Source organism: Arvicola amphibius, chromosome 5 (assembly GCF_903992535.2).
Source record: "Arvicola amphibius chromosome 5, mArvAmp1.2, whole genome shotgun sequence".
NCBI classification, from domain to species: Eukaryota; Metazoa; Chordata; class Mammalia; order Rodentia; family Cricetidae; genus Arvicola; species Arvicola amphibius.
The window spans coordinates 27,416,715-27,560,893 of NC_052051.1; the positions used below are offsets into that span (position 1 = coordinate 27,416,715).

Genomic DNA, 144,179 nt, shown 5'->3' on the forward strand with positions numbered 1-144,179 from the left:
CTCTCTCTTTCTCTCTCTCTCTCTCACACACACACACATACACACACACACACACACACACACACACACACAAATTGTGTATGAGGCTGGATACATGGCTCCCTGGATAAAGTGCTTCATACACAAATATGAAAACGAGAGTTTGGATTCCCAGCACACACATAAAAGCCAAATGGGCACAGCTTCCCTTTTAGAATCCCAGCTTTCGAAAGATGGAGGCAGGGGATCCCTGAAGCAAGCTTGGTTGGTCAACTATGATGAAGGGCACAGCTGCTGTAAGTAAGCAGAGAGCAATGGAGGAAATTGAGGAAGAAGCTGATGTCAATCAACCACACACACACACACACACACACACACACACACACACACACACACGGGTACACACATAGTGCACACACATGCACAAATGTTTGCAAATATCTTATATACAGTGGTATATTATTTGCGTTTTAATAAATAAAACTTGCCAGAAGGTCAGAGGGCAAAGAGCCAAACAGCCAGGGAATGGTGGCACACACCTTTAATCCCAGGATTTGGAAGACGGAGGCAGGTGTCTCTGTGAGTTCAAGGCCACTCTGGGCTACATAAGATTGAATCTGCCTAAAAGAGAAACAGAGCTCACACAAAGGTGATCTCAGAATTTGGGACCATATGCCTTTAATCCTAGCATTAGGGAGGTGGAGACAGGAGTGATACGCTTGGGTAGAGAAAGGAATATAAAGGGCAAGAGGTACTCAGTGGAGTGTGGAGTATGAGAATTTGAGGAGACAGGATCTAACTCCTTTGTTCTGAAGATTTGGTAGAGGTAAAAGGTCTCTTTAGTGGTTGACTGCTTTGCTCTTCTGGTCTTCAGGTTGAACCCCGATATCTGTCTCTGGGATTATATGAGTGTATGGGCACCGTCCACATACACACATGCAAAACCACCGTGTACAGTGTGCACACACAGTTTAGGATGATTAGAATAGTGTTATCCCCCTCATCCCGAGAGCTGGATGTTGTCAGTATTGCAGTCCTGCCTCTGCGGCCTGCCACCCTCATGCCTCCCTCCCTCATGAACAGCCACCACCTTGAAGTGCATATGACCCCAGATAAGAGGGACACAAAAATCTCTCTGTTGTCAGAGGAGCAGTGGAGAGGGTCGCAGTGACAACAATCCCCAGGATTAATAATTGAATGCCATTGCTCTCAGCCTGTCATTGCCAGGCAGTCTTCATTCTTGCCTCTCTGGCCCTCCTCACATTATGACAGGCCTCTCATCCAAGTTTGGACAGACGACGGATTGCTCACTGCCCACCAAGAGAGAAAGCATGGACTGTGTATAAAATCACAAGTTCAAGTTAATGAGATTCAGCACACATCTAGTGAAGGTCTTTCCTGCTCATCATTCTAGACACTTGGGCAGACCTCATTGTAAAAGCATTTCATTGACCAGCACTCCGCGATGCAGAAAAAGAGATAGCGCCAGAGGTGGGGCTGGCAGGCGAGAGACTCTGTGGAAATGGAAGCGTCAACCAAGGAGCATTACCCACAGGCGGCAAACCCAGCCAACCCTGGGGAAATCAATGCATTTCAAGTAAAACTGGCAGAAGGGACGCTTGAGTGGAGTGGTCTTACAGTTTTCCTGCCATTGATGAGAGACGGGGAGGAATGGATGCTGCAGCCCCTGTCTGATGATGAATTCTCTGCTGTGCTCCAGGTGGAATCAAAGAGGTCACTGGTGTCACTGAAGATTGGCAAGGGACAGCTGGAAGACCTGCTATACTGTTGCTGGGAGGTGGCAATGTAATGACCAGTCGGGTAAGCCAGCAAAGCTGGACTGCTGTGCACCGGCTGCAGTGTGGCCAGCAGCGGAACAGATTCTTAGGTGTAAGGAGCCCTAGTGTGTAATTCATAGACTGTTGTTATGCTGCGCTCAGCCTGTGAGTGTAGGAGAGAGGCTGGGGACAGTGCTGGGTTCTCCGTGTCCTGAGGTACCACAAGTGTTTCTGGTGCCTGGTTAGCCATATTCAAGCCTGTGTTGCCATTTTGCAGGTTCCTGGGTCAATCTCTAGGAGCTGTGGCTTTGCATGATTCATTTCCCAACAAATCACACTTTCTGTTTTAGCTTTCAAACTGAAAAACTGTTATGTATGTCTTTGGTACATAACTAGGAAGTGAGGCTGCTTTCCCCGCCACACCGTCATAATTCAGGAGTGTTGCCAGATGACAGAGCTCAGTCCAGAGGAGGTATTTCAGATGTCATCTGCAAGTGAACCCCTGTGGGGGTGGAAAGTGAACAGGGAACCTCAGGAATGCAAGCTTCTGCAGTGCTGCTCACATCTTAGCTGCAAACATCCATGCTACACATTACACCCTTCTTTGCATTCTGGTAGTAGGGTCCTCGGCAAGCAAACCTACGCCCAGCCTCTTTGCCAGGGGGAAACAGGTGCTCTCTGTGTTGTGAGTTCTGGGTAAATTTGGCAAGTCTGTCAAACGTGGCTTCATCTAATGAGTGTGTAGGGGCCAAACCTGTGATTGTAGCCTCCAGGTAGTGGCGCTTTTCAGCGTTTTACATAGGTGCCTCTTGATCTGATGGTGTACAATGAGACCAGATGGATAGCATTGGGGAATGGGTATAGGTCTCAGGTGAAGGAACATGAAGGAAGAGTCCCACAGGAGCTGTGGTGGAGGCTAGGTCCCCATCCTGGAGAAGGAGGCTGAGGGGACCACAATAGAATCTGTTGAGGGATGTTATAACTGGTATGTGGACAGTTTACTTTCCTATGGGGAAGTCACATAGGGTTGAGTTGGCTAGTCACTCTGAATTCTTGAGCTCTAATTTGCTAAAGACTGAGCTCTCATTTCCCTATCCCTTGCCCATGGGTTTGGGGTAGGCTGTTTTCTCTAGGAAACAATAACACACACACACATATACACACACACACGTACATACATACATCTGTACACGAACTATATATAAAACATATATGCATATGTATATATGTACACACATATGTACATATGTACACACACATATATGTTTAGTGGGGCATAAGGTCTGTACACTAGAAGCAATGGAGCTTGGCTGAGAAGAGTAAGCTCAGGAGTCTCTAGTACTGTAAAGGGCCAGTGAGGCTCACTGTGGTTCTCTGCAGCAAAAGCTGCTGAGAGAGAATCTGCATTTTGAAGGCAGGCTAATTGCCCCTCCTCATTCCCTCCACCTGCTTCCTGGAAGTGAGGCCCAGCCAGAGTGCAAATGCTAAAGGGTGCCCGTTGGCCACACTCCTCACAACTGGACGGTCAGGCTAAACTGACCTTCAGTGTGCGGTATCTAGAGCCGTGTAGGTATTAGCGGAACCCACTTGGCTGGCTCAAGTAACACTAGCAGGGACTCATCAGTGTGAAACTTCTGCTTGTCAAAGATTTGTGGGAAATCCTTAGGAGTACATCAGTCGGCCTACACCACCCTTTCTCAATTCTCCTCTCTGTTCCCATCTGGGAAGTCCCTTAAGTGCAGACAAGCACCTTCCATGTGGTCCGAGGTCTGCATCGTGGTGTATGCCACTAACTCCATCCCCCCAAACGCTTGTACGTCAGCTCCTGTGCACATGAACAGCCCAGGGTTTAGCCATGATGCTTTTTGGGGCTTCAATCAGAGTCCGTTTGTCTTCCAGGACTCTGGTGTAGCTGGGCTGAAGACAAGTTGACTGAGAGATGATAGCATCCTCCAGGACTGAGAATTTTATGGTCATGCCACATATCCAGCCTGGCCTATTTTCTCAAATATAGTATGTTCCATGCACCCGAATTCAGCTGACACACAGTGCCCGAATCTTGAACAAATACAAGCTGGACTCCCTGCCGTGACAAGCAAACAGGCATCTGGGTACCCAATACTTACTGCCTGTGTTCAGGCAGCAGGAACCCTTTGTAAACAACACAGTTTTAGTTTAGAACTACAGATACAGGTGGACAGACAGACTGACGTAGAGACAGGGCTGAGTGTCATTGCTGAGAGTAGTGGGTAAGGAGGCTATGGTGACGCTCAGCTGTGAATCTGGCTGAAAAACGTGTGTATCATGGGATGAAAGATGCAGAAGCAGTGTTCCAGACTGGGTTTTATACTCCTACAACTCTTATGTTGAAACCTCAAATGTTAGGCCTCAGACAGATGACTAAGATAACACGAGAGTGTAAGGACAGTCATAGTCTAACAGTCCTTACTAGGGCAGGGACTAGGACATGTGTGACAGTGTCTGGGAGAGCATCCTTCAAAGGACCAGAAGACAGCAATGCATGTGCCTCATGGGTTGTGACAGTATCCTTTATCAGCCTAAGCAGAGCAGTAGGGAAGGAAGCTTGGCCTGTCATGACGGGGAGGCCTGAGGCCCTTTCTACCACCTTGGCTGACTTAGGGAAGCTGCCTCACAGAGAACCCTGGTTCTGCCGTCTGAGAATGGGGCTGTGGCCCTTCTAGGGGGATGTGGAGCCTTTCTTTCTAAAGCCATGGTTTCACCAGTGTGGGGGCCATCATTATCTTTTTGCTCATCTTGTACTGGGATTACGATACACGCAGGCAAAAGCAGGTAGAGCTGTGCCTTGGGTTACTCTGGTATTTGGCTTCCTCCTTCCCTCCTCTGGTTTCACCTTCCCACTTCTATTGCTCTCCTGCTAAGCCGTGAAGCCTTCCTTGGGTCTGTGAGTGGATCTCAGGCTCACCTAACCTTCCACCTGTGTGGTCGGTCCTTCTCTATGGTGCTTAAATTGTAGTCACTATTCAAACACGACTTTTTATTTACAGCCCTCTTGGCATCTGTCTAGAATACAGTCATGACGATGTTTCCAGAGACGGACTGACAAATACCCACAGTGGTATAAAGTTGCTCCCGATTTGTTTATTTCCTTCTCTGTCACACTGCTGTGTATGTTTTTTGATTCTACACCCTTCTGGTCTTATGTCTTTTCACCCAACCCCCCCCACCACCACCACCAGTCTCTCCCTCCCTGGGAATCTGACGTAGACGAACCCACTGCTAGAGGAAGTCTGAGGAGAGATCCATAGAATGATCCTTTCCCTGTTTGGAGTCCACACCTGCTCTAGGCGAAGTCACAGGACAGGACATTTGAAGGTCTGTTATCTCCAGCTTTTCTGCTGCTGCAAGTCTCGCAAAGGGGTGCTCTGTGTTGGGGTGGGCACAACTGGGTGTCCTTGCTGCCCAAATTTTAGTTACACCTGAGTTGGGGACACTCAAGGCTATCTCTGACTATTGCTAGGGGGGCATTGGCCTTTGCACTCCTAGACTGAGCCTAGGGCCAGGTTCTGTCCTTTCCCCTGCAGGTGTCAAGGAGAAAGCGTCACTGAGCAGTTTCTTCCTCTAACCCAAGGATAGGGACAAGGATGGCATATTTGTACTGCTACAAATATGAAATGCAATGGTTTGCAATGTGTTATTCAAAGGAAGGACACATGTTATTTTAAAAGCCCCGTTGCTAGGGAATCCGCAAGACGCCTCGTGAAGAGCTGATTTGGGATATCGGAAGAAGCTGAAGATTTCTTGAAATAAAAATTAGAAGAGCTTCATTTGTGAGGGCTCCACATCACCACCCCCGACTTCATCATCAACGGAGTGATAAAGCTCAAGTGAGCCTGATCTCTTTTCTGAATTCAAACTGCAGGTGGTCAGCCGTTGCTTCTAATTGCCCAACGGTCTCTCGAGAAAGCAAACAGGAATGTCCTCACCTCATGCTAAGAGGAGATTATGTCTGCACAGCCCCCCACGAATGGCTGACTGACTCTGCCCTCAGTAAGTGCAGAGCCAGTCTTCATAGGTGCTGCCTACTCCTCAGCTATACCTCACCAGCCAGTGCAACCAGAAAACAGAAATCCCTTAAAACGTGTGGGACTCATATCCAGGTGGCAAGGACGCTAGTTAGCACGTGTGACTTAAGAGTAGCGCTAGGCATCTTGGCTAAACAGCTTGATTTTCGGAATAAAATCATTTGAGTCTAAAGATGGATTCATCATGTGGTTGAGACAGATCCAGATCGCTGCCTCTTATTAGTTGCAGGCGTGAGTTAGAACCCAGGTGTCATGAATGTTGCAAGCACGAGCACTGTGGGAAGGGAGTACATTAAGTCAGAGCTGCATGCTGATCCTGACTGTGTGGCACCTCTGCTCCCCACACGTAGACCTGTAGGTATCATACTGCCCTCCTCTCTGCCCACCTAGATTCAGATTGTTCCCAAGTGACCTGACTTCAGTGCAAAGCAAAGTATGTCACTTTGGAGGGCACAGGGGTGCTCACTGACATTCACACCACGGCTGGCAGAACACTCTTTGCTTGTGTGCTGGGCAGACACATAGACTTTTCTCTTAAGGCTTGGTGGAGGCAGACCCGAGCTCACACTGTGCTGGAGCAAAGGGCTTGGTTGTGAGAGAATAGACCACCGTTTATAGTGCTAAAGGGATTGTCGTTGCATAAGTGGGATAGGTGCAGTGGCCAGGGAAAGCAGTGGCCTGATGACTCAGTCAGCCAATGCTCATCTTGACAATCAGGGAGGCAGAGAGCCCAAAGTTGGTTCAGAAGGAAGTATGGAAGCCTTGTGGCCTGTATCCCTTAGTTGTGCTGATTGTGGCTAGCTAGTGGGGCAGATGTATGTCAGGCAATGCCAGTGCTTACAGTCTATGTCAATGAGTGTGAGAGTCAGAATACTACTGTCCCTGTGACTCTTCATAAGTGGCTTTAGTGCCATGACAGTACAGGTCTTGTAGTAAACAAGCAAACTCTTTCAGGGTCTTTCATGGAGTCTTCAAGTGTGGTCATGGAGAATCACAATAGATCCTGAGGGCCGCTGATAGCCAGCAACACGGCCTTAATAGGGCACCATCCTGCCAGGGGACCAGCCCTCACACAATGTTGGCAGCAGACTCATAGAAGACACTGGGGGAGAGGAGGTGGCACATGATACCAATGTCAGGGACTCAGCCCTGACTTCACCTCACTGCCCCCTGGCCTTCCAGGGGTTCTGCAAGAAATCTGTCCCTGCACACTGTTATTTAAAAACAAAGAAAACCAAACAATAACAGCAACACTAGCAGTGACAAACCCCTGAGGAATTAGCTCTTGGCCTTGGTCTTGGCAACAAGGCTTGTTGCCAATTTTTGCCTCAAGAAGATACAGATGCCGCCATCCGGCTCCCTTTTGCCATTGTTAAGCTTTAGAAAGGCCAGACAGGCATCACCCCTAGAAATGCCTCCAATCTAAAGCCTCTCCTAGGAGGTACCGTGTTAATGCTCCATCATCTCCCATCACCCTGAAGGTTTCCCTTGCCATGAGTCACTCAACCACATAGGGCTGTGGAGCTCCTTGCCCAGTGTGTTGTCCCTGGTGTGTGGCAACAGTACTCAGCCTCCAGTGTTCAGGAGACTGGCCAAGGCTGTGGCTGCTATGCCCCGCCTTCATTCCTGCTGGGACAGACAATGCTCTGGGATCCCCAGCCCTGCCTAAAGAAACTCTCATCCCTGCTGCCTTTCTCCACAGGGAGCGTTGACCTTTTCCTGGGGTGCTCAGCAGGCTGATGTAGTCATTACTCCTACAAGCTTGTTTGGCGGGGTGCCAGCCATCTTCAGGCCTCATGTGTCTGTGGGTTTAGCAGCCACAGTTATCTTCCAGAGCAAAGAAGACAAGTCCAGTAGTGCAGAGGCCTCTGGTCCTCTGTCCCTTGGTCAGCTGAGCGTATCCTGATGACCAGGGAGGTAACTAGCAGGGAACATCACAGCCACAGTCACTTCTTCCAGTGCACCTGATAGTCCCAGTGTTTGAGAGCAGAGCAGAGGCACAGCCTGGCCTCTCTAAGAGACAGAGCTACTCCACTTTCCCAGATCTTGCTTGGACTCAGGTTCAGAGTTGCTATGCTGTGGTTTATTAACACAAGTCAAGAGATGTCAATATGTGGGGCAATAAATGTGCAAGGAGAAACACAAATGTGTCTCAAAAGAGATTAGGATTTTAACCAGACCACTAGAGCCTCACAGACTCTGAAAATCCTCAAGGGTAAAGCTAGTTCTGAAAATCAGATCAAGCTTTGCCATGGCCAGGATTGTGGTGACCATCGAACATTTATGTTCAAGGAGATGAAACAGTTACTGGCAAAGGAGGGGTGTCCACTGATGCTCTTTATGTCCAGAGCTCGTTCTGCATTCCAGGTGGCCTCTAGTGCTTTTAGAGGGCACCTGGCTTGAGCGATGTCCTAATCGGCTTAGAAGAGTCCGTTCATATCATCCTACTTAGACATGTGGCCCGTTTGTAGAAACTGGGCAGCAACCAGGTCTCCGTAACCTACAGATAGGGCTTTATCATCATGTTCTTAGGACTCACTGTAGTTTCATGAGGATAGCTAGGATACCTGGTCAAATGAATGCAACTGGCTATGTAATGTCTGCTGAGATTGAGGAAGGGCACTTGGAGGGTGGAGATGCCTGGTAGGTTGGAAATATGCATTAAATGGGGAAATATTATGTATTCCAGAGAGACTTAATACAGGAGAAATTTGAGGTATGGTTAACTATCTAATAAAGTGGGGACTCAGTGACGGGAACAGCAATCATGCTGATAAGATCCAAGGAAGTACAGGCTGCAGGAAGGTTGCTCTGCTTTGCAGATGATACTAACAGGGCCACTGAGGATGCCATTCATCCACTTCCCCTGTGGTCACCACAGCCATGCTGTTGACGGCACTGTACTACCCACTCAACATGCTGATGAGCCACACAGCCCCAATCCATTAGTTCCAACTCTGCATACAATCACTTGTGATCATGACCAGTACGATGCTTGAAATGTCCTTGGTCTCCAGGCCCTGGAGAAACGAGTAGCGATTCTTGAGAATCTATAGCAAGGGCAGCAGCATTGTAAATGAAGCCTCTTCCCTCTGGAAAGACAAGACTGGGATGTGGTGGGTAGCTGAGCTGGCTCGAGAGGACTAACTTGCCTAGTTAGTTAGGACTGAAACTCTGTCTTCACCAAACCTTAAGAGATGGCAGTTTTGGCATCCCTTGAGTTTAAAACGCATCACTTTAGGGCCAATACCCTCTCTATTTTATACATCGCTCCATGAAGCTGAAATCCTGAGAGGTTGGGCTAAAAGAAAAAACGTGAAAAGCAAGCTGTGAAATGGCCTATGAATAATTCTGACAGTAACCAGAACCGTGCCATCTACTGGACCATCTTACACCCGTCACTGTCTCTTGGCCCCAGGAAGTCTCCAGCAATCCTATGAAGCAAACCTTTCAATTATCCTGTCCCAGGGACACAGTTCAAAGAGTTGCAGACATCTGTCCCAGAAAACAATGATAAAATAGCATGACTGAATTTGAATGCAGGTTAGATTGACCCTCCCCCCCCCAATATCTCATACTTTCTACATGGCCAGCTCGCTCAGCTCTCATTGGTTCATCTTCTCTACGGCCCTCATTTAACTGAGGAAAACAATGCTAGTAATTTTGGAAACATTAAGAGTTCAAGGTCAAGGGGGGGGGGGCAGTGTCAAGTGGGAGAGCCTGAACTTGTTATCATTATTCCCAGGCAGGGGTTCTCACCTGTACTATACCCTGAAATCACCAGGCTGAATTTCTGACGAGCTAAGTCAGTATTCCTAGGGCTTTGATGCCAGGATTCCAGAGACTGGGAATCTTGTAAAACTGCAGAGAGAACCCAGACAGAGCGCCTCTGCATCATTTGACGGTGCTCAAGATGGACTTGTAAGCAGCCAGGGCTGTGTGATTCATGATTCTTTCCCCGCAAGGCCGCCCAACCATAGTTGCTGAGCGCTGGCTAGCTCTTTCACTAGTAAAACATGAAGTAAATCATCAAAACAGAGCCCAGCCATCACCATTCATCAGAAAGGAAACACTCATAGGCAAACAAGCTAAAAGATAATTTTTGTTAAATAATGAACACTCGTAAAACAGCAATGACATGGTATTAAAACATCTGTGATTACTTATTTCTCAGCATTCATCTGGCAACTGAAGCAGCATGAAGCAAGAGTTGCACTTAAAAAATGACAAGAAAATAGCCATTCATTTAGTCGACAGAGTAAGGCCCATTTCATTTCCGGGATCCCAGTATTGCTGCTCACGACCAGGATGAACGTCCAAGAGTTAAACATCCTGTGTGTCTTCACAGTTCCTTTCCCTCAGACTGGGCTTGTTCTCGAGAGAAGTGGGGTTATGGCTGCCTCTGCTTTAAGACTGATGAGGCCCCAGAACTGTGTATTGCTGGGTATCTGCAGGAAGCCTGCAGGAAGCCTGATGCTCCAAGCTGGGACAGCGTGCTGGGATGGAGCAGAGCCAGCGTAGGCGCTCTGCTCCTCTAGGTTTGCATTCTCAGGCAGGACCCCTCTGTGGACAGAGATAGCCGATCTCCCATCATGTGCTTTCTGCTCCTTCTGAGCCCCACTTGTTTCTGACAAGGAAGCCACAAAGATGGGGGGAGGACACAGAGGAGTTAAGCGGGCCACAGCTGTGGTGACATGTCTCCTGCATTCTGCCTATTGCACCATATTCCATAAAAAATAAACATATTTTTTTTAACTGTTTGTATATTGCTAATGGGGTGGCGGTCCAGGCACTGGCAGGCTGCAGAGCTGGGTTGTCATTGATCCATTAGAATCCATCGAGGGGCAGCCGCTGGGCTGGAATCTTTGGAGCTTCCAAGTGGAAGAATCAGCATTGCTCGCTGCCTGGGGCTCTGCACAGTGCTGAAGGTGAAGTGGAAGGATAAGAACAAAAAAGAGGAAGAAGTCTGGGAGTAGAAGATTCCAGGGCATCATGGAGTCGGTTGACAGTCATTGTACTATACAGCATCACACAGGTGTCTCTTCTCTGCCCTCACACGGGTGGCCCGGCTCCCCCTCCTTCCGCCAGCCTTTGGGAAGCTTACAGGTGGTTGTTCTTGGAGAGGTAGGCGATGAGGGCGACGGCCACACCCACGTAGATGCCAGTTCCGATGGTGATGGACAGCACGGCCAGGAACAGGGCCCTCCGGGAGCTGGTGCTCGCCTGATGGAAGTCTCCTTTGGCCACAGCTTTGTTCGTCTGCAGAGGTGGCAGAGAAAAACAAAAGGGAGAGTGAACGAGTTGGAAATAACGGGGAGGAGAGCATTCTGCTTGGCTTCTTTCCGACATTCAACTTCTCCGGATTACAGAAAGGGTATACCAGTACAGGCAGGGACACGGGAACAACATGTATTCCCATAATGACTGGGCACTAGTTAAGTCTCTTACTGTCAAAGAAATGGATGGTTGGTGTTTGTCACCGTTCCCCACATGTCAAGGGAGTCAAAGCTCCCATTCTGTCTAGTCTCAAGGAAGTGACATCTTGAAGTATCCCAGTGAGACCACAAAAGTGAAGGCAGGGTCTCAGAAAGGATACACCAGGGATGGGCAAGGCTCTTATCTCTACTGCCACCCTTCCTGCTCAACAATGTTATAGTTTTCCCTAGGATAACAATTTCTAAAAAAAAAAAAACAAAAAAAAAAAACAACAAAACTTTTCAACCCCTATAGCCCAGAAGAAGTATGGTGAAGGAAATTGTATTTCTCATTTCCCAGAGAGAAAAGAAGGGCATAATGTTATTAAAGCATCCTAGAAATCCTGCAGTTCCACTCTTCAGAAGTTAGCCACATGTTCTATGACACCCTTGATTCCTGACTGCTTCCCACCCCTGCAATAGCTGGGGTTGGCACCATTCGTGTGAAGGCGTATGTCACAAACAATCCCACACCAGTTTGGAATTATGATTAATAGAATAGTTATTTATTTAAAAGGGAAAAACTTACAGATCACCGTCCCAGCCAACAGCCCTCTGCGCAATCAGAAAGGGAGCCTAGTCGCCAGAAGCAGAGCCGAAGCCAGAGCTTGAGTGGAGGGAAGTGGCCACGTTTTTTTAAAGAGAGAGACCACGCCCCAATGGGCTGTTATCTCAGCAGCTATTGGCTGAAGGAGCAGAAGGAGCTCCCGCAACATTCGCGTATTGGTAAAAGTGTTCTGTTTACGGCCATCATCTCTGTGCTTGAGCACTTGGTTATAGAACGGGATGCTGGTTTAGACATAAACCTCTTGGAGCCATGAGATAAACAGTGATTCTGAGATTAGGTATTGGCCCAGAATCAGCGTTTGGGGGCAGAACCTGCAAACCCTTCTCTAATTCTTCCCTTCCTTGCCTCTTTGCACAGTTGAGGTTAAAACCAGGGAGGGGAGTTGGGTGTTGTAGGAAGGTCTCATTCATCTGTAGAAGAACTCTGGAAAGTATTTTGTTCTCTGATAAGACACCAAACCACATAAGATGTGAAAGACACAGTCTTCCTGCCTGCCTGGGGACATGGCTATGGAGCCATATATATAATGGGTGTCTTGAGACTGGGGGAAGTCCCAGAGGTGATTACAGAAGCCCATGTCAACACTGAGAGACCTCTGAACCCGTACCAGAAGCCTCCTGTTCCACATCTGCTGGCTGAGGAGCGTGAGTCCCTGTGTTCAGATTCTATAGGTTGGCTGGGACTCTGCCGTATCACACACGCTCCTTGATTCAGGAAGCGGAGTGCTGTGGAGGGACTTCCTGAGTCACATGGCTCATGGGCTAGTGGAGTGGATGCTGTGAAGACACGTGATGTCCTGTAGTGATGCTGAGGAAGGCTAATCCTGAGAGATAAGGGGCTCTCTGGTCAGTAGAAAGGTTTAGCCCACTCTTCCATGGCATCCCCTAACTGGCTCCAATTTCCATGGTGCATTTGTGATATTTCTGCATTATATGTGGGTACAGGAGGACATATCGTTCATTTAACCTAAAAGCAATAACATATGCTGTGAGTCACAGAAGGTCAGACTTGCAGATAACTGTTGAGTGTATTTTCATTTTCCCAATCTCCTGACTCTGATTTAGGGAGACTGGACATCTGTGATAAGGGCTCACTTCTGCCACTGGACCCCTTCTCTGGACACTAACTTATGAATCTTGAATTTAAGGTTTTATTTTTTTTTCCTCCCTCATTTCTTGCCTTGGCATTGAACTTGAAAGCTAACAGTGGACAAGGTTCTGATGAAGTGGAATTGAGGCAATTTAAAATGAGAAGCCTCAAAGGACAGCAGTAATTAATTAATTAAGATATAATTAGCTGGGTTTCATTTTATATATCAATGCTTCCAAACACTCCAATGTCCTATAACATAGTTCAGTGTAACTGCCCTTCTTGGCATTAACCCCAAACAGCCCTGGGACATCAGCAAGCAGCATGGCTTGTCACCGGCTGTCGTTACTTTAGTCTTCACATGGTGTGCCTGGGCTAGGATGGAGGAGGGGAGGCAAAGGAAGCCTGTGGGCAGAATAGAGCCCACTTTAACTGATCAAGAACCTTCTAGAAGATCCCCTGAGTTCCACTTCCCTGTCTCATCAGAGTTGAACCTGTAGATACTCACTGTGGACCAGAGCCTGCACTTTCCTTGTCCTCTCTGGTCACCTGGGAGCCAAGAGTATGCACATAGGTGATGGTGGTATGCTGGTGGGCAGTCAACAGCTATTAATGGATGACTAAATGTGGAAGTGCTGAAACATTGCCTTCAAAAGCCACGCAGGGTTTGCCCTTTAGTAACTGATCTTTGTTCTTCCAGGAGTGAAAGCAGGGAGTAGCAGCCCTGCCCATCCCTACAGGTGATCTCTGGCCCCACACTGAAGGTTCTGAGCATAGGGAGCCAAAGCACTCATACCTAAAGTCTTCATGTCTGAGCACCAAGCTTACTCCTCCTTCTCCTGGTCTGCCCAAGAAGAACTTGCTTTCTCTTTGTTGTTGTTGTTGAGTTATTGAATATTTCTTCAAATACCAGGGAGTGTGACTTGAGGACAGTGGGAAGAGTTGGTCAAAGAATCACGTAGGTAAGGTCAGGCTGTGCTTCAACAAGGCACTCACATTTGCTTTTCCCGGGATCAGAGAGTTCCTGGGTCTAAAACCTTGAAAACAGTTGTCATTTACCTACCCTGTGACTCTAGGAAGGGGATTCGACACCAACCCTTCATCTCAGAGAGTGAATGACTGTGACTACCAGCCTTCTTCTTGACCCTTTGTGAGGGGGCAAACCAGAAGAAATGTCTACCTCCTGGCTCACAGCATAAGGTCAATGACAGACAGGTTAATTGCTACGTATGAAGGTTAGGAGTACTCAGCCTGTCTGCCGATGATGGCAGCAAGACTGTGTACAAGAGTTTTCTTCCTAAAACAGGTTGGCTCAGCTCAGCGAATTCTTCAAGCAGCCCAGCTGCTCCTGACCACTCTGTTGGGGAAGGGGAAGGAGAGGAGGGACAAAGGACAGATGTAACCAGTGCCTCAAGGCAACTGGGAGGTTGAAGAGATTGGCTGGAAGGAACAGTGCCTGGAATAACTAGATCTGTCTACACTCAGATCTACATAGGAAACTCCAATGACCAAAGTGAGTATTTAGAAAGCACCCCAAGAAGTTGGTCTCAGGGTATTCTGTGGGTGTGAAAATATTTCTTGCTTGTATGTGAGCCACCTACCTGTTGCAGCTTCCGTGAGACCCAGCCTGACCTGTTAATGCTCTATCCCAGAATAGGCCTCACTCCTCCCAGTCTAGAAGTTTGTGCTGTGTCCATCATCTGTTGCTAAGAAACATGGCATCTCCAACCTCTGTGGCCATAGGCAAGGCTACTCACTTATGCCCTACAGTCCTTGTGGTCAGAGGTCTAAAAGAATTGGCTTGCGAGTCTGACTTGGATTTGGCTGTGGCCATCTCCCTGTGCTATGGAAGATGGCTGTTCCTTGAGCTGAAAAGATTCAGAATCTGTTCCCACTCCTGTGGGTCCCTCCTTGTGCTGATTCCTCAATCTTACTCAGATCCCACCTGCCCTCAGTGACTCTTGGCAGCCTCCTCCCAATTCTTTCTTAGGGTTCATATCACCACCAGGGATGTCCCATCATCCTTCAGATAAACAACTTGCTCATCCTCACTGTGGCTCAGGATCTTTGCCTCTAGGAGGTTCAGACCATAAGGTTATCCCTACCCTTAAAGCCACTGGGAAACCACCATGAGGTCCCTACAGAATGTTTACCTGGGGGTTCCTCTAGCCAGAATTGAATCTAATCTCAACCAGCCTTTGGAGTGTCACCAAATTCAGGCTCCTGGGCATAAGAGGCTGTACCTCTGGAGGGTCACCACAGGGGCCTTTTTTTCAGTTCTTCCTCTGCCACTTTAGAGCCCAGAACTTTGAAAGCCACCAGACTGAACAAGAGGAAGGTCACAGTGTGTAGCAAGCACTACATAAATATCCTCCGCCCATCTGAATACACCTTCTTAGCCACAAAGATGTTATGCTTCACAAAGTCACGCTAATCCCCATTAGCCTACGCCTTAGCATAGCGGCAAAGCTGCCATCTTCTTCCGTGGGTGCATTGAGAACAAGCTCCCTTGTTCCTGGGTATTTCTTTCCCTGCCCTTTAGCCAACATGCTGTGAGTAATGTTTCTCATAAAACAGAAAGTGCAGGAGGTTCACAAGCTGGGAGTAGCAATGGCTTGTGTGTACCTTTGCCTGCCAGAGGAGTAGGGCACAGGGAGGGACCTTAGTGTGGCCGGCAGCCATGGCTTTTGTACTCTTGAGCGCTGCACAGGTGGTTTTCAGCCTAAGGATAAAGTCCCAGGAGGGGGAAAGAGAACCTTAGAAACTGGTCTGGGAAGATGGCTTAGTTTATAAAGGAGTCAGAGTGAGAATCTGAGCTCAACCCCTAGCTGGCTGTGCCTGGAAACTTAGTGCTGGGAAGAAAGAGACAAGAGGAACCCTGGGGATTGTTGGCTAGCCCGCCCAGCCAAATTGGCAAGCTCTAGTTACAGTGAGAGACTGTCTCAAAAACTAAATCAAAGTGGCTGTTGAAGACTTCTGATGCTAATCTCTGCTACTACAAGTGTCTATACACATGTGCCCGCATACACATCAACATATGTACACACAAACACACACACATGCACACACACACACAGAGAGAAAGAGAGAGAGAGAGAGAGAGAGAGAGAGAGAGAGAGAGAGAGAGAGCGAGAGAGAGGCAAGTACAATGCAGGCACATATGTAAGTACAGGGTTTTGGTTTTAGACATAGCTGGAAAGGGAGAAACCACCTAAACCACGAGGAGCTGGGCATGCAGAGGCCACTGTACACACTCTGGTTCCCGAGCAAAAGAGCGCTCTTCTTTTGCCTGGCTGTAAAGATCAAAGGAAAATCTGATCTTAAATTCCGAGAGCAAAAGTAGCCATTAAAACTCAAGACAGCAGGTTCACCTTCCTGAATGAAGAGCAGTTCCAGCTGAGACTGAGCTCAGTGCAGTGTGCTTGCTTGGCTCCCTGGAGCCCATCCCCCACACCACAACCAACAGATGAGACCAAGAAGTAAATAAAGAAAGGAACGAATAAATAAAACCCAAAGCTGAGAATATAAAGCCTCTGAAAAACAGAGACCCCTTGGTTAAAATAACTGTGTACTGGCTAGCATTGCCACACCTTGTTCATATCTCCTTAGGCTAGAGTTGCAGCCGTCCCACAACTGGGTCAAAGGAACACAGTGTGAAAGAACGCAAGGCTTTCTGACGTGTGATGGCCATTGTGCTCTGACTTTCGAGGTAAGACACGCCAAGTTTGCACGGAAGTGGTTGTTTCTTCTTCTTGGGTGGTCGTTTTAATGGCTCTGTCTGACTGATGGGAGAGCTTATCCGTGGACAAGGGCTAGATGATGGTTCAGTCTCAAATGAGCACTGCTTTCTGTGGGGAAGCAGAGTGGCTCTGCCAGGATTCCTATAGAGTCTGTTGGTGGGGGCCACACATTTCTAGAACTAGAGATCTATAAGGCTGGCCTCACCTAGCTTTCTGAAAGTCTCCCCTTTTGCTGAAGACCCAGGTCACCCAACTGGCTTTTTTTTAATAAAAAGAAGAGAGCCTCAAGTACTATTTAATCACTCATATACAAATCCGGCTCCATCCATGTTGTTGGGGACAGATGGAGACATACACATACGCACTAAAGTATACAAAGTGTGCATATGAACTCAGTGGCTATTCAGTGTTTCAGGGAATGTGACCATGTGACCTCCATCCAGAAGGAACACTGTCCCCACCGCTGTGCCTATTATGATTGGTGAGAGTGAGGACACAGACCAGTTTTGACACACGGTGGGAAGAGCGCCACAGAGGCACGAATACCCGGGCTAGGAAACCCTAAAGCCCATCTTAGAGACTGGCTACCACAGTCATGCCCTGGTTAGGCTGAGAATACTGGCCTACTTTACACCGCTTAAAAGTGTTAATGAATGCAATCATATTATAAATAAAAATTGCATCTGAAATCACCATTTATCTGCACATCTAGCCATACTGGGAAGCTGTCATTATACAAGGAGTACAATTTTATCATGGTACAGTGTCAGCTATTTTCTTGAAACAAGAGTTTCTTTTCTAAGAAAAAGTGTGTGTGTGTGTGTGTGTGTGTGTGTGTGTGTGTGTGCGGATGCACCTACAAAGGCCAGAACATGGTGTTGGGATCACCTAGGGCTGTAGTTACTTGGAGGCTATGAGCCGCCAGATGTTGGTGTTAGGAACTGAAGTTGGGCCCTCTGCAAGAGCAGGAGCCAGTGTGCTTAACTGCTGAACTATCTTGTCCAGCCCTTATAAGGTACTCTTAAGAGACATCTGAGAGACATCATACCTCCCAACTGACTTATCTTAACATAGCTTCACAGGCTGGAATATTCCACTTTTCCTTCTGCCTCCTCTGTTCATTTGGCGGCTTGCTCTTTATCAGACACTTCAGCTGGAAGATTCATATGAGATTTAAGGTCAGGTCACATGACTTTGCGTTGGCGCCATATTTGGACACAGTGAAACAGCTTTAGGATGAAGGAAATTGAGGAATTCTATGGAGTCAGGGAAGGGATCATGACATCTGCAGAAACTCATGTTCCCAGCATCTCCACATCCCAAGTGTCCACAGACCTGTGCTCAACTTGAAGTCTCAGACCCTGGATCTCAGCAACACCACGACAAGCTCTCCTGGAGGACACCCTGTCTTCTGCTGGGATGAGACTATATTCTCCACACTTCCTGGACTCAGCTCTTTCGATGGGCCAGTGACCGACCCTGAGCTGAGGTTTCTCAAGCTCTGGACTGAAATCTCAACAGGCAGTTCTCAAAGTGTTCATTTCCTCAAATGACTTAGTTTGAGGTTTTGGGAAAAATTGCAATTTTCTCTGAAAGACTTCCCTGTTGCTCTGCTTTTCTTAAAGTTACTATCCTAAAGGGAAGAAGGCAGTCAGGCCGGATGCTTCCACGTTCTGCATCATCTACCTCGCTAGCCTGCTGGCTGTTCATGGGGAGTGCTGGGTCACGCACAGCATGAGGGCCCTGGCAGCAAACGCTGGATTCCCTCCCCCGCCCCCCCCTTTGAACCGTGACGGGCTCCTGTAGTCTTCGAATGACTTCTCTGAGAATTACTAGCACCGTGGGCCCCTTTACTGCCCGCGTCCTCTAGGATGAGTGGCTGGCTGCCTTTGCATTCTCAGCGTCGCTTCCATGATTCAGTGCCATCTAACATCCATTGTGCCAGAACAAGATCCCAAGGGCTGTACTGCCGGTGAGAGCAGCGCAGTGACCCCAATATGAGCCCCCAGAAGAGAATGGTCCTTACAGGCAAACAGCTTTCATTCCAATATTAGCTGCCCTATACACAATGTTTGAGAAGAACGAGGGACAGATCGAAAGCCTGAATACACATGTCTAGCTACTTGCCGCCGCTTAGATCTGAAAATCAGGTACTTATTTCTATGCTCATGCGATCTCCAATTCTGGTCTCATGGTGAAACTTCCTGCATTCTTGAGAACTGTTGCACCTTAACAGGCCACATGAAGGTCACCTGGTATGGCCTGAGTAGAGCAGGCTCACTCAGGCTCTGAGACATTTGGGGGTATAACTGGCTTTGGAGTCTGACTCTTGCCTGGATGACAGAGGCTACAGTGAGGGAAAAGTGAGCAAGGGTAGGGCCTTGTTTGACACCTTCTGAGATAGGACAATGCTTTGGATACAGAACAGCAGATCCCACATTCCCCGAACAGACTCTTGAGGGCAGCTTGCCTCATAGCACCCTACCACCACCAGGCAAGCTGACCCTGATTTGTAGGCTCATCTGCACACATCCAAGGCCAGCATACAGAAGCATAAAGAACATTTATTCTTCTTATTTATTAAGAACCACCTCCATGTGGGTTATATGGAGGAAGGTCTTCCCCAAAAGGAAGTCTAGTTGAGTGCATCCCAGGATTTGGTGGTTTCTGTATTTCATCTACCTGGTGATAGCCAGGCCATGAGTCCATGGCAACCACCACCATTAGGGGCTCACAGTAGTGTTCTGTGTACACTGAGATCCTGAAGGTTTGACCTAGATGTGTAGATATCTCCCTAGGGCATCTCCATCCCTGGCTATGGTACCCAGACTGCATCCTGTGGAGTGTCTGTTGTATCTCTTTGTGATGTGTGCTGACAGATCTGTGGTCAAGACTGCTTGACCAGCACTACTCGTGAGAGTTGTACCACAGGCCACTGGCCTGGGCAAAAACCTGAATTCAAAATTTGCAGTATTTTCCCCCTGTTCTTTTGTTCTTTGGCACAGACCTGTACGTCACAGAAACCCCACACCCCACCTCCTCAACAAGGTATCCTTAGCACTAAGGAGATTAGGGTAGCCTCAAAACTGAGATATCCACCTGCCTCTGACTCCTGAGTGCTGGGATTAAGGGTGAGTACCACTCCACCTGGGTTTCCCGCTGTTCCCTTCAGTGCTGCAGTTCTGATTTTCTGGACCTCCGGCCTCCACATACCTTACATAAGGAATACATAGCCTTACAATACGAGCTGCTGAAGTCGCCTAAAAATCCACGCTGTGACTGTGCATACCCGTAAATCACTAGATTCTAGCCATTTGATTATTTAACATTTTGGATGGATACATAAATCCATGTGGGAACTTCCTTTTCCTTAATTTTTTTTATAACCTTTTCTCATTTCCAGTACTTACCGGGTCAGCCTCAGCAGCACACAGCGTACTGTGACCCTTCTCTTCTCTAGGAATGTTTGAGGGCACCCTTCTTCCTGGTATTCTAAAACGCTTCCTTGAAAGCCCTTTCTTCCTGTTGGATTGCTGAGCTAGTCTCCCACCTGTCCTTTCTGTGTGCGTGTGTGTACTATTGTCTGGCTGCTTGCCCTTGGGGACATTTGAGGAGAATTTTCCAGAGCTGTCCTCCAAGCCTTTTATGTGATGTCATCCTGAATGCCGCAGGCTATATTCCCAAGGACTCTTCTTACGCTTTCACTGCTGTATTTTTACTTCCTTGTTTTGCTTCAGAAAAATAATTTCGCTTTTTAGCTCTCTGAAAATAATGATTGTACAATTTAAAAAAAAAGTCCTTTTTCCTGAATGTGCTTGTAGCCCAGTCCCTTGTAGTCCAGGTCCCATCTGGGGCTTGGTGTGGTGGGGAAAGGCTATCTCAGATGTCGGTCAAAGGCTGGATGTTATTTAACGTTTAAGAACATCACAAGGCTGACTGGGATATGGGGCTGATGCTCATAGGATTGTCATGGGAGCTTTTGAGACTCCACCGCCTACACTGTACATGTCGCTGGAAATATATTCTTTTATACTAAATGTCACTCCAGCCAGGCCGGGTGCTTGGTGCTGAGACAAGGATTAAGTGCAGGCGACAGCGTGAAGGTGGTCACAGAGAAGGCTACTGAGAATGTGGAGTCAGGAAAGGGAAGCGAAGGGCACTGCGTGACAGGTAGTGAGCAGGGATGGTTGTGCAGGGCTTACTAAAGACATCTGGAAAATATTTTGAGGTATTCCTGAAGGCAAACCGTCCACCAGCGCTGAGGACACGCCTCTTCCTGAGCTGACTCCCCCAGACTTCTGTCCTCCCCACCCAATGACTGATCACTCTGCTAGGAGCTCTCAAGTAGTTTCAGGGCCTAGGCAATGAGAACTTTTTGAGTGTCAAGGTATGTGAAGGTCACACTGACACCATCTTCTGTGTCCAAAAAAAATTTGCTTCATGTTGCTTCCATGATCTCCCATATCCCTATCTACTGACAGATGGACTCTATTGGGTCCCTTTGGATTTCTAATGAAAGTGCTGGCTTCAGCCAGGCCTGATATGACTTGCAAAAGTCCTCTTGATTGATGTGGTGGTACATTCTTATAATTCCAGCACATGAGACTGGGGCAGAGGGATTCGGATCAGGAGTTTGACACTAGCCAGGGTGATATAATAAGTCTATGTAAAAAACAAAAATGATTAAGCTTCCTGTAGTTAGAGCCAACAATGATCTAGGTGAGGACTGGGCAGGTCCAAGGGCATGATGCAGTCAGGAAGTTCTGCTGTTCCTTGGTTTGGAGACATCTCTGGTGATGGGTAGGGTCAGAGCTAGGAGACAGAGCAGTGCCAAGTGTAATAGGGCAGCCTAGGATAAGGGTGACCCCGGAACCAAAGACTGAAAATGTAAGAAGGCTCAAGGAAGAAGCCAATCGATAGGTGTTACTTTGATCTTACCATTCATCTTACTTGGAGAAGTCTCCACTCATTAATCCTCCTTGTTCGTGGACCCTGCCTGGTTTCCTAGTCAATCACCTGCTTCTGGAATGCAACCCAAGGCCTGGGTTATCTGCTCACATTTCATTCCTCATTGTTGACTTCCCAGTGGGTAGAGGGGACTGACTGACTGTCCTAATTATCTGTGGCTGGGTAACAAGTGACTCCAGAATTAGTGGTGTGCAACACAACCATTTGAAGACAAACTATTATTTTAGGTCAGGAATTCATGTCAGACCATCTGACTTCTATTCCATTGGCATTAAATGGGGTTGCTTGTTCTCTAGCTTGTGGTTGTGTTTCTCTGAAGGGCCCAAGATGGCTTCATTCATATCTAGTGTCTTTCCCCGGGACTCCAAATGAGAGACAAGAAAGAGGAAACTCAATGTCAGACTAAATGGAGAAAAACTCAAAGTGATCCCACTGAAATTAGGAACAAGATGAGGTTGTCCACTCTCTCAATATCTATTCAATATAGTACTTGAAATCCTAGCTAGACCAATAAGACAACAAAAAATCAAGGGGATACAAATCGGAAAAGAAGAAGTCCAACTCTTACTATTTGCTGATGATATGATAGTATTAGTGACCCCAAAGTTTTATCGGGGAACTCCTATAACCCATAAACAGCTCCAGTAATTTATAGGATACAAGATTAACAAAAAAGAGAGAAAAAATAAAAGAAGAAAACAAATCAGTAGCCCTCCTTTATACAGATAAGAAGCAGGCTGATAAATAAATCAGAAAAAAAAAATCACCTTTCACAATAGTCACAAATAACAAAATATCTTGGGGGTAACTCTAACTAAACAAGTGAAAGACCTGTGTGACAAGAACTTTAAATCTTTGAAGAAAGAAATTAAAGACACCAGAAAATGGAAAGATCTCCCAAGCTCTTGGGTGGGTAGAATAAAATAGTAAAAGTGGCAATCTTACCAAAACCAATCTACAGATTCAAGGCAATGCCCATTAAAATCCCAGCAAAAATTTTTACAGACCTTGAAAGAACAATGCTCAACTTCATATGGAAAAACAAAAAACCCAGGATAGTTCCTGTATAATAAAGGAACTTCTGGAGACATCACAATCCCTGACTTCAAACTGTACTATAGAGCTACAGTAATAGAAAAAGCCTGGTATTGGCATAAAAACAGACAGTACAACCAATGGAATCAAATCAAAGACCTGGATATCAATCCACAAACCTATGAACGCCTGATTTTTGACAAAGTAACTAAAATATAAAATGGGAGAAAAAAGCATATTAAACAAATGGTGCTGGCATAACTGGATATCAACATGTAAAAAAATACAAATGTATCCATATCTATCGCCATGCATAAAACTCAAGTCCAAATGGACCGAGGACCTCAACATAAAACTAACAACACCGAACCTCATAGAAGAGAAAGTGGGAAGCACACTTGAGTGCATTGGCACAGGAGACCACTTCCTAAATATAACCCCAGTAGCACAGACACTGAGAGAAGCAATTAATAAATGGGACCTTCTGAAACTGAAAAGCTTCTGTAAATCAAAGGTCAACAAGACAAAATTACAGCCTACAGAATGGGAAAAGATCTTCATCAACCCCACATAGGACAGAGGGCTGATTCTCAAAATATACAAAGAATTCAAGAAATCGGTCATCAATAGAACAAATAATCCAATAAAAATGGGGTACAGACTTAAACAGAGAACTTTCAACAGATTAATCTAAAATGGTTGAAAGACACTTAAGGAAATGCTCAACATCCTTAGCCATCAGAGAAATGCAAATCAAAACAGTTCTGTCAAAATAGCCAAGATCAAAAACACTGATGACAGCTTATGCTCAAGAGGATGCGGGATGAGGGGAACACTCCTCCATTGCTGGTGGGAGTGCAAACTCATACAGCCACTTTGGAGATCAGTATGGCGATTTCTCAGAAAATTAAAAAATAATCTACTCAAGATGCAGCAATACCACTTTTGGGTTTATACCCAAAGGATGTTTAATCATACCACAAGGACATGTGCTCAACTATGTTCATAGAAGTAGTTTCATAATAGTCAGAACCTGGAAACAACCTAGATGCCCCTCAACTGAAGAAAATGTGGTATATTTACACAACAGAGCACTACTTAGTGGTAAAAACTAATGACATCTTGAAATTTGCAGGCAAATGGATGGATCGAGAAAACATCTTATTGAGTGAGGTAACCCAGACTTAGAAAAACAAATATAATATGTACTCATTGCTAAGCGGCTTTTAGACACAAAGAAAAACCAACCTACAGTCCATAACCCCAGAGAACCTAGACAACAAAGAGGACACTAAGAGAGACATACATGGATCTAATCTACATGGGAAGGAGAAAAAGACAGGATCTTGTGAGTAAGTTGAGAGTGGGGGGGGGGTGTCACGGAAGAGTGTAGAAGGGGAGAGGAAAGGAATGGAGGGGAGTGGAAAAAATGCATAACTCAATAAAAGCAATAAAAAAAGAAGAACAAAAGAAGGAGGAAACTTCACTCAGAGAAGTCCCCATGTTGTGTCCTTTTTGTACAGGTTCTAGGGAAGAGGACACAGCTGCCAAGAATCATCCACAGCAATGGCCTCCTTCCTCAACATCTCTTTTCTGCATACATAGCCATGCGCTGGAGTCTTCATTTATGAAGTCCCCAACTCATTGCTGGTCTTTTAACTTGGGCAGCTAAGTAAATTTCCCTTGTTTTAAATACATGTCAAAAACACCCCAAGCACAGAAAAAGAAAAGTATGCCACCAAAAAACACCTTAGTATGTCCAGTAACTGTGCATTAGTAAATACTATTTAAAAACATTATATTTTCCCTTATGCTATCATTACTGTGGTTCATAAAGGCTTGGGTTCTTTATTCTTTGTCCCTCAAGAGCAGTGTAGCTTGCTAGAAACATAAGGCATTTAAATATGTTCTGGGTGGAGCAAGATTCTATCAATCAACCCACAATTTATTGCCACTTAAAATAGTTTTTTTTTTGTTTTGTTTTTTTTTTTTTTTTTTAAATGAGGCAGGCATTTGTGACATTTAGTGTAGCTGTGGTCATGGTCTCAAGATGGTGTTTGAGACACTGAAGCTTTCAGCAGAGTTTCTCTGTAGGGAAACAAAATTGACAAATTCTAACGTGTTTATTTTTAAATAAGGTCATGACCAAATACAAAGAACTCAGGATGGTGAGAAGAGACATTAAAATCAAATGTGAATAGAATACAAGAAATAGAATCAGGCCGTGGCAGATGGACAGCCTCACCCAGCTGACTGGCCTTGGGGCCACTGCGATCTCTAAGAGGCACAAGGTGTACTGCAGTTTCAAGGAAATCGCGTTTGTTTTCATATTGTGAAATAACCACTTTAAATATAAATTGCAAACCGGCTTCTGACTGTGGTTGACACCAGCATGCTATGGCTGTCACTGATTCCCAGCTGGGCAGCTAAGCCAGAGTTCAGTCCCAAGATTCAGTGCTTATGACAGAGAGCAAGCTTTTCTCTTACTTGGAGAATTCATATAACATTTAGGACTGAATCTGTTATAATTCAAGTGAAACAAAGATGGTAAGAACACCTGCTCTGCCAGGCTCACTCTCCTTCTCCCCGCGTGTGTGTGTGTGTGTGTGTGTGTGTGTGTGTGTGTGTGTGTGTGTAATCAAAGCCAGTCTTGATACCACCTAACTCTGAAGGAGTCCCAATTCCTGAGCCATAATGGAGACCCCCCCCCCCCCAGTTAGAAATAATGCTTTATGGGCCTTTGACTGTTAAGGTCAGCAGACTCAGCATTGACTGTGCAAAAACATTTATTTGTAGTGCAGTTGGCAAACTTGCATCTTCCTATTTTTAAATGTAGTATCTTCTAGAAGGGAGAAACGTTATAGAGATGCCTCACTTTTGTGGAACTGATTTTACCAAACAGCAAATAGAGGCTGAGAAATACTCAGAATTGCAGAACCAAGAACTTCTGAGAGATTTGTGTTGGTGACTCTGAGAGTCGGCCCTTACTCCTGTGCGCACTGACTCCATGCCAATTTAGTAGAAACTTTTTATGTGGCCCAGCTGATTGGTGGGGAGCCCTGGCTTGATCTTCCATGCCCAGGATAGCCCAATCCTGCAGGCTGCATAGAATATGCCAAAGATGAATGCGAGCCACAGGGAGGAATGATTACTTACTTAAAAAAGCAACAACTGTTTTCAATAATGATTTGAGAATTTAATGTATTTCAATCAGATTCGTCCCTCCCCCAAGTCCTCCCATGACTTGAACGACATTTCTGTTTATAATTTTGCTTTCTAACATTTTCTTGTTTCCAAGAATCTTTGTCACTGAGGCTGGTGCTCACCTGTTAAGAGAACCCAGTTCGTATTCTAGTAAGATGGTAACCTGGCCTATCCTTCCAAGAGAAATCACATAGCTGGTGGGTGATGAGCATCTAGCAGACAGGCCTGCAGGCTGGGGCTGAGTTTCTAATGCCTTGACAGGGAGAGAAGGGAAAGCATCTGGCAAGGAGAGAGCCCTTGCATAAAACCAGAAATTCAAAGAGAGTGTCCTCTCCCTGCAGGGGCCCAGAGACTCCTCCTTTAGGCTGGAGACATCATCAATCTCTGCCTTTGACCTGGTCCTTGAGTAAGCAATCAAACCAAGTTCAGGCTAATCAGAGGTGTGGGCTCTGGGCTTATTATATTCAAGGCACAAGTGCCCTGCTGAGAAATTAAAATACAAATGGATTCAGCACTCAAGCTGGGGGGAAGAAATCAAACCACTACAAAGATAGTCTCTAAGGACAAAGACAGTTCACAGCAAGAGCTTATGAGTTAGTTTCTGGCAGAGAAAAAAAAAAACTATAAACCTGGTTTTAGTTAGACCCACAATAGAAAATTATAAACTGCAGGAGACACAAGAGGTTGGTGAGAATCCCATCTCAAACAGGATCGTTACTTCCCCAACCATGTCTTTTCAGAGCAACTCCATTTTAATGTAGTTGTTGTAGAGATCTAAGAGACCAGAGTTGTAGAGTGTGCAGGAACTGGAGTAGATGGTCTATTGCAATCCCAATGTTCAAAATAATTGAAATGATTTCAGTAATTAAGAGGGACAGAAAGCTATAATTAATCTAGAGTGGGTAATAGGTCACATTAAAACATGAAACAAATCTAAAATTGGAAGCAGCAAGAATTATCGAAAGTGAAAGAACAGCAAGAGTTATGGTTGCAAAACAGATGATTCACTACCCACGGCTGAAGAAAGAATTTGTGTTCTGGAAGAGAGATTTAAAAATGTCAACAAGGCTGGCCTAGAAAGAGAGAGATGAAAACCCCTAAGGAGATAAAGCACACTGGAGAGAGTAGAGTGGAGAGAGTGTTCAAAGCAATGGCTGGGGACAGTCCAAACTCAATCGGGAGATGAGTCTTCAGAATAAAGGGGTTCACCGAGTCCTGAACAGAATAAATGAGAGTGAAGATGGAGACAGGACAGTGGACCTGCAGAGCGCAAGCTGGAAGAATCACAAAAGGCTCACTTTAAAGGCCTCCTGTGGTTCTTTTACCCTTGACCACCCATCACCAAGCACAGGTTCAACCATCGTCTCCATGTACGGAACCTTGGCTTCCTAACTCCAGCCCATATCCATATACACAGGAGAGTCCTACTACTTGATTTCCTCACCAAAACCACAGCTGAACTTGCCATCTTCCTAGCTGGACACTGGCAGTATAACCAGTGGGCTGGCCACCCTTTTCCTTGAGGATCCGTCACAACAGAAACTTAGGCCCAACAGCTTTAAGTTCAGGCTCCCCTTTGTCTGACGCCATCTCGGCCAATCTCTGTCCTGCTCTCATTCTGGCCGCATCGGAGGGCATGGAAAAAAATGTACACACCCTATAACTATTTCCATGTCCACATTCTCTTGCCTCTTCTCAGAATATCCCCCCAAAAGTCTTTCAGTTTTAGAGGGCCTCAAGGCCTGCAAGTCTTGGCTCACCTGTCCCTGTCTTGGTTCCTTTTCTTCTAGTCCCTACTGGCCATTTTCTGGGCTTTTCATTGAGCCTCAGGGCTTTTGGCTTATCTCAGGAGAATGTCTCCCAGTCTCGCCACTAGTACTCCGAGAAGTCGTCTGCATCCACTCTCTCTGGTCATGCCTGTCTACATCCTGCTTCCACAGAACTGACGCCCGTGCGTTCACACCAGTTGCTGCAATAGCTGTCTCCGCTGGACCGTAATGCCCCAAGGAGTAGAGGCTGCTTCTTTGCTCGCGTTTTAATTGTCAGTAGTTAACACATCACCTCGCTCATGGGTGACATTGAACTTTTCTCCCCTAATGCATGGTTTTTGCTAGTTTTTATTTTGCTGGATGAAATTGTTTCCGGGAACCACTTTTTCTAACATGAATTAAAACAGTCCAGTGATAATATCTATGTAAATCTGGCAGGTGCAGAACCCCATCAGCCAGGAGTATCCTAGTCCTGACTGTGAAAATTGAATCTGGCACCACTGGCTTGTTCTCTACCTTGCTGCACTCGACTTCAATGCTAATTTCAGCTTGCTAAGCAAAAATGTTAGATACGAACTTCCTTTCATTGCTTTGTACCCACAGCCAGGATATAGTATGCTGGGCTGGTGCTGGGCTCACACCTGGCTTTTGGTCTCCCTGGAATCTCATTGCTTTCTATCTGGTGGCAGAGTCTACCAGCCAGGCCTGTGCCCCTCTGAATCCACTCTTCGGAGGGAGGCATCATGTTTGACTTTATTTCTCGCAACAAGAAACAGTTCCTGTCCCAAACTAACACCAAATGTTTAATGATACAGTGGGAGCCAGGGAGCCGGATGTCAGACTTTATTTGACAGGTGAAGTAAACTGAGTAGACCTTGTGGTGAGCACAATGTTCTTTGTGTCCTCAGATCTCGGGCGAATCCAGGACACATCCACAAGCCGAAAGGCTGGAAATCGCAAACCCACATCAATGTCCTCTCTGAGGAGAAAATACTCATTTCAAAAGTCGGTTTTGCCTATTTATTCCATGGAGGTGTGTCTGTGAGGCAAAATGCTATAGATTGAAAGTTTGTGTTCCTATTGGGTCCTTATGTTGAAGCCTAATTCCCAATGAGGAGGGGAGGTGAGGCCTTTGGGGTCAAAAGGTGAAGCTCTTATGCTGCTATTAATTCTTTTGCAGGAAAATGAGAAAACAGCAGCATCAAAGTCTTCCATGTAGGACACAGGGACCAAGATGGTTGCCTGTAACCTAGAAAAGAGTCCTGACCAGAACCTGCTGACACTTGGCCTCAAATTCCCACCCTTCAGGGCCCCATAGAAGGATGTCTGTTGCCTACTGCACACAGTTTACATTCTGCTGCTGAAGTTGTTCCATCTGGCTGTGCAAACTGCTTACTCTGTCCTCCACCTCCCACAAACCTTCCTTGCATGCACCTAATTACTAGTACAAAATTTACGACTTGGGATTTTTATTCCAAGTGAAAAAGTCACTTCCTCATTTGAGCCAGATTCCAGCCTGATTGTCTATCTCCACTGGGATTATTTTAGAAATGCATTTGAGCCTTTTCTTCCCCTTCCAGTTCCTTTGAGAGATTTCCACCCTGTGGAAAACGCCTCATCTTCCTAACCAATGGGCACTTGTTACTCTTTTCATTGCTGTGACCAAATACCAGACAAGAAGCAGCCTGAGAGAGGAAGGCTGTATTCTGGCTCACAGTTGAGGGGGACACAGTTCACCACGGTGGTGAAAGCCTGGTGGTGTTTACAGCAGTGGGACTTACATCTTGGAAGACAAAGAAACGAAGAGGGTAGAGCAGAAGTGTGGGTGCACTGTAACCCCTACGACCTCCCTCCTTCAGCTCACTTCCTCCAAAGGTCCCACACCCTCCCAAAACAGCACCACCAGCCAGGGATCGAGTGCTAAGACGCATGAGCCTGTCAAAGCTATTTTACACCCAAACCACTGCAAGGCACTGGTTCTGACTGTTTTACGTCGACTAGAAACAAGCTGGTCGTTTGGGAAGAGGACTCTCAATGCAAAAATCCCCCTACCCATGTTGGCCCATGGGGTATTTTATTCATTGGTCATTGGTGTAGAAGGTCCAGCCCATTGTGGGTGGTACCACTCCTGGGCTGGTGGCCCTGGGTACTTACTATAAGCTAGCAAGCCGAGCAAGTCATCAGGCAGCAGTCCTTCCAAGGATTCGGCATCAGTTTCTCTCTCCAGGTCCTTGCCCCTCTTGAGTTCCTTCCCTGACTTCCTTCACTGGTGCTGTGTAACTGTAAACTGAAATAAATCCTTTCCTCCCCAGATTGCTTTTGGTCATGGTGTTTTATCACAGGGATAGAAACACCGAGTAAGATGGTGCATCTGGAGAAACCTGGGCTGTTTGGAAATATTTACCATCATCCTTCCCAGAGAAAGTGTTTGGCTCACAAACAATGTTCCCGTGGCATCACCTTGCCTATCCTAATCAAAAGGAACCTTACTCCTGAGGCAAGAGCTGACGGGACATGTACAGAAAACAGATGTGAGTCTGCAGTGTGCTCTGTGGCTCTGCTCAGGTGAATGGATGCTGAGCCCTGTAGAGAGGACCGCCATTTGCTCTGCCCGTGTGCAGAGCACTCCTCCCCTGCGCAGCCAGTCCCCCGGGATCCCTGATTGGAAGCAGAATGCCAAACTACAAGTCTGCCTCCATGGGCTTCTTTGTTAGCACTTCTAATGCAGTGCCAGTGGTCAGATGAGCTAGCAAGAAGCTCCCTGTTTGCAATACATTCAAAGGCAAAGATAGGACATTTGCTTTTACCAGACTCGAAAGAATGAGATATGAAGACACTAAGGTCCCTTGTCCTTTGGGTGGTGCTGTACACGGCTCAGTGTGAACACACTGTCCTCTGCTTGTAGACCTGTTGGTGTAAGATAGGCATGCACAGCTTGTCAGAACTGTTTGGGGTTTCCAAGTGAGATGCTGGATTGGAAAGGGAAGGTCTCTCTCCTCTCTCCAGATACCACCTTTGGGAGAGGAGTAGCTCCGAGGTAGATATGAGAATCTCCTGAGGCAGGGCATGCCTCTGTCCTCTCCTCTCTACCCCAGGAGAAGTAGCTCCTGGGGGATGAGCTTATGTGTTAGCATCCCAGGTAAAGTGTGAGCGTACGTTCTAGCCTTGTTCTCTAGAAATTTCTGGAGCTAGGCAGCATGGGGAATTCTCACTGCAGACCTCTGAAGCGGAAGGGAAGAGCCCACATCTGAAGGTTTAGCTTTCGAGGTCTGTTGGGAGGCTATTCCCTGAGAATCTGCTGAGCACTTTGCTCCTTGTGAATACTGGACAGATGAAACAGTGGTCATACGGAGTAGTTGTGTGAGGTTCTGCTTGCTCCAGCCTCTGCCACTTGGCAGTGACACCAGTGCTTCCGTGTGGGCCAGAAGGATAGAAGAGTCAGAGGGCCGAGTCCCCTGGAGAACTCACAGCTGAGTCTCCAATCCTGTCTCACAGGGAAGAAGGCTGTCTTCACCATGAATACCATCAATTCCATCTATGTTTGTTCCATCTACCGTCCTCCTTATCTGTAGCACAGATTGGTTATCCTTGCTAAGCTGCTTAAGTGGGAGCTGTAACTATGGGAACAGACACTGGTGAATCAGCTCTGGGTGCCCTAACTGGAACCATGGGCTCCTCAGAAATGGCTGGGAAGCCAGTTAGTTTGGTCTGCTCATCTTGTGTTTTGCCTAAGTGGTCTGCCATTCCTATTCGGATGATCTATATTTAAGAGGTCCCGATGCTTTCAATGGAAAAATCATGTGATAAATGTAATTAGCAAGGGCTTTTTTTTTTTTTTTTTTTTTTCCTGGAAATGAGGCAAAAGTCCTTAAAGACACTTTGGTGTCCTCATCCTAACAGGAGGCTCAGTTCACAAGCCAGGATGGCAGTGATGAGGGTCATCTTCCATGTGGCCACAGTCTGATCCTGCAGACAAAGCAGGCAGTTTAATCTTCTAATAGTTCCTTCCCCAAGTGTCTGCAAACATTTTGGGAACCCAAGAACTTGTCTCCCTAATTGTCCGGATTTCAAGTTCACTGCTTACCACTAGAGTGGTTTTCGGCAAGATTTTTTCTTTCTCTGAGCTTTGGTCTTCTCCTCTGTCAGCTGAAGATAATGAGCCACTATGTCATGGGGTCTCTGGGAATAAACAATTTTTGAAGAGAAGCTAAGGTATAGTTGTGTGAGGGGTCTGGCGATCAGTCACTCTGTGGCTAAGTATGCCAAGGGCTTAGTCAGGATATGTTCATGGATACTGTAGGCCAGAGTCTAGGAAGGGCTCAGCAAAAGGTTCTCAAGAACGTTCACATGGAAAGTAGACTGGAGGTCCAATTTGGAATTCTTTTTAGATGTCTGTAGCCTGGGCTGAGATGACTCAAGGGCCTGGTGCCCGTGGCCTCTCCATGGAGCCAGGCTTGCTTTCAGCGGTGGCCTTACAGGGGCTAATTATTGGCACAGCATCTTGGGTCTGTAATATTTGCATCTCTGCAGATGAGGAAGAGGCCAGGCCTGTATGACCCTGCCTCGGAACTCACACACTTCTCCCTTCCTGCATTCTCTCTCTGACATACTGGGTGCTAAGCAAATCCCAGGGTGAAGAAGATGACTGGGCTCCTCCAGAGACAGAGCAGGGAGGGGCAAGGTTACCCAGAAGAAGAGTGGGTGAAATGGAATGTCACTCTAGCCGTGTTTGGAAAACACAGATTGCCACAGTGAGTGAAACGTTTTAAAAGTCATTTTAAATTACATCCGTCTTAGAATCACTATGAGTTGCAGAGGGCCGGGGATGAATAATAGCCTCGCTTAAGGGATGAACACATGGAGGTTTGGTAAAGAAGATTAATTTGCTAAAAATCATACACTTAAATGAAAATGTGTTCAGAATCTGAAGTGTCCTGCATCCAGAATCAGCTACAGATTCCCCTGTATTCCTGTGGGTAATGAGAGGTAGTCAGTCTTCAGGATTCTGTATTCTTCTTTGGAGTATAAAATCTAACTTTTACATTTTGAAATATATAAAGCAACCCAAGTTAATTACCACTCAATATTCTTTTGTTTTGGTCAGTGCTCAGGATGAGACCAAGAACCTTGTTTTTGATGACTTGTTCACTTCTATGTTGAGAAATCTAGACAGGAGGTACAGAGCAAACGGGAAAAGCCAGTAGCACACCATTGTTTTGAAGACTACATTTTAAAGACTCTACATTGAAGCTATAGTGCTTCTTGTTTGAAGCTGAGGTATCTGAGAAACTGTCTCGTTCATATATACTGTCATGGTAGAGATGCATGTGTGTTGAACATAACTGTCAAAGCTCAGGGAACTTAATCACAGAGTATGTCTCAGTGCTTACAAATAAAATGAGTAGGAGGGCAGGGGACACCAGGGTGCAATGCAAATTATGACAAAATGTCTAATTGCCTTAGAGATTTATGGAGCAGCACGACTGAGGGGCTTGATGGGAAGATGTTGACCCAAGTGACTTTGAACATGAAGTGAGATTGTGGACTAAGGGAAAAGGAACTGCACCTGTGTTTTGCATTCAGGTTCTTTCCTGTGAAGCAATTAGCGAAAAACTATGAAGCTCCAGGTTAATATTGGAGCAGAACAACTGAGTAAATAAACAGTGACTATCCAGAGATGGGGTTCTCACTGCAGAATCAGCAATCTGCAGGAACACAAGAGCAGACTGCTATAATGATACGTGATAACGGGTTAGAGCTGGAGTCATCATCATGGATGGACTCAAAGTTAGATTAATATAGACACAGATGGAATGCATATGCAAATGTATTCAAAATAAGTGTAAGTGTAGAAATACTACGTATTTAAATGTACAAATACTCTCTATTAGAAGTAGTCCAATGACTAAGCACGCACATCTATTTCCTAACTTTGTCACAGCGACGGCTGAGAATCAACAGTTATTGTCTAGATCTTAGATTCTTACACTGTTATTCAATCAAAGAAGCCAGGATCTACGAGGAAACAGCTGGTTCTAGAGCTAGAACAGGGAAGATGCATGAGAGCAATTCTAAAGCTATACATTACTGCACATTAACACTGGGTGAGTGGGAAGAGCATCTTGTAGTGAAAAAAGTGAGCTCTTGAGATGAAAGGCTATCAGCTGGACACAGGGGCTGGTGTCAAGTGCTCCCAATGGTCAAAGTAACAAGACAACGTAATTTTAGACTGTAAGACAAGAATAAATGAATATGCAAGGGTTCATGTAATAGCTCCTTAAACCTGCCCTGTCTTTCCATCATGGATTACATTGTCCAAAACTTCCATAGTAGGAAGAAAGTAAAAAAAAAAAAAACAGCCAGGGATGAGATGGGAGAGCTATTAGGTCCCCATTAATGTGAAGCAGATATTTCAATTTGTTCCTACAAGTACAGGGAGGCCCTGGATGTGGTGTTCCTGTCATGCAGGTCAGCAAGCTGATCTGGAGGGCAACCACATCACTTTCTGAGCCTGAAGACACTTGACTGCTCCTTAAAGTGCCAAGGCTTCACCTTAGATGCAACTGGTGAGGAATACTGCCTTTCTCTCTTGGTTCTCATGGGCTTTCATCCATAACACAGGGGACTACTGTGTCCTTAAGCCAACAACCAATATTGTAAGTGCCACTTGGGAAGCACCTAATAGCACTGGATCTACAGGGCACAAGTCTCTGTTGAGGGTGTGCAATCCATCCTAGATACCTTAGAACCCTGCCACAAACCCAATCACATTCCTCCTGTCTTTCACCAGACGAGAGTGGCATCTCTTCTGTTCATGTTTCAGACATTGGGCATTTCTGGCTGTGACCCTGTGTGCAGCCTCTATGGTCCCTCCATGAGATGGTGTCTCCTTGTTTCCACTTCCCACTCACACTGATCATTCTCCAAAGACAACAATTTTCCTTGCTGCCCTGGAAGAAATGGCCACAGAGCTGGTCTCCAGCTGGACTAGGTATCTCAGCATAGTTGTCAACAGACAAGACCTCCGACACTCCTGGGCAGTCCCTTTTTTGCTTTTATTTTACAACTGACATTGAAGTCATTCTGAATTTGGAAGTGGAAACCATCATGGGCCCATGATGAGAGTCACCGAGAACCTTTCACGTTGGAGTCCCAGCCTCTGCTTGCTCACTTAATATTACTCATCTTGACAATTCCTAGTCTCTTGTTTCCTGATTGTTTTCAGTAGCAACCACGTCCACAGAAGCTCATCTGAGTGCACATCTGAAAACACACAGATTCTGTCTTGCCTTTCACCATACTGCTGTTCTCATGTCTGCATGCCTGTCAGTTAGTATCCCCTCTTTGAAGAATTCAGTTTCATGCCTATCGTAAACAGATGGGGTGATGACAAGGCTCCCGAATTTAAGGGGGAGGTGTTACCCTATAGGCAGCCACCTGACCATCTTCCTGTGTGTGTGATTCTCTAATAGGGCATTCTCATGGATGAATTGCCTCCTCTTCTGTGTTAACAGAGGATAAACCAGTTTGCAGTTTACCTTTCAGACATAGGAGCTGCCCTCCCCTTGACCACTCCCGCTGCTCTTAGCTTGTAGCTGTACTCTGGCTGTCTGACTTAGTCTTCTGTAGCTCAGTGTCGACACTTTGGGACCCTTGGCATATTTTCTCCCGACTTTTCCTTTACTCGACTTTTCCCTTCCCTTCATTGCTGTTGCCTTGCTTTGCTCTGAGATGGTTCTTCTGCCATGCACAGTCATGGAGTCTCTGGCTTTGGGACACAGTGGCAAGGATGCTCTGTACTCACCCTTTTCCTATTTTAAATATGGAGTGAACAACAGCTATTTATTTTACTCAGGTGACCCATTCACCTTCATCTTTCACAACTGCGTGTGGCAATACAATGTGCTGGCTGGAAAGAACACTCTGGACATTTTAGCCTTGGCCGTGAACCATCTGTTGCCTTGACAGAAGCATCTAAGCAAGTTACAACACTTTTCAAGGTGTTTCTTATGATTGTCTGAGATTGCATCCACAAGAGTCTTGACATCAGGAAGTGGAGTGGTAGTTTGGAAGTAAGGAGGTTCAGAGGGAGCCACATGGTTTCGACCAGCTGACTACTTTCATTCCTATTCTAGAGCCAGCTATGCCCACTCCCACCTGCCCCACAACATGAGTGTTGGGCCTTTGCACAGTGCTTGCTGGCTGAGTACTTGCTCTTGCTTCTGGGATGTCTGCCCTCTCCATTTAAGTATAGAATATTAATGGCTTGAAATGGGTCACATCCAGGGATATCAGCTCTTGGGATAACTGTTTTTTGAGGACCCTCTACTGTGCTGGAATTTCCTAGGTTAGTAAGAGGCCCTGGGATCCCATGCTAGGTGGGACCTCTGAGGACAGATGTCTCTGGAGGGGAGGATCTATTGCAGCCTAGTATCCTATCTGTCTAAGTTTATTGCTTTTGACCTAGAAGAGTTGTTAGCATGAAGGGAGGGGCAGATGAACATGTATCTCTTCTTGTTATTTTCTTTCCTGGTTTTGCGAGACAGGGTTTCTCTGTAGCTTTGGAGCCTGTCCTGGAACTAGCTCTTATGGACCAGGCTGACCTTGAGCTCACAGAGATCCACCTGCCTCTGCCTCTAGAGTTCTGAGATTAAAGGCATGCGCCACCACCACCTGGCTAAATATCTCTTCTTGCTCAACAGTTCTCCAAAAGAACATCCAAGCAAATGCCCAGGTGACACTGGACAATCTTCAGAGGCCACCATCATAACTTTTAATTTATACCTGTGTCCCAGCGACATCTAAGTATGCTTACACAGTTTCCCCGGGTTTCTTCCTACAATGCGAAGTCACTTTCCAGATATGCTGAAAGAAGTCGACTCTTTTTGCTGATATGGAAGAGCTCCATTTCCAAAAGGAGAAAAGAGACATTTTCCCTTTGTAAGTTGTTTATCTCAGTCATTTGTCTACACAGTGGGAGGCTGACTAACACATGAGTTAACCGTGAAATGTCAGAACACACAGCAGTTTGGTTATCTGTATGAGACCTGCGCACAAGACACACACACACACACACACACACACACACAGCAAAAGGAGGAGGGAGGATACTTGGGAAAGTTGTTTTCAGACTAGGATGGAGATAAAAGCAGTAATGGGGGTGAGTACGAGCACAACACATTATACACATGTATGAAACTGTCAAAAATAAAAATAAAATAAAAAGGATATTACAAAACCTTTTGAGTGGAAACATTGAGATGGAGAAAGTATGTAAATCTTATGAAAATAAATTGTCGACACAATTCTAGAGAAGAGACATGCATGACATATTATGTGATGTGTATATGCCTCTGTGTGTGTGTGTTTGTGTGTGTGTGCATATGCAAGCATGTGTGTTCATGGAAGTAGCAAGAATGGCGGTCAAGGTAAGCAGTACAGTTCATCTGTGGAAATACCATACTTACATGAAAACAGTGGGGCCCAATCTCACACAGAGTGTGGAAAAGGGCAATAAAATATGAAGCCTGTATAGACAATTGCAATAGTTTGCCTGTGCAAAAAATAAAAAGTGTTATGCGAATGCAAGAAAACCCCAAGTTTATAATAAGGTACTCCTTTGGTTGGCCTCGTCTCTGAGTTGTATTTCCAATTTAGAGACTTACATAGTTACTAGTAAAAAACAGACAAAGAAAGAAAAGTGGGAGAAAGGCACAGTGTCTGTTACTCCATATTCTAGTTGCCAAGAGTGGCAATGTCTTTTGTTCTCAGGCCTGTCTTTAGCACATCAACAACCTCCATTTCTTACCACATTGAGTTACAAGGAGGCCATTGAGCAAAACAGCAAGCCACAGAGATCTTCAAATGGCAATGAAGCTGCCTTGGTGGGAGATTCTGTGTAGTAGGTGAAGGGTAGCTTTCACCTGAGGACCAAGAACTTGGTTCCACTTGATTTCTGCTTGGCTCCTTTCTCTCAACTGAAAGCAAGCATACTTCATCCTCATAGTTCATGAAACACACTGTGAAGCAACCCTAGGCCCCACAGCTCAGCAATAAAAAGAGAGGTCTCTATTGGCATTGGCTCTCTTGTCTCAAAACTCTCCATGACAACAGAATAAGAGATGGCTGGGAAGCTGTGCTCTCGTCCCATTCGGAGCTGGCAGAAGCAGCGAGGGCCCGAAAGGCTGCTGAGTCAGGTATCCAGACTGCCTGGTGAGACTGGATTGTGCGGTGTTGCCTGGGAGACCATCAGCACAAGTTTCTGCCAAGCAGCATCAAGATTCTGCACAGTCAGCTTACATTCCTCTCCAAGCCACAGAAGAGATTATTTCAGGGCTTCTCTGTGTGGCAAATGGCACTTCTGACTGACAAGTCCATCGTCAGCAAGTATGGGAGCTGCAGCTCCCAGGTAAAGTGAACCGCTGATATGAAAACAGCATCTACAAATCAATAAAGTATAAAAGGTCTATGGTGTAGGAGAAGGTGTGAACTAGTAAGTTACAGAAGCAATAAAAATAATGAAAGGAATATATATGTAAATATTTAACATTGTCGTGACCAAGGAAATGAGAGCTGAAAAGCAGTAAGGTCCTGGCTTTATCTATCAGGTGGTGGAAGTTGAACACTGAGCCCTGCACGCAGAAGGAACGGCATTCCACATTTTTTTTCTCAGGAGTAAAAATTGACACACATGGCAGAAGGATGGTTGACAGTATCTGACTAAGATTGGGCATGGATAATTTTTGATCCAGTGGAATTTCACTTGCTGAGATGGATACAAAATGAGGACTTGAAAGGAATTTATATGTTCATTTGGGGGGAAATGATTAGATTATTACACATTCATAGATCATAGTGCTACAAAATCATTAAAAATATCAATACTGAACATGGTACTAAGAACAAAAGTATTTATATTACGTGAAATTGCAAGTTGCATTAGATCTTGATGTTCTTTTATTTGTATCACAAAACTTTATCCATGAACAGGTTCGTAAATTCTTGGTCTCCTGGGGAGGCTGTCTTTAGGAAAAGACATGGAGAGAGAAGTTCACTTAAATTCTTTTCTTAGTCTTCTCCTCATATTAACTGCAGGGCTTCCTTATGTGAATTAAAAGGTACTGAATGAATAAATAGAGGCATGAAACATTAACATGTCCCACTGTGTGTAAGGGACACAGAGTGCAGAGATGCTGGTGAACTGAGGGGGTTTGGATCTGGGAAAGGCTGTTGGTTGCTGACGAGGGCCCCGCAGAGGAGGTGGTACAGAGCTGTGTTACAGGGATGCTGTGCACTGTATCTCCCTGTGCACTGGGATGCCTAACAAAAGTGACTGTGGCTAATTAGGAAAAGGCCAACACTGGCTTTCGTTATCCTAGCAGCTTAGATTCAAACATGAGCTGCACCAGTCTCTCGCAGATTTGTCCACTCAGAGTCTTGTGCCCACTCTGGAGGGTCTCACTCACAGCCAAGAGTATGCATGCATCCCTAAGGCGTTCCAAGGCAATCCGATGCTGCTGGCGCAGGGTCCACGCTTGAAGAACTACCCTCGGAGCCAGTAAAAACAGAGGCATCTGATTAAATTGTGCAACTTCTTCCTCCAGGGTGATAAACTAGAATTAAGAGAGGCACTGCAAATCTGCCTTCACCAAGATAACTGGTGGTGGCTCCATACTGATGCAAGCTTATGTTTTAGTTTCCCTCTGAACTGCTCCTTCACTGGGTCCTTTTAGCTCTATCCCAAAGGGAGGAAGCAGGAGGATTTCACATGGTGATCGTATGCCACAGTGTCATTTATGGGGCTGTTGTGACACTGGGGAGTCAAGCAGGTACCAGAGAGGTGACAGAGTTTGAAATTGGGCTCTGATCCCATGATGGCATTCAAGACTGTGGCACCTGCTCAGATTGTGGGACAGGAACCTTCCCCACTCTGCAGATGAACTTTGACTGGAGACTACTTCCAGGCACGCCTCCTCACCACTGTTGAGTGTAGCATTAAGCTTGCTGAAGGCCAGCAAACTCCCACTGTGCTCACATTACACAATTCCTTCACTTCTAGTTTTCCTGTGGGCATTGAGGACCAGAACAGAATGTGAAGAATGGCTGGAAATGATGGGAAAGATTGTGTTATGTAGCTGGAGCCCACAGTAACTCTACTGACCAAAGAGAAAAAAAAGGAAACCTCATAGCATCAGAGACAGGCCCTCCAGCATCTCTGCAAAATGCCATCGTTTCTTTCAAGTTTTGTTTTGACTTCTTCCAAATGTATTCCAGAAGGGAGAACAGTGTGCCTTGGACCATATCCCACACCAGGTTCCCTCCCTGCATGAGGAGACTTGCTTAAATCCCCAGCTATTAACTGTCCTCATTTCTTCAAACATGTACTAGACATGACCAGAGGGCCTTTTCCCTACTCAATCTGTACAGCCAAATTGTCATCCCACTCCCTGGACGCTCTACAAAGAACTAGAAGGGATGGCTTTGGTGTCATTTTGATAAGATCTCATGGAAACATTCAAATTCTTCTCTGGTAGTTATTTTTGAAGAACCACAGAAATATGTCTTGGAAAAAATTGAAAAAACTGTCAGAGTGTGTTTCCTATTTTCCTAGGTCTGCACATTTTCACTAGCATTATAATTAAATCGGGTGCGCAACTCAGGCACCAAGGGATCTTGCACATCCAGAATACTCACTGGCATCCCCGTGTTCCTCATTCACAGCACCTGCTCAAACAGACTCATGCTGGGGTATGAAGAACGATTTTAGCTTAGCCTGACGGCAGTGGAGGACAAAACCATAAGGAGATGTGTAGCTGGACACTAGTGACCCCCTTTCTACAAGTTTTCAGAGTTCTTGTTGAACTCCACTTTGTTGTTGTTGTTGTTGTTGTTTTTTTTGAGAACATCCTTACACCATCATGCAGCCATGCTCGGGCTTGGCACCCAGCTTCTGACTTGTGGTGCTTGTGTGTGGCTTCAAAGTATACAACATCCCAAGTGGGACATGGCCACTCATTTGCATCTCTAAGCAGGTCTGTGTCTACCATGGTTGCGGACGTCACCTTGGCTCCTGCACTCCTCACTCTCCTCTGTCATCCATACCACTTTGTTTGAAAGGATTTTGCCGAAGCTGTATCATCTTCGCTTCTCTTTGCTGGCAGCCTCCCAAGGTTAGAATTGTAAATCACTCCCAGCTCAGAAGCCTCGGTGCTTTATAAATATGTGGAAAGGCTCAGATTCTATGTGTTCCAACAGCACACATGGCACAGATAGTGCCTTGCTTCCTTTCTTTGGCATGTTTATTCGGTGTTGACACAGCAAAGCTGTTAGATTCTGGAAGGACTGAGTGCATACCCATGATTTCACTGTAGCTTTTACTTTCCTTCATGTCTTTTCCTTTTTCTTTCTCTCCTGTCCTTCCTTTTTTTCTCTCTTTTCTTGCTTCTTCAAACCTGCTATCATTCTCTGAAAGGCCCCGAGGCAAGTCGCAGGCATTGTTGTCTATTCCAGGATCATCCATATAGGACTTTCTCCTTCCAACCAGGTTCCCACCAAGAGAGGCATCAGGATCCATTCCTGGGGTTGTACAGGGCACCTGAGTCCTTCTTGGGGAGTCCTTCTAGTGTTAGTGGGAAGTATTTATTAAGTTTGTAGAAGCTGAGAGACATGCTTTGGTGTGGTCCAGAAGGATGCTGCCATCTTTCTTCGGAACATATTCTGTGATGAGCATTTAAGTATGTGCCACCCCCTTTAAGTATTGCCTTCATCCCACCAGTCTCGGAGTTACATGCATGGCATTGACACAAACAGGTGCAGCAAGGCACTATCCTGGCGTAGCTCTGTCTGTGCCCTGTTGTTGTGGAATATTAGTGTAAGACGTGCTACATTTGTTTTTGCTGTGGAACATTTGTTTAACGATGCAAAAATGTGTTTGCATTCTTTTACGCTGCATCTCTTTAACTCTGTGAAGCTGTGTTGTTCTGCCTGCCTAAAACACTTGATTGATCTAATAAAGAACTAAACGGCCAATAGTTAGGCAGAGAGGGATAGGCTGGGCTGTAAAGCAGAGAGAATAAATAGGAGAAAAAGAAAAAAGGGAGGAGCGATAAAAGGAGAAGGAGAGGAGGGGACACAAAGGTCAGCTAACCTGCCGCCCACAGAGTGAAAAAGGAAAGAAAGAATACAGAATAGAGAAAGGTAAAAGCCCAGAGGCAAAAGATAGGCAAGGTAAGTTAAGTTAAGAAATATTGGCTAGGGGCTGGCAAGATGGCTCAGCGGTTAAGAGCATTGCCTGCTCTTCCGAAGGTCCTGAGTTCAATTCCCGGCAACCACATGGTGGCTCACAACCATCTGTAATGAGATCTGGTGCCCTCTTCTGGCCTGCAGGCATATATGCAGACAGAATATTGTATACTTAATAAATAAATATTTAAAAAGCAAAAAACAAAAAAAGAAATATTGGCTAGAAATGAGCCAAGCTAAGGCTGGGCATTCATAAGTAAGAATAAGTCTCTGTGTGTTTGTTTGGGCACTGCAGGGAAGGTCTGGAAAGAGTAAAGAAAAGAAAAGAAACAAAAAACCCTACATTTTGAGGGACTCAAATAACCTGCTAGAGCCCGAGAATGCTGAAAAAAAATACATAAACAAATGAACGTGGCTCCTATTAGAGTTTCTGTCTTACAGTAAGCTCTTGAGCAGCCAGTATATTAAGAAAAAAAAAGCTAAGTAAAAAACCCCTGCCACAATGCAAGCATTGGCATCCTAGAGCTCTGAGCTCTGGAGGGTTGAATGCAGTTCCTGCTCAAATGCATCTCCAACCAGGCTGCTAGCTTTAGGCTTGGCTTTCATGGACCCAAGAAGGGGGTGGAGTCAGCTGATAGAGGCATGTGGAGGACCCAGCTGTAGCTTACCAGTTTAAAGTTGCTTAGGTGGTCAGAAAAGGTCCAGATGGAAAAAAAACCCTCTAAACAGGTTACAGTGTGTTTAACAATGTGCATAGAAAAGAAAAAGACAGTCATAGGAAGAAATACATAGTTTAAAAATATTGAAGTAAGGTCTTTAAAGAGGCAGTGAAAATAATGTAAAACAATACGTCACATAAAGATGAAAATACACAGGAAGTCTGGATTCTATATAGCATTGTGTTGATTTTGAATTTTTTGATTGCTGATAATTTGACAGCTGCTAAGAGAAATGGGATTGAAAGTGGGACTATTGAAATAATCCAGTCTAGATATTTTAAGAATGTCATAACTTTAAAATGAAACTCAAAAAATGCTTTGCTTTGGAGAAGAGGTTTTGCCTTTATTTCCACAGGAAACAAGAGGGTGTGGATCCTTTCAGGGTTGATATGAATCAGCTTTGATCGGGGAAGACCTCCTGAATCTTGACAGGTGATATATATCAAAAAAGGTTATTGCTGGTCTTCCCAGGACTTGGTCATTACGTCAATTTTCTCAGGGATCCCTAAAGATGCCTTAGCCTACAGACAACAGGATATAGTCTAGAGAAGATGCCTGCATTCTCAAGAGGTGGGGTGGGTGCTTGTTTTGTTAGTTGATGGGTTATGGATGTATAGAAATATTGGATAAAAAGACAAGTATTCTTCTCAGACATTTTGCATTGGCATGGATTTTGGTACATTGATACAAACTTAAAGTTATTTTTATGTCTTTATATGTTTATACAGTTTTATTTTATTTCTTTCTTTATGTGCATGTATTTCTACCTTTTGTGGTACTGTGCTCATGCAACTTTTAAAAAATGCAATATATAATTAAGAAACTTGTAGTCACATTGGGTATGTTTTCAAGGTTAAACAGGTATATTTTAGACAGGTGATTTTCAAATACTTCAAAGATCTACAGAATATGACATTTAATAAGTTTAATGACCTAAAGTTTTTCATGACAATGAGACACATTAGTACAACCAATTTACTTTATAAAAGGATGATGGACATTAAAGAAACTCCTTATGGAGTTTGCTTTAAACGTGGCAAAGGTAGCACATAGGAAAAAGACTGTCTAACTTTGCCAAGACAAGGCAGGACAGTCCTTTAAATTTCCTTCTTCACTGAAAAGTCTGTCAGATATCCTAGGCCTGGAGGCTGAAGATTGATGCCCTAACATTGCAGAGGAACTTTGGGTGACTGTCCAGGCCAGCCAGATGTCTTTGTTGTTAGATAATATTACATTCTTCTAGGGTCTTTGATGGAGTTAAAGACTAAATAGAGTTTTCTGTAGTTATGATAGAAAGTAAATTAGGTAAAAACTTTGAAATCATTAAGATAAGAAATTATACCCTGATTTTGCTTTTGGGTTTGTATTTTTCATCTCAATTTTTGATTTTTTTTTTTTTGCTAGAACTTTCTAAGAAAGACTGCAGAGGTTTGTGCATCACTTTTCAAGAGCTGTATCTCTTTTCCCTGTGGCTACACTGCTCTTACTTCAGGCAGGAAGTTAGCCTACAGGGACCACATAGGCCACAGCCACATGGCCTGTGGCTGATATCAGAAGAGAGGTGCTTCCAGAAAGGGTGAAACCAAATAGATACCATTCAGAGACTTGCTGTGCACATGATTTGGGCCTATTTCTCATCACCAGGATTGGTTTCTTTATTCATGTGAAGGGCATGAGATTCTCTCTCAGGGGCTCTTTCGCTCTTTCTAGCTAGATGTGCCCATGTGAACTCTAGAAGATCTCCTTTAGCACAGGCAGGGTAGCTTTTCTCACAAGGTAGCAGGCCCTCTGGATCCTTAGCTTCCTGTTCTTCAGAATCCTGAGATCCTGTATATCTGAGAGCTTTGTTGAGTGAATGGACTGGGCTCAACTTCAGCTGTAGGCTTTGTTATGTCTGGGGTGGCTTTTTACTTCTGTCTTGAAGGTCAAGGAAAAGAGAAGGTTCAAAGGTTGCTGTAGGATAATGCTCTTGTACACTGTAAAGATTTGTCACTCATATTAGTTTACTAAAACACTGATTGTCCCATAGCCAGGCAGGAAGTATAGGCAGGGTGACCAGACTAGGAGAATTCTTGAAAGAGGAAAGGCATGACATGCACTCCCCAGCCAGATGCAGAGAAAAAAATGATGAGAATGCCTTACTGAGAAAAGGTACCAAGTCACATGTCTAAACATAAATAAGAATTATGGGTTAATTTAAGTTGTAAGAGCTAGTTAGTAATAAGCCTGAGCAATAGGCCAAACAGTTTATAACTAATAAAAGCCTCTGTGTATTTATTTGGGACCAAACAGCTATGGAACTGGGTGGGTCAGAAATTTCTTTCCTCAAATAACAGAGAAGTTTCAGATGTGATAAACAAATGAAAATGATGAGAATGGATGCCAACTTCACAAGGATAGCCACCTCACAGAAGGCACATTCCCCTGGAACTGTTATTCTGACACCCATACCTGTGCCTATGATCACCAACATATATATTCTCATTCAGTGAGGAACAGAAAGGAGTCTTCAGCTCTAGGCTGTCAGACTCTGGAAGAATTGTATGCATGCAGGTCCTTATGTACTAATATAGGCTATCCTTACATGGAAACAGTCCTAGAGTCAGCATCACTGTCCCCCAGTAAACAATCAGGGCACTATTCACTCGGGGGTCTCCTTCTTTCTCTGATATAGTGGGGTTATTGTCACACCTGGGCTGCAGAAAGCCCATCACTTCAGTTCATGACGGACATGGACACCTCTGTTTCTTCTGAGAATAAGGTAAAGCACATGGCCTCCAGGCTCTGGCAGTGCCAGAGTTTTCTACTTGTTTTCTGTCAGTCACAGTTAATTCTGGCCTTGTTTCTTCTAAGAGAATCGTGTGTGCGTGTGTATGCACATATAAGTTATATAAACAAACATGTATACATGCGCCCAGAAGTTAAAGATACCATAAGTATCATTCTTTAAGAGACACTTGTTTTGGTTTTTCTCGAATAGGGTATTTCATTGGTATCTGGGGCTCACTGAATTGCCCAGATGGCTAGCCAGTTATTTTCAGGGATTCTATTCACCTGTCTCTCCTTCTTTCATGCTGGGATTATAATCATGTGTCTTTCAGATCCTTATGAGATTTTAGTCATGCAAACACTTTATTGGTTAAGCTATCTCTCCAGCCCATCTAGAAGAATCTTTGCATAAGGACAGGCTGAACAGGCTGCTTACAACTTTCTAGTGCTTGCCTCTCTCACTGGGTTTCCTTCTTCCTAGCTGGGGACCATTCCGCTCTCATCTGAATGCTGTTAAGTACAAATGATCCAACTGGTTTCACATCTGCTGTGAAACAAAAACATGAATAAAAGATGTACACACTGGCCACCACTGAGCGGGACTGCTCTTTAGTTCTTCACAGCCGCCCTGGTGTCTAGGGTCAATGTGTGTGCCACACAGTGGGGTGTAGCTGGTGCTATGATGCCACATTTATAATGTTACAGGAGAGAAGGGGATCTGCTCCAAGGAGGATGTGAGGGAGGGTTGAAGAATCATTCCTCTCTTTGGGCCTTCTTTGCCCTATTCTCAAACTCAGCTCATAAATGTGTTCCTTGTGAAATTTGGTGGCAGAGAACTCTGGGTCTTGTTATTTGTTTTTATGAGAACCTGTTGGTTGATTGTCAAAACTGGGCTCATTCCCGGAACTATGGAAAAGTGTTGGCTATTGAAAGATACACTAAGATGGAATATGTTTTTTTTTTTTTGTTGTTGTTCAAATGACATTAGAATAGAAACAATGCATGATCGATTTGTGCAGGGTAACTAGGAGCGGTGTTCTAAAACTTGAATTTCAGACCAATTCCAGAAAAATTGCTACGAGAAACACCCAGGCATTCATAGGTTTTAACATTTCCAAGATGACACTATGCAGGCCAGAGGGAAGGTCAATGTTTCTTAGGTTAGAAAATTCAGGTTCTTTGTGGCTAAGATTGAAGAGTTTGTGTTCACAAGGCATTGAAAAATTTTATCCGGGATATTTTACTCACAGGCATAAGGTTGCCAGTGGTGGGGGTGTATACCAGGAAGATAGAATGGGGGCAGACTAGGTATCATGTCTGTTGAAGCTGGAGTCTCAGTCATTTGCAAACTGATATCTATGGGTATTAGGATCTGACCTTAGGTCCTTTCATAGAGCAATAGGCACTTGTAATGACAGCTACCACCTTTCTAGTCCTAATGACTACTTCATATATTAACTATCTGTGTAAATATTTTTCTCATTATTATATTTCTTAATTTTTATACTTGAGTTTCTCCCTCTCCTTCCCCAAAATTGTTTGTTGTATATTAATTAAAACATAATAAAATGGGTTGTTTACTTACTCATTAATTGACTGCCTTTCCATTATTAGTTGTTAATTTCCCTTTGTACTTGTATTAATTCTTTCATTTTATTTTGAGGTCATTTTTCAGTCTTTCAATTAGTCCTTATATTTATAGTTCAATTGCTAGCACTTTCAAAAAGTTCTGGAATTTCATTGTCTGTTAATCCCCTTTTATTCAAGAGTTGTTTAATGGTATATATGTGTTGCTGTTAATTTCCAATTATATTGTCACCACAAGCTGACAATATTCACCAATGCTGTGTGTACCTGTATGAACCACATTTGTGCAATTCTTATTTTTTGAATAAAGCATTGACATTTCAAAATCTACCACATCCTTTACAATTTTTCTCTTCTTTTCAATCTTTGATTGTTTTGACACAGAATGTTGCTACCTTAGGCACTCTGACTATGCATTTGAAAAGACAGTGTATTCTTCTGTTAAGGGAGATGTTCCTTTACTGTCAATGAGGTCAAGTTGATTGACAGTGGTGGTTAAGTCATCTATATCGTTCTTAATTTTCTCTCTAATCTGTGAGCTATTGATAGGAGCTGAATCTCCAACTGTAATTGCACCCACACCTCCTCAGTTCCATCAGTTTCTGCCTCATCTGTGACTCTTTGTGTACTGGTGTACAATGTTTTGGAAAACTGGTACCTTTATCATCATGGACACTTTTATCTTGATAAGTTTTCATTGCCCGAAATTAACATAGCTACCTGTGATGATTAAATTTAATTGCCAACTTGATGCAATCTAGAATGATCTGGGAGGAGATTACCAATGAGAGACTTTCCATATTGTATTGTCTTATTGGCATGTTGATGGGGATGGTCCTAAGCTCGTTGATGTGGGAAGACTCAGCCCAAAGCTGGAAGCACAGTTTCCTAAGCAAGAGGTCTTAAGAACTCTCTATGAGTGGAAAGACTGAGCTGAGAACAACCAAGCAAGAAAGTGTGCATGCCTTCATTCTCTCTGTTCTTGACTGAGGCTATGATGCAACCAGTTGTTAAAGTTCCCATTACTGTGACATCCTAAGCTATAGTATGGGATTATGAGCTGGAGTAAATCATGTCGAGGTAGTTTGTCATAGCAACAGAAATAAGACTGGAATACTGAGCTATCTTTATTTTCACTTGCCTTATAATAGTTCATTTTTCTATGCTCCTTTACATTTGTTTTTATGTTTAAAATTGCTTGTAATCGACATATAGTTTGATTTTATTGTTTTAAAAATCTATTCTGATGATCTCTGTCTTTTGAGGATATCCTTATAAGACCTACATGTAAGTGATTCACAATATCACACTGACAGATATCACCTTAATGTTTGGTACATTTGTTCTGGTTTTTCTTCACTTTTTTTCAGCTTTTTTTGGATTTAGTTGAACATTTTGTATCATTCCTTTTTGTCTCATTCACTGACTTATTTATCCTACTTTATATGTACATATATTTCAGTGGCTGCCCAGGGTATACAATGCATGCAAACTAACTTCAAGCCTTTTCATGTGTCACTAGAGCTCCTTCCAGCAGTGCGCTCTGCTTTTTCCCTGGGGGTGTGCTGCCATGTCTCACAGACTATATACTAGATTCTTGCTTTAGATAAATCAAGAAGAGGAAGAATGGGATTATCTTTTGCTAGTATTTATTCTTTACCTACAGATCCATGTTTTTTTTCTTACCTATATTATTTCCTTCTGCTTAGAAAATTTATTCAGTATTTCTTTTTAGCTCAGATCTGCTGGCAATCAACTCACTTGTTTGAGAATTGTATTGACTTTGATGGATGTTTTCTTTCTTCCCTTCTTTTTTTTTTTTTTTACAGGTGATATATTTTTTTTAAACATTTGTTATTTTTAAAAATTTAGTTCTTGAGATTTTAATATATAATTGCATCATTTATTCCTTCCCTTTCCTCCTTCCAAATTCTCCCATATACTTCTCCTTGCCCTCTAACAAATTTATGGCCTCTTTTTAAAAAATTACTATTTCATGCACATATGTATATGTATACAAATGTAACCCGCTCGGTCTGTTTAGTTACTTGTATGTGTGTGCAAATGTGTGTATATTTGTGTTTCTTGTGCTTTTTCTTTGGTTCTTCTTTGTTTGATTGTTTGTTTTCTCTTATTAAGGTTACTGGTTTTTTATTTTACCTTATCTTTTTTTTTTCTCTTTCTCTCATTTTTAGGTGCCTGATCGTTTCCTAAGGAAAGAAAGAACACACAAAGACCCCAGAAGAGAGAAAGTCCTCAAGGCTAAGCCCAAGTTAGCTATTTCCTCTAAGTCCTAAGTCTTACCCACATCTTACCTATTAACAATGCCATCATACTATGGATCTATCAAGGAGCTAATCAATTCATTAGATCAAAGCCTTCAAGATCTAATCAACTCTGGAAAGACCTGACAAGCACACCCAGAAGCATTCTTTACTAATCTTCTGGGCATATTTTATCCAATCAATATGACAGTCAAGATTAACTACCATAAGCTTCTTTGATGCTCTCAACTGGAAAATACTGAGCTATGATTTTACACATGAATGTTCAGCTGGGTCATACCATCTGGGGCCTGGATACTGCATGTTCTAGTCACTATTGGAAAAAAAACTTCTCTTTTATCAGTGGAGTCTCACAGAATAAAGTACTACAGTTAGTAAGGGTTATACTATTAGCTTATTCTGTGTTCTGTTGTGTATCTCAGAATAGCTGAGAGCAAGCAATTTATAAAGAGAAGTAAACTCAGTTTGGGAGGTTGGGAACTTGGAGAACAAGGAATGGCATATGCTTAGCATCTGGGTAGGACCTTCTGCTGCATTATAACATGTCCAAAGGCATCACATGGTGAAAGAACAAATATGCATTTTAGGTTTCTCTTCTTAGGAAACCACCAACACCACCATGGGACCACTTCTACTGACCTTATCTAATTAACAACACTAATTAATCCCTTTTAACACACGACTGGAGATTAAGTTCCCAATATAAGGACATTGGAGAGATACATTCAAATTACAGCAGCTGTTCATGACATCGATTGTATTTAACAATGTAAAAAATAAGCACAGTGTTTGGATAAGGTATATGTGTGCTCATGTGTGGGGTGCACCAAACGCCTGATCTGGTTGGTGTCACACTAGCTTGTTCCATGGGAATCACCTAAGAACAAATGTGTGGGTGTGGTGATGGGAGAAGATGGGGAAAGGGAAGGCTTTTCTATTTTCTGGCTCCATAGCCCTACTTTGCTTTGCACTGTATGGCTGCCACTTGGGAAGTCTTAATGCTCCCACTACCCTTTTCTCATTGCAGTAAGAAGAATCCTTGGAAGAAATAAAATTTTGTGGTTGACAACTCTTGCTGACCAGGGCCCTGTCCCTCTGTTTCACATCCCTCAGACTGGCCCCCTAGGTGAGTTCTGCTGGAGATCTAGTATGAGCATCCACTTCTGTCCTGTTTTTCTTATGACATCTCAAACACAGGTGAATTTAGAGAGACTTGCTTAGTGCCTTCTGAGTGACTGCCTGCTCCATGTCTGAGAGCGGTTTAGAAAGAAGAGACTAAGCTATGGCAGGAGTGACAGCTGGGTGGCTGTGCACTGAGGGCTGTTGTGGCCCCATCACTGGCCAGATCTTTCTTTCACACTCTGATGGAAGAATCCCTGAGACCATCACGGTCAAGAGTGGCAGCAGGTTCTACGAGTCACATGGCCAGAGTGGATCCAGACTCATTTCCCATTACTAAAGCAGATGAGCCCCACAGCCTTCCCCTAAGTGTTTGAGCAGGCTTCAAACTAAAGAACCTCACCCCTGCCATCTGGGCCTGGGAATACTCTCACCTCCCATTTGTTCCCCAGACCTCCGTTTCCTCATCAGAGAATCAGAGGGTTCACAGAGGCCACAGCTGGGTGAAAACAAGTGGTTTTTCATTCCTTCACGTATCAGATGACATTTCTTGCTTGTTTTCTTGTTGTTGCTGCAATTGAGGAAACTCATCATAGAAGATGGCCTGGAAACAGGAGTTAAAAAACTGAAAGAGCATAAGAAGACTAGGAGGAGAGGAAAAGAGGAGAGGGAGGAGGGGCAATGGAGCAAGAGGAGGGGAGGAAAGGAGAAAGAAATCAAGGAAGAAGAGAGGCAGCTGCCAGCATCGAGGTGAGAAGAATGAGACAGAAAATGAAAGACTCTACCAGTACGAAGAAGAGGTCACAGTGGCTGTTTCTGGTGTGTAAAGCATTCCATTAGTGTGGCTATGCGGAGGGCATTAGCACTGTGACCTGCGGGAAGGAGCGATTTAATACAGAACAGCCTTCCTTTAGCTTCAGAAGGGGAGGATCACATGTGAAGGCAGTGAAGGCACTGCTGTGGGGGTGTTTTCTTCTCTTGGGGAGCTTTGTGAACTGGCTGAAGAACAAGCCAAAGAGCAACGTGGGAGTCCACCACCAACTACAGGAGAGCGGTGTGAGGCCACAGCATCGCAATTCTACCGTCCTATATAGTCGGTACCAGACCTGTTGTTTTGACTCCCACGATACTGCAAGCACCCCTCCAGTGATCCAGTTTGGCGGGGGGCGGGGGAGATCACCTTACACCCTCCATCATTAGTCTGCCCTTAAGTCCTCCTTTGTGAGTTCCCTTGGGCTCTCTATCCTGGAGAATGTTTTCAAACCTTCTGTTCTGCGGCGTTCCTCGGTCTCTCAAGCGCCCCATCCCGCAGTTTCTTAGGACCTCCACCATCAGACCCTTATCAGGCCCACCCTCATGACGTATACCTCATGTCTTTCATCACAGGAAGTCTCTCAGACCTGCCATGCTGGGGCACCCCTCACATTTGTCATCTTCGGGCACTGCCCGGATCCTCCATCTGGACCACCTCCTCAGTCCTCTGTCATGGGGCACCTCCTAGGTATTTCCTTCTGGGACATTTCTCAGACCCAGCATCCTGGGGTACTTCCCAGATCTTCCATCTTTGGACACCTTTAGGGCCCCCATCGTTGGGCGTCTTCCAGGCCCTCTGTTCTGGAGTCTCCTTTAATCCCTCTGTTATGGGAGTTGACACATGATTAATAAAAACTCAGAGACAGAAATTGGAGTTTGATCTGAAGATGTGAAAAGCAGAGCAGCCAGCCACTGGCTCTTACTTCCTCAGTCTGAAGTCTGAAATGGTGATCCTGCCTCTAGGAATCTCAGAATGAGACTGTGTCTGAGAGCTGTCTCCTCCCGTTTTATAATCCTCTCTAGTTCGGTGATTAAAGGCACGCACTACTACCGCCTGGTTTCTATGGAAAGCTAGTGTGGCTACTGAGATTAAAGGTGTATGTTATTGTTGCCTGGTTTATAAGGCTGGACAGTGTGGCTGTTTTACTTTTTTTGATCCTCAGGCGAATTTTATTTCTTAAAATACAAATGAAATGATACTGGAGGGAGTCACGTATGTTTTTCCCTAGGCTTGGAGAAGGAGGAGGCATCCAGGTCAAAGCCGAAGCTAGGCATTGCCTATGACCCCAGTAAACATCCATTACTAAGACACCAGCGCTGCTGTCCCGCCAAAGAAGGTGTAATGGATATTCTTGGTTGTCAACTTGACTACACCTGGAATTAACTAAATCCCCAAACCGGTGGAACACAGACAGCTGTGAGGTATTTTTGTTTAATTTGTGGGGAGACCCACTTCTAATCTGGACCTTTGAAGTGGGAAGACACCTTTAAACCAGCTCTTTAGAGGTGAGAAGACTCACCTCTAATCTGGGCCACACCTTCTGATGGAAGTCTAGATAAGCACATTGAGAAAGGGAGTCTTCGCTCTTTGACTGATTGCTTTCGCCTTACTAGCAAGCTCATTCCTAAATTGGCATTAGAGCCTACTTCTTCAGGATTCTGGCATATAGTGAAGACCAACTGAGACATCCAGGCTCGTGAACTGAGCAACTACTGGGTCCTTGGACCTGCCATTCATAGGCAGCGATTGTTGGATTAGCTGGACTATAGCCTATATATCATTCTAATAAATCCTCTATGTATGCATGCATGCATGCATGCATGCATGCATGTATGTATGTATGTATGTATCTGTCTGTCTGTCTGTCTGTCTATCTATCTATCTATCTATCTATCTATCTATCTATCTATCATCTATCTATATTTATATCTATATGGACAGGACCCGGGGTAGACCTAGAACCTAGAAGGTATAAACTCCCAGGCCCATGAGGCAGATGCAGTGGGTATAGCATGAAGTTCTCACACCCCCATACTCCTTCAAAGTCTCACTGACCACATGGGGATGTCCAGCAATTACAGAAAAGTGAATGCTCTTATGGCAGGGAGTACTGGTGTAAAGGAGTGGAGGACAGGGCAGAACCTAAGGGACAAAGCCCTCGAGTATTAGTTACTTTTGCCATTGCTGACGCAAAGTACCTGACAATGATCGCTGGAGGAAAGAAGGCTCTGTGGTAGCTCACTGTTTAAGAAGGGAGCTCTACTACGGCTGGGAAAGCAGAGAGTTCGGGTGTCAGGTGACTGGCCCTGGTTCATCTGTTTGCAGTCCTGGAAACATAGAGTAGATAAAGGGTAGGGCTTGGCCTTAAAGCCTCCAGCTCGCTTCACCAGCACATAGGCCATGACATACCTTCCCGAGAAATCCTCTCTCCTAAAGGCTCTACAGCCTTCCAAAACCAGCATCTACACCTGGAAGTCAAGTGTTCAAACACATGAACTTACACGGGCATTTCACATTCAAACACAGCATGTGGGCTGGCTCCAGGTCACACCTCACTGCCATGTGGCTTCAGACACCACAAACTCTCAGTTTAATCTGTGATATTAGAATAATACTTCTGGGTTCATTAAACAGCTTTTAGGGCAGGAGAAATAGAAAAGTACATCACATTGGCAAGGCAGGCCATGGCGATGTAGAAAAGTCATGTGGACCAACTACAGGGAGGGAGGTTCAAATCCCAGCAAGGAAAGTGCCTAAGCGTTTTCAGGTATGAAAAGCTTTAAAGATTTTGATAAATGTGTGTAAATCAGCAATTCCTTTCAACTTGAGGTTTTCAGTTATTAAAGCAAGCCTCTCAAAGAACCCCTTGACATATAAGCTAATTGCAAAGGAGTAGAAGTACTTGAAAGCAATAATGTTATACCAAAATATTTGACAATTCAGGACTTTTCCCCACTCTTGATCCCAGCTAGGAGGTATTATTAAACTCAGTTCATCTAATTCCCTAACCCACCAATTGCATTAATTTACACATGATAAATATTTTAAATATACTTTGAGCATCTACACAGGCAAATCAGGATTTCTACTTTGACAGCAAGGTGTTAATGATTAAGGCTTTAGTCAGATTTATATTATGAGCACTTTTCAAGAGGATGGAAGCTAGAATCCATTTCTCCTGTATAATTGACCATTCATTTAAATCTTCTGACTGAATTATTTTAGTCTTAGCTTCTGGTGTCAGAGTGTATTTCCTCAAATTCTTCTAATTGGCTTCCTGAAATCATCTTTACAACTAATATGAGCAGAAAATTTGAAAAAAGAAGCTTTTAACAAGTTAGTCCCTTCTGATTTCAAGATTTTCTTATTTTTATTTAACATATATGAATGTCTGTCTGTCTGTCTGTCTGTATGTATGTATGTATGTATATGTGTACACTCTGTATGTACAAGACCCACAGAGGTCATATAGGATCCCCTGGAGACTCAGTTCCTTTGTAGGGAATTCCTCCCTTTCTCTTCTCAGTTGTGAGGAAGGACTTCCGAACTATAGATTAATGTGGCACTTGGTACCTGTAAGTGTGGCTAAGGCACCCACTCAGTCCCCACATGACACAGTAATGTTCCTGAGTGTCCACTCTGCTGTCTTCATCAGGGCCTTCCTCAGACCTCAGGTTGCTGAGAGCTGAACCCCACTTGCTGCTTAGGCTGAAGAACAATTACCATTCTGGGCTGGATTTGAGAAAGGATATGTCTAAGGTAAGCTATATTTAGAAATGTGTCTGAGGTGGTTCTGTTGAAGCCTGTCCCCCAGCTTTCCAATTCTGTTTAGCTACTGAGGAATAAAATTAATCCTTCCTCAGGTTAATGAAAGGTTGTGCCAAGTCTGCTTTAAGCCTTGTTGCCAAAGTCGGCTGTTAGCCTTTGGGCTTGGGATGCAACGTGCCATGGAAAACGAGGGTAGAATTATTTCCTCCCCTGCTTCAAAACAGGGTGCCTTGGATGTCTGGGTGGGTGGGGACCACCACAATATTCTCAACTGGACATTACTACATTGAGCAGTCCTTTCTGAAAGTTGAGGACACAATCCCCCTTCCAATCCGCATCAGTACATCCCCCTCTACTGAAAAAGGGGACTGTTTGTTGTGAAATATGCAGACTGCTGTGTGGCCTGCATGTCCCCAAGTTTGTGATAAGAAATATCAAAGGGCTTTACTATATTTTTTTAAAATCCTATTCACTTACCTAAGTATGTGTGAGTGAGCATAACATAGCATTTGTGTAGAGGTCAGAGAATTTGGATCTAGATGGAACTTAAAAAAATTACAGTATGCATTTGTTTTGTGAGTGTGTGTAGGAGGGAGGGTTAGAACAGACTGGCCAGTCTCAGGAAAGCCTCTGATGGGAGTGTGGAGAGAAGCCAAACTGTCTGCATTTAACAGAGCGTGGGCCTGTAGGATCTGTGATAAGTTAAGTCTCGTTCATCAGGATGCCGTTTTCTTGCTTGCCATGAAGTGGTTATGTCACTGTTGGCAGTTGTGTTGTGAACAGGACGCAGGAAGAAAACTCTTGTTACCACATGCCCTTTCAAGCCAGAAGCAATGCTGTGTGAGATCTGTGTTTTAGTCTACCTGAACGACAGGTTGTTCAACCTTTGGGATTGTGTCTGATGCTGACAGGAAGATGGGTCTTGTGGGAATCTCTATGATTCCTGAGCCGTAGCTGCTCCACACAATGAAGCTGGTACCTTGAGGGGAATAAGGCGAAAGAGCCAGGTTACCTCAAGGGACCACCTGGGGTCACAGCCTGTACCATAATCTGAATTGTTCCCTGAAGACTCAAGTGGTAAGGGCTCAATTCTCACTGGTGCTTCTGGAAGTGCTAGAACCTTTAAGAGCTGGGGCCTAGGGGTATGCCCCTGGAAGGAGGTAGGAGACCCAGCACCTTCGTCTTTGTGTGTCTTTTGCTTCTTACTGTTGTGTGACACAGTTCCTGGGGAGATGTGAGTAAATACATCATCCTAGATAGGAAACCGAGGTCAGACCAAAACGTGAACACCACCAGTCCAACATGGTGGAACAATGAGCTTTACTGGAGCTACTTATAGGGATGTGGGTGAGGGGTTACTTACAGGAACAGAAATGACTCAAAGACAGCTGCACCACCAAAGCTGACCCTAGTAGGAGACAGATCACAAGAGCTGGAAATCTGGAGCACATGGCACAGTCTGCCGCCAGCTCAACAGGTTGGAGAGTCTTCCTTTTCAGTGGCTCAGCTGGTCTGCACCTCTTTAATGAAGCTTGGTTGGTTGTTGTTTCCTGTAAGCAGTTGGGCTGGTCTCTGCTCCTTCTTCCATGCTGCTTAATGTGAGCCTCTTCTGAGAAACTCAGCTTGTCTGAGAATAACTCTCAGCAGTTTTTTATTCAAGAAGGAGGGGCCTAGTGAACCTGGTCGGTTTCGGGGACTTCTGAAGCTATTTTGAGTTGTTTGCTTCCGGTCTTAATGGGCGTCCCTGTAGGATGGGGTGTTTCACTTTCCCTTAGGATATCGTGCTATTCCACTGCCCTTTTCACGTTCTATTTTTAAGAAGTTTCAATCCAAACTGGGAAGTTTTAACATAGGAGGAAGCAGAAACATAGGAGTTGCACAAAATCTGCCACAAACCCCCAAAACAACAAGCCAATGGGCCACTGGCTGAAACCTCTGAAACCATGAACCACAGCGACTCTTTCTTTTCTCAGGTTATTGCCTAAGGTGTTTTTGCTGCAATAACGGCAAGCTAACACAGCCTGGCTATGAGGGAGAGGTCAGGGCAGCACCCTGCATAACAGTCATGAGTGACGTGGAAGCTGAAGGTGGGAGGGCAGGCAGCAGGGAAGGGAGGGGCTCCGGGAGAGGTGGGATGACTTCCATGCGAGTCTGGCGTAGGGGCACTGGTATACTAGAGGAACTGAGCTCCATGGAATGAGGTGTGAGGATAGCTAGGCCTGGACTGAAACATCAGGTTCTAAGGTCTGCCTGGGGACCAGAGGAAGCTGAGGGCATCTCTGTGTTTTTGGATGATGGCAGCCTCTCTACCCCAGGTATTTGTTGACTTTGGAAGACACACTAGAAACGGAGAGTGCTGAAAACAGGGTTTTGGCACTTCAGCTTCTGGCATTGCACCATCATGGTGCCAAAACCCCCATCTAGAGGGCTCAGTGTTCAAAGAGATGCAAAAGAGGTATGTGAGCACTCTGCTGCTGGAGGCCCGCTCCGCCCTAATTAATAGCTTCAGTGACACCATTTATCAGAAAGCATCACACATTGGAACACTAACTTAATGGCTCTGAAAAGAGGTTTGCGCGTGAGAACCTAGTCCCTCAAAGGTCCTGGCTTGAGGAATAGGACGACAGGTGCAGCATTGTGGAGTTTTCTCTGTAGATAAACGTCAGTTCCATCAGCAGATGACGGGAACTCACCTAGCGAATAGCTTGAGCATCACCAGCTTCGAGGAAGTGAACAGATTCCATATGGCTCACCAGGAACCACGTCTAGGCCACACTGGCATGAACAGCCCTGACCTGAAAAATATGACAGCTCCACCCCTGCCTGCAAATGTAGAGCCAGGAGGCATCTGAGGAAGATGGAGACCTTTTCTTTTCTCCAGATGTCGGAAGCAGCCTCCTTTCCTGTAGCTTTTCCTCTCTACCCGGGGAAGAAACACAGGCTTCGGGTACAGACACAAGTACTTGAGGGAACACAGCACAAGACTGTCTTCCCCTCTTCCCTCATCAGCGGACTATGGGCTGTTCTCCCTCATGTCTCAGCATTCATTCATAATAGATCACACCCTACTATAGGCAATTAATTAATTGCAAGACAACTTTCCAATTGCCTTAGAAAAACAACCGAAGGTCCAGGGCAGTCAGGCAGTGCATGAATCTGAGCTAACTATGTGGAGGTGTATGCGACTCAAGGACACAACTACAGACTCAGAGCTAGAGATACAACGCGAAGTCTAGCTGGTTGCTGCTCGGCTCCTTTGTGTATGATGCCCCATGGGTAAAGTGGGTCATGGGTGAATGCGCCCCTGTTGTCCGTGGACGTGCCTTCCTGAATTGTTGCATAGAAAAGGGATTCGTCCTCTAGAAGATTCTTTTTGTTCTTCACACTCTGTGGGACACTTCTCAAAGAGTACAGAACACCGTGCACGCTCACTGGGATCAGGCCCAAGGTACTCAACATGATCTTGGGAATGCAGAGTTTAGGACCGTGTGTAATGCTGCATAAATATAATTCTAGCACTTGGGTAGCTGGGGCAGGATGACTGCCTGCAAGTTAGAAGTATCATGGGCTACATAGCAACTTCAAGATTAGCCTGGGATACAGAGTAAGACACTGTCTTAGAGGAAAGGTAGGTTTCTAGGTGTGGCAGTGTCACCTTTAATCCCAGAGGCAGAGGCAGGTGAGTCTGAGGTCAGCCAGGTCTCCATACAGAGGTCCAGGCCAGTCATATTATACATTTGGACCCTGCCTCAACACACAACAGCAACTATAAAACAAAGTAAAAGATACAAAAGGACTCAGTATTCATTAGGCTTAGACACAAAGCTTAGGTGATATGCACAGAGACCAACCTTAGCGAATGTTTAAGGTGGGCTTCAGGAAGCCCTTGCTCCTTGATACAGTGTCTGGACAGGCTGCAAGTTGAGTGTCCTGCCTTAAGGATGACAGATAAATGGAGGTAGAGGGTATGAGGGTACGACAGCATGTTTAGATCACAGCACATGCCTGAGATGGTTTGTCAGCTTAAAATTCAAAATTTGCTAAGGCTCTGTATCTGGGATCCTCATAACTCTCAAATGCTGGAAGACACTGAAGCTAAGCCAGGAGGCAAGAAGGCACTGCTCAGAGTGGGTACCTTTCATGCTAAGGAGTGCTGAGCCTGAGTACAAGCTCTTGCTGGGCATTTTTCAGCACAGGTTGGCAGGTGGCCATGTGATTGACATACATACAATGCCATGTGAGCTAACATAGGGTCTTTGAAATATGGTTGTCTTCCATCATATTAACTCAAAATGTTCTTAACTCAAATCAAGGCAGACAAGCATAGGGAATAGTTCAGTAATTTGGGACTGTACTTGGTTCGGACTATGTACTGCCTCCCCTTTACAATCAATGAAATTGGTAGCCTATTACCAGAAGTACTATGCCCACTTTCTCCTTCTGTGAAAAGTATACCCAGCAACCTTGGACCCCCACCTGCATCATACCATTGGTACACCCCTTTCTGAGCCCTTGGATAAACTTCTCCTCCCCTTAATAGCCATCAAGTTTGGCCTGTTTCTATTCAAATGTATTCCCAATACATCCTGATACAGGGTAAGAAAGGTAGGATCCTGCCTGAACTGGTTTTGGGTACATGGGGCAGTAAGGCAAAACCTGTGTCCTGAAGTAAACTTATAGGTATAATTCTTTATTTATCATTTTATATCTATATACAATTTGGCAAGCTTATCATTAAAGTCAGATGCATTATCAGGAGAAATAGGCTCACTAAAAAAGATTATATGACTAACTTATTAGTCAGAACAGAGAACAACCCTCATTACACCCTACTAGTAAATAAACTCCTTCTCTTGAACCCCATAAAAAGCCCTAAACAATAACTGGAGGGCTTAAATATTTTTGCTCGCATGGTTTCTGCTCCCTTTGCAGTGTGTTTGAAGTTTTCCCATTGCTGCCTTAGGTAAAGCTTCCTGACACTTCTGCAAATCTGTGTGGACTTTCATTAATTAATTTCCTTGAATAAGAGATCAAGAACCCAGAAACGCTAACCCCAAAATCCAGCAACAAAATCGTGTAAAAACCTAGTTGTTTTTACAAGGATATGACTGTAGCTTTTGTGGGCAAGCACAGGCATGCACATGTGTGCATGTGTGTACGCGTGTGAATGGATATGATATATTCCTGTGTGTCAGCATGCATGTGTGTAATCCAGACAACCATTCTTTGCCTGGCTCTTTATGTGGGTGTTGAGGATTCAAACTCAGGTCCTCAGGTTTGCAAGCACTTGCCTGAGTCGTCTCCCCAGCCCCGACCTTAGCTTCAATTCACAGATTTGGGAGTAGTTAAGAGAGCAGGATTTGTATTATCACCACTGCTGGCAATCTCTGTCTCCTAACTGCTGCTCTTATCCTAGTCTCTCTGAACAGTCACCTGGCCACTGAGAGACATCTGTGCCTCGTGAAAGCCCGAAAGCTTCTCCTACCACAAGGAAACGTGGTTTCTGTGGCCTCTTAATCAGTGGCTCACTCATAAAAGGTTCGCTTAAGTTCCTGTAAGTTTCTGCCAACTGTGATATGTTTGGGTCTCTTTCCTGAGTTTCTTAACTCCTGTGTGTGTGTGTGTGTGGGGGGGGTTGAATGTGAACACCTTCAAGTGTTCCCATTTAAAGCTGGTCCTAGGGTGGGAGACAGATCTTCTCTCTAGGGTTGGATTTAGAAGATAACATTGCTAGTGTTTTATATTGCTTCTGCATTATTCATGTGGGTTTACCTACTAGAGAGAATATTAATTGGCTAGCATAACATAAAATTGAAATTTCATGACAAAATGGCTTCTGTAAAACCATGTTTGTGAGTCATCACCTGCTGCAAGATCGGCCAGTCCTGGTGATCACACCAGCTTAGAAGGCAAGAATATCTATCCACAGTTCACAGAATCACAGTCATGTCCCTGGATACAGACAGAGCCTTGAGACCAGACCTAGGCCACTGAATGTTGGCATTGGAACCCAATACTTATGAAGACACTGTGGGGAGGTTATGGCCAACCAGAGCATTTCTTAAAGAAAATGTGCCCCCAGGCTCTGTCTAAACAGGATTTAGCTCTCTCAGAAACCGCTAACAATACTATCTTCCAACCAGCAGCTTCTGGCATTGCGCCACCATGGTGTCAAAACCCCCATCTAGAGGGCTCAGTGTTCAAAGAGATGCAAAAGAGGTATGTGAGCACTCTGCTGCTGGAGGTCTGCTCCACCCTAATTAATAGCTTCAGTGACACCATTTATCAGAAAGCATCACACATTGGAAACATACTCCGAGCAAGCCCTAAGCCTAGACAGAAGAACACAGGAACACACTTAGATTTCACATCTAGGTGCCAAAGTGTCCACAGAGCACCAACGGTGCTTTCAACAGTCAACTCACATCATTCTCTACTATACACCACTAATCACAAAATCAACACTAATTATCCAGACAAAGCTTTCCCACAACTGAAAAAAAAATCCATTCAACACGCCACAGGGGAAAACAGACGGGATTTGTTCACTTATTTATCCAAACAAGTTTTTTGTTTTTTTTTTTTTTAAATCAGTGACTCATCTACAGCATAGATTCCATGGAAAGAGGTGGAAATCAGAAATCTGATCTGTCTTGACTGTGTCAGGTCATTAATATTTATGTGGAATTGTTTAAATTCAGAAGTTGCAAAAATGACTCTTAGATGCTACAATCAGCATATTAAATATTCATATGGGAACACAGATAGAGATAGGGGAGGGGAGAGAGAGGCAGGAAGAAAAGCAGAGAGGGAGAGAGAGAGGGGAGTCAGGAGAGGGCTCACAGTTGATGCCTGTTGAGTTGAATGCAGTCTCTTGATGCAGGTATGACATGTCCACCTGACACACTGTCTCCTCTGTTGGGCTTTTCAATGAAGCAGCAGTGCTGTCCTTGATTCGGCCTGTGTTTACAGGTCACCGCAGCTCCCTCACTGTCCCCTGTGCTCTTGTATCACTTGCCTGGGAACACTGAGGTAACCAAGTCTTTCCATCTACTCTGTCCTTGTCAGCAAGGGTGTGGCCCTGTCTCCTGTTCCCCAACTCTCTCAGAGCTGGGGTACTTTCTCTTCCCATTACAGCAATCTCCTAGCTCTCAGAAGACAATCCCCCCCAACTCTCTGCCTGGAGAGCTGTGGCTCTCAGGTGCAAAATTAAAGCTTGAGCTGATGAAATCAGCTAGCGCTTATGGGGTGCATTCAGCCATAGGATCCAATTTACTCTAAACCTAGTGACATTGAAGAGTAATAAACTCGAGGTCAGAAGAGGCAGAAGTGCAAAGGGCATTGCACCCGAAGACCTGTGACTGTTACGTATACCATCCAGTGTGGGAAGCCGATGGCCTCCAGATTCACGTGATTCACAAGTTCTAAGCCACAATATTGAACAATAAGAAATAATAAATATTTCTAAGCCTGTCTTTGTGCCCGGGCTTAGAGAGGTCAATGTATACATACGTCCTTTTTTTTTTTTTTTTTTTTTTTTAACTTAAGAGAAAGGCAAATAGGTGATAGTTTCTGAAAACAGCCTGTCAGTTTTGGTTTAGATGATGGAGAGAGTCCAAGGTAAATAATCCTAGTAGTCTAAAGGAGCACCATGGAGTGAGGTGAGGTGCTAACAACCCAGGCGGCTGGCTCTCAGCATTCATCTCCAGCAGTGCTCGGCAGTGCCTGACCAGGGTCTCCACTCTTTTCCCCATGAAAAAGACACACTGGGTAAGACAATGTCAGCAAACTCTGTTTCTCTCCACTGCTGCTTGATGCTGTGCTTGCAGGAGAATCCCCCCTGGCTTTAAATGCTGTGCCCATTAGAGACAATTCTAGTTTGTCTAGAGGGCTCTCAGGTCCCACTCTGTCTTCTTAGCTTGTAGTCAGTCGGCTTTCTACTACATAAAGTGTGCCTTCTCAGGTCAGCCTCCTACTTTAATCACCTCTGTCTTATTTCTGGGAAGGAACTGGAGGGCCAAGGGATTAGCTCATTTAGGAATAGTTTCACCTGACCACAACAGCCTACTCCTTCCTGGAGAACAGTTTAGAGAACACACTGGCTCTGCCTCTAAAGCTCATGAGGCCCCAGTGGTGTGAGTGCTGTCTGCCCATTGTTCCAATAAAGTGTTCCAATAAAGGCATTCACTCAGAGCACCCGGGCGGCTGGATTCGCTCTTTGCTGTAGCCAGCCCTGCTCAACTATGTCTGACACCCTTAGGTGACACTGTACTTAGATCTCTACATCTGCTACAAACAACTGCATTGAGTGAGCAGGCACAAGGGGCCAGAACTGGCTTGGTGTTTCTCTGTATTATTGAACTTTTTCTTCCTTGGCTTTTGAATGAGAAGCACCAGGGATTGCCAAATTTCTTATATGATTCAGCCCCAGTAGATTGCACTCGGTTATCCATGCAAATTTAAGCAACACAGCTTAAATTTCAATTAGCACCAAAGGGGATGGGAGTTTGAGCCATAGATAATTGAAATCCACCATATGAGAGTTCACCAGTCTAAATTCAAATATTGATACTGGAAAATGAGGATATTATTCATTTGAACAATTTAAAGAGACATAAGTACAGACTCCTGCTTTGGGTAATGGCAGACTAGTAGTCTTTCATAGATGGTCTCTAAAAATATCATAGAGAAAAATAAAAAGCTATTTTAGCAAGCATCAAAGAAATAAGATGAATGGTTATAAGACCAAGATTAGGGAGAGCCAGGAAACTACAAGAATGATCAAGACGTGTGAGGGCACTGTTGCGTCATCCATAGAGGTGCCCAGGAAGGTGTTTTTGCTACTGTGTGGGACAGGAGAGATACAAGTTTAAGTCTAGAAGCCACAAAAAATGGTGGCTGTGGAAAATCAGTCACTGTTTTGAAATGGAGGACCAGAGAGCTAAGCAGTAGGAGGTCAAGGGAACTGAACCTTGCTAGGAAAAGTCCGTAAAATACCTGCTCGCTGTGATCAAGAAACTGATCAAGAAGAGAAGGCTCAGAAATGTGGGAAGATGAGTGAAACACAGAAAACGCCTAGTTGATCTGAGGAAGCAGAATCAGAACTCTTAAAACTCGTCAACAGACAAACCCAAGGTTATATCACTCTGGGGATGGTTTGGCAGAAGTTGAGACATGGAAGAGGGAGTTATTGACTAGAATTCCACACCAGGGGTTCACACCTGCAGGGATCAAAGTGACAATAGGATATTTTCAAAGACACAGAACTGAGAGGATTTACCACCGTTAGATTCACTAGAATGGAAACCCCAAAAGTCACAAGTTAAGCAGGCAGGGCACTAGCTCTATCAAGTGGAGGGTCAAAGATGCTGTGAGGATGAGGCACAAGTCAACCAGAGGATGAGGCTCAAGTCAACCGGAAGATGAGGCCCATGCAAACAAGTGCTTGCCGGATCCAACAGTAACATTACTGCCTTCAGGAAGCATTTGCGTCTTTCTGTTTACCCATCCATTCATATATCTGTCTATTTAGAGCCAAAAAGAAGACAGGAGCAGCCTAAACTCATATCTTAAAAGAGATTAGTGAAATTGACGATCTGTACGGAACTGACAAAAAGTCAGTTTCAACCTATCATTCTTCCCAGGGGCAAATCAGCTTTTCTTCTCATGTTAAAAAACTGACATATAAGGCACTTCCTCCAAAACTTCCACTCCCGGTCCCGGTGTTCTAATAACCACACATGTCCAGACACAGGCAAAGGCACAGGCACAAGTGGCATTATCTGATTGAATGCTCTATGAGGAGCTTAAAAACACAATTACCAAAACTAATGTGAGAAGAAAAAAAAAATCCAACCAGCCTTATCATCATTAAAAAATTAAGCCATTAATTTAAAGTCCTCCTGACAACAAAACCCCTTCCTAGGCACAGAAGTTCCTACCCCTGAACTTCACCTACCGTTAAAATAGTCGATGATTTGTTTCAAACCCAGCCACAGCGAACAAATGAAGAAGGAACTCTGCAAGCAGCATACCAATGGCACCAAAACTCAATGAAGAAATCACAAGAGGTAATGAGGCAAAGAGAAGCTCAACAATTCTGTAGGGAGTGTTCTACAAACGCAAGGGAGCTCAGTGCTTTCTAACAGCCGTACGCTGGCCACATCGGCACAGGAAAGAAGAGCAGTCACAGGTTATTTGTCATTGGTCCAAAATGTTCAGATGTACCCGAAACCCATCCATGACTTAAAGACAAAGTGCCTAAAGATCTTTCTTAACAGTGAAATGGTGGCAAGTTCCCCTTAGAGATGAAAGAACCAAAGAATGTTGTGGAGATCCCACAGGCTTTTGTGAGTACAGTAATGGGTAGGCAGAATTAACATAGTAAAAAATGGCAATCCTATCAAAAGAAATCTATAGATTCAATGCACTCCCTATTAATTAACATTAAATATTACTCTATTTTTATTCATAACAAACTTCAAAAGCCATTGCACTGTTCATATTCAACCACATTCAACCGCTGTTTCCATGCATGTGTGCATCCTTTTAACTGAAGTGTGATAGACCCTACAGAAAGTGCACGGAGCATAGGCGTGGGTAGAGCTCCAGTTTTCAGTGCGTTGCCAACAAGAGAACAAAAACTAGAATGCCCCAGCACCCACGGCACCTTCCTGGGTACCTGCACAGGGCCTCCTGTTCTGTTTTCTGTGGCATGGTTCCCTGGGTATGGAAGGGTTCTGTCTCACACCCTCTAGAGTCTACTCCTCAGACTGCCTCCTCCCTCCAGTCCCTGAGGACTTTCTGGTGCCCACCCACCTCCTGACTGCTCCCTCTGATGCTTAAGGTTTAGTTCTTGGCTTTAGTCTTGGCTCACGTTTGTACCCAATCTTTCCCCTGAACCCCAAACCACACATCCAATCTACCTGCTCTGTATGTGCCTCTCTTCTGTGCCAACACACTTGCTGAAGCCAAGACAAGACCCCACCCTGCTCCTTTTACATGCTTGCCTTCCTGCGGCATAATGTTCCATCTCCAGGGACTCCATCCCTGTCTCTTCAAGTCACAATGCAAACTCAGAGGTCATTCTTCCAAAAGACATTCCAGTCTCTCTACTTTAAAACCCCTGGTAGCAGGAGTGGTCCAGCCCTACTGGCTTTCTTCTGGATTATGGTGACACCTTTAACTTTGGGACTCTGCTGCCAGCTGCCTTCGCCTGTAAAACCACATGGCTCCTCAGACCCAAATCAGAGTCTAACTCATTTTAACAGATCAAGGTTTTTGGGTCTACCTATGCAGCCATACCTGTTTCTCTGTCCTGGTTTCCAGCTCTCCTACAGTAGTCTCCTGGCTTCAGCCACACCAGGTCATTCTTCACATGTGCCAGACTGGTTCCCATCACAGAGCCAACACTGGTTGTCTCTGCCAGGAAGGATATTTCTCAAGAGCACCTCTTGGCTTAGGCCTATGGCTTTGTCATGAAATGTCACCTCCTTAGCAGCCCTTTCTGTGACCACGCCTTTAATTTTTATCGCCCATACCCATTTGCAATGTTAACTTTCTCCTGCATAATCCTCTGGTTTTATTCTTGTTTTTCCCTGTCTGACTTCACCAGAATGCCAACTCTATGAAGGGGGAGTTTGACCCGTCTTGTTTACCACAGTACCCTGGATCAGGGCTGACACAGTCCGTGTGTTCAATAAATGTAGGCTCCTGGGTACATTCCAAGGACATGCTGACCAGCTCTGCAGGACCCCTGTTCCTCGAGAAGAAGGTTCTCTTTCCCCTTCATTTTCCTGGTTCCCTTAACGGTCATTATTCATAAAATTCCTAAATTCGTAAAATTCCATCTCCCATTTAATTATTGCTGTAATATTGCCATTAGTAAAGGAAAGAAGCATTTCAGGAAATGAAATGAAATCAAGGGCATAATGAATGTCTCAAAGAGAATGCTCCACTAGTCACCTTGCACATGCGACCTCAGGGCCTGTGGTGCAGATCCAGACCCAAGGCCCCTGGGGAGTATGTCCAGCTGCAGCTTCAGGTCACCATCTGTTCCAAGGCACAGTGCCGGGCCACAAAGTCAAACACAACCATGTTTCCCCTGGGATCCCCGTGCCACACATTCTTCAAGTGGGCTGCGGGGGCAGAGGACTGAGGAGGGAGCCCCACGATCCTGGATGTGTTTGTGTGTGAATAAAGGGGTTCTGCAGCAGCAGATTCTGTCTTAAGGGATAGAAGTACCAGCGTTTTGCCTCCTGCGCCCCCATACTTGCCACCTTTATGAGACATGGAAGTCGTTTTAATCCTTGAAACTTTTTCCATTTCGATGGAGATATTAATTTTTCACTTTTAGACTTATTGGAGGGATTAAAGAAGATAAGCGTGGGCTTACAACAGTTACTCAGCAAACAGATTTATTTCTACCCTTAGTGTCGTTTGGAAACACCAGCTTCTCACTTAATCTGCAGTCCACGCCTTTCTCTGTGAGCTGGTTTACTGAGCTGGCTCTCATGGGGGGCGGGCAGATGACACCATGAAAATGAAGTGGGCCGCAGCCTTCACTTGCCAGCCCCCACTGTGCATCTTTACCAAGTCCTTTGTTACAGCCCAGGGCACAATGTTGTCTGGCAGGTTTCTTGCCAGATTCTCTATCCTCGACCCCTCTCCCCCAGTTTGCAGGCCACAGGCTCAGCCACAGTAAGATATATGTGATCCCAGTCCTCATGAGGTCAGTCGGGTGGACGGCTCACACTGAGAGCTTAAGAAACCAGCCAGTAAGCTTGTCAAAATGGAGGTTCCCATGCCTCACAACAGAGGAGCAGGTCTGTGCTGGAGAGGGAAAGTGTGGTCCCAAGGCATTCTCTTCCCAGAGGGACCAGCGTTTTAGCAGGGGTGCATGGTGGCATGCGGTCTCTGGCGCATAGTGAGTGCCTTGTGGCCATTACTCCTGCTGTCTGTCAAACAGTTAGTCTGACCTCACAGCTTTAGGAATCCTGGCTGCTGTCTGTAGCCACCTGACATCTGACCTGCAGATCCACAGTGCTTGGACAACTGTGGGGCCCAGCAGGGTACCATTGTGCTTTCTGTCCTAGCTCTGTCTGGAAAATCTGGGGTGTGGCAGTTATTTTGATGACATGCTGTGGACCAGGAAACAGGAATGGAATGCCCATATACAAGGATCTCAGATCTGTCTTAGAAAAAGACAGAACCCCAAAAGCCCAAGTTTATAAACCCAGAACAGCGATTCAATTTTCTCACCACTGACTGATTTAATCAGCACACCCTGCTTTGCTTTCCCAGAATGGCCCTGTGTATTTCTGTCACCTGAGAGTTGCTTTGACAATAGGCAGGCACAGGTGACTTGCCAGTGAATACACTAAGATAGGTTTAGTGAGAAAGGAAAAGAAATAAAACCAACCAATCAAACAAACAGAAATAACAGAAAGACTTCTTGGGACCAGTTCCACAGCCTTGGGGAGCCTGTCTTTAGAATAGCACTGTGCTTGGCTGTAGCTCCCCCTGAGGCTCCACAGCTGAGCACTCTGGGCCTTGAAAACATCTGCCAAGAACCTCCAGAGAGAGCAGTCACCGGGCTTCTCCCTCCAGGCCCCAGGATTAGAAGTCCCAGCTGGCCGTGTGCAGGCCAGCATGTCCAGGCCAGCTCTGATTCAATTTAGAGCTTGATTCTGAGGGTGTCTGTTCTAGTCTGTGCCATGCACTCCCCTCTCGGCAGCTGCCTGCTCTCCTCAAAGGGCCTGGAGATTTCTTCCCTGTCTGCAGTTTGGGTTGCAGAGGCATAAACAGAGTGCACAGCAGCCTTTGCGCTGGGCGAAGGCTCTGGGAAGCGTTTGAGTATGGAAGCCCCCATCTAGATAGGACTTGGACACAGGCCCTGCAAAGGGGACTCCGTCCAGACAGCTCTAATGGAAACAGCAGTAGCACAGCCCTGAGTTCCATAGCAGGGAACTCATTCTCTGAGTGCAGTGCAAAGCGAAGCTGGGGAGGAGGGAGAGGAGCTGGGAGCATCTCTTCCTCCTCCAGCAGCACAGACCCACCCCTACCCACTGCAAATGTTTTAGTCTTCCTTCCAAAAAAGAAAAAAGAAAGTCACTAGAAGTTATACACAGAAGGTATACTTTGTATTTCCTGCCGAACAGTAACAACCATCTTGACTACCAAAGGTATTAAACTCCTTGAATCCTGAGGCTCAAGTCTAAGGAAGTTCTTACCATGTAAAAAAGCAGCTTGATTTCTGAGATGAGACTCTGAATGCTGTAACACCTTTGGGACAAAGGTGCTGGCCACAACTCACCCTGCCTACAAGAGGCAGGGGCTTCACCGCAGGAAAGCAGCTTCTGGTGTGGACACACAGGGCACCATTTCTTGATCCACGCCATTTATCTAGGGTTCCAGTATTTGATACCCTGGGAAGAGGTGACACCTCCCCCAGTGAAACCTGAGGTAAAACACCAGCCCCATTTCAAAACTTGATGTCAGATCTCAGCTCTGGTTTTTCACGTGTTGTTGCCTATGCCCCTGCATCCAGGAGGGCAGATGAACCTCATTCTTCTTATTCTAGGATGACATGGATATAAAGTGCAGGATCCTGGGTCTAGATGCAATTGGTAGCATATTCAGTTCATGAGTTAGATCCACAATGCGCTTGCTGGGTGAGCGGCTGGCTCTTTTCACGTCATTGTCTTGGCCCCGCCCCTCTTTATTAGTAAGACTTTCTGTCTAACCCAGATTTAGGGTGCTTCTTATATAGGCAGGAGCAGACTGGACTCATCAAGAATATCTCACAAAGTCTTTCTCAAACCCTCACATGCCCATATCGGCAGTATGGGCAGTGCCTGTGGAAGCTTTGGATGCCAGGCTCATCTGAGTCTGCCTCAACTCACAGCTGCCTGGGCCCAGGCATCTGACCTTCCGCACAAGCTTATACTGTTGATTACAGTCATGGGGTGTAACATTCTTAGAGCACATTCACAAGAGACACCTAGACAGACCTTTCAGGCCAGGGCTGGCCCTTGAACAAGCTCTGAGCATAACCTTAGGGGTCCATGATCACCCACTTAGTGGTTATCATCCAGAATTGAGACCAAAGAACAGCACAAAACAGGAGCTGGGCCCTGCTCCACCCTCCTTGTCTGACTCCATATGCCTCCCACCCCCACCCACATCCTGTCCAGTGTACCCTCCCTTCTGTCTTGAAGCAATTCTCTGTGTCTTAGTCTTTGCAAACAAGCAGTGATCCTCAAGAGGCCCTCAACCCTTCCTCTTAGGATATTAGAAAATGGAGGCAGTTGGCCATTGATGGAGCCATGCTGGTGCCAAAAATGGAGCTAGGCAGGGCTTTCCTCACCACACCAGGTCAAACTTCATCAACTCAGAAGCCATCAAGAAGGAACTGCTGGTTCAGGCAGGAAAACCATGTTCAAACAAGGAAAAGGCTATTTCAAGTATGACAGTGAGTAGTTTGCAGCCTCAGCCTGGGAATCCTGGAAGCCAGTAGGGGTATCCTGGCCTCCCACAGGGGTCATCTGCCGCCGGAAGAACTTCCAGGAGCACTAGGGCTTCTGGCACTCTGCGCTACCCTGGGCTGCCTTTCTCCCTGCTCCAGTTGGGACAGGGATGGTAGGTGGTGGCGATGGTAATTTCATGCTTTAATTAGTGCACACAAGTGCCTTTCCTTTATGAATAAGAATATAAAAGCTGTCTCTTTGCTAGGAAAAACCACCTTCGAAACACATTCCAGTGGGATGCTGTATAGTAAGATAAGCTGGGAATTGGTACCTTAGGGTCTCCCACACACCATGGATCCATGAGCTATTGGACACCAGGCTCTGTTATATGAATATTTTACAACAATGAGCCTTTGCCAATGAAAACAAACTCTGTTTCCTCCTTTCTGGCTAGGTTCAGTGTTTATAATGGTATCTCTAACCTGGACCAGGTTCCCTACAAATGACACACCAAGTCTCATTTTATTAAGGTCAAGCCTCCAAAGGCCATCTGTCCTCTGATAGGTGGATGGCTGCTTCGGTCATCAGTTCTGTTTCTGAAGCCAGTATCACCTCTACAAGGACAAAGCTGAGTGACCAGCAGGTAAGGCCACCTAACAACCCTGCTTGACTCTCTGGAGGTATCTCAGCTTACTACATGCAGACACCCTTCATGGCAGACAACGGCCAGGCTTCCTTGGCTATCCTTGGTCATGGTGAGCTTGCGTGAACATCACCCTGTAGTGTGTATACCCAGCTACCAGAGGCCTTACCTCATGGGACAAGTAGAAGGCCGCGATGCCCAAAGGCCAGAAGCAGCAGAGCATGGAGAAGACGCTGAGCCCCAGATGGTCCCGTGGGGGCATCATGAGGAAGTTGTCCTCACTCTCCGTGTCGCTAGAGTAGTCGCTCTGCAGAGACAAGGGGAAGGACGGGAGCAAGTTCAGTGAAGGAGTAATGGTCCTGCCTCGCTCTGCAGAGACAAGGGGAAGGACGGGAGCGGGTTCAGTGAAGGAGTAACGGAATGCCACCTGGCCGGAGCAGGTCCTGCCTGGCTGCTGCTCTAGCTGCTTTTGCTGATGTTCTTGTTAGCATGATCACCAGCAAGTGTGAGCCTCGAACAAGGTGGGTAGCAGTGGGAAAACCTGGCCAAGATCAGGAAAGCTAAAGGCCTTCCCAGTCCAAACCTTGCCCACAGCTACACTGTAGGCAAATGCTTCAGAAAAGAATTGTGATACAAGAGATCCTCAGCTCACCATGGTTCAACTTAGAAAGTTGCTTTTGTTGTTGTTGTTGTTGTTGTTTTGTTTTGGTTTATTATTGATTTCTTCAGGTATTAAATGCATTCTGACATAGAGGATATCTTAGACTTATAGTGGGTTTATTGGGAGGTCAGTGAGGAAAATCATATTTCAGAGATCTTTGGGATCCTGGTGTGGGGTGACAGGGATAAAGATGGTGGCCTTGGGGACTTCAGGAGACATGACCTACCTGTATCTGGCTTTTTGTGCTCAGCACATGGTGGGGCTAGTGTGGACAGAGGGAGGATGTTGTCTCTAGGTATGCTCAAGTTTCCTTTGATGCTGATCTGAGTCAGGATGTAAGGGAGGCGAGTTCTACCCAGATGTGCAGCCTCCCTCGTGCGGATGTGACAGCTGTTCTGGGAGCAGCTGCCTATAAATGCAGCTTTCTCTTCCCTGTGATACAGTGGCACACGGGACTCTCACAGACCTGCTGAGAATTTCCTGGGAATCTGATGTAGGTGGTTTGGTGGGTGGGCTGGGAATATCAGCGAGAATGATTCCATATTCTCGCTTTGGGATAACCACTACCTAGCTACCTCGTACATGCTTGCTTCCCAGATCTTGGATGGACACCCTTCCTTGGCTGGTTCCACTCCCAGCGGATTTGATCTCATCAAAGCATATGCCCTTCGTGCCGACTCATCAAAAAACAAAGCTGCCTTCTCCAACTGTTTATCTCACACAAAGATGAAGCCCTAGCTTTCTTCAGACACTGTTTCTAAAACCAAAAAAGAAACAGAGCATCTCCTCTTCAAAGGGCTCATTATCATTCAGATCCTGCCACAGCTGGGAGGGAGAAGCTTGACAATGTACTATGGTGTGTGGCTGTGTATGATTCCACTTGACACCTGCCACACCAGACTAGCCACCGCCCACCCCACCCCTAGCAGCATGGAGTCACTCATACACAGATGCAAAAATCCCCCAAATGAAATGACGCTGTTCATAATTTTACACATAAAACTGCCGGAAGCCCCAGCCGCCAGGCAGAACACATAGCATTGCATTGAGAGGTCAGGGACTCTGAGTGAAAACTTGGTTTCTGTGTAGTTACTAGAGAAAACAAGCACAGGGTGTTGGGATCACTCACATAACAAACAAGGGTTTCTTCAGGTGACCCTGCTATGGAAGCTGATGACCCACTGCCCACATAGGACTGGTTCTCCCCACCACACTCAGGCAGACCTGAGGGGCAGGGGTCCCATACTTCACTCCCTAGAGCAAAAGTCACCTCTGGAGGCTATAAGGCCAGCTCCCTATCATGGCCTTTTCCTGCTGGTCACTGTTGCTCATACTGCCCAGTATGAGTCTTCCGCCCGGTACAGCGTCCCTTCCATGTGTCTGGGATTGTACAGTGTCCCTTCTACGGAACTACATCTGTGGAATTTCGCTTCATTTTATTCCGTACACATCTCCCATATGGTCTTCAGAACAGTAAAGGAAAATGAAAATTACTATCATTATGGCTATCTGAGATGGAAATCAACACAGCCAGCAGGGATGCATAATTCATGCAAGATTCAGGGACTGCACTGCCCAGGCCTTGCATAGCATGGAATCACCTATCAGGATGAAGGACGCGCTGTGCTCAGCCTGAATGTTGTCACATGGTGCCTCTTCACATACAGACCTGTCACCTTTAGCTCTATTTCCTGCTGAAGACTAGTGACTTAGAGAGGAGGTTTACAGCCACAGCTGCATGTTGACTGTCCTGCTGGAAGGCCACCTCTGCAGGAAGTGCCTGAGAGTTTGGCCTGTGACCAGTCCACTGGGGTCTAAAGAGCACTCTCGGAAGTCAAAGGTCATCCATCTTCTTTCTCCAGACCTTCACCTTCTTGAGTTACAGACCAAAGTTGCCTTGACCAGAGCGGAGGTTTTGGCTCATGGGCAACAAATCTGTGCCTGTTTGTTTGGATTCTTAGCTTTCAGGTTTTGGGGGTTTTGATTTTTAGTTTACAAAGAGTTCTGTGCTCCTGAGGTCATTGTGTCTTATAAGGACTCTAGAAATAATTGAACTTTTATTGCCATTTCTGTTTTATAATGGCAGAGCAGTGGCCGGGAAAGGTTGACATTCTTGCCAATTGCCCTGCTCAGCCAGCTCCGCACTGTTTATTCCAGGCTTTGTGCTATGCTTGAACTCATAGGCAGCTGCACAGAAAACTGTTTATTTCACCTACGTCTAGATGCTCCTTCACTTTGGCTACCAGGGACTCTGATGATCTTGCTTCTTAATTGGTGTGTGCCAAGATGGTTGTGTAGGCGTGGCAGTAGCCACAGAGATTCTGAAATTTTCCCTTACAGACAAGGCTGGAATCTGCTCCTCCACAGCTCCCCCAGCATGCTAGCACTGTAGGGGCTGGCTCTCCTGTCTCTGAAGAATCACATCACTGTCCCTACGCTGTGAGAAATGGGTTTAAGAACAATACTTACTTTGCTGGTTTTTAATTGAACCACACACAGAAGTTACAGAGTTGTTCTTGCCTGACACCAAAATAATTAACCAGCTTGATTAAAATGGATTTTCAAAATTCAAGAAAAATTACAGAGACGATAAGAACATCCTGGCTTGTAATCCTTCCTTTGCTCCTCTGTCTGCAGGATCCTGATGGGTTTAAGTGGTCATGGGCATAGAGCCACTAAATGGGGAGAGGAGATACAGCTGGCCCAAGAGACTTGCAGATTCCTTCGCCGAGTAGATGAAAGATGCACCGCCCACACAGCGGAGACTTGGCTTGTAGGGCAGCTGTCTTTTAAATCCCTTTCCTAGGTCACTGTCTGGAACATCTGCAGCAGATGGGAAACACCCACAGAAGTTCAGGATTCATGAGATGTCTCCTTGCGAGCTGTAGGAAGCAAGGCAAAGGCAAGTGGACTGCTGGCCCTGCAGCCTGTGCCCGCTGATTGGTTGCTCCCCTGAGTGACATATCTCCCCACTGGGCTTGTGGGTCTCAAGTCTCATTTTATTTATTTGTTTTATTGTTAAATAGTCTCAAGGTCAGGCTTTGTTGCTGCTCTTCCCCGAGTTCCACACCGACTGCAGCAATGTGAGCAAGTGCTGCTGACTGTTTCCGGGGAGCAAACTTTGATTTAGCTCTGTTACTTGAACCCCCTCCAGGTGTCACCACCAGTGTGGGGTCCTGGAGTCATCCTTCTTCCTCCACCTGGTCATCTGGGCAGGAAGGTCACTATTTGGTCCTAGGAGGTACTCTGGATGGGTTCATTATGCTAAGCCATCAGCTGCTAGCCACACAGACCTATGCAAACCTAAATCACTTAGAATTAGATACAACCAAGAGCTGCCTCCTGGGACTCACTACACATTCCATTACTCAGAAGCCACAGCGTTTAGTTAGTCTCTCTCTCTCTCTCTCTCTCTCTCTCTCTCTCTCTCTCTCTCTCTCTCTCTCTCTTTCTCCCTACCTATACACTTCTTTCATGTACTTGCATCACCAGGGACTCCCCGACACTGAACAGACTGTCTCAACCTTCCTTGGCAGAATCTTGACCTACCCAGAAATTTTCAGCCATGTTGCTGTCTCCCAACTGACTTGGGTCTGAGCTCCTGGCAGGCAGAGATCACAGGTGACACACATCCCCGGCACAGAGAGGACTCAGTGCACCTTTGCTGGATAGAAAACTCCCGAGGCCTTAGTCAACAGAAACATCAACTTCAGCTGAGAAATGACTCCACCAGAGTGGCCTGCAGGCAAATCTGCGGAGCATTTTCGGGTGGTGCCACCTCTGGAAAGGTGGACTTGGGCTGAATAAAAACCAAGTTGACTGAGTCATGGGGAAGAAGCTAGTAAGCAGCTTTCTTCCATGGCCTCTCTTTCAGTTCCTACCATGAGGTCCTGCCTGGTGGTCTGGAGCTGATGAATAAAAGATGAAATAAACCCTTCCCTCTGGCTTTTGGTCATGGCGTTTTTCGCATCAATAGAAACAAAGCTCAGATAAGGTCCATGTTCCCTGCTTTACTCAAAATCGGGTGACATTAAAACCCATGGCATCCTATCTAGCCCTATTGTGTGGTACCTGGGGTCTCACAAACACAGGACACAAGGAAGGCCCATTTCAGGACATGAGTACAATTGTCCTAAACAATACATAAACCATCTTGGATGTATCTCACGAGTATGTGTTTAGTTACTCCTGTTTGGCCCTAGGTTCCCCACAGATTGAAAGTGTATCATGAGGTGGTAAGGCAGAAGCAAAGTAAACTTACAGCAGGTTGAGGATGTAGCTCAGCCTAGCATGAACCAAGCCCCTGGGTTCGATCCCCAGCACTGCACACACTGAGCGTGGTGGGCCATTTTCCTTTCTGCATATTGGGCTCCCAGACAAACTTTTATAAAACAAATAGCACTTAGTTATTAACAAACTTTGGAAATGAACACGTTATTGAACTACTCAGAAGCAAATCTTTTTTTATTTCTCCCAGTGGCATCTACTTCAATGTTCCTTAAATGATGGTGTATTCCTTGAGATGAAAGTTTCTATGACTTTAGAAGACATTGACCTCATTGAAATCCTGAAATATGAAAATACTTTTTAAATGAAGAAGTAAAAAGTAGAGTTAACTTAGAAGGAAACCAAATGAAATGCAAGTGACATGAATGTCCCCCAGGGGACAGGATGGAGTGACATGAATGTCCTCCAGGGGACAGGATGGAGTTCCTACTGCCCACTGTCCAGGCAGAGGGTCCTGTCATCTCCCTGCCTATCACTGACAAATTCCCTTTGGAGACTCTCAGTGTGATTCAGAGCCAGACAGAACTGAAGCATGCAGAGAGACAGGAAGATGTTTAAGCAATGGTTCTCAATCTGTAGCTTGCAACCTCTTTGGGGTCCCATATCAGATATCCCGCATATCAGATATTTACGTTATGATTTATAACAGCAACAAAATTACAGTTATGAAGTGGCAACTAAATGATTTTATGATTGGGGGTTATCCCAACACGAGGAACTGTATTAAAGGGTCACAGCATTCGGAAAGTTAAGGGGACGTGGGTAAGGAAAGGAATTTCACTGGTTGTTGGGAAAGGAATGCTGCACTACCCTGCAAACAGGGTTGTATCCCTGTTGCTGTTGATTGAGTGGCTTCCAACACCCATTGAACATGTACCAGTAACCTGTGGAATGACTGACAGGGTGCTTGCTAGTGTATAAATGTGGAGCTGAGGATGAAGCCAAAACACACAGCTGTGTGTCTCACCACCAGGAACAGTGCCCTTTTTCCAAGTTATTCATATTTTGTCCTGCTTTGGGACTGTTCCTCTTGGTTGCAGCTCTTCAGATCCTAGCTCCTACTTTCTCAGTTCCCTATGAAGATCACATTCCCACGGGTCAACATGTTTTGTATGAGATTTCAGTCCTGCCTATAAAATATTTGCTTAGCCTTTTGGAACAGGCATCAGGTCTTGAAGAGAGCTGTAAATAATTGTCATCCCCACCCCTGTGTCAAAGACATATCTGAAGTCACTGTGCCAGGGACAGGTTCCTCTGGGGAAGACTGTCGTGAGAGGGGCTCGTACATGCAAGGCAGTGGTTAAACGAGAATCTTCTGTTCATAAACATTTGTTCTGGGTAAAAAGAAAACCCATTTTTTCATTTGAGAAGTGTCTCTAGTTAGCATCTAAGGATGGCTAACGCCTTTGGAATCTATGATGTTCTGAAATCAGGAGTCAAAGGATGCAAAACTCATTAGAATTCACCCCTTGTGTGGCTTTTGGTAAGTCTTTGGTTGGGGGTGGGCAAAATGATAAGGCATACAATTATGGTAGAGGGCTATTGCTCCCTATGCAACCAATGACTTAATGAGGATAAGAAGCCCCATTTTCCTGTAAGATAATGTTTCTGCCATTGTTCCTGAGGTCTGTGTGTGCTCAGTGCCCTGGGAAGGGAGCTTTGGGAAGTGCCGTCTTTAGATTCATCTTAATGTGGGATCTCAAGGGTTCCTGGGCAGTCATTTTCTTGCAAGGTTGCACAGTTTGGGTGTTGTATTGGTTACTTTTCTTAATTCTGTGGTAAAATAACTGACAAGAAGCAAGTTAAGAAAGAAGAAGTATAATTTGCCTCCTGGTTTCAGGAGATTGAGTCTGTGAGGGTAGGGAGGCGGGGAACCTGGAGTGGCTCAGTTTATAGTGGCAGGAGTTTGAGGCCATCATGCCCTAAGCCATAGCCAACCAGGAAACAGAGAGCTCAGAAAGAGGCCAGGCTACAATCTTCCAAAGCTCTCCCTCCAGCGACCACTTCCTCCAGCTAGTCTGCCTCCTACAGGTTCTGCAGACTCATTTAACAAGGCCACCATCTGAGGTGTCTAAGCATCTGAATCTGTGGAAATATCTCACATTCAAGCACTAACATGTATGTCTCTCAGAACTCATGTGCTATGAGCTCCATTTCCAAAGTCATCTGTCAATGGCAATAAGAGTGAAAACCAAGTCTGGCTGCAATGTCTGGACTGGGAATGACTGGAAGTAGATTAGGCCATTTGGGTGGTATCCCCACTGGATCCTGTCACTTTGTAAGGTGAGGAAGAGACCAGAAGTGATCCATACGCTCCCTGCCTTTTGCTGTGGGATATCCTGTTCTGATTAGGCATTCTGCCATCAAGGTATTCACTGTCAGACGAGGCTCTTCTGTTTGCTGGTGCAGAACCGAAAGACACAACAAGCCCGCTTTTGACAAAACCTGGTTTTCATGGCATGGTTATTAGCCATAGAAGATGAGCTAATGTGGAGGCACCCCCGGGAAATGAGGTAAGGTGAGAAGTGGCAGACCAGCAGAGACACTGTCAGTACAGGAGCAGTACAGCCTTCATGGGCATCTGGAACCTCTTGCAAGAGTTGCAGTTGTTAGCTTCTTGGGGAATAGGTTCCCCGACAATTTTACAGAGCAGATAAAGAAGGAGAAAGTCTTCAGGTAAGTGAGGTCAGGCAGGAGGCTTCATGGGCAAGACTGCTACCTCAGAGAGAGCGAGGAGCTAAGCGCACCTCCTCAAACCCTGTGGAGAATCTGGGGTTATTGGGTACCCCCAAACTTCAAGTAGGGTACCACCAAACTCAGGGTAACCTTGAGAGATGAGGCAAACATCCAGACCAAGGTCAGGTGGGATGAAGACCCATCACCATTGCCAAGAAAATGGGTACAGAGGAGAAACCCAAATGTGCTTGTAAAAGCAAAATCAGCCCAACCTAGACTTGGTGTAAGGACACTGCACGATTCACATAAAAGTGACCAGGGACATATCAGGGAAAGCAATGTGTATTGTGTCAGGTACCCCAAAAACCCAGGACAAATGGCTGACTGTGGTGCCTATTACCACACCAAACTGCACACTCACTGCAGGCTCACCCAGGGCTCGTGGCCCTCTCAGCTCTCTCACCACACCCTCGGCTCTGAACATCAACAGGACAGGGGCTTCCCATCCCTTCCCTGTGACTCTTTCCTATACAAACCTGCCATTTCTGCCATCTGCTCTCTTATTCTTGTGGCTGTCTTGGTCTATTTACTCTTCTCTCTTGTCCCTGTCCCTTTTTTCCTCTCTCACTCCACACCCCACCCCACCTCTCTCCTTTCCTGGCCTGGTACCCTCTCTTATAACTATGATAAAATCTTTCTCCTCAGTCATACCTTGTGGTTAGGTCCTCATTATATTCATGTGGCAATGGCAATGTTTTGCATCTCTTGTTATGGACACAAACTCATGGCATGATGTGTTCGCCAGATTTCTGTCACTCTAAGAAAATACACAAGATAACTTATGAACAGGAAAAATTTGCCATGGCTCAGTTTTGAAGGTTTCAGTGGGACCTGTAGTGAGGAAGCATATCATGGCCGACCACACTCACTTCCATGATGAGCCAGGAAACAAAACAGAAGAAAGAGGAGCAAGAGGAGAAGAGAGAAAGGAAGATAGGAGAGAGGGAGGGAGAGAGGAAGGGAGAGAGGGAGGGAGGGAGGGAGGGATACAGAGAGAAGAAAGATCAAGGTCCCATTGTCTTCTTTAAGGACACACCCACCAATGACCTACGGGCTTCCTGCTAGGTTCCACCCTCACACAATACTGCCAGAATGGGAATCAAGCATTTAACACGTGGCCTTTGGGAAATACTAAACATACCCAACAAACATCAGGCTTTAGGAAGAAAATGAGACTTCAGTTTGATGATCCCCGACTTAGTGAAGGATCTACATGCAGAGGAATCAGCACACGCAAAGGCCATGGGTCGGTGTGGGCTTAGGACTGTGGACAGTAAGAGGGTATATAGCATTAGGTGGATGTAGTAAAGCCTATATCTAGCCCATGCCACAAGCCAGCCACCCCCTACTGCATGAGAAAACTAGGCATACCCTCCATTAACTTAAGTAATAGGGAAATACTCAAAGGGTTGGTCTCGCAGCTATACGCTAACTGTCGACACAGCAGATAGACCTGCATCATTCATACAGGCGATTCTTCATAGCATGTAGTGATCACATGCATATTTTCTAAGACAAGTGCCTATCTCAGATTTCAAACTCTAGTTTGTTATGTTTGGGGAACTTAGAGCTTAATCTGCCCTTTACTATTTTTAACTGGTTTTACAAGGAAAGTTGAAAAATACCCCATCACATAGGCAGGGACCCTGTTCCCTCACCCCTCCTGGAAATGTTCCCTTTCTGAAAGCAAAGTCCTGATCAGAGAAAAGCTATAGGCAAGGCAAATGACCACTGTCACAACATATATTAATCAGCCCCATTGTTCTTCCAGATGGCGCTTGTCCTATAAGGTTCTCTGGCCTTAGGCCTGAATTACAAGACAGTACAACTTCTCTTAGTCTGGTTAGGTGATATCAGTCAACCTTGAACATACCTCCCTGTGTTATTTCACTTCCTCTTCCTTGGTGAGGGACCTTAAAAGAACAGGCTCTGTTCTTGCACAGGCTGAAGCTTTTACTTCAGACCCCACCACATCGCCAAACTTGAACAAGCCCTGCCTGAAGGCTGAATGAACAGCTGTGCAGTTGGTGAGACTGCACGGGAATGGGCTGACAGGATGCCAGTCAGTGCAACCTTTAGAAAGCAAAGCTGTCAGGATATAACAAAACCATGGATTTTAGTCTTTGGTCTCACAATCCCAGTCCTAGGAATTGATCTGGAAGATCACACAACAGAAACATAAGATGCAGGAACACAAGAAGCTTCGTTGCAAAGTTATGAGTAGCTGCAAAATATTGGCAACAGCTAAACTTGAATGTTCATTCCATGAAGGGTGTTGTTGAATGACTCTTTCTAGACAGACATAAGCAAATGTTCACACGTCCGACAGGCAAATGGCAGACCAAAGAACTGATTGTACCCAACTCTAGCTTGGCGAACCAATGGGCTCATTGGACTAGTTACTAACAGGAGCATGGGGAGCACACAGGCAGCTGAATAAACCAAAGCCCACTCTGAATGGATGATGACTCATAAGGCTGCACCTCTGGGGCTCCCTGTAGAGTCTACAGACAGATCTGTTGGCTGGAGTGTCTCTCTCACCAGCAGTTGGTATTGCTTATATGACCTTGGCCAGAGGCGCAGTGACTGTCTTAGCTTCCTGAGTCTGGTAAGTTCTGTGAGTAGCTCCTGAGTCATATGTTCCTCGAGCCTCACTCCAGGAAGGAGTGTTCCAGTTTTGAAAGGATAGCCACAGGACAGGTGGTTAAATGAACTTTACTGTGGCCCTACAGAAGAACATAATGAAGCTTGTAAGAAAATGATAGATGAGACCAGAAGTGAATATTAATAAAGGCCATATCCATAGAGAGATAGAACAGCACACAAGCTTGGAACTCATGACACTTCCCTCGGTGACGGACTCCATATACAATGATAGTCACATAGAATATCATTCCAAGTGACATCGAAGCCATCTTAGTTTATGTCACTCCAGTTTATGATGTTTGCACAATGAAATTTCCTAATAGTGCCTTTTATAAGATACATCTAGTTATCAAGTGTGTGAAAGAACATGTATGTTGCTGTGTAATATACACATCATATACAAGTCTACTCACAAATATCACAGGGATCACAAGTGTTGGGCATTTGTCAAAAGGTGCTAACATGAGCACCTCCCTGCAAATCACTCAGGGATTACCAAACAACGTAGTCCTGTGCTCAGTGAGAAATTTGGCAGGCACCAAAGGAAGAAATCAGAGCTACCCAGACTGGTAAAAGGCAAGTAGATGCTATCATCATCCTGACTGGTCGGACTAGGAGATATGGTACCATTTGTGTAGCTTAAGATTAATTATATAGAGTCAATCAGACAAGCCTGAACTTACAGCTGGCCTGCAATGTAACTGACACATACTCTTAAAAAGTCAAGGTCATGACCAACAAGAACAGACAGCAGGACTCTTCCACACTAAAGAAGATAGCAGTGCTATGGCAATGTATGAAATGTGGGAAATGAATCTGAATTTCTTTCCTTTGCTACACAAGCAATTCAGGGAGAAAAGAAAGAAAGAAAGAAAGAAAGAAAGAAAGAAAGAAAGAAAGAAAGAAAGGAAGGAAGAAAGAAAGAAAGGAATACATTTCATAGACTAGGAAAGTGTATTGTAACTGTTAATTTCCTGATAATTATATTCTTAGAATATATGTATGTGCACACACACATGCATGTATCTGCATGTGTGTAAATATAATTTTCTACTTATATTTAAGTTTAAATAAAAAACATCACAACTGCAACTTACTTCCAAAGAGCACAGAAGATAGAACTTGTGCATTAGTACTGCAACTTTTTTCTGCTATATCCTTAAAGATAAAATGTTAAAAGTCTCCTCATAAATGTTCTATTTCAGTAGGAAAATTCCACTTTAAATTGAATTCTTTTCCTTTGGGGATTAAGCATTGCATACAATTTTTTCCTTCTTCTGATTGTGCTTTAATGGAAATGCTGATGTGGACGCTACTGGAAAAAAATGAAAAAAAGGAGAAACTGAATTCCTTTTTATGACACATGAAAATTATTTAGCATTGCAATCTGGCTCTCATCCTGTTTGTCCTTTTTGTGTTTCCACAGGGAAACTACTTCATGGTATTTGGTACACACATCTGCCCTTAAGAACATAAGACATCAAATGCTTCCAATAGATGAGCTTGAGCCAAGCAAACCAAAGAGGGGGAAGGCCTTGGGGTCAGGATGGCTTCTCAAAGGACACAGAAAATGAGCACCCAGTGCAGGGCCACCAAGCAAATAGCTGCTGGCGCATCTGGGAGAGAACTCATTGTTTAAGTCACAGGATGCTGGTTGAATTCTCAAGCCCAGCAGCACCACTAGTGTGAACTAGAAGGAATTTGCCAGAAAACCAAGAATGTAACTGCAGGTTGCAGGGTAAGGAGTATGGGCTGGGAGGTGCAGCAGCCAAGCAGCAAGCCAGCCCCCGCGAGAACTCAGGGCAAGCTTGGGGAAGCTGAAACTCATTTATCCACAGCTAGCATCTTCTCAGTAGCATTCTCTGTGCCCCTGCAATGGATAAAGATTATCCCAAATGCTCTGGGAAAGGAACACCACAGTGTCCCTCCCTTTGCATGACCATTAGTCATTTCTGCCCCTGTTCCCAGACTGTCTTCTGCCCAGGTTGCCAGCCCCTTTATCTGGGATGAGGATCTCATTGCACTTGGTCCAAAGCAGGTGAGCAGCAGATCCCCACCTGAGCAGTGTGATGCCAGTTCACCATCTCCAAATTCCAGGTACTGGCCAGCAGCACCAGCTCTGGAGAGTTTTAGAACTTGGTATCTACATCTTTGCAACTAGAAGGGAAGCCAAAACTCAAAACATGGGAGCTGGAGGATCCTGTCCTCCATCAGACCCGGATGTAATTCAGCCATCTTCTCTCTTGGCTCCGTATCCTCTGCTGACCAAGGGTCCACACATACCGCACGCAAGAAGCACCTACAGCGCAGGTGGGCACTTTCATTCAGAGAATCATTTTCTAAGCCAACAGCTGCTTCTGTGAAAGCGCCAACTACAGGAAATCTTTGTGTTCACCAAAACGGCTGTGTTCTCTGTGTAATTATGTATCAGCCATTTTAAACAACTCTCTGACTCATATTTTTCTTAGGTGTTCTAAAACACTCTGAGATTTAAAGGAAAGCATTTATTTAAGGTGTATATTTAGTTAGAATTTGAAGACTATAGAATAATATTAGATCTCATTAGTAACTGCCATATTTACATACATTTGAGTGTGCATAAATTATTTAAAGTATATAGATTGAATATATATATATATATACTTTGAATAGTATATATTCACTTTGAAATATAACATGTATATATATACACTTTGAAATAATTTTAGACACTCATAGAAATTTTAAAAATAGAACAGAGTTCCTGTAGAAATGGCAAAGATAGAACTGAGTCCCCACATGCCCTGACTTATGCCTTACATAACCACAGTCCAATGATCAAAGCCAACACAGTCACATCGACTCAGTACCTGTGACTCAGTGCTAGCCTGACGGCAGCCACCTGCTCTCTAGTGTCCTCGGTGTCAGTGGTGACGCTTCTGTGGATTCAGGTCCTCACGTGGGTTTATGTAACTACCAGTAATCAAGAGATAGAAACTGTCCATCATTTCCAGGAGCCTGCGTCCTCTTACGGTGATGACTTTTGGCAATGTCACACAAAGGGGATCACTCAGCACATAATCTTGCGAGACAGGCCTTCTACAGTTAGTGTAACACTCCTAGGAGACATCCAGCTATCACTCCTTCCCTCTTGCTGCATAATAATCCATGGGAAAGAAGTACCACAATGTGTCTATCCATTCCTCCACTGGAGATATTTGGCTGCTTCTGTTTTTACACCATTCAAAGTAAATATTACGGATAGATTTGTTCAGAAATTCACGTGGATGTATTGTATTTCCTCAAACACGCACATATAGAAACCATTTAGACAGGGCTAGTTTAACTTTATAAGAAACAGACTGTTATTCGGAGTGGCTGCAGCAGGTTGCATTTCTATCTGCAGCTGTGAGTCTTGCAGAATTGAAGGCTCTCCCTCTCCATCCAAGACCCCACCAAGCTGTCCTCAGTGCAATGCTCTAACTCTTCCAGGGCACCCCCCAGCCTATCGTGGGCTTCATTATGGCTGGTTAAGGATATGAGGTTGTAAGTCTCCTAATAAAATTCTCATCAACGGGGATTTCATGACACTTCCTGTCTTTGAGCCTGCAATAATTTTCAGAGCTGTTTACTCTGCGTCCTCACCAGCACCCGGTGGTGCCAGGTTATGGGATTTTTGATGTTGTGGTCTGTCTTCCTTGCCTCCTGATTCTGGTCATTCTAATAGTTAAGTCGTAATATCTACTCATGATTTTCTCTGTGCTTCCCAGATGGCTGATGCTGTTGGACATGTTTTATGTATACCCATTTGCCATCTATTTATGCTATTTGATTTTCCCCATTTTTAGACTGAATTGTCTGGTTACTTACATTTGAGTTCAGAGAAATTTATACATACTGTGCTAAGATAGTTTAATTGTTAACTTGACACAATTGAGAACCACACTGGAACAGTCTTGGTGAGGGGTTGTCTAGGTAAAGTTGGCATATCTGCAGGAGTCTGTCTTGATTCTATTTTCTATTAACTGAGGTATGAAGACCCAGCCCGCTGTGGGTGGCACCATCCCCTAAGCAGGGGATCTGATCTATGTAAGAATGAAGAAATCAAGCTGAGCCCAAGCATGCATGCATTCACGGCTTTCTGTTCTCAGTTATGGATGTGACAAGATCATCTCCCTTAGGCTCAGGCCACTGCGAATTTCCTGCTGTGAGGAACTGTAACCAGGAACTGTGAGGTAAAATAAACCCTTTATTCCCTAAACTACTTTTGTAAGGGTATTTTTTATCACAACTAGAAAAGAAACGAAGAAAGTGTCATACAAAGTCTTTGTTGGGTACGTGACGTTTTCTTTCTTCTAGCATTCTCACCCACTCTGCAACTTGGTTTTTACATCAACTTGACAGTGGCTTTTGTGAAATTAAAATACATTAATCTGCATTGTACTTTTGGTACCATATCTAAAACTCTTTCATCTAATACTTAGGTAACAGATAGTTTTTATGCTTTTTTTTCCCCAAAGTTTTATGATTACATGCTTTACATGTAAGGGAGATGATTTATACATTTTTAGAATAGAATTCCTATATATTTGGTTACTAAATTGCCTTATCTAAAAGAACAAATATGCCTACCTGTCTAAGCCCTAATGTTAAAGACACCACTAACGTCAGTGTATGATAGTTTTAAAACAGGTTAGAATAGGTTAGTTGACAAATGTCACAAGAAAACTACCTGTGCTATATTCTGAGGCAATAAGATCCACCAACAGTTAAAAGAATCCTAAAGCAAATCCTCCTGTGCCTGCTACTCAGATGCCACAATTGGCTTCATCGTGTGTCTGCCCATCTGCTCACTTTTCTACCCAGCCTTCTCTTCTTCTCATCTTTCTAGATGCACAGTATTGAGTCACGGCCATTTCCCCGACTATGCAGCACACACATCCTTTACCAAGGTTCAGGATTTACATGCCTGTTTTTAAAGTAGTTTAAAAATGATTTCAGCCGGGCGGTGGTGGCGCACGCCTTTAATCCCAGCACTCGGGAGGCAGAGGCAGGCGGATCTCTGTGAGTTCGAGGCCAGCCTGGTCTACAAGAGCTAGTTCCAGGACAGGCTCTAAAAAAGCTGCAGAGAAACCCTGTCTCGAAAAACCAAAAAAAAAAAAAAAAAAAAGAAAAAAAAAAAATGATTTCAATAGAAAGCTGGGTCTTCTAGTTCTGATCCAGCTAATCTGGATCGGCATGACCTTAAGATACAAAGCAAGTGGGAAGTGGCTTTAAAGTTTGATTTGTTCTTTCCTAGCTGCGAGACCTTTGGGTCAGTCATCAACTTCCTTGGTCTGAGATGTTCTGTGGTCAAGACACCACGATGCCTCAGGGCTGCAGAGATCTAATACCTGATTCTATATTTGAATTTAACATACAGATAGACAGGGTAGAAAAGTGGTGGCTGGAATGTCTACTTTGTCATCTGTCATTCTATAGGACATGATTGTCTTCCTTTCACATACAGCCTTATTCCTCTCTAGTGGAACACTCACAGCCAAGGCTGAAGGGTGCCAGTGGTCAGTTTGCAGAAATTCCTGCACCCCCGCACAGTGACCACTCTGGCTTTATTTTGTGCCTACATTGTTGTCAATAGCTTGGTTGTAATAGGAGGTGGGCACATCTCCCTGACAAAAGATGAGGCATTCCACAAATGGGTGAGGGTGATGGTGGCAGACAGAAGCTCTTCTGTGTCCCTCAAAGCTTCCTGGACTCCCACAGCTAGCTCTGGTTACCCCAGACAGCTCCGGTTTGTCAAGTGTTGTTGGTGATGACTGGTGACCCCCCAGGAAGGAAGCAATGTGAGCAGTGGGGATACAGTTACCTTCTATCCACATATTTATGTTGAAACACAGCATCATCTTAAAGAGAACGTTAAGAAGTTCTGCGCTGTTTTTCTTCAGCCTTTACCAGCACACCAAACATTGTGACTACCCTTAGCCCGTGACCTCTGGAAGCACATCCTGAGACTTACAGCAATACAGGAATTTCTTCTTACACTTTTCATTGCTGTGAGGAAATACATGAGGTTTTATACAGACAGGAGGTTTTGGAGGATGCAAGTTCAAACAGTAGTTCTGGTGAGGGCTCCTGTCTACATAACACCATGGAGGATGGGCTCATGGTGAGAAGGACTTCCATGGTGAAGTGGGAATCCAGAGATGGGGGTGGGGATGGTCTTGTCCTTTTATGATAACCCTCTCTCGAGAATCAAGCCAGTAATCAAGAGAGCCATTTAACACCTCTCATGTTAACACTTGAAGAATCAAGATCCTGAAGCCCAAACTGTGGGGGCCACATCCAATCCATGTTAATCCTGTGATGAGACTTTGATCTATAGCTGTAGCACCCGAGGGGATTGTTGGGGCAACATGAGTGTCTTATTTGTTTGGTAGATGTGGGGTGTGTGTGTGTGTGTGTGTGTGTGTGTGTGTGTGTGTGTGTATGTGTCTCAAAACTTTCCTGGAAGTCCTCAATATTTTTATCTCAGGTTCTTATGACCCCAACTTTGGTCTTTCACAGTGTGGCAGATCCTAAGTGTGACAAAGATATTATACCGTGAGGGACAATAGTCAGCCCCTAAAACGACAGCACCCTGTGATCTCCAAGCCTTGGGAGTCCAAGGGTCTCCCAGTTCTCCCAGCCCATGCTAATGACAGATGGGCTAGATGTTACCAGCAAACAACTGCAACCGACAGACAGCTCCATGTACTAACCAAGAAAGAGCCATGCTGAGTTCCTTTTAGGAGCCCATTTATGGCTTCCTGGTCATTTCCTGAAGCAAAATTAGAGCACCTGCCTCTGGCAGCTGCCATAAACATCAACTATCTAAAATGGACGGGTCACCACAATTCTCCAAGCTCAGAGAAACACTGTGCAAAAGATTTGAACACCCTGTTACAGCCAGTATCTCAGTTCCAAGGCTTGGACTAAATCTTACACACCGAACTTGGAGGCGCATACTATGTTTGTAGCAGATTCCGACCTTCTAAGGCGCACCATGAATTTCTAAGACCTTGGGGCCAGATGCTTGCCTAGGGTTCTGGTAGATCCCCTCCCTCCCTCCTACCCTCATTTCCTCTTTCTCTCCTTCACTTTCTCTCCACTTCATCCCCTTTCTCTCTTCCTTTGGTATATAATAGTCAACCGCCTCATCCCAGACTCTGTACCTCCAACCTTTTCGAAACAGCAATCTGTGTGCGATCCGTGTTATGCTCCACAGAGTTAAGCTTGACAGGAACTACTTCACCGACTGCTCCCTTGCTGCCTGTAACCCATTGGTTTCATGGCAGTGCTGCCTCCCCACACAGGCCCCAGCGGCTCTCACCTATGCAACAGTGGGATTCCTAAGTACTTGTGGACTAACACATGGCCCTGCTGTACCCCGACTCTCTGCTTCCAAGCGCACTTCAGGTGCAGTGTGACAAACCCGCTGCAGACCCCGGGGGATGTTTTCCAATTAACACCAGCGACCCACAACGTGAACTTCGTGTCTTGAGCATGTGGTTTTTAAATTAGATGGTGGCCGCTTTTCCTCCCTTGGTCTCACATTTCCCTGGTGACTGGTTCATGAGAAACAATGTTATTTTTCATTTTCTGTGAGAAAAGAGAGAAAGAAAAAAAAACCACCTTTCTTGGGAGACCTATAGGAAACTCCAGCTTCTAAACTAGCCAGGCTCCCTGCTTTTCCTTAGTCGTCCACTTGGGAGTGAAAACAGGTCTCATTAAAGAGATCCCAGAAAAGATCTACTCAGCATGCATTTCACAATGGGAGGGGGTGTCTTTCTCCCATCCTTCTGTCCCCAAATGTTGTGTTTGTTTCTGAGAAAAGCACTAGCCATGCAGCCTGCAGTGCAAGACCCCTGATGATGGAGGGTTTGGTCTTTATCTGTAAGGACAGCTTCTGTCTTCAGCACCTGATGATTCTAACAGGCAAAGCTACTTAAACAACACAACACAAACTCTTCTTACCATTTCAAAAGGCTAACTTTTAAAACTGCAGAGCACCAACCCTAGGTCTGTGTCATCCATCCCTTCCCAGCATTCCCTTCGACATGTCCTTCTGTGCTGCAGCCCAAGCTAAGCAGCGTCCGATGCGTGCTTCTTTTATGTTGCCAGAAGATACTGTGATCTGAGCCATGAAAGGAGAAACAGAGACTATCCACGAAAGCTACACGTATGCTCAGTTTTGATTTAATGACGGATTTCCTGGCATATTGTCAATAGTATGATTGGTATGGCCAGTAATATCAGAATCATAATATAAAATGTGTTTGTGTGACGTTTTCTTAGTTTCTTCTCTAGTGGGGATGAAAGACCACAACACGAGTACTACGGGAAAGGAAAAGTGTATTTCGGCTCACGGTTCCCAGTCGCCGTTCATCAAAGCGGCAAATTCCCAGGAGCTGGAGCTGGAGGGAGCTGCTCTTGGCATCTTTTTTAGCAGATGTACATGTGTAGCAATGTGTGCTTGTACACATATTCAAAGGTGTGTGGGTCCAGGAGATTGGAGGCTGGACCTCGACACTGGGTATCTTCCCTCATAGGTGAGGCAGGTTTTTCTTATTTATCCTGGAGTGTGCCATTTTGGCTAGTCTGGCTAGCTATTTCACAAAAGGAATCACCTTCCTGCCTCCTGGGTGCTGGGATAGTGGGTGGGCTGCCACACCCACTTGGCTTTTAAGTGGATTCTGGTCCTTACGTTTGCCGTGTTTTTACCCATTGAACATAAACCCCCATACACACCTCTTTAGCCAACATGCTTCCGGTTTAAATGATTCTCTGAATGCAAAGAATGATCTTTTATCTTAGTCTCGTACTTACTGTCAATAGTCTGTTTTCTGATCACTGAGGTGGGAAGACCCACCTATGATCTAGGCCACACCATCTGCTAGCAGCCTATATAAGACGTGGGAGAAAGAAGCTTTTACTCTTTGCCTGGTTGCTTTCATCCCACTAGTGAGTCTATTCCTTCACTGCCATTAGAGGCTCCTTCTTTGGGACTCTGATGTACACTGAAGACCAAATGAGAAATTCAGCCTCATGGACAGAAAACCTACTAGATTCTTAGACCTTCCATTCATAGATAGTCATTGTTGGATTAGCTGGAGCACAACCTGTAATAAAGCCCCCACCCCGCTCACTCTGTGTGTGTGTGTGTGTGTGTGTGTGTGTGTATTTCTCTCTCGATATATGTATATGTATACACACACACACACACACCACACACCCACTTACATACACAATTTGTTACTCTAGAAAACCCTGATAATACACTAGGGATGGCATCAGCCACAGTGGGTTGGGCCCTCCTATGTCAATTAGTAGTCAACACATTGCACCACACACATGCCCACAGGCCAGTGAGGTCAATCTGACCTAAGCAGTTCTTCAATTAAAGTTCTCTTCCAAGTGACTCTAGTCTATGTCAAGCTGACAAGGGAACTAAGCAGCACAATCTGTCCTAGATCTTTTTGAGTGTTGAGACAAGAAGACTTTAGTCACATTGGGGAAACAATATAAGCACATTTTCATTTAGAACGAGAATTCTTTTGGTATTTGTTCGAAACTGAGTATGAAAGAGGATCTGTCAGTTACGGGCTTTCCTTTTTCATTGTTATTCGAACTCCATTGGTTTCAATTTCCATGCTAAAAAGCACGCAGCTCAGAAAGGGCAGATTTCGTGACAGTAATGATCATCTTGCAGGGACAGGAGGCTCTGTTCTCTGGTGATGATTCTGTTTATTGGCTCCATAGCTATAACAGACCTTCAGCTACTCAGGAGACTGATAATGACCCCGTAGTCACCATGAAGGCTGCTGACCAGCACACTGCGTATTCCAATTACAGCCTTTTTTGCTTCCAGCAAATTTGGTTGTTGCCTGTGCCTTTGCTTAGTGCCAGGTTGGGGGTATATTTTAAGGGAATATGAGTAATGACCCTGAATTTCTATGACAAGAGAATATACTATAGGGCAAGTCTTCCCTTCCCATCAAATGGCTTTGTTACAACCTCAGCGCTTCTACTGACATATATAAGATAAAAATATATAAGATGGTGACACAGCGTGTGAAGGGGCGAGGGGGTGCAGTAAAGCAATTGCTGACATGACCACTCCATTATTTGGAAAGGTTTTTATTGCGAATGAGAGAGAGAAAAATATCCAGAGGCAACTGTAAGACACCAGAGCAGAGAGAAAAGACAGCAGACTGAACATGGCCAGGGCTAGGGAAGTGGGAGAGCAGAAGACAATAGTAGAGATAGTGATACAACAAGAGAGAGAAACAGAGTGTAGTGAGAGAGCAAGGGAACAACACAGGGGGAGAGAGAGAGAGAGAGAGAGAGAGAGAGAGAGAGAGAGAGAGAGAGAGAGAATAGCAAAGGAGGGTTAGTAGCCTAGCCGGGTTGGTTATCAAGAGGGTGAGTAGCTGGGGGAAGGGAAGCCAGGGAGCTGGAAGAAGTTTAGGGCAGAGGAGATAAGAAGGGCTAGGATGCTATCATGGGCTTTGAAAAGTATAAAAGGGAGCATGGAGACCAGCATGGGCTTTAATATCCTGATAGGCTGATAGGCACCTCGGGTGAATGTCAATTGGAGAACCATATGACCCTTCTGATAGATGTAAGAAAAATCTTTTGGTGTGAGTGTGGGGGATGTACACAAAACTTACTTCACAAGTTACTGAGAAATACTGTTTTCTTTTTATCTAACTACTAGAAATCCTTCTATAGTCCATATTGAGCTCATTTCTGGATATATGGATTTCCTGAGACATTATAGACACAAGAGTGTTGGTTATTATTATTTGAAAAACATGCCTGTTATACATTTAAATAAATTTTTAAACCCCAAATTAAAATAATTGATGTCATACTACTATATAATACTATATATCATATATATATGACTATATATGATTTCTATATTATTTAAAACATGTAATATAAATAATATATGACTATGTATAATTTATAATATATATAAATATTTCTCTGTAGATAAGGATGGGGAACATGGCTTAATAGGTAAAGTATGAGATCCTCAGTTTGAATCACTAGAACACACATATAGCTGGACATGATAGAACATGCCTTCATAATCATCCTTTCCTGTGGGGGGATGTGAGGTTAGGACAGAAAAATACCAGAAATTTGCAGGTTAGCTAGCATGTCATATGTAGCAGAAAAAAACAAACAAAGCTAACAAAACAAAGAAACAACAAAAACAGTATGAAACTTATATTGAACAATGTGGAAGTGGAAGATGAACACACACCACACACACACACACTCACACACAGAGAAAGAGATAAGAAATAATTTATATAGAAATTTAATTTGGTATTATATCTAGACCAGCAAATACATTTTTTTGAAGTAAACTTCATTTCTTGGTGAGTCAAAGTTACTTGTACAGTGCTTTTTCATAGAACAAGTTGGAAGGGCAGCTAGAGCCCTAGAATATCCCACGGGACCACAATGTCATAAAATAGTTACCTTGTTTGTGACCTAACACTGATCCCAAAGAAACAGAAGTGTCTAAATACAATTTTCATGCGTAGATTGTCCCAAGGGAAAAACATGAATAGCTTAATTTTCTAATACCATATGTAGTGATTTGTCATATTATTTAAAGATAATTAATTTAATTAAAAATTCTTAGCCTAACCATAAGCCATCTGTTCTAGTTTGAGTTCTGTTGCTACAATAAATCACTGACCAAGGGGCTGGAGAGATGACTTAGCAGCTAAGGTCATACTGGTTGTTCTTGCAGAGACCCAAGTTCAATTCCCAGCACTCACACAGTGACTGGCCAAAGAAGGTCTGTAACTCCAGTTCAAGGAGATGCAGTGCCTTCCGTCTTCTAGAGGCATTGTTTGTAAGTGGTACACAGATATACACGCAGATAAAACACCCATGCACCTAAAATAAATCTAAAACAAAGAAAAAGAACACTAACCAAAACAAACTTGGGGAAGAAAGAAAGATGGATGTATTGATTATACCTTGAACATTAGAGTCCACCATCAAGGGAAGAAACCCAGAGGCAGGAACTGAAGCAGAAATCATAGAAGAATGCCGGTTACTGGCTGACCCCCTCTGACTTACTTGGCTACCGACCTTTCTTATACAGCCCAGAGATACCACCTAGGGATGGCACCACCTACAGTGGACTGGGCCCTTCAACATCAACCAGCAGTCAAGAAATGCCCCCCCTCCAGACATGCTCATGGGTGGAGAAAATTCTTCAACTGAAGTTCCTTCTTCCTAGGTATCTCCAGTTAGTTAGCAGGAAAAACCAGCCAATATACCGTCTGTTCACATCTAAACACCCTCTGTCCTCATCTGTCACATCTGGGTATGCTGAGGTACCCATGTCCAGAAGTTCACATAACATTCCAGCAAGTCTTCACAAGAGTTCTTGGAAGCAAGGAAGAAGAAGTCAAATCCTGTCTCTAGAAACTCAAAAAAATAGTAACAGCCAGATCAGGGCTCTCAAGCTCAACAAAGGCCATCAACACACCAAAGATGTATCTGTGGAAAACAATTGAATTAAATAAGAACAGGTGGGCTTCTGCCATTCTTGTGGGCTACTCCTTGCCTTTTCTGGGCATGGTCCCTGAAGGATTTCTTTGAGAATAGGGCTGTCTAGAGAAGCTAGGAGCTTTGCTAGTAGGAAGCACAAACTGCTAGAAGCAGAAGTTGAGACCCATGCCTGGTTATGAGAGTGGGGAATCTAGGGCCAAGTGTCAAATTGAATCTAGTCAGAAATTTAATAGAGCATTCCTGGAAATGAGAGACCCACGGAGAGTCTGTGTGAGCTCACCTCTCTTCCCGGATGACGTTGGGACAAAGTGAGAGATGAAGCAGAGGGAGCAAGGTGGACAGTGGGATCTGGGGAAAACTGGAAGATGTTTGGGAACATCCCCAGCAACACGGATCTGTGGGTACATTGAAAACATCATCTGCTGGAATTATCTGGACACGGTTTCTAACCAGTAATGATCTAAATCCTAGTGGTAGAGGGGAGAAGTAGGGAGAGAAAAAAAAAACCAAAACAAAGAAAACCACGACAGGAGTAGTAGAATTGGCCACAAACCACAGAAGAAAAAAAAGATTGTACACATTGGTCCGGACAAGTCACTAACAAATCTAGTAATAAAAATAAATAAAAACAGAGAGGATTAAGTAACCCACATTTCAAGTAAAAATCTAGAAAGCATGATCCAGGGCAAAGAAAAGCAGTCTGGACAACAAGTCTGAGTGGGCACAGCTGTGCATTTGGTAGGAAAAGAAAGACTCAGTGCAGCTGCTGAAAACATAAGCCTAGAACAAAGGAAGCCATATTTAAGAAGAAAAGAGAACATGATGATAATGATTCAACATCTTGTTAGCAAAGGGAGAGAAACCACTATTGACTCACCAGAAAGCAAATTGAAAATGCAATCTGAGATAAATTAAAATAATAAAAATCTTTCTCAAGAAAGACTCAACGTGACAGAGGAATCTACATACTTGAGAGACAGATCTAGTACCCCACTTGGACAGAGAAATAGCAGTGTCAAAGGAGAGTGGACAGCACGCCAGCATATTTGCATCAGCTAACAGCATCCTTAACTGTGGAATCCCCCTTCTCTCTCACCCCAGGGCACAAAAAGACAAGTTGTTCATTACAACTACCCTTCTTTAAGATTCACACTTCTCTTTTTAAATGTTTCTAGTCAGTGCAATGATGTAAACAAAAACAAAAAACAAACAAACAAACCCTCCAAAATCCTCCTACCCAAATCAGCCTAAGTTCCCCTGACCACATGATCACATAATGAATCCCTCATATCTGAAGCCAGGAAACTCAAATTTTGAAAATGCTACCGTTTTTCTAAATTTGTTTTGCATCCTTTGAGTCAACTATTCTGTATGTCATTGGCCGGCCTTATCCACATTATTTGGTTCTCCTCAATTGTCTGCTGAAGACTCTCTGCTGTCCCGAGCACGAATGACTGCACAAATCTTCATTTCAGTTGCAATCACACAAGTCACAAGTTTCTGAACGGAAACACAAACACAGACGTCTCAGAGGGCCCAGGCTGTGTGTGTGTGTGTGTGGGGGGGGGGGGGTTCTCAGAATCCAAGCAGTGGCCAGTGACAATCCCAGATGTGTCTTTTGTGATCAGTTTGCAGACACTGAAGTTTGCCATAGTATACCCCTCTTCAAGTACATAAATACATACATACATACATACATACATACATACATATATAAATAAAACCATCATGGTCAGGAGGCAAGAACCCAGAGTTAGCTGCTCTGTCTTAGCTACAAAGGCTCTAGCAAAGCCAGATGTGTGATGCTGGAAGCTCTTCTAGCATGTCCCATCCCTCATCTAGGGTGAAACTTTAGTGTTCCCTATCTCTAGTGCTGTGAGCATTATATGTCACAATCTGCAAAGTGTCTGGAATGGAGCCAGTGCTCTGTGGGCTCCCACTTGTCTTCCCCTTTTTATCACAAGGCAGAAAAGGCCCAGACCTCATGGGCAGGTGTAGACAGTGTTCTGTGTAAGTCTGAACAGATGCGCATTGAAACAAGCAAGCCAGCAGTGATGTGTCTTTTGCTACAGGTCATCACTGCTGACAGCAGGAGGTCAGGGAAGTCCTCCTGCAGTGGGCTCTAAGCACTTCAGCTCACTCCGTGCCTTTAACTCCCATTGTATGCTTGTAGAATTGCTTTGTTATGTGCCCCTGTAATCTCCCTGCTTGAGCTTATTTGTGTGAAATGAGAAGTGGCTTCCTGTTGTCTATGCTCCTGGAAGCTTCAGGTTTGAGGTGAGGGCTGGGAATCAGATAAAGCAATGATCACATACCAATACCAAATTCCTAGTTTGTGACTATTGCTTCATTTGATTCCCAGCCCTCACCTAACCTGTAGCTTCGGAAGGATGTCCTGAGGGGTTGGACACCAGGCAATTATTTCTGCCCCGACTGCCCTGAAGAAACCAGCAAGATGCCTGTCTAATGAGTGAGCTATCCTGAAAAACCCTGGGAGGCCCTCAGCTTTCTATCATACCATACCAAACCACATCCTGCTTCACTTGGTAACTCGAAGCAGGAAAGATGGCGAACACCTGAAGGAACAGTAAAACCTTTCAGGAGACTTCTTGGAACGGACTGTGGAAGCCACGCATGACACTTCCATAAACACAAAGGCCAATGGAGACTCCTTACGTAGTCTCAGATTTGTGGCTGGATGGGAAAGGCTCTCTTGGACCTAGGATTGCCCTCTCCAAAAGAGGAGCTGGTGAGCATCTTGCCACTTCCTTCTCCTGGTGGAAAGAATTCTAACCTGTCACTCCATCACTCCAGCAATCACAAGCACAGCTGCTAAGCCAATCAACTAGCAGTTGACTATGGGCAATGAGTGAGGCCAGGAGACCAACAGCCAGCTAAGCTCAACCAGTGTTGGCCTCATGAGAAATGCTTTTTTTAAGTCACCAAGCCTTGAAGTGATTTGTTACACAGCACATGCTAACTAGCATATGTCTGTCTATTACTTCATAGAATGAAGAAACAAACAAAACCCACAGAACAGTTAATCAGTTAATATATTTTTTCTTTTTTTCTTATTTCTCCCCCCCCCCAAAAAAAGCACCAACAACAGATTGATGTTATACCCTAAGAATGTTTTTGAGAACATTTCTTTGTTCTTCTAAGTTTCTCGAAATACCCAGTAGTCACTATGGGTATCTCCTTAAAATCCACCACTGGGGTTAGGTCTTAGATTTGAGGAATTGAGAGTGGCTATACTATGTCCTGATTTGTCCTCAGAGTCTGTGGGGGATAGGACTGTCTTAGTCTGGGTGAGCTCCCAGAGATTAACCAGAAAGTCTATCTAAATGCCCAAGTGGACATTTATTCTGAACACTGTGCTGTTTCCATTAATGTTATTTAAAGGCCTTTCATCTGACCAAAGTAGAAATACCAATGTACTGTGTCAAGTAGTGAAAGGCCACTCTAAAATACAAACGCTGAGTAACACCATAACTCAATATTCCAGTTACCCCATTCTTAAAGAATTTTTTCTCTTGGTTACCAGTGCCATTGCATGGGCAGAGCAAGGCATTTGGGTGGTACAGCTCATTTCCTCCGGCCCTGTTCTTATCCGGGTAGGCAATTCTGCCCCCCTTAACACCACCTCCTAATTTTTAAATCAAGAGGTCAATTCTGGATAGATGTCAGACCTCCGCAGGGTTCCATAAACAAAACAAAACAAAAGCAATAAAAACTGAGGTCACTGTGTGAAAAAAAAAAAACTTGCACTAAATGGAGCCCAGCTGATAATGGATTGCCAAAAATGTTGATCCAGATATAGCACTAATCAATACAAGCCGCATTTAAATATTGGTCGTTTAGTTGCAAGCTCAGTCAGATACCCACACAAGTGTTAAAAAGGAAGAAAATTCTTAGGCCTTTCTGAAGTCTCAGAAGAGATGTTGGCTGAGGCCTAAGAAGATACACAAGCACCTCTTCAGCTCCCAATGATCTTGACAGAGTCGATTATTCAGGGAATGTATATGAGTGTGTCAAGAGGGAAAAAGGAAATAATACACACCTAAGAGGAAAAAGGATAATGGAGATATTCATAAATTTCTTTTACGGTTTCAATCTAGCCAGTATCCCGCGCGGCAATTACAAGGACATAGTGTACCTTGGAGCTGACTTTCCAGAACCCCTTCCAGAGCTGCACGTGCCTTGCGGGCCCTTCTCTTTACCACCAATCGTTTCCCATTGCCAACGCTGTCCTGATTTCCTCTGTGCCTCCAGCTCGCTATGCCTCCTCCTTCTGTTCCCCCACATCTCTCTCACATCCTCTGTCTACTCTGTAGCTAGAGCAGCTTCCCAAAATGCGAGCTGTCTGTCTGAGCTAGGATTAATATTGCCGTACTGAAACACCATGGCCAAAAGAACTTGGGGAGGAAAGGGTTTGTTTCACTCACAGTTCCATGTAACTGCTCACTATCAAAAGCAGTGAAAGGAGCCGCAGCACTAGGGAGAATGGACCCCATCCCTCCCCAAGTGCAGCCCTCGGGAGAGCAGCACAGTAGAGTTGTCCCTGATGGCGTGGGTGTAGGTGAGCTGGGCCTCAAGGCAGGAGAGTAGGAAAGCTAGCCCCATTGTTTGCCGTGTGGTGGTGTGGGCAAGGGAGAGATACTCACCTTGCCCCTTGTCCCTCACCGCCGGTGGCAGATGGGAAAAGCTGGTCTCGGGATCACAAGAATAGAAGAGCTGACCTTCACTGGCTGCAGAACTCCTAAGAGCAGGTTCTGCACCTTGCCCTGGCAGCACAGAACAGCTGACCCTGTCGATGGCGGAGGGGGCGCAGGTGATGCACCCCTGCAAAAGTGCATGGGATACTATACCCCAGTTCTCATCTGCCATATGGTAGTGGGTGAGGGAGTGAAGAACTCCCCTCAAGCCTGTGGTGAGTGGGAGAGATGACCCTGGGGTCACGAGAGTAGGAGAACTGGCACTGCACATCAGCAGGGCAGCACAGCAGAGCTGACCCTCCCGGTGGGGGTGCAGATGAGCCAGCCCAGAGGGTGTGAGAGTGTGAGAGCTGATCCCAAACCCTTTGTCACCCATGTGGTGACATGAGTGAGGGAAAGATGTCCCCCCATTCCTTGCCACCTGTGGCAGGTAGAGTTGGCCAAAGGGTCACTACAGTTGGAGATCTGGCCCCACCCCTCACCCACTACAGCACATGAGAGAGCAAGCCCTGCACCTCACCTTGGTAGCATACTAGAAATGACCCTGCTGGTGGGGGTACAAGCAAACTGGTGCTGTGGATGAGAAAACAGGAGAGTGGTACCTACTTCCTCCCTTGTATGCCATGTGGTGGCAAGGACGGGGAAAATATACCCTTCTCCCAGCCCTTGCCAACTGCAGCAGGCAGGAGAGCTGGCTTCTGGAACATGAGAATGGAAGAGCTGCCTTTGTTCCTTACCAACTGCAGCAATCTGGAGAGCAGGCCCTACACCTGGCCTTGGCAAAACAGTGGAGCTGGCTCAGGTGGTGTGCGTGCAGGAGAGCAGAACTGGCTCTGCTCCTTGCTGTCTGCTACAGTGGGTGAGCTAGCTGGGTCGGTGCTGGAGAGCTCACCCCGGGAGTGACTATAAGGGAAGTGACCATACAGGAAAGCTGGTGGACTGACCAACCTAGCTACCACCCAGGCTCAGAACCAGGACTATGAGTTATCCTGCCCCAACATCCACCTCATCTGTGATCAGCTGGAGTATGTGAAGAGGTCGGATCTGCAGATCCAAAGTTTCAGGGTCTACATGACACAGGACAACAACAGGATATCCAGGAGAAGTCCTAGTATCAACAGAGTAGCAGAAGCCAGAGGCCTTAAGCCAAACCAACGTTCCATTGCAAAGAACACTTACAAGTAACGATGTATGGACTAAGAGGTGTGTGACTCACTAGCCCACACTACAGCTTCCACATTGAGATTTTTTGTTTTGTTTGGGGAGGGGGTCACAAGGGCATATGGTAGAGGCAAGGGGATGGAGATGAATGGAATCAGGATGCATAATATAAAATCTACAAAGAATCAATAAAAATCTTTTTTTTAAGTAGTGAGAGTAGGAACTTAGGCAGGTATAGAATGCGAAAGCAGAAATTGATGCAGAGGCCATGGAGAGGCCGTTGCTTAATGGCTTGTCCCTCAGGGTTTGCTTAGCCCACTTTCTTATAAAATCCAGGAACACAAACCCAGGGCTAGCACTACTCACAATGGGCTGGGCCCTCTCCCATCAATCACTAATTAAGAAATTGCCTTACAGGCTTGCCTACAGCCTGATCTTATGGAGGCATTTTCTTAATTGAGGTTCCCTCCTCTCAGATGACTTCAGTTTGTGTTGAGTTGACAGAGAACCGTCCAGCACATTTGCTGTGGCCTTCCTGCCTGAAATCTTCTTTGATCCTCTGCTACAGCCAAAGGCAGAAATCAAAGCCTGCAGCCTACAGGCCTCAGTTCCTCCATGAAGCGGTCCACTTGCTCTGTGCTGTTTTGTGGATTAGATACTAGAAGGTTCCATGCTTTTTAAGCTAGAATCTAGAAGGCTGGCCCACAGAATGTTGCACAGCAGAGTAGCCAAGGGACATGAAAGGTAGGGATGGGTTTGGACCCTGCTCCCTGTCCCTGAAAGCTCCGGCTTGTCAACCTGCCCTTCTGTCCTATGCCTTAGTGTGTAACTTTCCTGAATCCAGTCTCCCTTAGATGGTTAAGGTTCTGGGTGGTAGGACCCTGTTTCCTGAGCTCCATATTCACCATGCCCCAAAGTCCTTAGTATTTCTATTCATTTTGATTCAGGATCAGCTGTTTCTGTGCTTACCATAGCTCCTAAGGCTGAAATTCTCTCACAATAACCCTTCAAGCCTCAATATATCTGTTCCCCAGATACAGGATAGGGGTTCCACTTCTTCTGTAATGATCTCCGACAGCCTCACATTCAAACCACAATGTCAGTTCCACATCTTCTCTGGGGACTGTTTTCAGAGCCAACAAGATACTACTTCATCAGAATTTCTGTGTCAAATTCACACGTACTTGTGGTGCTTGCTTCCCTGATTCATACAGGACAGGCAGATTTAAACACTTACCCTTGGCCAAACCCTGAGACTTTGGAAAACAGCAAACACTAGCAACAGGCATTAGCCCAGAAGCCAAAGCACCCAAAGCTAGCTTCCCTCAGGCTCTGGCTGGCCTCATGCCCTTCTCTTCCTATTAGTATAATGGTATAAAGGTCTCTGCTTATGGAGGTGGCTATTCATAGGCCTGTCGGCCCTCACAGGTTCCATTCCCGACCACCGTACTCAAGTCCCAATAGAATACCCTCTGTTCACTACTCTACCTACTTGGTAGTGGCCTCTCAATGACTCACACATCACATGGCTGGCAATCACTGTGTCCTATCTCAGAGTCCTGCTTGCATGTCTTTGTGTGTGTAATTCAAATGACCTCACTTGGCTTAACTACTAAAGAGGTAAGGTGTAGTTCAATGGACCAACGCTTTCCTAGGATTTGAGAGGTCCTAGGTTTAATGACTTTTTCTCCCTTTTTAAATTTCTATTGTTTCTTCTGGAGAGTTCTGAGATAGCAATGATCTACTAGTAGAAACTTCAGATGTCAAACTAAGGGACTCACTACGACAGCAAACCACTTCTCCACTTGTTCCCACACCATATGTTTCTCCCCTCTCTCTCTCTCTCTCTCTCTGTCTCTCTCTCTCTGTCTCTCTCTCTCTGTCTCTCTCTGTCTCTGTCTGTCTGTCTGTCTGTCTGTCTGTCTCTCTGTCTGTCTGTCTGTCTGTCTGTCTCTCTCTGTCTCTCTGACTCTCTCTCTCTCTCTCTCTCTCTCTCTCTCTCTCTCTCTCTCAGGTTATTCAGTGGCAGTATCGTCAACTACCCCTCCATCCAGTGCTGGTGTCTGTTGCCTCACCTACAGGGCTTGTAGCAAGGGTCACCTTTGGCCAGAATCACTGCCACAGCCCCCAGTCTTTTTCCACTCCTTCCATCCTTTGCAAATGCTCAGGAATAAAGTGATACCAAGAATACCTTCTGTATTTTTGCATGACAAAATGCAAATGGCTTTTGCTGAGCACCCCCAAGTATCCCCAGACCCCATGGCCCCAATCCCGGAAGGACTCCAACAAGCACATCCTCTGACCTCCAGCTCCTGTAACTCCTCTTCCTCCTCCACGTCATAGGACAGGGTGTGGATTTTGATGTCATCAGCTGAGAGGTCGATGAATTTCCCATCGGCGTACTCCAGGCTGTCTTTGGTGGGTGACCGGTCCTCAATGAAGGTGGTCTCACAGCAGTCAGTGGCCATGCCATCCCCCCAGGAGCGGAGCACACCATCCGAGTAGAGGATGATGTTGGGACGATAGTGGGACTCCATGGACTGCTGCAGTGTGTTTGGGTCCAGCAGCTGCTGCACTGGCTCACTTCTGCCTCCTTCCAGGCTGCCTGGTGCTGCGTTGGCCACCAGCCTGTGGCTCTGGTACTGAGGTGCTGGGTAAACAGACACCAGGCCATCCCTGCTCTCAGCCATGAAGTTTCTGGTGTTAATTAAGCCATTCCTTTTGCCAGCATCACTGATCTTACTGTGTACCAGAACATTCTTCTGCTCAACGATGCCATCCATGGTAGACTCCCTCCCTGCTGGGCGTCAGGCTAGCAGGCTCTGCTCACTGGTCACACGAGCCCCATAGGACCCATTTCCCTAGAGGAGCAGGAAACAGAGAAAGTAAAAATTATGCAAAGCTCATCACACAGCCCCACATTGCGTCAGAGTTTACTAGGCATCTGCCATGCCTAGTAGTTACAGACTCAGACAAATACAGTCCATCCTGTTCTGTGAATTTTAAAAAGGGTCCATTAATGTGCCATGCAAATTAAGCCAGAAATCGATTACCTGCTTCTCTATGAAGTCTTGGCTTCCAAATGGGGGAAGCTGCAGGAACTGGATCTACTGCAGCCCTACAGAAGCCTCTGCCTGCCAACAGACATCCTGAAGCTCTAAGAAACTCAATCACATTAGCATCCCAATGGTCTACAGAGAAATAGAATTGTGCGTCTGTAGTGGGAATTGACTATAATGAGTACACAACCATTCATTCAAGAAGGAAACATACCAAGGGAAGGCAGTTTAAAACCATACCCTGCACAGACAAAGAAAACAATGACAGGAAGACCATGCCACTAGACTGTATGTGGACACAGTTCCACACTAAGGCATACATCATGCATTCTTGTGTACCTAGTAGGATGAACACCGACTGCACTTACAAATAAACACCAACTCCAAATTGGTCCCCCTTAGATAATTTTATCACCTAGGCTTGCACAATGTACAAAGAAAGAGAAAGAGGAAGGAGGGAGAGGAAGGAAGTACGAAGGAGACCAGAGCTTAAAGTTCTGGACCAGAGCTAGGGAATGTAATGAGTGCATTTCCTCAGATTGCCTGTTAATAGCCATTTTCTGTATAATAGCATCTCGTGTGGGCGGAGGAGGTGGCACAATTAGCAAAGTTCTTGCCGTGCAAGCATGAGGACCCTAGTTTCATCCCAAGAACCCACATAAAAGAAAAATGCCAAGTGTGGTGGTCTCTGCCACGGTGGCAGAGACAGGAGGATCCCTGGAGCTCACTGACCAGCCTGTCCCCCCGAATCAGCAAGCTTTGGGTTCAGTGAGAGGCCCTGTCTCAAAAAACTAAGGTAGAGAAATGACAGAGGAAGACACGTGATGGCAAGCTCTGACCTTCACATGCATCCAAACACGTATGGAGACATACACACGAACATGGATCCACACACACAAGCTTCATCTCGGGTTCCTCTGGCACTAACATTTTCTATAACATTTAAGTATTTTCTAATTATAGACTTTTTATTATATGCGGTGGTAAATAGAGTCATCTGAAATTGCACTCTGATGAAAGTAGGAGCGGTGGAGAGGACCTTTGTGGCTAATTGAAAATTCTGAGATCAGATTCAAATAGCGAGGTCAAACTACAGCATAAGCACCGAGAGATAATAAGAATTATTAATGTGAAACCATGGACAGTTTAGAGAGGGGTCACAATGCACCATCACCTCTGCTTATGCAGATTTGACATGTCTGTCTCCGGAGATGTTATTACTATTTGAAAACTAAAATCTTGAGTTAAACTGCTTGAAGAGAGATTCTGTAGGGGTGACTGTAACACAGCAAGGGTAACATGTCTGAGGACCACCTCTATGCTTCATGTCTTCCAGGCAACCACAGTGTGCTTCTGGGATGTTTCTGGTCCAGTCTTTCTCTTTCTACAGAGTAGGCACTGGCCTGCGCTCCCAACCGAGTTCCTTGCATCACTGTGGTCTGTATTAGCAAGTCCAGTTAAAACCTGAAGACCCAGCTTCTCAGCCTGAATTCCATCCACACAGAACCTTGTAAATAGCTTTCTAGCAGACACTAACTACATTTGTTCAAATTCAGCTTTTCAGCCCCTTCCATTGAGTTGTATGCTCTCGGACAGCCAGAAGTAACATTTCCATTGGATGGTGAGCACCAAGCGCCTCTTCTTGACTTTTACCCTTACGATTCCTGTTGCATTCTCTGTGCCAGTCTGACAGCTGCTGAGGTCAGCTTCCTTCTTCAAGCCAGACAGGAAGTTATGATCAAGCAATCAGTGGCATGTTTTCCCTTTCTTGCCCAAGGTATGGAGCCGCATCCAGGGACTCTGTGTTGAAGTAAACCATCTTCAGAATTGTGCAATTAGAATAAGCCCTAGCGTTGTCTCCCTGAGTTGGCTGTGCACTGGAGGGGGGTTAAATAATAAGGTGCATTGTGGCAGAAATGGCTTCATTTCTTTCATTGTCCCTGTAGCTTGTTGTTCAAAGTGTTGCTACCTGAGAGTTGGTTAGATCTTAGTAAAAGAGCTGAGGTAGAGCTCAGAGAGACAGAACAAAGTGTACATGGGGTCCTCGGTTTATTCCCTGCTCCACACATGCATACAGGACACATGCAGAGCAGAAATTGCAGCAGATACATACCTTTTGAATCACAACCTACATTCTAAATATGATTTCTGCATCTCAGTCTGCACATGAGGGCTTAAGGTTGGGTGAGGTAGCAGGGGGCTTATACTAGTCTACAGCAGTGTTATGTAACAAGTTTCTTGATTCTATAGTTGATTACTCTTTTGTTGCTTTATTTTTAGATTATAACATAATTACAATATTTTCTCCTTATATTTTCTCCCTTCAAACCCTCCCATATACCCCTCTTCACTCTCCTTCAAAATCATGGCCTCTTTTTTATTAGTTATTATGGAATGCATAATATAAATATATCTATATAAGTATATCTATAGAAATAATTTTATATACATATGTATAATTACATAAATAATATTTATATGAAATTATATAATATACTATATATAATATAAATATAACCTGCTCTAGCCATATAATGTTTCATGTACGGACACTTTCAGGGATGACTGTTTGGCACTAGACAACCAATTGGTGCGCTCTTCCCTAAGGAAAACCACCTCTCCTGCTCCCAGAACAAGACATGGAGTAAGAGTGAGACTAGCTAGAAAGAACAAGGGGTCCAATAAATCAGAGAGGGAGGGAGAGAGGGAGGGGGGAAGCAAGAGAGAGTCATGGAGCTGAATCTGAACAAAACACATGGTATACAAGTATGAAATTATCAAATATGCATTGAACACATGTATGTTCTTTTTAAAAAGAAGAGAAATGTGAAATATGAATTTAGGTCCCAAGAATTTTCGAAAAATTTATTATTTAATTGTGTATATGTGTATAGGCATCTGAGTGAGAATTCAGGTGTTCCCTGAAGGCCAGAAGAGGAAGCTGGATCACCTCATGCTCGAGTTGCAGGAAGATATAAGCTGGCTGACTCGGGTGTTGAGAGCTGAACCTGGATCTTCTTTAAGAACAGTAAAAACCTCTGAGGCATCTCTCTAGCCCCAAGATGTAGTCTACTAATAGATATTATTAATAGCGAAATGCCTGGGACTGCTTTTAAAATGCTCTGGGTAGAAGGAGTGAGTACCGACATAACGCTGGTGATAAATTGAGAATTCATGAAATTGGCCGATGAAACATGTGGTCTGCTATATAATAATTCTCTCTAGTCCCATGCATATCTGCAATTTTCTCTAATAAAGAAGATCACTTGCCACTCAGTGAAGCTGTGTGTGTAAGGGGCACTGCAGACAGAGGGAGGAGCATCTAGCCAAGGCTGAGAGTAGGGGAAGTGCTGCTGGTGGTAGGTGAGCAGCAGACAGAGAGAGGACCAAGAGACATGGAGAAAGAAGGGCGGGGTCTTCTAGGAGACTTTGCCTTGTTTGTTGTTCAGTGCTGGGCATCTAAGCCTGGATCTGGTACATCCTAGAGAATGTATCACTAAACTGCATCTCTTTCCCTACCCGGAGGGTCTTGAGTCCCTGTGTCAGGAGACAACCAATGAACTGCAAAGGTTGTTGAGTGGGATGCGCTCATCACAACGGCCATTTAAGTCTTCGGGTCTGTGAGCAGTGTGGGGAATGAGTGCCAGGAAAGTATACAAACCCAGATCTGGTACTCCACAGTAATCCCGACTCTACTGCTCAGCTGACTTCGGGGCAGCGAATAGAATATTCAGAAGCACAGACTATCCTACAAGACCCTTTGAGGTTGCATGGCCCGAGAGCCACGGCAATGCTGCTGTGCGCTGTGTGTCCCACCTTTGTGAAGAGAAGTCACGACGAGGCAAGCTGAAGAGTCTCCTCCAGTGTGGCTAATGCCAAGAAGAGCAGCTGCTCAGTCGCCCTTACTCCCGAGGGGACAAAACTGCCTGTCGGCAGGACTCAGTTTAGCTCCTCCAGTCCTCTGTCATGGGCAGGCTTCTGGTGTGGGAGGCAGGCATGGGGCATGTTCAGAGTCACGAGCTCAGTTCACAAAAGACAAACTCAAAGCATAGCTGGTCCAACTCCAGTTTCCACTAATAAGGTTTACCTGAGACTACTTCTGACGAACCATTGAAAACCTGTTATGAATTTCCTCCCCTAGAAAACCACCAAAATAAAAGGTAACAAAGGGCAACAGAACACACCTGAGTGGGAAGAGGCAGAGTTCTCGCCCCCTGTCCACTCCCCCCTTTGCCTGTTTTCTTTGTGGCTGATTTAGTGATTGATTCTTGATGCTTCTATTGCTCTTAGTCTAGACTTAGCTCTCCACATAGAGCTTCTTCTGTCTCCAATTTCAAAAAGCCATTCCCCATGCTTCACCCCCTGGATGCCACTCAGGGACCAGGTCCTATTCTTGGTACTGGAGGTGCCACTGAGACTCAGCTCATTCTGCCCTGCTGGTCAAATGTTTAATTTATAAATCAGAAATATAGTACTGAGAGGGTCATGTTACTGTACAGTATGGGGCAAATCTCTCTCTCTCTCTTTCTCTCTCTCTCTCTCTCTCTCTCTCTTTTTCTCTCTCTCTCCATCCTTCCTTTCTTCTTTCCCTCCCTCCATCTCTCTCTCTCTTTCTCTTTCCTTCTCTGTCTCTGTCTCTGTCTCTCTCTTTCTCTTTCTGGGTTGGGAGAGTTAATTTTAATTCATCAAAACATAATTAACAGAAGAGATAGTTTATGAAATGTTGCTAGGTTTATTCATGTTGGCACATTTAAAACACGCATGAACAATGAATGATATTTGGGGTCATGGGCAACCATCTTTATTCTAAGGGCTATTGGTGTAAGGTTATGCTGGTATAGGGTCTTCTGAGAGACTCTCTTGAATGCTGATCACATTTCAAGGCCCCAAATTAAACTTCATCTTCCTCCAACTCTGTCTCATGGACTAAGATTCAGAATGCCCACTTCTCACTCTCTCTGGAGCAGGTATCTGTTTTAAACTGATTTTTTTGAATGTGAGAGATTCTCTTGGGGGAATCTATCACCCTGTCTTTATCTGCCATCCAGTCATTCCCATGTGATCCATCTCAGATATCACTTTCTCTCAAGGGAGAGCCAAGCATCAGGGGTCTCACAGTGTCCGGCTCAGGCTCTCACAATGTGCCTACCATGTTCCTAGACCCAGCTCCCTATGGGACCCATTCTGTCAGCCACCTTTCCACTTCCACTGACCAGTTCTACATCCTTCGCCTTGCTCCCTAAGTGCCTGAAGAGAAATAAACAGTCTTCGGCTAATGACAGCCAACAATGGGTCTTACAGGAAGTGCACCAAGAGCTTTATTGATGAAAACAGAACATTACTCTCATTCAGTGGAGAAAAACCTCTTGTTCAATAAGTGGTCCACAGAGCTGTGCAATAGATCACCTATCTCCGGCCAGACTGTGAAATCTGGTAGCCTCTCTTGATTCATAAATAAAACGTTCATCTACAAAGAAGCTATTTAACCAGAGGTTCTGCATTTCTTAGCAGGAAGTGTATCACTACACGATCTCCTAGAACGAGCAATTTCCTAGAACTTGCCTCTGGCAACAAAAGCTGCCATTTGATTTCCTTCAACAAGGTGTTGGCACAGATGACTACAGAGAACATCACTATGGACTTTATTAGGAAAGGAGGTGCTTCTATTCTTCTTAGTGTGGTTTGTGTTGCTATAGTAAAACACTTGAGGTTGGATTAGCTTGCAAAAAGAGGTTTGTGTGGCTCATGACTCTGGTGTCTGAAGGGTCCAAATATCAAGGTGAAAGCAAAAAGGTAAGGAAGGGGCAAGCACTCAGGGTGACCTGACTTTACCGTATGCTTTTGAGAGAACTCACCCAATCTTGATCAATTCCCAAGAGACAGCATTGATCTGTTCATAAGGGCAGAATCTCTGTGACCTAATAACCTTCCTCTAGGCCTGACCTATTAGCGGCACCTCAGTATCTCTATGAAAGGATCTTGGTCTTCCACGAATGAACCTTTGGGGAATAAACCACATTTGAGCGCAGCACCATCAAATCTCTAGCTTATTTAAGGTTGGTGATATCTGAAGACTACAGACGTGCTGGTCTTTGAAGCTTCCTAAAGCTGAAGGGAGGCCACCAACCTGCAAAAAGGAAGACTCATCTCCTAGTGCCAGTGAAAGCCTGTCTTTGAGGACAATGGGCTTCAAAGGGACCCAGTCAGCTCCTCAGAGCACAGCTGGATTCAATTAGCAATGCAAATTCATCAGTGGAGGGGTCAAAATGGGGAATCCAGATTATCTCTCAGATGCAGGTTCAGGAAGGAAGTGAGCCAAACCATCAGCATGCAGCAAGGACAGAGCAGGCACAACTGTGCATCCACTTGACAAGCAACCAGTGGCACCAACTGAGGGAATGTGCTGGACAAGGGGTCATGGACACCCTGGCTGGGACGCTATTCACAGCATAGGAGGAAGACCAGTTGGTCCAAGTGCTGGGGAGTGAGGACAGCCAGGGACAAGGTGAAACATGCCTGGTAGGAGGAAGCAGATGGGTAGTAACCTAGTTTGTGGATAAAGATTTTGCATTTAAGGAAAGGCCTGAAGGGTGGGGTGGAGTTAGTTTGGTCACAAAGAGCAGGGCATGATCCATGCCATATGCTTAGGGCCCTGAGGCAGAGAACAGAGAGGAGAAAGGCTAGGACAGCTGGACCACACACAGGCTAGGGAATGGAAAAGGGGAGGTGAGGGCAGGAGCACCATCCTATTATATCTGGGTCTTAGACCCAGACCTACATCTTCCTCAGTGTGTAATGTGGGAGGGAATGAAGGGAGGGTGAAGACTCTGGCTTCTTTTTCTTTTTCCTATGTGGTTTGTATTTATTTCAACGTCCCGGAATCAACTGTGAGAAAGCATTTCCCATCTCATGGTCTAGTGACTCCTGTCTTCTTAAGCTCAGCTGATCTGATGCCATAAAGTCTAGGACTGGGTGCTTCTGACTCTGAAGGGGACAGCCGAGTAATGAATGAACCGCGTCTTCAGATTATAGCATGGGTGCACCTAGAACTGTCATTTAATATCTGTTCTTCTGCATCTTGCTTGTTCTGGATTTTAAAAGTGATATATATTTATGTATTACAAAAGGGCAATTTTCTAAATACAGAAATTACAAATAGCATGTCATAAATAACATTTGCCAAAACCTGCTACATATATTGTGATATATATTTCTTCTACCCATACGCATGGACAATAGAAGACAATGAACATAAAGGACAGATAATTGTCTGTGAATTTGTAAAATGTTGCAAATTTCAAACTAGAAGATTGTTTTTATTTTGAAGTGCTTTTTTTTTTTTTTGTTTTTGTTTTTTTTTTTTTGTTTTTGTTTTTCGAGACAGGGTTTCTCTGTGGCTTTGGAGCCTGTCCTGGAACTAGCTCTTGTAGACCAGGCTGGTCTCGAACTCACAGAGATCCGCCTGCCTCTGCCTCCCGAGTGCTGGGATTAAAGGCGTGCGCCACCACCGCCCGGCTTTGAAGTGCTATTTTTAAACAACATAAATTCTGGGCTGGAGAGATGGCTCAGAGGTTAAGAGCACTGCCTGCTTTTCCAAAGGTCCTGAGTTCAATTCCCAGCAACCACATGGTGGCTCACAACCATCTGTAATGAGGTCTGGTGCCCTCTTCTGGCCTGCAGGCATACACACAGACAGAATATTGTATAAATAATAAATAAATATTAAAAAAATAAACAAAACAAATTCTTATGTGTTTAGCTTTATTTCAGGCCTCATCCATAATATCGATAAATGTGTTTCCTAGTACCAACCTTATATTTTATCTTCAGGATATGCTTTTCTTTTTTTTTTTCCGAGACAGGGTTTCTCTGCAGCTTTTAGAGCCTGTCCTGGAGCTAGCTCTTGTAGACCAGGCTGGTCTCGAACTCACAGAGATCCGCCTGCCTCTGCTCCCAAGGGATTAAAGGCATGCGCCACCACCGCCCGGCATGCTTTTCTTTTTTAAAAACAAATATAATTTTATTCATTTAAATCTCTTTATTTTTATTATTTAAATACATTTTTAATATTTTATTTTATGACTGTTTCTATTATATGTATATGCACATATGTGCCAGAGACCGTCAGATCCCCTGGTGCTAGAGTTACAGGTGGTTGTGAGCCCCATCATGTGGATGTTGGGAAGTGAACTTGGGTCCTCTGTGAGGCCAAAAAGCACTCTTAATTGCTGAGCCATCTCTCCATGCCCTTTTACTATCATTTAAAAAGACTTCTTTTTATAATTATATTTTTGGAATAATTCCAAAATAAAAAATTGAGAATGTAATCAATGTGAAAAACATATGCTTTCCATATTTGAAAAATCTTATGATCCAGAAATTTAAATACCAGATTCTTTAAAAATAGTTCATTTGCATTCTTGGTTATAATAATTGCTATAGTTGAAACTTTAAGTAAATTGTGACAAATGAAAAAACATTTTTGACTGATTATTCAATCATGATATTCATTTAAAAATCTCATCTCTCATTTAAGCAAAACTAAAAATAGTTAAAATTTGACTATAAGTTTATGTCTTCTTTCATGTCAATCAGTTTTCCTTGCAAACAAATCAAACTGTGTCAAATAATTTTCAAAATTCCTGAGAATGTTGCTCGTGTTCAGCATGCACAGCTTTGGAAATCTCACAGTTGGCTTTCCTTTCAGTTCTGCATCTACTCACTCAACCAACCACAGACAAAAAGTGCATGGAAAATATTTCATCTGTACTAATATTTTTCCTGTCATTGTTCCCCAAATAATGCAGCTCTTAACCTAACATCCACGCTGTACTATATATTCTGAGTCACCTAGCGATGATCTGAAGTATACGAGAGGCTGTGTGTAAGTCACATGTGTTTTTTTATGGCTTTTTTTTTATTGTTTTCATTGAGCTGTATATTTTTCTTTGTCCCCCTTTCCTTCCTCCTCCCTCCCCCTCTGCCCTCTCCCACAATCCCCACGCTCCCAATTTATTCAGGAGATCTTGTCTTTTTCTATTTCCCATATAGATGAGAAAGACTCTAGTCTGATTAGACCCTTAGACAGGGAACAGTGAGGACCTAGTGAAAGTTCACACGTACCAGATGAGCTGACCTAATGGGAGCCTTTCCCTACCCAGGCCTCCCCTGCTTAGGAGCCCGTGGCACCAGCCAGGACAGGCCAGCAGGGGTTCAGGGTGCCCCCTGCAGTTTTATCTAGCTAAAGGATAAATGGCTCAGCACCAGTATCCTAAGGGTTTGGTGATGCTGAGGCCAGTGTCCGGTCCTCTCCTACTGAGCCTCAGCTCTTCAGAGATGAACTTAACTATATATGTCTTGCAGTTTCTCTTTTCCTCGGTTCTCCAGACCCTTCTCAGTTCTTGGCTCAGAGTGCTGAGGTTTAAATATCTTTTGCCTCTGCTGGAACTCACATTAAAATCTGTCACCAATGTGAAACATTGTGGGGTGGAACAGGTGAGTATAAAGGGACTTTCGGGAGGGAATTAAGAATAGAATGTTGTGACTGAGACACCCAGAGACACGCTCTCGGAGATGTTGACTTTCCTCCCCTGCACCTCCTTTTCTATATCTTTGTGCTTAAAATGTTTTTTTTTTTTTTAAATAAACTAACTCTGCTTCAAAAAAAAAAAAAGAATGTTGTCAGACTGAACCTTTGTGATCGAGTCTTGCTGACTTTGTAGGAAAAGGGACATTCTAGGACACACACACACACACACACACACACACACACACCCCTCTGTCTTTCTCTCTCTTTCAGAACCATTCATACACACGTGTCTGCACAGTACCCTCACATGGCCACACACATTCACATCAACACCCTCAAACACACACACACATCTCTTGCTTACACTCAGTCCCCATCACATACCCTCAATTCACACACATTCACACGTATTCACTCACTCAACCCACAGAGCTCTCACACACGCCCTTCCACGTTCTCACATACACATACTGTGTCCTTACACAATCTCACACACATTCGTGCATGCACATAACACATACATCCTAACACTCACTCACATAGTCACTCTCACAGTGATAGACACACAAATACACACTCACTTAGGCACACTCTCACAGTGATCCACCCTCTCACACAGACACATCATACACATACACTCTAACACACTTGTGCACTCACGCACAAATCCACACTCTGATGCTGATTCACGTTCGCACACACTGTACCTTGCCATGTGATGGGTCCTATGTGTCGCTATAAGACTCTGCCAAAGGGAGGGGAACAGAGGAAAAATGTAGAGCTCAATAAAAACCAACAATAATAATAAAAAAGGAATCTGCCAAAAAGATGTGTCTTCTCTATCTTGGGCCAGAAATGCATGCAGAAATTAACCTTTTAAAAAATTACTTTTAATTTTATTTTATCTCTTTTCTTTATAAATACTGTGGTGTTTTGCGACAGAGTCCAGAGCTGCAGTGGCTGCATAGCCTGAATTGGCCACCACCACCACCACCACCCCCCCGTGACTGATTTGGTGACTACCTGGGCTGTGAGAGGAGAGCCTTCATCCAGCAACTGATGGAGGCAGATTCAGGGACCCACTCCCCAACATTGGGCCCTATTCTGGGGGTCCTGCTGAGAAGATGGAGAAGGGGTTGTAGAGAACAGGGGGGTCAGGACCATTGCAGGAAAACCCACAGAAACCACTAGCCTGGCTCATGGGAGGTCACATAATGTGAACCAACAAGCAGGGAGCCTGCATGGGACTGACCTAGGACCTCTGCATATATGCTACAATTGTATAGCTTGGTCTGTTTATGTAGGACTCCTGGCAATGGGAGCAGGGGCTGTCCCCAGTTCTTTGACTTGTTCTTGGGAAATTTATTCTTCATGCTGCACTGCCTTGCCCAGCCTGAACATCAGCATGGCAGCTTGATGTATCATGCTATGTTGAAGCCCATGGGAGGCTTGCCCCTTTCTAAGCGATTACAAAGTGGGTGTGAATGGGAGAGTGGGGGTGAAGGAGAGGGGAAGGTAGGGGAGGAAAGGCTGCGGTCAGGATGTAAACTAAATTAATTAATTAATAAAAAAGATAGAAAACTAGTATTGCATACAGAGCTTGTTTCTTGGAGAACATGCCCCAACCACTAGACTACTGTTCTCCAAGCCTGGATGGTGTAATTGTAAGTTCTGTATGGCCAATATGTGCATAGATATCACCAAACAACTAGAACTCTATGGTCAGGGCTTGGAGAAATGGCCATCTTGACATATTCAAGCAGAAGGTCCCTCACAGATGTTGAAACAGAAGCAAGAACATTGGCCTGCAGAGGGAAGGAAGGAGATTGTGTTGGCATCTTACCACAAAAATCAGAACCAGGTCTGCAAGATGGTTAATTTTCTCTGCAAATTCATAAACTGTTGATTACAGAGAAAGGGTGTATGGGGGTCACACAGTCTTTGTGCCCTCGGTCCCCGAGAGAATAATTCCTCATCACTAATTGATAAATTGGTATTCTGGTTCCACAAAGCAGTCTCAGAAGGTGGAATAATTAAGCCTGCTCTGAAAGATGCACTCTCTCACAAAGGCTTGGGCAACAGTGTCCTCCTGGCCTTCAGGCACAAAAGCAAACACAGCTCATTGAGCGCTAAAATAATGGATGTTCCTGGGCACCGGTGGGCGCACGACCGCCCTGGTGGGCGCAGCCTCACGGTGGCCCACTGCTGGGCGCAGCCTCACGGCGGCCCTGATGGTGTCTTTCAGATTCTACAAGGGCCTAAACAGTACAGGTGCTGAGCTAAATGCTGAAAGAAAAGATACTCTGGCTAGTAAGAGGGACTGTGGGACTGGAACCAACCCAGGTCTGCGTGATACCAAAGGTGTGGTCTCACTGTTCTGAAGACCCAAGCGGCAGCTGAACAGCCTGGAACTGCTTAGACCAGGTTAGCCCCCTCGCGCCTCTCAGACTGAAAAGTTTTGGGACTGAGAGTGGTCCCAACTCTGCTGAAATAATGAATGCTTCCAGACACCCGTGGGACACTTCAATTGGCTCCCTGATTTGATTGTAGTTTGTCCCCAGGGTTGTGTACAGGCAGTCTGATCCTTTGGGCACTGGGTGGAGAGGAGGGGGGAGGAGGGGAGCATTTGAGGAGGAGGCCTATACAGTCTTTAGGTCAAGTCAGAGTGCCCTGGGAGATAGGAAGGGGCGGCTAAGGAACCCTGGGGAAGAGAGGATGGAGAAAAGAAAGAACGAAGAAAGGGGACAGAGGAAGGCAGGGGGGACATAAAAGCTTGAGCCAGACCAATCAACTTTCTGACCTCCTGTTTTTAATGGCACCCCGACCCTTCAATTCCTCCCTCACCATCACACTTTGCTATGAGGTGACAGAGCTCAAAGTGGCTCTTAAGAGAATCTGTGACAAGCTGCTTGGCCTCAGAGCTGAGTTAAAAAAAAACCTTTTCACAGACTGCCTCAGGGCTTTCGTTACAGGCACAGAATAATAAACTAACAAGATTAACCACTTCATTCGCTTCTTGTCCGCAGTGCTAGGGGTTCTGGGCCATTCTGCACTCCCGATTTACAGCCCTATTCTCATTTTTCAAACCCTTCAGCTCTACTGAAACAGAATTCATGAGTCTTAAAACTTAGTTAACTTTTCAAGCGCTGCACTGAGTCTAGGCACGGACTATTAAGAGCTAGGCAACTTTCTCCACTAAGTCTACAGAATTCCCAACACACCACACCCAACAGGCTTTCCCACTCCCTTTCCCAGGCCCCTGGCCATTACTACCCTTTCTTTCTCTCTCTGGATTTGTTTGTAGTCGACATTTCACACCCACAGACTCATATAAACCTTTGGTGCTTGGCTTCTTCCCTTTAGCGTGTTGCTTTCAATGTGGACCATTCTACAGCCCTGTATTCCTTTCAGGTGCAGCTTTCGTTGGCTAATTATTGTCACTACGCCCTCCAATAACACTGAGTTAGATACAATCTCAGTCTTCTGGTGAGTGACTGATAAAATAATTCTCTCCTTTGGTAGGCATACAGTTAGAATAAAATTATCTTTAAAAGGAAACAACATAGCAATACTCTCAGTAGACACCTTTGTGATGAAGGAATGGCATGGAACACAGGTGATAGACCTCATACTCAGCTGGGGAGGGGCGTGTCTCAGAAACTTCAGCAGGACTAAACCATCCCTACCAGGCGCGGTCTCACTGGGAAACAGAAAACCCAGACACAAGTGCCAGCTGACTTCACTCTATGGCGCTAGATTCTTGCACGTAAGGCAGCCATTACTGAAGACTCTTCTCCACCTTCCACACCAAAAGAGCATCATCTCCTCACACACACCCAGCTTGTAGTTCTCCTGCGGGCCAGCCTTTCCGGGAAGCATTCTGCATCATGGATAACACAGAATTACATAGGATGCCTCTGTGCAGAAAGCAGGATCGTATGTTACAAGTTTAGTTTTCCTGCATGTGGGTCTAATGCCTAATAGAAGGATTTGCTCTGGAGAAGCAACAAAAAGAAATAAACGTTCTGGAAACCAGTACCACAAGAATAATTGTTTTCAAACAAAGGCATGAACAACAAAGTAAATACAGAGTCACTTTTCCTTTGTTTCTGAAGATATCAATAATTCTAGGTTTAGAAATATCTGTATTTCCCCCTCTTTCTCTGCTTTTTCTTGGTTGGCCTAGTTGGTCTCTTCCCTTTCTCGGTTGACAGGCCTGCACCCATGGTTCTGATGGGTTATTCGTGTGAGGGATACAGCAAAAGTTAGAAAGCCTATGTTTGGATCTGCTGCTGACAGGAACTTTAGAACAAATACTTTGGTGGACAATAGTCATATTTAGTACAAAACTCAACCTACAGAGCAGCTTCCCCAGCAGAAGCTGAAGGTAAAAACAACCCAGGAAACTAAGGGAGAAAACTTAAGTAATTGCAGTTAGCTGAGCCAGGGCTCTGGGTGTGTAATGGGCGGGGATAGCTCCCAATCCTTTTAATCCCTTCTCATCCTGCTCAATTAAGCAAAGCAGTCAGAGGGCACCAGGTGCCAGTTGCTCCTGAGCCCCAGCACTGCTAGAAGTCTTGTACACAAATAGCCAGCTCCCCTACAGCTAAGCAGAAAATACCCATGCTAAAAAAATGCAAATTTTTAATCAACAATCCTTGCCCATCTTTAATATGAGGAGAGGTGCCTAGTTTTTGTTACATCTTGAAATGCCATGTTTGGTTGATATCCATGGGAGGCCTGCAGTTTTCTGAATAGGCAGAGGAAAAGTGGGTTGGGGGGACAGAGGGGAAGCAAGATAAGGGATGGGGAGGAGAGAAGAGAGGGGAAACTTGGTCAGGCTGTAAAATAATAATAATGATAATAATATCGATAATGATAATAACTCATTAATTAAAAAGAAAATTAAAAACAGAAAATTCACCTTTAGTACAAACACATGGAAAAGCCTGGGATTTGGCAGTGGCGACTGTTGATGAAGTATTCAGAGTCATGCCAGCTATTATTATTAGTGTTATGATTATTAAAAATTGCCTCTAGTACAAACTCATGGAAAAGCCTGTGAATCAGCAGGGGCAACAGTTAATGTAGCATCAGGCCCAACATCTGAACAGCATCTTGCCCTGCAAGTGACATAGGCAAGATGGGCTGGTACTTCCTGCTCACAGGTCAACCCAAGCTTCTGCTGGAGAGTGAAGGCTCCATATAGCACCATCGGGGCTGTCTCTATGCATTCTTCACCTGATTTATTAATGGTCAGAGAAATCTAGCAGTTATAATGGAATTCAGAAATAAGGACACATGGCATATTTGAGCTCTTGCTGCCTTTAAAAGTCATGCTAATCCCCCATAGCTTTGTGATTTGCTACATTTCTCCCATCCCCTCAAGCAACTTAAAAATTGTATAAGCACATAACTATGCAAATGTGTGGGGCACAGTGTGATACTTCAACACGTGGATTCAATATGAAGAGACAAATTCAGAATGATTAGCAGTTCTATCAGCATGGCATTTTATAAGGGAGATGTGGGAAGAGGAGGTTTCTTTATCACCAGCAGTGCCGCCGGCCAATCAGTGCCGTCTCCAGCACCCTCACTACCACCGTGAGCATAACTTATCCCTACCATGGGAAGTGCAACACCACCGTCACCATTATTACCACTGTCACAAGCAGCATCAACCTGACTACCAGTCTCAGGACCACTCCCCGGACCACCTCTAGCTCCATCCCCAGGGGTGCTACCCACACCACCATCACCATCACCCCTAATACCCCAGCATACCATAATCATCCCCACTACCATCACAAACACCTTCACATCACCAGGATTTGCAAACTATTGCTTATGGGCTGAACACCTAGTACCCATCCATGTTTGTAAAACCCAGAAGATGGGGATGGATTTTTTACCTTTTCAAATAGTGGAAGGAAAGAATTTTCCATGGCACATGATAATGCTATGGAACACGAATGTTGGTGCCTATGAACAAACTTTCATTAGACTATATGCACAACACCTCACTCCCGTTTATCTATGGCAGCTTCCTCACAAGGACAGTTCTGATAGAAACCATATCATCTGCAAAGCTTAGTCCACATAATTTGACTTTTAATAGGACACCTTTATCCCCTTCCAACCACTATCCCTGTTACTTCATCACCACTCTGGGGCGCCGCTGCGCTGTAGCTGATGCTAACAGCATGTCTGTCTGCAAGGCCGCTGCTACCCATCAAGGGAGAGAGTGGAGGTCTTCAAACCATTTGGTCTCTAAACTTCTCATTGGTGAAATTAGTTTTGAGGGGGAAGTCTTGGAGCTTAGCTTCTCTTTTGAAGATTTCTACTTAGAAGCTTCTCAGAGGTGCCCATACTGTCAGTCTCTAGAAATGTGTTGGCCATGAATTCCCTTCTCTCTTCATGGCAAAAGGAAAAGAACCTAGAAAAAAATGTATGTTAGAGACAGGACTCATAAGTTCTCCATAGATGAAATGAACCCAGGTTTAAAATTAAAGGGAAGGAAATACTTCTATGGTTTGAATGAATTGCTTCCCCCAACATAAATATGATAGAACTTAATCCCTAAAGTAGAGGCATAATGAACTTCCCATCCTCTAGAACTATGAGAAATAAATTTATATTAGTTATTACTTAACCTGTGGTGTTTTGTGATTGCATCAAGAGCAGACTAAGACAAGCATAAATGCAAGAGGGAATAAGATGCAATTAGCAAGGATAAGCAAAACACCACAAATCAGGAGCACAAAGGCTGCAGATGCTGACACCATCAGATGAAGACTACAGGCTAACAATGCTGAATGTGTCTAAAAATAGAAGACTCAGACTTTTAGAAATAAAGAAATACATTGGAGAAAATTAAACACTCAACAGGCAGACTATTACTTCTGGCATTAAAGTTGATTAGATGTTCTGAATGATCCTCTTGCTGCAAAATGAGAGCTTGGATTCTGAGAGACACTGCTGGCTTGGAGGAAAATCTCCAAAGATTGCTCCTATACCACACAAACAATTAGTGGAAGGGGTATAATCACACCCAGAAGCCAAGACCAAAGAACTGTTCTCAGCTAAGATTCATTAAAGAATAGGCCTCAGATGTATGTGTGCATCAGGCTCACCGGAGAACTTGCTAGAATGCAGATGGCCAGGTCTGAGAATGTGAAAAAAGTACAGGGTGAAACTGAAAAATCACATATTAAGTAGAAAACCGAGTAGATGGAAAATAAAACTGGAGACTGTAGAATATCTTCAAGTCTGCATCTGGTGCAGGACAATTCTTTATTCTGTCAATTATGTTTTAAATAAATGCTGATTGGCCAGTAGCCAGCCAGAAAGTATAGGTGGAACAACCAGACAGGAAGTAGAGGTGGGCCAAGAACAGGAGAATTTTGGGAAGGAGGAAGCCCATTCCTCCCCAGTCCTGTCCAGACACGGAAGAAGCAGGATGTGACCTACCCCACTGAAAAAGGTACTGGGCCATGTGGTTAACATAAATAAGAATAATGGATTAATATAAGTTATTAGAGTTAATAAGAAGCCTGAGCTAATGGGCCAATCAGTTTATCATTAATATAGACTCTCCATGTGATTTTCTTTGGGGCCAAATGGCTGTGGGATCTGGTGGGAGGACAGAAACCCCAACAAGCAGGCCTCATGTTACATGCATCAGTTTCTCAATGGGTGTAACCTACAACATTCAAGCAGTGTTTTTGTGGCACTGGTAAGGGGTGTGTGTGTGACGGGGGCAAGGATGTCCATGGCACATGAAGGTATGAAGGTTTCCCATTTCCAAGGGACACAGTTTCAAGAAAAATATAAATTATCCAAAGATCACAGAGTCCATGTGCAGGCAGCTTTCTGTACCAACAGTGAGGATACTCAAGGCAGACGTAGGATGCAATTGGCTGTGGCTAGGAGCCAGTTCATGGCAAAAGGTAAAGGACACTTCTATAGTCACATGCTGTTTACTTGTCCAAGTTCACAGAAACAAACGCAGAGATGATAATACAGACAGCCCATCATTCATATCACAAATAACGTTACTAAAAAATCCTAGGGTGGTTGGAGTATAGGTACTGGGTTTAATTTCCAGCACATAAAATGATGATAATGATGATTACATAATAATGACAATAATAATAATGATGATGATGATATTGATGATGATATCCTCAGTTTACAAGAACAAAATAATATAGTTATTTTCTTTTTCCTATGTCATAGGTTTTTCCTCAACCTCAGATTTCCCAAATTAACCAAAAGCAAAAAACTAAAAATTATTTTTCTATGTTTTTCCTATAAAATATGTATATTCAATACAAAACTACAACCTGTTTATCACAGAGATTCAGAAATAAATACACAATTTCATGGGCTAGGATTGAATCCACCCTCTAATTAGAATCACATTGCCATAATGAATGCTTAGCCTGCTTCCTGGACCTTCACATGGAACACAGAAGACCAGTTCAGCCTGATAAACAAGAAAATATCTGTGGCTAAAATTAGTTTTTCATAGTTCTGACCAATGAGAAAGTGATTCTCAGTGCAATGCAGAATTTCTCTGCTAATATCTTTAATTTAGTCCTATAGCTATTTATTATTTGGATACTAAGTCTATAATGGTATCATTATTTGTCTATTAGCCCGTGATGGCCTTCAAAGATGGAGTGAGGTCAAGGAACACAAACTGGGCTAAAACATCAACTCCAGGGAATATGATGCCCAACCTGAGTCCACTCAAGGGGGGTCTGATCCCCTGGCTAAGAGGAAGGCCTTTAGGAAGACAGGAGGTCCGGCTCGAAGCTGGGCCAAAGGCCCCTTCGTTCATTTCACTACAAAACTTGCCAATAGAGAGGAACTTTGGTTTCTGCTGGGTGAACTCTGGGGACTATGTTTTGCTCTGTGGACTGTGTTTTAGACTGGAAAGGCAGTGCTGAGCGGGATGCTCCACAGTGAATAGAGAGATGAGTCAACCCTCTGACAGCAGCAAGGGGCCTGTGAATCAGACCTTGGGCAGGAAGCCAGGGGCTGGGACACAGGCATGGCTGGCTAGGGAGTTTCTGTGATGACCCGATGCCTGGAGCAACAGAATTAAGCTTTCTTTCCAAATGAAGATTTTTTTTTTTAATGAAAACATTTCCTTTAACATGTAGCCAATGATACAGTGTCCCAGTAGGACACTGCAGTTTCCACAGCCACCATTTCTGCACAGGAAGCATTGTAGTGGCACTGTGGTCCCCAGGCCTCTTCCTCACCAGTGACATGCTAACTAGAATGACACGGCTCATTAGGGTGGTGAAGAGAAAATGGAGACTGTTTTACTTGCCTGGCTGGAGAAATCTCTTGCTAGAAACTCTATGGCACATGGCTCTGCTGTTTGAAATCCTGACATTTTCACAGTGGGGAAACCCTACACTGAAGCTCTCTGAAAGGTTGTCTTGAATGAGCAGTTCCTAGGGGTATCTGTCAGGTACACCCTGACATCAGGAGATCGTCAATGACAAATTTCAGTTATAGTTCCATGGAAGACAGTCTTAATTCAAGACTTTAAAACTTATCCAGAAACAGGCAGAAGAGCTTTCCAGAACTTCAGGGTAGTGAATGAAATAAGTCTGCTCTAAGACATCCAAGACACACAAGAAGGAAGTCAATCCAAACAGGCAAAACTATAGCATTAAAAAGCAGTCTTTAAAGTGCTTGCTACCCAAAGTATGAGGACCTGAGTTTCATGCCTGGTACCCACATAAAAAACTGGATCTGATGTCATACATCTGTGATCCAGCAAAAACATGAGGGTTGCTGGGGCTTGCTAACCAGCCAGTCTAGCCAAATGAGTGAGCTCCATGCTCAGTGAGGAAGCCTCTCTCTAAAAATAGGGCTCAGAGTAAAAGTCAAGAAGGACACCTAACACCGGTCTATGGTTTCCAAGTGCATATGTGTGCACACTTGTATATACATAATCACATAAACCACACACACACACACACACACACACACACACACACACACACACACACACAATTAGGCAAACCAAATTGGAATTTCCTAAAATAAAAGCAAACACTGAATTCGCATAGCAATTCGTTAATAAAAAACCTGAAATATTTGATGAGGGAATTAAGAAACTAGAATCATGAATTTATCATAAAATATACAAGTTGCATTAAGCAGTGGGAAAATGAGCTGAGACTATCTCTCAGTCAAGTAATAAAAATTCTGAAAGAATAGAGAAGGGATTCCAGAATAAACAAACACAGAGGAGGAGAAAAGGCAACATTTGAAGAGATCTGAGAGTTTCTCAGAACTGAGAGATGGTACTTGACAGATTCAGACTCAACATCAGGCAAAGGAAAGACACTAAAACAAAAGTAAGAGGTTATATCACCCAGAGGGAAAATGCTGAATTCCTATGTGGAAAAACACATCAAGAGTACACTTCTCACAACAGAAACTATACACACATGTGTGGAAATGCACACACATAGACACACACACACACACAAATCTGAAAATGATTTAAAAGTTCATTAGAAAAAACTTTAAATCTAGAATTTTATATCTAGCTGAACTTCCATTCACAATGTCTTCATTCAGGGCCCATGAAAAAAAACACTTTTAGACTGTTGTTAGGATGATTAAAAACTATCATTAGGGTGATTAAAGGAGGTTCCTTGGACAAAATTAGAACCCATCAAAGAAAGTGAAAGCAAGACGCAGGTAGAAGAAGGAAGCAAGGAATGCTGATTATCTTAAGCAAGCATTGAAAGCAGAAAACAGCACCAAAAGCCATCAGAGAGATGAACTCTGGTGTTATATAATCTAGACAGAGCAGAAACAGTGAATAATCGTGTTACACGGGATGGGGGGGAGGGTCTAAGTTCTTTGTGTCGTTAAGGAGAATGATGACAGTACTCTAGAATTTAGTCACCTAGAAACACATTTAGAAATGATAAGGGTAACATTTAATATTATGAATAAGTAGTAAATAAGTAGTATACCTTCAAAATGTGTGTATGGGGTATTTCTTAGAATGGCTTTCCAAGAAATAAACAACTTAAAAAAAGCTGGAGGAAGGGCCAAGATTATTTTGCACTTATGAATTATTGGAACGCATACAAACACACACGCACGCGCACACACACACACACACACACAAACACACACACACACACCTCTGCATACACAAGTGTGTTCTGCCTCTCAGGGCTAACTAAAGCACGCCTGCAGCCCATCAGGGCGTCACCTCTGACCACCAGTCATCTGCACCTGGACTCAGGACACTGGTGAATCAGAGCTCACTCTAGGGGGTTCTCCTGTATCTTATCTTTGGCCTTTTCCCTCCTCCTTCTTTGGCTGCTTCTGAACACACCCTGCAGCAAACTCTGTACCCACCACTCATTCTTGCTTCTCCTTCCCAACCCAATGGCAAGGCCCTGCTAATCTGCAAGCTCCTTGCTTCCCCCTCTGTTCAGTTTCCTTTTCCATAGCTGCTCAAGATTATTCCAGGATGTTCTGTGGGGGAGGTGGGAGTGGGAGCTGGTGAAGTCTTGTCTTAATTTTTTTTTTTTACCATTTCGAAGGGCTATATTTATTTCATTTCCAATTTCTGCTCTTGTTTTAACTTTTGCATGCTCATTTGGATTTTATTTTAGGTTTAAAATACAGCCTTTCACTTCTAGACTTCCCTTTTAATTTTGTTGGCTGTGGGCTTTTGCTTGTTTGTTTTAGCATTTATTTTTAATCTCTTTTTATTATACTTACCTCATTATTCATCTGAGCATTTAAATTACAGGGCATTTCACTATTACTCTATTCAGCATCAATTTCCCACTTGTCCTACTGTTAACATTGCCAGTTAATCTTTCTTTCTCGCCTCTTCTCTTAATCTCTTACCCTTTTTACCCTCTTCTCTATGTTCTATTCCCGCTTTAATTAAGCACTGTCTTTTCTAATGGTTCTAAAGATCATGTTGAGCACCCCAAAGAGGTCCAGGCACTTGATCATGTCAATCAGTCTGCAGTGGTCTCCTTGGAAGACCACCTATACCCACTGATGTCGTGTCCCATTGGAATGGATCACACTTGTGTTCATTGAACACCGGACCTCCCATGTCTCACCGCCCACTCTTGAAAGATGAGCTCCCTGCTTGCAGCATCCAGCTGTGGCGAAACTCCTAGGGCTGTTAAAGAGTCATCTGAAAACAGAGATTTAGACACAGGAGCCACACTGTGCTATATGTGGCTTCTACCACAAGACTCTTGCTCTCAACAGCCAGCGGCAAAATGGTGCTGAGTCTCATTTGTTTTACCTTCAACTTCAGAAGCCACAGGGGGATAATGATGGATCAGGGAAGCTGTTCAGAACATCTCCAGGGATGTAGTTAGGTCCCTGAGACGCTGAAGTGTCTTACTGAGCCACACACTAGCAATATCCTAATGGAAGCCCTGGAGGCGTGTTAGGCAAGGGCCTCTATGATGGGGGTCCTACTAGTTTGAGAGAACTATGCTCTATCACCAGCCTCTAGGCAAAGCCAATCTGAAGAGCTTCTCTTTGTCTCCCTGGGCTCCAGCAGGACATGGTGGTGGCTCATGACAAAGAGTCGTGTGCTTGGTTGCCTTCCTTCTCCTGTTGTCTTCCCCATCACAGTTCTATGACATCTTGGAGTCACCTCTCAGAAAGCTACTTGCACCCAAATACTTGACTTACAGTGCGTCTTAGGAGGGTCCTGGCTGCCCTAGTCAAATCCTCCTTTGCTCTTGTTGCTATGTCCCAGAGTGTGAGACAGAGGGTGTATCTCTCCTGGCATAGCAGATTCTTTCTCTTATGATGAACTTCAGAAAGCTGACTAGGAGCTAATTCTTCAGTTTCCAGGAAAAAATCTAAGTGACAAATACTGACCACCTTGAACTCTGGTGGTCTCAAGGGAGATGACTACTGGGCTCTCCACCTCTCAGGGACTTTCTTTGTATCGCACATGGTTTCCTTATAGCATGAGCATGGTATGGTACTTGTCTTTTCTCCTGGAGGTGTGGACACTTGGCATAGTTTAAAAATGTAATTTTATGCTATGCTCAGTGGATGTGGTGGTGCGGAACTCTAACTGTGATCATACTTTCTCATTGGGATTGCCAGCCTGCAAATAATGACATGGAGACTTAGTATTAATTGTGAAAGCTTGGCCTTAGCTCTTATAACTTAAATTCACCTGTCTCTACTAATCTGCATTTTGTCACATGGCTTGGTTACCTCTGCCCTGTACTGTATATCCAACATCTACACTTTTGCTGGCATGTCCCTAGTGTCTTCCCAGAGTCCTCTCTGCCTGGAAGTCCTGCCTATTGTCTGCTGCCTATCTATTGGCCGTTCAGCTTTTTATTACACCAATCACAGCAGCACATCTTCACACAGTGTACAAATACCCCAGAGCATCTAGCCCTAGCTCCTGGGAGGCTGAGGGAGGAAGACTGAAAGCGCAAAGACAGATCTGGCTACCCAATGAGTTTGAGGCCAGCCAGGGCTAAGTAAATAGATCCTATCTCAACACACCAAGGGCTGGAGATCTAACTCAGTGACAGAGTTCTTGCCTAGCATGTGTGAGGCCTGGGTTTGGTTCTTGGCATGGAGGAAGGGGTCTAGAAGCACAAAACACTTAGTTTTATTTTACATGCCTTTTGTCTATAGCCTTTTTTTTTTTTTTGTCCTTTAAAAGCCTGGGTTAACAGACTCTCGCATCAGAGCAAGAGTAAGCTCCCAGATACAGATGTGCTGACTTACATAAAAATTCCTCTCTGGAGCTGTTTATAGAACTTTGCAGCACTAATTCAGGCCCTTGATATAAACTGGGGCCAGGAATGGAGAGTATCATCCTGTGGGGATCAACATTTGAGATGGTATGAGCCCCCTCTATCAGATCTGTCATCCGGGGCCACGTAGTGAACAGAGGACCTCACGTCAGCAATACTGTGATGCAGGCGGCCTACGCTTAGCACAGGACCAGAGGATTTCATAGAATGGGGAGAGAGAGATAGCTAAGAGTCCCAAGTCTTTAGCAGGCAAGTTACTGTTTTAACACTTTGGTTCAGGTGCTGCAATGGTGAAGAAAGTCCCACTCCCAGCCCCTGCTGTCTGAGCCCAGCCCCTTAAGGATAGTTCTGGAAAGCATCCAGTTAATACAAACCCCTGAGGCAGACTTGGAGAGTCAATTTTGAATCAACAAATACACAATACTACATAAATATTAATATATTTATAATTAATATTGATTTTCAATTTGGTATGATCTAGCACCATCTAGAAGGCCAGCCTCTAGGCATGCACGTAATGGGATATTCGATGAGATTAACTCAAGTGGGAGAAACCTCCTTAAATGTGGTTGGGATCCTTTCATGGACTGGGATCTTGGACTGTGCAAGCATTTATCTTCCTTTGCCTCCTAACGGCTGATGCAATGTAACCAGCTGCCTCAAGCTCCTCCTGCCTGGCTTTTAGCTGTAAGGGACCTGGCACTGTGAGTCAAAACAAATCCTTTCTCCCTTAAGTTGCTTTTGTCTGGGTATTTTATCACAGCAGACAAATAGTTAGCACAGACAGTTCCTTAAGATCATATTGCATTTAAATTTCATTAAAATATTGTGGCTCTACTAATGTACAAGGTAGACATCTCAGAACTCCATGTGGAGTCCTGCCATCCACCCAAACTGAGCTTCTAGGGTGACGGAGTTAGGGGCAAATCAGGGGTGAGGATGTGAGGATGCAATTCTGATCCTCTTCTCTTGTCTCACTGAAGGGAGCCTGCATAACCAAAAGCCAAGAGAAGTCTCCCTATGCCTCACCATGCTTAATATCTCAGAAATACATCAGCCATGGACCAAGGCTGCACATGCTTCCGGTTCTCTTGCCCCACCAATGTCGCCCTGCACACTTCTCTGCTTTTCCACTAGAGGCTTCAGTTCTGATTCTTCATCTCCCTGGAGCCAAGGGTCTGTGAACAGGAGACCATCACCACACATCAGACCCTTTGCCAGATCCTCACCACCACGTGCTGTGAACTGCCCCCCCCAACTGTCCGCCAGTCAAAGTGTCAACCCCATAGCTTATTTTTTTTTAACCAACTCTTTCACTCCATCTATAATCGTTGTCTTGATTGACAAGTAGGTGAGATCTGGAAGCAGCTAAGAACCAGGGCTGTGCACAGGTCTGTGAGATCATTAACTAGAGGAAAGACACTTCCCCAGAGTGCATGGAACTTTTCTTCAATCCTAAGAGTTTGGAGGAAAATCACTGCAGTTTGCATGTCTGCCTTCATTTCTTGCTGGTGTGTCTATCTCTGTTGCTGCTGCCGCCATCAAACTACAGTTTCTTTGGGCTCCAGTATAGACTGAAAAAGCAGCAACTACTCCTGCCACCTTCCATACTGGGACGCCTGAGATATCCAGCTCTGTGTACTGACCACCTAACATACATATGCTCCTCTTTTCCAGCGTGAATGCAGCCATTGGTGAAATATCCAGCCCCTATACATCATAAGCTGTTCTATCCATTCACTTTACACACACACACACACACACACACACACACACACACACACACACACACTTCAAGTCTACTTGTAGGGAACTCTCCTGTAGGAGAACTCTCCCTAATAAACCATGCAAAGTGTATCTCTGACCAGAACAATCAATTCTCCCTTGTCACCCTAGACCATGTTAGCATCATTTTTCACCCAGTTTATATCAAGGGCCTTCTAGCACCTTCCTATTTACACGATTGGTTTATACGACAGCATCAGGGGGTCTTCTAGAAAAAGAAGTGATCTTGTGTCACTTCTGAGTAAATTCCTACAATGACATTATGCCTGGAGAACATACCAGACTCTAGCCTGGCTTTTGCTACCCTCTTTTACCACCTCTGCGTGTTCTCTACTCATACTCTTTATGAGTCCCATCTTTCTATGTTCAAACATCACTGGTCCTCTTTCACTCTGGGAGGATAGAGGGATATTTTTGTCATCCAGCTGGTTTTCAAATTCCCAGGTTCAAGAGGTACCATGTAGCTGTGACTACAGGTATGAGTCACTATGCCTGACTTCTTTGACATTTTTTTTGAAGAATTATTTTTTATGACGTGAAAGTTGGAAAGTGTATATCCTGTTCCAGTCTCAAAAGGACTGAACATCAACAGATTTCCTGTTTCACAAAAGGATGACAAAGCTCTAAGACTTAGAGCTTATGAAGTTTCATAACCATAGATAGACACCCAAGGCTAGGGTAGACAGTATGGCTTGCACATCTGAATGGATTGCTTTTAGCTTTCTTTTAAAGGTCTTTTATGTATGTATGTATGTATGTATGTATGTATGTATGTATGTACGTATGTATGCATGTATGTATGTATGTATTTATGTATGCAAGTATGTATGTATTTGGTTTTAAATAGAGTCTCTCTATATAGCTTAGCTGTCCTGGAACTCATTATGTAGACAAGGCTGGTCTTGAACTCACAGAGTTCTGTCTGCCTCTGCCTTAAAAGTGTTGGGATTAAAGGCAAGCACCACCACACTGAGCTACTGACACCATCTTTAAACAGTTTGTCATTGATGCAGTCATTTGGTTAATGTTCCACCTGTATTTGCTCCCTAGGTCACAATACATATAAGAAGCCATCCAGAGACTGCAGTAGAAGATCATCTCCAAGCGTGAAGTCTCTCTCCACACCTTATGTAGCTCTACTCTGCGAGGAATGGCTTTTGAGAGATTCCACCAGCCTAGTAACTTCACAGCTATGTGCTGTTCTAGGGTCATCAGGGATCCAGCTGGAGCAGACCATGTCTGTGTAAAGCTGGCACTCCATCCAAAGTTTGGAGGCGGATGGCGAATTTAGTAAGGAGAGACATGGAAAAGAGCCATAGAGAAGCCTTGCAGCAGGAGGGAGCCTGGAGTGCGTGGGTTGTAAGGCATCTCCAGTGGGTGTTTCTGGGGATGGTGCTCATTGCACCTTCTATCAAGAGCAGAAGGAGATGAGCTCTCCATGAGTCTCTAGTCTATTTTTACCTCTTGGACACCATGAGTCATGCTACTGATTGTCTCTCCGCACTGCTGCTGCTGAGCTCACAGTCAGCCATGGACATCAGAGTATATATTTGGGATACTGACCTCTCTCTGGTTTAATCTCATTTCCCCATAATGTCTTCCATCCACCTCGTTAGCATCACCTGTGCATCGTGTCATACTGACACATCTGTCGGGTGTACCCTGGGTGATAAGTACCAGGCAGAAGCAGCCCCTTCCCCAGCATCATTTCTATCCACTGGCAAGCTGCCCCTGGCAAAACAAAATAAAGCCAGCCTGTCTCCATGGTCATCAGGAAAGGGCAGCCAAGAAGAAATGATGAGGCTTTGGCGCTCTCACCTGCTTCAGTTAAAGACAATGCTTACAAGCCCTGACGCTGAATGCGACCACTCTTGTGTGCTTTCCAAGCTCAGTCATGGCAGCCTTGTTACTGGGATATCTTCAATGATTATCAAATATAATTTTGTGAAAGTTGATTTCTACTGAGGGCCTGGTCTTGTCTAAGTTTAGAATAGGGCAAACATCAATAAAAGTAGAAAATCCCTCAAATGTGTTATCCAGGCACCTCAGAGCTCTGCCTCTGATCAAGCCTTACAATTCAACACTCTTGTCTTACTCAGTGGCCTTTGCATTCTTTCCTCTCTAATTGAGAGGACCCCCGCCCCTGGCTCCGGCTCGCACACCTGCTAGCCAGAAGCCAGATGGCCAAGTACCATGGAGGATGTGCATTTGATCCAGAAAGTGGATCTGCATGTTCCTAAGAAAGATGTAGATGAGATGTTCATAGAATGGCGTTTATTCTTGAAAGTCACTAAAATAGTTTTTTTTTTTTTTTAGTTTGAGAGAGTGTTTATTTCAGGCCAGTGCTCTTCCCCAGTAGGGAGTGTGTGCAGGGCAAAAAGCACTGTGGAGTACCCTGAGAAGTATTCCTTCTCCGCACACCGTGATTCATCCTGAATCGAAGGAGCCAGAGCCCCACATAAGCAAAGCTGATTCCCAAGTGACATTGCCTCCCCTGTGACACATCAGCTCCAGGTCATGCTGCTCCTGAGACGAAATTCACTTGCTGATAAAAGGTGATGATGCGGAACAGGCCACCTTCCCAGCAATGCCACAGTCCCCATGCTTAGATGTTGTCACAGCTTCCCAGAAGCTGACCTAAGAGGAGGGCTGGGCATGGGTAGTCAGTCATCCCTCAGCTTCTCTGAGGCTGGCTTCAGAAGCTGACCTGAGAGAAGAGCTTTAGTGTGAACACTGCCAATCCTCAGCTTCCCAGTGGGGCTGACTCAGCGCCTCCACAGACAGTGGATGATCAAGTCAGTGTTTGTATGTTACTAAGACACATCTTTCAATATACTGGAAATCATCTCTAGATTACTTATGATATATGATATAATGTAAACATTATGGAAGAAGGTGCTACGCTATACAGTTTAGGGAACAATGACAAGGGGGAACATCTGTACATGCTTACTACAGACAATTATTTCCTAAATGTTTTTGAGTCATGACTGGATCAAAATGGTTGAATCTACAGATGTCGGTCCTACCCTCAGGGGTGATTGTAATTTACTTAGGAAGCAGTTCCAGAAAACCGGGCAAGTAGCTGTGCACAGGGTGGGGAACACAGGAGAAACGCTGCTCAGTCAGGTTCTGAGGAAGCCAGACTCTGCCCTGCAGGGGAGTCTAGAAGATGATACTCAGGAACTCCATTGAAATGTGAGAGCTGGGCCCCTGTTCGCCACCCTCCTGCCTGCTGTTGATGGGAACCATTCCTGCGACATTCTCTCTCCGACTCTGGTAGCTCACCAGCATGGGCTGAACAGTCTCCCGTTGCTGAAAATAAGTTCCCAGGTAGAAAGCCCTGATCACCAGTGGTAAGAAGCACTGGACTGACAGAGGTGAGTACCTGTATTTCACACCCGGGCCAATGGCCTTATTTGCTCTAGTGTATAAAACTCTTGGATGAGACACCAGTGAATCATCCATTAACTTTGGAAGATACAACCTACTGATGGGTGGATGGATGGTGGACAGATGGATAGATGGATGGATGATGGATGATGGATGGATGGATGGGTGGATGGATGGGTGGATGGATGGATGGATGGATGGGTGGGTGGGTGGATGGATGGATGGATGGATGGGTGGATGGATGGGTGGGTGGGTGGATGGATGGATGGATGATGGATGGATGGATGGATGGATGGACGGACGGACGGACGGACGGACGGATGGATGGATGGTATTAGAGGCACACAGTCAACCACTTGCGACTGAGTATGCCACCATCATTCTGTAAAGTGGACATTGTTACCACTGTCACCACTTTCAAAGCAGGATCTGAGGTTCAGGGAGGAAAACCTAGTTGCTTACAGTTGAGTAACTATAAAAAAAAACCATTCTGAACCATTCTGGTTCATGGCCTCTTTTCCAATCTCTGCCCCCTAACATGCCTCCCCATTAGACATGCAGCCACTGCAAAGACTGTCTACAGAATAGCCTGTGACCTGAGATAAACCTGAAGTCAGGATTCAGTGACTTGGAGACAAAATCTGCAATGATTCTGCTGTTCTGCACCTTCAGACCCATCAGCCCTTTGCCTTGACCCAACCATGACCCCAGGACTGGTGATCCTCTATAGAGAATTCACAGGCAGAACATTCTAGATCCCAGCGGAATAGCAATTTTCAGTAATTTTAATGTATAAGGAAGTACAGTGTTCCAAGCAATTCTGAAATATGAGGCATAAAATAAACTATGCTATACATAAATAGATAAAATATGCAAATGCACAGTTTTCCTAGTTAGAAACATGCAGTTATTTCTTTTCCTAAAAGCTTCCAATTATTTTAGTATGTGTGCCAGCTTGAGGAAATCTCACCTCTTTTCATTCTCTCTTTTTGTGTGTGTGTGTGTGTGTGTGTGTGTGTGTGTACCGTGTGGTGTGTGAGTGTGTACCGTGTGGTGTGTGTGTGTACCATGTGGTGTGTGAGTGTGTACCATGTGGTATGTGTGTGTGTGTACTGTGGTGTGTGTGTGTACCGTGGTGTATGTATGTGTACTGTGGTGTGTGTGTGTGTGTGTGTGTGTACCGTGTGGTGTGTGTATGTGTGTACCGTGTGGTGTGTGTATGTGTACCGTGGTGTGTGTGTCTGTGTACTGTGGTGTGTGTATGTGTACCGTGGTGTCTGTGTGTGTGTATGTGTGTGTGTGTGTGTATGTACCGTGGTGTGTGTGTGTGTGCGCGTGCGCACGCGCATTTATATGGCAGTAAGCTCTCCTGTTTCCATTTTCAATTTTTCTTCACTAATTAGGAAACGTTCCCCCAGGGCTCCCCTGGAGTTGCAGGAACTGCAGCTGCTAGAGTCAGATCAGCACTGTAATCTGTTTTACTCAATGGGAAGCAGATCTCCCTCTGCACAGGTATGAGGATAGACCACAGAGGCTGCATCTCTCGTCCTCATCGGGGGTTCCTGTCATCCCAATAGACACTTAGGAATGTTAAGCATTTACAAGTCAAGCTTTTACTAAGGTTTTCATCTGGGGGGTGTTTTTGAGCCAGGCATTGAAGTTAAACCTAAGGAAGGGTGTCACTGTGTCTGACAGGACAGTGCTTTGGTTTCATGTTCTGTGACAGGTGTAACACACATGTATTAAGACACGGAAAAAATAAATATTTGTGTTACAGTTTGGGCCCGGAAGGCCCCGCAAAACTCATTTGTTGAAGACTTGGTCCCTGGCACATTAGCACAGTGCTGCAGGCAGGTGGTGGACCTAGGAAGTAACCTTGATGGGGTGGGGTTAGGTTACTATGGAGGTATCTTTGAAGAGGCTATTCAAATACAAACCCCATTCCTCCCTTCCTACCCCTCTCTCTCTTCTTTCTTCCTTCCCTCCAGGTTGCCATGAGCTAAGGGGCTTCCTGCATGCCCTTCCACCCAAACCAAGGAAGAGCAACGACCAAAATTTCAGAAATGATGGAGCAAAATAAACCTTTCATCCTTGTGTGATAATGACCTTGAGAATTCTGCCATGGTGATATGGTAACAGAGCTGACTGACTCAACATTTGCCTCCGTTTGCCAATTAGAAGCACCAAGCTTTCTTCACTGGTATTGAAATAGGCCAACAACCCAATGTCCTGGGAAAACTTAGGACAATAGGATTGAATTTACACTCAGTGGTAAGATTCTCTGTCCTTTATTTTTAGGGAGGAAAGGAGATTAAACTTTAGTTTTCAACAACCAGTACGTAAAACCTTAGACAAATTTCTGTAGGTCACACAGTCACAAGTCATGTGAAGACCCACTGCGTAGCATCAACTTGTGAACACTGAACAAGTAAACACTATTCTCTACCACGTTCATCTCCAGTTCCAGAATGGAAGTCACAACTTGGTAATAAATCACATCCTAAAGTCAGGTGCAATCACTAGAAGACAGGATTTGTTCACCTTTATTTCAGAAAAGACCTTCAACTAATCAGCAAGACATCCTTTATCCTATCCAGAAGTCAGGTCTTTCTTTTTCTGTCCTCAGCTAACTATTTGAATAATGTTACCTTATCTGCTCAATATCATTACATGCAGAAAAGAGGATTTGGGGGGCAGCAAGATGTCTCAGCAGAAAAAAAATACATGTTATACAACCTTGGTGACCTGATGTTGGCCCCTGAAACTCACAAAAAGTAGAGGGAGAAAAACTGACTCCATAGTTATTCTCTGATTGCCACATAAATCTCATGTCACATGCATATTCTCTTTATGTACACCTACACACACACACATACACACAAACAACCACCACAACCAACAACAATAATTAATAATAATAAAATAAACAAAATGGATTTTAAAAAAGGAAACATAAAGACATCTTGAATGTATAGCTGTTGATTAACATATCAATTCTTGGATGTAAGATAAGGGCTGAGGAATACTTTGGCAGTCATAAAATAGGAAAATGGAGATAGGAATAAAAAAATAATAATAAATTAGGTAGGTAAATAAAGCCAGGACTTTCTTGATTGAATCTCCTAGCCTTCATACAATAATCAAGGGACTTCAGAGAGTCTTCAACTTCTCGCATAAGTCATAGCAAGGAAATTACAAATGAGATAGATAGTACACGGCCTTGTGAGAGAACACTTGCAGTACTTAGGCGTTCCACTGCCCATCTGCATCTCTCTTTGGCAGATTTCTCATGGCTCTGGCATCTCTAATATCTTGGGGTCTCCAGTGTAATATGAGCATCGCTTTTCACATGCTCATGCAATGACCTCTCAAGACCTGAGTTGACAGATTCCTCTGCCTTCCGCTTGGTCTCAGAAACTCTCCTTAACTAAGGAAGAGAATTCCATGATCCCTTTATCTGTTATCCTTCATGGCTCTCAGTGGACAATATTGACAACTTCAACTGCCCGCTTGGGGTGTAACAAAGCCCACTGATTCACATTTGCATAAGCTTTCTTTCTTGTGTTGTTTTTAGGATCAGGAAATCCCTCTCTACTTCCTTTTCACAAGCTGGAAGCTTAGATGGGTGGGTCTTGCCCTGAGGACCACACTCTTTTTATTCTATTTCATCTCTTTCAGCACAAACCTTGACTCCAACATTAAATTTCTTAACTTTTTCTCCTCAAACGGTAAATTTTGTATTTCTTTTTGCACGTGTTCTTTTTCACTGTAGATTTGCGTAAGTCACATTATGTTGTCTGGAAAACTCTTCTGCAAAAAAAAAAAAAAAAAAAAAAAAAAAAAACACAACAAAAACAAACAAAAAACCCAACAAAACAAACCAACCAACCAAACAAACAAACAAAAAAACAACCCCCCCAGAAAGCCCCAAATTCAATCAATCAATCAAACAAACAAACAAAAAAAACCAAGAAAATATGACGAAACCATTCTTTGTCAAAATCTTGCAAAAGCGGTCTCTAGCCATGTTGCTAATATTGTTCCCCTAAGTGCGATGGCTGTGCCATAGCAAAAGACTGTTTTTCCTGTACATCTCCCATCCTGGATTGTTACCTTTTCCCCATCCCTTCTTTTGTGGTGTTTCCAGAGCCTTGGAGAGGGTGTTATAGCTGGTAATGGCAGAAACACTCTATTATCACTATTCTAGGTGCTTTGACCAGCTGCAGATTTCTGCATTTACTGTGTAGTGCAGTATAAATCTTCTTTGATGAATGTTTAACACAACAGTGGCCTATGAGTATAAGTAGGAATCTTAGAAAGCAGTGTGGCAAAAGGACTGTTTAGTATTTCAGTAGTAAAAGATTTCTCCCTACGGCCGAAGACCTCTCTAGCAAAGGGTTCTTTACCAAGTTTATGAGCTCCTGTCTATGGAACTGACCTCAAATCCAATCAGAAAGCAGGGCTACAAATCATTGGACAGGAAGTCATCCTTGAAGCACTTAGGGTTAATCTTCAAAGAGAGACTTTTTAGGGTAGTTTTAGAGAAGGGGTTTCTGGGACAAGGTTTGCTGTCTAAACCGAGATTCTGTTCAGGTGTGTCCTGTAGGTGTGCTCAGCATTTTGCCCTCGCAACATAATGTCATTTACAACATTCAGACCCGGGAATTGTTGAGAACTAGGTGATTAAGGCGCGCGCGCGCACACACACACACACACAGAGTCTCATAATATTTTAAGTGAGTTTATGATTTTGTGTTGGACTGCATTCGCACTGATCCTTAGGTGCCTGAAGTGTGTGGGCCTCAGTTGAACTTGCCCAATTACGGGGACAAGAACGGAACATGCATAGCAGGTGTCACCTTGTCCTGAAATTTGTAGACAGTATGTCCTTCCTTCTGTTTGTAGCATCTCAAGTCTTTGTATTTTTTCTGTCGCTTTCTATCAATAACACCTTACAACAGTAAGTAACCACTCACTTTTTAAAGATGCAAGCGTCACATGTGGCATCGTTTCATGTGCCCTCTGTAAGATATAGCGGAGCGAATCAAGCATCCCCTGGGGCAGCAGGGAGAGGAGTCTGTCCTGGTGCTTTGCCCGCACAGATGCAGACACCAGCTCTGGAGTCCAGTAGCAAACCCATACTCGGTGAAAGACTGACTGCCCTCCACTTTCCGTTTCCCTTTCCTAATGCCAATCATTTGGTCATTTCCCTTTCCACGAAGCATGGGAAGAGTGAGCATAGCTCTTCAAGATGCAGAGATTGTATTTGAAATATGTTTTGATTAGAGTAATAAAAACAACAGCAATGATTTACAACATAAACAGTAATTTACAACACAGTGATGCTCTTCAGTCCTTGATTGAAAATTAGAAGCTGGCTTTACTATATATATATATATATTTATATTATATATGTTATGCATATATAATATATATGTGTATATACTGTTAATAGAGAGCTCAACTAGTACCAATTTCTAAATGGCAGGAGAGTGGCTCTCTCTTAATTTATTACAAATACATCTAGTCCTTGCTTTCTGTTAAGCTTTGCTTAGACAGACCAGTGAGAGAATCTATATACACTACAAGGATCTGCTGCAAAGCTATGGAATGTGGACAGGAACTAACCCAAGACATATATGTCACATAATCAAAATCCTGCTCCTTAAATGCGTATATGCCACTCAGGCTGGCAGGCACTGGCAGCTCTCCACAGCTATGGGTAAACATCGTAACTGTGTTTATGGACAGCGTGTGATGCAGCCTTGCTGGGTAGCAGAGGCAGACCATAGAACAGGAACCAATTATTTTCCATGTCTTCCTGAAATAACTGTGCGCCAGCAGGTGGGATAATGAGAGAACACAAAGCCCCATTTTCTGTTCTTTTCCAACCCAGTCAGAAAAACATCAGCTCAAGAAAATATTTTCACCTCTCCTTCAAATGGTGACATTCATGAAAATCAAGACCCGCTGGCCAGAACAGCCATTGTGGAAAACAGTGTGAACACTCCTCAGAAAAATGAAATGTAAAAGCACTGTACGATGCAGAAACCCCGTTACTGGCCATGTATCTAAAGGAAATGGAATTGAGCTCTGGAAAGAGATATCTGAACTCTGTGTTCACTGCAGTGCTGTTCACGAGAGCCAAGATTTGTAACCAACTTGAGTGTCCGTCAGGGGACGAAAAATTAAAGACCACGGTAGTACAAACATGATGGAATAGTGTTCAATCTTTAAAAAAAAAAGAACAGTTCTTGCAACATGGATGAACTTGGAGGACATATATTAAATGAAGTAAGACACAGGACAGATACCACATACATGATCTAGAGAATACAAAGTAGTCAGATTTATAGAAAACAAAAGTAGAATGGTGATTGACAGGGGCTGGAAATTGCAGAAGCAGGAACAAGGAGATACTGGTCGAAAGGCACCAAGTTTTGCTCATACAAAGTGAGCAAGTCTTAGATCCCTACTGATTGGGAGTCTATACATAATAATAGGGACTAAACTCCTAGGCATTTGCTAGGAATGAATGTCTAATGTTAAAGTGTTATTAGCACTCATAATGACTAGACAGCAAGGGCAACTTTGCAAGTGATGGGTGGGTTGTAGATGCATGTGACTGATGTAGACTGATGGCCTCGGGTCTGCATGTTTCTCAGCCATCAGTGCTCACAACTTTCTGCCTACCAGTGATCTACCTCGATAAACTTGGGCGCTTTGGATTTTTCTTCTGAGCCTACAGATTGATGCTTTCTTATGGTCCAGGATTTGATATCACCATGTGGTAAGCACCCCTGGGCTGAGGTCTGGGAAACAGCTGAGTGACCATTGATATAACTTGTCAATGTATTGCATAGACAGCAAAACCTTCTCTGTATGCAAACCTGTACTAGGCTTACTCACTCATTAGTGGATACTAGCTAGAAGCAAAGGATATTGAGGCTGTAGTTCATGATCCTAGAGAAGCTAAGCAACAAGGTGAACCCTAAAAAAACCATACATAGATCTACCTGGAAAGGGGAAACAAACAAGATTGCCTGACAAAATTGGGAGCATGGGGGTGGGGGGGTAGGGAGAGTGGAAAGGGAAGATGAGGGGAGAAGAGGGGGGAGAAGAACTTAAGGGAACGGGATTGTCTAGATGAAGGAAGGACAGAGATGAGAGCAAGGAAAGAGATATCTTGATTGAGGAAGCCATTATGAGGTTAGCCAGAAACCTGGTACTAGAGAAATTCCCAGGAATCCACAAGGATGACCCCACCTAAGGCCATAAGCAATAGAGGAGAGGTGCCTGAAATGGCCTTGCCCTGTAGTCAGACTGATGAATATTTTTTTTTTTTTTTTTTGGGTTTTTCGAGACAGGGTTTCTCTGTGGCTTTGGAGCCTGTCCTGGAACTAGCTCTTGTAGACCAGGCTGGTTTCGAACTCACAGAGATCCGCCTGCCTCTGCCTCCCGAGTGCTGGGATTAAAGGCGTGCGCCACTACCGCCCGGCTCAGACTAATGAATATTTTAACTATCACCATAGAACCTTCATCCAGCAACTGATGGAAACAGAGGTGGAGACCTGCATCGGAGCACTGGACTGAGCTTCTAAAGTCCAGCTGAAGATGGGAGGAGTGAGAATATGAGCAAAGAGGTCAAGATCATGATGGGTACACCACTGAAACAGTTTATCTGAGCTAATGGGTGTAGTGATGAGGCGAGCGGGCAGGCCTGCCTTTCCTACTGCCCTGCTCCTGCATGGCTAGCTTTATACCTGAAATAACAACTCACCAACTCCAGTTGGACATGAAAGGAACCAGAATAGGCCCAAACCAGTCCCTCTGAATGTAGGTGACAGTTGCCTAGCTGGGGCAGACTGCGGGGCCACTCACAGTGGCACCAGGATTTATCCCTACTGTTTGTACTGGCTTTTTTGGAACCTATTCTCTTTGGATGGATTCTTTGCTCAGCCTAAATATAGTAGTGAGGGCCTTGGACCTTCCCCAAAACACTGTGCCTTACCCTCTCTAAGGAATGGATGGGGGTATGGTGGGGGAGTTAGGTGGAGGGGATGGGAGGAGGGGAAGGGATTGGCAACTGGGATTGGTATGTAAAATGAAAAAAGATACCTTGTTTTATTTTTTAAAAAATAAAAATACCCCACAGATAGATAATACAGGCTGAGAAGACCATGAATTGTGAGCATTTAGCCAACAGTTCCTGTCTAGTTGCAGTGGAAGTGAACCCACAGATAAAATAGAAAAACAAAACAAAGTATAATCCTCAAATATTTCTTGGAATCATTAGCTAAGTTCTGAAACCCTCAATGGGAGGCTTCCCTACTATGCTTTCTCTTCAGAAACAATGGATCTAGTGTTATTTCAGAGCCTTGGTATCAGGTCAGCTGGTGGCAAAGACTCAATGTTACTGAGGAAATTTTGATTTTACGAGACCATCCAGTTGTCTGTTACTTCCTCATGGTTACAGTGTGGTGCATAAGGAAGACAAGACCTGTCCTGTTCCAACCAGGTACTCAGCCCCTTTCTATCATTTTTAAATCTAAAGATCTTGTTTATGATTTTAAAAATCTGAATTAAAAGGAAGAAAGAATGGTTGGTTTTTAAGGTCTGGACATCAACTATCCTAAGCTTTACATATAAAACAGACAAAAACAAACAAACAAACAAAAATATTCAGATAAAATTGTGTACTTCTAAGAAAATATGAGCTAGTAGTGAGATAGTACGTGAACTAAATTTTGCCCATGAAGATTCTATAAAACCCTTTAATAGACTCAAACTAAGGCTGGATTCAGAGTAAAGTACCCCGGTTTTTTTTTTTTTAAGGAAAGAAGTGGGTAGGAATTGAGAATTAGAAAGAGATACAGAGGCTGCCACCGAAGAATAAGTAAGTGTGAGACTCTTTTAAATATCGCCAGTGTAGAAGCAAACACATTTACCCACTACCAAGAACTTTTACAGGAGCATTTGATTTAGTGTCAAGCTTTATGGCCAATCTAGTAAAGGGAGGGATAGACTTTACTATCACTGAGCCATGGACACTCATCATCCTGGGTGGAGAGCCTGCCAACAACAGCAGGGATGAGTTATGGTGCCCATTTTATAGATGAGGAAACAGATGGTCAGGGAAGCCAGTTATCCTGCCTAGGGTTAAAACCTGGTGAATAATTCCATCTAGGTTTCCCAGCATCAATCGAAGCTCATATTCATTCCAGTGCATCCTTATGGGAACAAAGCAAAGAAATAAAGTAAGTTTAACAACGATAGGAAACAGCTGTATGCTGAAGACTGCAAGGTGTCATTGGAATAAATGGCAGGGGTCTAAATAAAAGGGGGGGAAACTTTGTGGCAGTGAACTAGAAAGCCTCTATCTTTGATGGCAGTAATTCTAATTGAACCACAGTTTCAGCGCCATCCCTGTTGACATACCAACTGGCTTGCTGGCAGAGACTGACAAGTGTATCCCCAAATTCACATGGAAGGGCAAGGGATAGGGTCACACACTGACTGTTTCTGAGCCATATAGTCAACGGAGCTTTTTTTCCCCCGTAAAAATAATAGCATGCTTCACTTAGCGGGCAGCCACTATTTGCCTAGCCTACTGCCAGGCTTTAGCAGACTTTGCCGGTATGATCCCACTCGAATCCCCAATAGCTTTAGGATTGTGTTACTTTTGCTTTGTGTACTTAAAAGGCCAAGTCCCAGTTCTAAGATTTGAGCCTAGTTCTGTCCAGTAAATCCCCCTGTATGTCGAGAAAAGGCTGTCTGAGACTTGAGACTAGTTCTGTCCAACAAATCCCCCTGTATGTAGAGAAAAGGCTTTAATGGGTTTGCTGTGATCAGTTTGATATAGGATGCCAATCTGGTGCATCTCAGGAACAACAGGGCGGTGAGTCAAAACTGTCCTCCTCATGCTCCTCCCCAGTGAGTGAGACAGCTTTGTGTCACCTTGGTAAAATACCTGAGACAAACAGCTTAAAGGATTTAAGTTGGCATGTGGCTTCATGGGTTCAATCCATGGCAGCTTGAACCTGTGGCTTTGGGCACAACACATCCTGGAGGGATCGTGTGGGAGGAGAGGCTGCTACCTCATGGCAGTCAGGAAGCAAAAGAGAAAGGGGAAAGTGGCCACCTTGAAGGGCAAGTCTCCTACGACCTAACTTCCTTTCTCCAGACCACACCTATTGTGTGCTCTCTTCCTTCCTAAGAGCTCTACATGATCGCCCTTGGAAAACATATGAGTTCAAAAGCATACTCCATATCTGTCTCTGAATATCATTGGCTTGTCAATCAGAAATGGAGCTACTCTGAGATATGAACTAAGACAGGAATAACAATGATGGATGAGTGTCCTTCAAAAAAGTGTCGAAAGGAAGGAACCACTTGAAGTTGTCTAGAGCTGACCTTCAGCAAGCTGGGAACAGACAGACCATACCATGCCATTGTTCTCTTGCCTAATAGGACACAATTCATCTTGTGATGATTATGAGAAGCTGTGGACACTCAGACCACAAAATGTCACTGAAAAGAATCCCATTCTAGGACTGGAGAAAGTCTGCCCTTTGGACCATAACATCCCATCCTTGTCTTGGATGGTACTATATAATGTTGTACCATAAAACAACTGTTTGCCAACTCTGAGATTCCATCTTACACCTATAAGAATGGCCAAGATCAAAAACACTGATGACAACTTATGCTGGAGAGGTTGTGGGGAAAACCTCTGTGCATTGCTGGTCGCGTGCAAGCTGGTACAACCCCTTTGGAAGTCAGTGTGGCAATTTCTCAAAAAATTAGGAAACAACCTTCCTCAAGACCCAGCAATACCATTTTCGGGTATATATCCAAAGGATGCTCAATTGTGCCACAAGGACATATGTTCAACTATGTTCATAGCAGCTTTGTTTGTCATAGCCAGAACCTGGAAACAGCCTAAATGCCCCTTGACCGAGGAATGGATAAGGAAAATGTGGTACATTTACACAATGGAGCACTACACAGCAGAAAAAAAATGACATCTTGAAATTTGCAGGAAAATGGATGGAGCTAGAATACATTATTTTTGAGTAAGGTAACCCAGACACAGAAAGACAATATTCACATGTACTCACTCATAGTTGGTTTTTAAACATAAAGCAAAGAAAGCCAGCCTACAACTCACAATCCCAGAGAGCTTAGATGACAATGAGGACACCAAGGGAGATTTACATAGATCTAATCTACATGGAAAGTAGAAAAAGACAGATCTCCTGAGCATGGAGACCTTGGGGGAGGGTTGAAACAGAGAGGCAGGGAAGGGAGCAGAGAAAAATGTAGAACTCAATAAAAATCAATTTTAAAAAAGGGGAGAAAAAAGAAAAATCCAGTGCAATTACAAAACAAAACAAAAAACCCAACAAACAAACAAACAAACAAACAAAAAAACCCACAACTGTTTGCATTCATAATGCATCAAGTGCTGGTATGATTGTCTTTGTGACTACAAGTCATTATTTAACATCTATGTAACAATCAAATCTAGAAGGTATCAGAGTTTCTCAGACCCTAAATGAAACTGTGCATTTCTCCCAACAAAGAAGGGGATTAGACACAGAGCCTTACAGAGCTGGGAAAGACTTCTACAAGGGCCCTGGGGACGGGGCGGGGGGGGGGAGAGGAAGGGGTACCACAGGGTACCTGCTATTTCAGGTCCCTCCTTCCTGCACACTGGGGTTTCTCTAGGTAGCCAACCACACCTATGGCATAAACTGAGGCAGGAGTGAGCAAACCTGCTCCTTGAGGCACCATTTCCACTCTATGACCCTCTTCTGTCAATTGTGCCCTGACCCGGTTGGTCTGCTTCCCCCATCCTGTTCCTGGTCGCCTTTAGGGCTCAACATCCAAGACACTTTCAACACAAGTGTCAAGAAGAATGCCATTACTTGTTCCGTTCTCTCTTCACCATGCTTGGGTTGTGTCATTTTGTGACATCAATGTTTGCTAACTCACTCCTGAAGGTCTTGGTTTCTCACCTCCAAGCTCCTCTTTCCTCTTTCTTCCTCAGCTGCCACCACGCTTCTAACCTCGGATTCCTCCAGCTGCACGTTATTAAAACCTCAGTTGTCAGTATATCTGAGTGCTAGTTGACTCACCTGAGCATCAAGGCTAGGCAGTTCCTGACTCTGAACCCTCTGTTATATCTTTCACCCTCTGCTCAACTCCTCAACCTCAAGCCTCATGAGTCTTTCATGTCTTACTCAACCTGTGCTGTTTATATTCAGACTGCAATGTGAACACTGTTCTCTTGCCATTTCCCTTGCTTTGTTTCTGGTTGGTGAGGCTTCTGCTTTGTTTAAACACGATCCCTGGTCCTATAGCAAGACACGGGCAGACTAGCTTCCACTTAGGGAAAGAGTCTATGGTGTCTACTGTTCTTCATCCCAGCTTCCACAGCCAGTCTTCTGCTTAGACATCATACGTTCAGATGATGACAGAACCCAACCTGTTCCTCCTTTACGTGGCTGAGGTTGACTAGTCTTAGGTCTTGGGGATATTATGATGCTAATGGTGCCCATGACTCATTTAGCCCCCATCATGCCAGCCCTCTGAGCATGACTGGCTGACATGAGCACTAGGACAAAGTCCTCACACAGGTTTTGATGCAGAATTCTGCCTTCCTCCATCACACTGTCTATTCGCTCAACTATACAGAAGCATCAGACATTTTCTAAGCACTGACTAGAAAAGCAAGACAA

At 44.6% G+C, this 144,179-nt stretch overlaps 1 protein-coding gene across 1 annotated transcript; it reads right to left on the reverse strand.

The window, feature by feature from the left end:
* Positions 1 to 10,921: 10,921 nt before the first annotated feature.
* Syndig1 (synapse differentiation inducing 1) lies at positions 10,922 to 102,633 on the reverse strand. The gene is made up of 3 exons (XM_038329216.1): positions 102,154 to 102,633; positions 71,250 to 71,387; positions 10,922 to 11,080 (listed from the first exon to the last, which is right to left on the reverse strand). Exons 1-3 carry the CDS (start codon positions 102,631 to 102,633, stop codon positions 10,922 to 10,924), a joined length of 777 nt encoding a protein of 258 aa, XP_038185144.1.
* Between the last annotated feature and the right edge of the window lie 41,546 nt (positions 102,634 to 144,179).

Coding starts and splice junctions, on each gene's coding strand:
- Syndig1 (XM_038329216.1), bottom strand. CDS start 102,633: ATGGATGGCATCGTTGAGCAGAAGAATGTTCTGGTACACAGTAAGATC. Junction 71,388..102,153: donor AGGAGTTACAGGAGCTGGAG/GTCAGAGGATGT, acceptor TTGTCTCTGCAG/AGCGACTACTCTAGCGACAC. Junction 11,081..71,249: donor CCTTCTACTTGTCCCATGAG/GTAAGGCCTCTG, acceptor CCACCTCTGCAG/ACGAACAAAGCTGTGGCCAA.